Here is a 144,179-nt window from a genome sequence, read left to right as displayed (position 1 = left end):
ACTCTGATTCTACATAAAACCTGCTTAATACCCGTGCTAACTTAAGCACCGGAGTCTCTTGCAGGTCCCCCCACCCTCCGGTGACCAAGGATCAGCAGTGCAGCCTGTCCAACAAGTCGGGCGCGGCGACTTCGGCCACCCTCAACAAGTCGGACACAACAGCTCCAACCAGCACAGAAGATCTCAACCGAGATCGACCTCCAGTTTCGGGTAACCCTCGGAACACTATCTATACCTATATATCTATCTATAGTGTCTATCTGACATTGGTGAAAACAAACAAGAGAATTCCCAAGCAAGTATATAGACATATAGGGCTAAGCAAAGAAGTAGCTCAATGCAAGCAAAATCTAGAGAATTGATTCAAGTTTCAAAATGAAGCAACTTGCAAGAATGCATGACAAGAGAGGTGGAAATATAGAATTGAGTGATCGAACCCTCACTAGGTGTGTATACACTCTCAACCCCCACCATGTCAGAAACATGCCAACTTTCACATCGCCCCGCCAGAAGAGCTCATCAGCGTAACTTCGCCTTGGCCGTTTGCAAGGTGGGGGCTCGACCTTCTTGGCCCCTTCCCCCAGGGATCAGAACAAGTTAAATTTCTCATAGTAGGGGTAGACTATTTCACAAAGTGGATCGAGGCAGAGCCCCTAGCCAATGCCACCGCTCAAAGAAGCCGGAAATTCCTATATAGAAACATCGTCACAAGGTTCGGGGTTCCATATTCAATAACCACAGACAATGGCACTCAATTCACAGATGCAGGCTTCAGAAAACTAGTAGCCGACTTAAATATAAAGCATCAATACACCTCCGTGGAACATCCACAATCCAATGGACAGGCCGAAGCTGCCAACAAAGTCATATTGGCCGGATTAAAACGGAGATTATAAGATACAAAGGGAGCTTGGGCAGAAGAGCTTCCACAGGTCCTATGGGCATATCGAACGACGCCACACTCCACCACGAAGGAATCCCCCTTCCGGTTAGCATACGGAATAAAGGCAATGATTCCAGTAGAAATTGAGGAAGGATCGCCTAGAGTAGTTCATTACAATGAGGGAGCAAACTCCCAACTTCAGAGGGAAGAGCTCGACCTACTACCTGAAATCCAAGAAAGAGCTCAGATCAGGGAAGAAGCTCTAAAGTGCCGAATGGCTTCCAGATATAATCAAAGGGTAGTGTCGAGAAGTTTCGCAGAAAACGATCTCATCCTAATCCGAAATGATATTGGAACAACTCGACCAGGAGAAGGAAAGCTGGCAGCAAACTGGAAGGGACCCTACCGAGTTGTAGAAGTACTCGGGAAGGGCTACTACAGACTGTCCAATCTCAATGGACGAGAGCTTCCCAGATCATGGCACGCTTGCAACCTAAGAAGGTACTACAGTTAGGAAGGTAACAAATCTCATTATTGGATGCACTCTTTTTCCTGAAAAGGTTTTTTAATAAGGCACCAAGTTGAGACCCAGACACTATCCGACTTAAAGGGATGAAAAAATTCCCACATGTATATATTTGCACCTTTACTTTGAATAAAGTTTATTTAGATAATCTACAAAGAATTCAAGACGCATTAATCTGAAGAATTCATCGTCCGATTATAAAGCGACAGGTCGGCAGAAAGTGAAAAACAATTTCACTGCACGACCACGATAAAGATAAACCGTCCGATAAAGGTGAAAGCGCGATTCACCCAAAGGACGATCCAAAGATGCCAACCACTTTCTACAAATCGGCAAAGATGAACACAGAATAATGTAAGAAGTTATCGAAAGCAATCCAAAAAAGAACCTGACGAGATCTTACGGATAGCTAAAATAATAACTTAAAGACTGGCCGACGTCCAGAAGTCGGACCAAGTCAACCCAAGTTATAAGTAAACCCTGGAAAGAGGTCTGGCCAACCCTATTAAAGAGGATTACTTTAACTTAGAAGGGCTCGACCTAACAAAGTCAGCCCAAAATAAAAAGGTTATAAAAGTAATCCCTGAAAGAGACCTGACAAAGGTCCAAGAAAGAGGATTACAAAAATAACCTAGAAAGAGATCGACCTAACGAAGTCGGTCTCCTACAAAATACGAAAAGTTATAAAAGTAATCCCTGAAAGAGACCTGACCAAGGTCCAAAAAAGAGGATTACGAAGTAACTTAGAAGAGATCGACATAAAGAAGTCGGTCTCCTACAACGGAAAGTTATAAAAGTAATCCCTGAAAAAGACCTGACGAAGGTCCAAGAAAGAGGATTACGAAGTAACTTAGAAGGAATCGACGTAAAGAGGTCGGTCTCCCACAAACCGGTTATAAAAGTAATCTCTAAAAGAGACCTGACCAAGGTCCAAAAAAGAAGATTACTTTAAATAATTGGAAAAGATCGACATCGGTCAACTACTTGGAAAAGGGCAAAGAAGTCGGGCATGGATTGCTAAATCGGATCCACGCATCGACAACAAACCAGTTCAAAGAAGCTAAGCAAACAAGCCCTCAAAGAAGCTAAGACAGGCGCAAGCAAGTGTGACATAAAAGCCTCAGGGTCAGACCAAAAGCTCAGAAGCTATTCGATTGTGTTTTTAAATAATGTTGCTAAACAAGCAACCAGAAAGAGTGTCAACAAAATAAACCAAAGAGTTTTAAAGCCCACAAGCCAGGCCAACTACAAAAATATCCAAAGTAAATCAGCTAAAGGTCAGAAGGCTTCTTAGCAGCATCAGTCTGAGGAGAAGGAGGGCGAGCCTAGAGAGGAACAGCATCCACAGTACCATCGTCCCGGTTTAAAATCTGACAGTCAGGATCAGAAGCGGGAGGGTCGACCTTGGCAGGAGAAACAGTAGGCGTTGACACCTTGGAAGAAGACACAGAGAGGGGATCGACCTCATCATCATCATCCCCATCATCAGGGACAATCTTGCCATCCCTGACAATGTTGTCCAGGCTAAAGGGAGTGAGATCGGCCTCGGGAGTAATAACCCGAACTTGCTCCTTCAAGTTCTCGTAAGCAGCAGTCACACTGCCAACGATATGACTTTGAAGCTCAGAATAATCTTCCCGGACATTGTCAAGCTCCTCCCTCAAACGCAACATCTCCCGGTAGGATGTAACGTAACTATCCTTGTGCATCATGGCTGTGTCCTCAGCCAACCTCAAAGAAGCTGCCAGTGATTGAGAACTCGCCTTCTCATTCTCTAAGTCCTTCTCCAACTTGGCTACCTTTATCTCAAGCTCCTCCTTCAACTCTCTCATCCGATCAAACTCTTGTTTTGCCTCCTCCATAAACGCTTTAGTGGCATGGAGAGGGAGATTCTGAGCAGTCCGATATATGGCAGCCGCCATATACGCCATCTTTACGTGATTTCGGGCCATAAATTCCAAGTGATGGAGGATGGACACATCATCCGTAGAGAGGGAGCCATAGGGACCGATTTGCTGATCCACAAACTCAATGGCATTGAAATCAGGAGCATCGAGGTCAAAGGGCTCGGCTGTTTTTTGTTTTTTATTGGGAGGAGCAACAGATGGAGCGGTAGAAGTAGGGTGATGATCCACCAAACGGACTCGGGGTGTAGGGACCACCTTCTTCACCCCAGGAGAGCTCGGCACTGATGGCTTCTCGCGCATTTGAGAGGACCCCTCCCCAGCCGCCTTGGCCGCAATATTCCTGGCAGAAGTCGCCCTCTGTGCCCTCTTAAAAGCTTTCATAGCTTCATTATTCTTCATTGCCTCTGCAGATAAAATAGAAATTAAGATACAAGTCGGATAAGTCGGAAAGACAGCTACAAGCAACATAAACAGATAAACACAAAATACCCAGTTCAGTTTGAAGAAGAGAAGGATTGGTTAGAAATTTCTTTGTGTCGAGATAGGGAGGATGACCCCAGCGTTCTTCCAAAACAGTCACAAAGGCTCGTTCAGCCTCATCCAACATTTCCCACGCATATCTGGAGACCCTCACATCTTTTTGCCATTCCAAGGGAAAAGCAGGTTCGTCATTTTCGTCCAGAAAAAAGGGCCGAGCTCCTTCAACAGCTCGGACTTTGAAAAAGTAGTTTTTAAAATCACGGAACGACTCATCAAACATGGAAAAGACCTTCTTTCCCTGGGTGGAACGGAAGGAGACCCAAGCCGACTTCTTTTTTACCATACTGGGCTTAGTCAAGACAAACAGATAGAAAAAGAGAGATTGGGAAGCAGGAATACCGAAACCATTGCACAACAATTGGAAAATTTTTATGAAACCCCAGGAATTGGGGTGAAGTTGAAAGGGGGCAACATTATAGGACCATAACAGATCGGTTTCAAATTGAGTAAAAGGAAGGGTGATACCCAGTGGACCGAAGAAAAAATCATAAACATAAAAGAAAGGGCGATCATCAACAACCCGGGTAGAAAAGCAGACTCTCTCATTAGAAGAGGGAGGGACAAGCTCATAGTTCTTCTCATCACTGGAATTACTACAAACACTATGAAACTGTCTAAGCTATGCACAAAACTCAGAATCAACCAAAGAGACACACATAAGAACCATCGAGTCCACCCAATCGGCTATACCCTCAGGAACCCGGGAAGGCATCTCTACAACGTTATTTCGGGAAGACATGAGGCCAACTAAACCCTACAAAAGAAAAGAAGAACGGATTACTCAAAAACATCTCGGCAGACGAATACACAAAAAAGGAAACCCCAAGACTCAAACTAAAACTCCTGGGGCATCCTTTGAAGGCAGTAACAAAGCAAGGTATCAAGGAAAATCTACTTACGTCCCGGCGTCTCGCAAACAAGAATAGAAGACCTCAAACAGCAAGCATTTTTCACAGGAGAAAGACAAAACACAAACAAAACAGAAAATCATCTTCCTACAGTCTATCAGCAAGAAACAACAGCAAATATACCAGGCAAAAATACGACCTTTTTTTCAGAATCAAACAAAACTATCATTCCAAAGCTTCAAAATCAAAATCATTTCGCAACATGCAAAAACCCTAAAGGCATCAAGCAACAAAGACCATGCAAAAGACGAAGAAATTATGAAACACACAGTGATCAGGCACAGCGGAAAATAGAAAGATCCAAACTTTCTCTAAAGAAAAATCAAAACTTAATCACAAAAGCAACGAAAGAGAAAGAAAATATGAATGGAACTCATCTGGAGAAGGAAGAAGCTTCGGAGGAAAGAAGGAGGCGTAAAAATGGAAGCTGCCCAGAAAATTCGCCGAGCGACGCAGTAATGAGAGAAAAAGCAGAAATGAGGACAAAAAACAGAGAGCGAGAGAAAAAAGGAAGAAAATGTGAAGAAGTTACAAAGGAGCGAAGAAGAGAAACCGTTTATGGGTTTTCAAAAATCAAAAGCTTCAAAGGAAAAACGGGGCAATTAATGCTAATTAATGAAAGTATTAAACCCTCACATGTTTCCAAAGCACTGATGTGAAAGCGCACGCTTTTAGAGAAAAACGTTCTACATTCAAAAGATTCTACAAAAAGGGAAAAATCGACGAAATGCTTGAGTTCGGCTCCACTATAGAAGGACCGAAGTCAAGGACTCGACCTCAAAGAAGAAGACCGAGCTCAAGCAGGGGCACTGTTCATACCCTGGGTCAAGCTGTCCGACCCGGGATGTTTAGCGACATAGCGACCGACCTCTTCAGGTCCGACTAGCCGACCTCTTCTTAAAGAGATCAACCAAACCGACAGGAGAGCCCAACAGAGGGCCCAAATAGAGGAACACGACCCGAATCCAAAGGCAATCCAAGCCTATAGAGATAAAGGCGGTTCCCTTGAAGATAAGCTGACTTCACCCAAAATAAGATAAAGATAAGATAAGATAACTAACTTATCTTATCAGAAAGGTCAGCCCACACTACTATAAATACACTGGAGCACCCAGGTATAACTCATACTCTGATTCTACATAAAACCTAACTTAAGCATCGGAGTCTCTTGCAGGTACCCCCCACCCTCCGGTGACCAAGGATCAGCAGTGCAGCCTGTCCAACGAGTCGGGCGCGGCGACTTCGGCCACCCTCAACAAGTCGGACACAACAGCTCCGACCAGCACAGAAGATCTCAACCGAGATCGACCTCCAGTTTCAAGTAACCCTAGGAACACTATCTATACCTATATATCTATCTATAGTGTCTATCTGACATTGGTGAAAACAAACAAGAGAATTCCCAAGCAAGTATATAGACATATAGGGCTAAGCAAAGAAGTAGCTCAATGCAAGCAAAATCTAGAGAATTGATTCAAGTTTCAAAATGAAGCAACTTGCAAGAATGCATGACAAGAGAGGTGGAAATATAGAATTGAGTGATCGAACCCTCACTAGGTGTGTATACACTCTCAACGCTCGGTGTTTAGGGTTTAATCACTCAAGTCTCCTCTAATCATGCTTTCAAGGATTTGCTTTTCATCTAACAATCAACAAGTATTTGATGCATGTATGCAAGTATCATGAGGTCTTTAGAAGGTTGTAATGGGGTTGGGGTAAGGGTAGGATGAGTATATGGCTAAGTGGACTAAAGGATTGAATCTTTGATTAGCTCAAGTATCCAACTCAACCTATATCACTCAACCCACAAAAAATGCATTCCAGCCACTCATTACTTCTTTTCACACACATATTCATGCTTTAGTTTCTATTCAAACACATATGCATTTGTTGTTCATTTTTTTCTTTTCTTTGGGGCAACCTTTGTCCCTTCTTATTACTATATATTATTTTTTTTCATTTCATTTTTTTCTTTTCTTTTCTTTTCTATTCCTTTTTCTTTTTCTGTGACAAATGCATATGGTTAAAGCAAATTGAAACATGAATGTGCACCCATTTTTCTCAAATTTTCAATAATTACCCAAAAAAAAAATATTTCTCTACCAATGCTTCCCAAAATTTCCCTCACACTTAAATGACACACACACCTTAACCTAAGCTAATCAAAGATGCAATTCAAGGTAATTCATGGTTTTTCGCTTAGGGTTGTGATGTGTGACAAACCCCAATTTGAGGGTTTATCTTGTGCTGATTTCAGGGGTTTTATCAATGATTCCACACACTTTCTATATGAAAATACAAGATTTTGCATTCCTTTCCTAGTTTCGCCTCATGAATGAAAACATGCTTATTTCGCACTAAAATAGATACATTTCTAATCTTCTCTTGATGCCATTCGATGCTGTGACTTGTGTGTTAAGTGGTTTCAGGATATAGAGTAGGAATGGACCGAAAGAGAGAAGGAAGACGGGTACAAAGGAAGGAAGCATGAGGATTAAGCTTTGGAAATTTCCGCATGGGCGCGTGCGCGCACTTGGCGCGCCCGCGCGGGTAGGGCAACGTGAAGCCAAACCCAAGAGCCGGCTTGAGAAGCGGCTAAGCCAGGATCTTCATGGGTGCGCACGTGTACATCACGCCTCCGCGCACATTACAAGACGTTTCAACGGCGCGTGCGCGTACCTTGCGCGTGCGCGCCGATTTGCGAATATGATTTTTTAAGAAGTCACGTGACTTAGGCGTGGAGGCAGTTAAGGATCCCACTTTTGGGAAAACACCTTAGCGGGAAAAGCTTAAGAAGACCAAAGGAGCAAGGGTTAAGGACACTTTTTAGTTCATTTTTTTAGATCTAGATATTTTTTGGGGAGAGGAGAGTTAGTTACACTTTGGGGAGAAGAAGAGGGAGATTCCAAGCTTTTCACTAGGGTTCATCCTCATCTAATTTCTGAATTTTCAATGACTTTTTGGTGAGATCCATTATAATTCTCACTCCACATTGTTCATGTCATAGATTTTCTTCTCCAATTTCAAGTAGTAGATGCAATTGATCAACTCTCATAGATCTAGAATTCAACTTTGTGATTTTGGATTTCGTCTCTATTTTGAGAATTCGATTTTCATTGCTACTCTTTGAGACTTGTTGTTAGATCCTTGTGTTGCAATACTTTCAATTCGACTTTTCTTCTCATTTTACTATGACTTTCCTTCTTGCTCATCACATGTTTGATAAAATGACAACACTAGCTATGGAGTAGAATTTTCACACTTGGCATAGGGTTTGGTCCTTGGAAGAAGTTGAATAGTTGTATCAATAGTTGATTTGGAATTAGGGATTGCTAGTTGGCTTGGAGTGCACTAAATCTAGATTCCCACAAGGTGAAGCTAGGACTTGTGACTCAAGTTGATTGCTTTCATTTGACCTCCCTCTATACCTAGGGGATAACTAAATGAAGCAAGGCCTAATTGTTGTCAACATTGAATGGACTATAAGGATAGAATTTCTAATGCCAACCCTAAGCCAAGTCTTTTGATAATTGATTGTTTGTTTCTCATTACTTTGCTAAAACCTTCAAAGAATCCCAACAAGGCTTACTAAATCAATAAGATGCACACTTTGGCAACTCCAAGGGAGAACGACTCGGAAGACTAGTACTCTCGGATATAGATTGTAGATTTGTTTGATAAAGGATTTTGCGCCGGTTTAGACTATACTACGATTGATCATTTGATAATTTCTATACCGGCAAAAATTCATTTGTCAATGTGCTAATAATTAGAACAAAGGGAATTAAAAAGCTCAAAGGGGTTAACAAAGGTAGATGCAAGGGTAAGGTTATATGGGTGAGTGAGTTTAGTTCAAATATGGCATTAATCATGCTAAATGTAATCACAACATCAAATATTGGAAATAAAGAATCAAGAAAAACCAATATTACAATCATGGAAGAGATATAGCACACAATGAACAAAAATTGTGGTTATAATGTGTAACCACTCATTAAAGCTCAAAGACTCACAAGGTATTTTGTTCTATCTCTCTTCTATGTTCCACAAAAATTCATTCAAGCAAGTTTTAAAAACAATTTTCCAAATCAATTCAATAGAATGCCCTAAAAACAAAATTCTTGGAAGATTCTTGTTATTTTTCACCAAAATTATTTCCTATATGTATGTATGACGTGATGGATGCAATTTCAAAACCTTTCCTAGTTCTTTTCCTAATTTTTAACAAGCAAAAAGTAACATGAACAATTAGGACAAAATCGAACTAGGTGCTATACTATTCACATCATCCAATCACAACTTTTATCTATAAAGTATATACCAAGAAAAAGATGCAAAAATGTAACATGCAATAGCTAGAAATAAACTATGCATAAGCTAAGATATATATACTAGAAGAAAGATGCAATGCAACAATCAAAAGCAATCTAAATATCTACCAAAAACATAATAAAAGAAAACAAAAATACAGTGCAAAGTGTTTGGAAAAGAGAGTTTACACCCCCAAAGTGACGACTCCTCCCCCACACTTAAGCATTGCACGGTCCTCCATACAGGAACACGATTCGGGGAGAATGTCTCTAAGTTCGTCCACCTTCAGCTAGTGAATGCGGGGCTCCGGGTTGCTGTATACACAAGTAAACAACAATTAAGGAAAAGATCATATGAGTGTGGTATGATGAAAGATGATGTGTGTGTTCTAAGTGTGCGCACACTTTAGAACAGACACATTAGCTGGGTAAAGCGGTATTCACACCATCGAAAGAAATAGCATACGTTCCTCAATTAAATTGCCTAGGGTGCAAGTAAAGAATAAGCAAAACTTAAGGTACAAGCAACCCTAGGTAAGCACAAAAGTGAATTGAGTATTTGATATTGGTTATTGAAGTTGTGCACATAAAAGCGCAAGATTGATATAAAATAGCACAATAAACAACAACCAACCCCATAATGAACAGAAACTCCTTATTCATCATGAAACATAATGAAAAGGTCAAATGGAAAGGTACTTGTTACAAAAAGTGATAAGCTTGATAAGAATCAAGTTAGGTCACTCAAACAAATGCGAAGCATTAACAAGGAACAAGGACTGGACATGTGATGATTTTTTTTTAATATGAAAATCATGATGAACAAGTAATTTCAACTTAAATGACTTAATCCAATGCACTTATATAATTTGCCCTAGTGGTACAATCAAAACATGAGTATTCAAATACACTAGGTACTTGCGTATTAAAGCAAAGTATAAGTGCATTGTGTCAAGAGGCAACCATATCGCTAATAAACAAACACTTGCAACTTATTTTATTAACAAATAACTAAAGAAAAACTAATATAATTACTAAAACAAAAAAACGAGATGCAATGAAAACTAAGTAAAACAAGTAGAAAAACAGAGAAAAAGCAAGAGAATAGAGGGGTGGAGGGGAAAAGAAGAGAAGAAGTAGATAGAAGAGAAGAAAAGAATAAAAGTGAGAGGAAGCAGAGGCGTGCGTACACACACAAGGCGGAATAGGGAAGGTGTGCGAGCGCACACTCTATGCGAGCGCTCCTGGCAGAAGAGGTATGGAGACGTGTGCGTACGCACAGAGTCATGCGCACTGGTGCACGAAATTGTGATCTCAGGTAACGGCGCCAGTAACTCTGTACGCACGTCTTAAATAATCATTTTTCATTCACAACTTCGATACAACTAACCAGCAAGTGCACTTGGTCGTCCAAGTAATAAACCTTACGTGAGTAAGGGTCGATCCCACAGAGATTGTTGGCTTGAAGCAAGCTATGGTCACCTTGTAAATCTCAGTCAGGCGGATATAAAATAGTTATGGAGTTTTCGAACATAATTAATAAATAGATAGAAGATAAGGATAGAAACACTTATGTATATCATTGGTGAGAATTTCAGATAAGTGTATAGAGATGCTTTCGTTCCTCTGAACCTCTGCTTTCCTGCTGTCTTCATCCAATCAGTCTTACTCCTTTCCATGGCTGGCTTTATGTAAGGGCATCACCGTTGTCAATGGCTACATCCCATCCTCTTGTGAAAATGGTCCAAATGCTCTGTCACAGCACAGCTAATCATCTGAGGTTCTCGATCATACTGGAATAGGATTCACCCTCCTTTTGCGTCTGTCACTACGCCCAGCACTCGCGAGTTTGAAGCTCGTCACAGTCATTCAATCCCTGAATCCTACTCGGAATACCACAAACAAGGTTTAGACTTTCCGGATTCTCATGAATGCCGCCATCAATCTAGCTTACACCACGAAGATTCTTATTAAGAGATCCAAGGGATACTCATTCAATCTAAGGTAGAACGGAGGTGGTTGTCAGGCACACGTTCATAGGAAATGATGATGATTGTCACATTCATCACATTCAGGTTGAAGTGCGAATGAATATCTTAGAAGCAGAATAAGTTGAATTGAATAGAAAAACAGTAGTACTTTGCATTAATCTTTAAGGAACAGCAGAGCTCCACACCTTAATCTATGGAGTGTAGAAATTCTACCGTTGAAAATACATAAGTGAAAGGTCCAGGCATGGCCGAATGGCCAGCCCCCAAAACGTGATCAATAGATCAAAATATAATCCAAAGATGTCTAATACAATAGTAAAAAGTCCTATTTATACTAAACTAGTTACTAGGGTTTACAGAAGTAAGTAATTGATGCATAAATTCACTTTCGGGGCCCACTTGGTGTGTGCTTGGGCTGAGCTTGAATGTTACACGTGCAGAGGCTCTTTCTGGAGTTGAACGCCAGGTTGTAACGTATTTCTGGCGTTCAACTCTGGTTTGTGACTTGTTTCTGGCGTTTAACTCCAGACAGCAGTGTAGAACTGGCGTTCAACGCCCTTTTATGTCATCTAAACTCATTCAAAGTATAGACTATTATACATTTCTGGAAAGCCCTGGATGTCTACTTTCCAACGCAATTAGAAGCGTGCCATTTTGAGTTCTGTAGCTCCAGAAAATTCACTTTGAGTGAAGGGAGGTCAGAATCCAACAGCATCAACAGTCCTTCTTCAACCTCTGAATCTGATTTTTGCTCAAGTCCCTCAATTTCAGCCAGAAAATACCTGAAATCACAAAAAAACACACAAACTCATAGTAAAGTCCAGAAATGTGAATTTAGCATAAAAACTAATAAAAACATCCCTAAAAGTAACTAGATTCTACTAAAAACATACTAAAAACAATGCCAAAAAGCGTATAAATTATCCGCTCATCACAACACCAAACTTAAATTGTTGCCTGTCCCCAAGCAACTGAAAGTCAAATAGGATAAAAACAAGAGAATATACTATAAATTCCAAACTATCAATGAAACATAGCTCCAATCAGATGAGCGGGACTTGTAGCTTTTTGCCTCTTGAATAGTTTTGGCATCTCACTTTATCCATTGAAGTTCAGAATGATTGGCTTCTATAGGAACTCAGAGTTCAGATAGTGTTATTGATTCTCCTAGTTCAGTATGATGATTCTTGAACACAGCTATTTTATGAGTCTTGGCCGTGGCCCTAATCACTTTGTTTTCCAGTATTACCACCGGATACATAAATGCCACAGACACATAATTGGGTGAACCTTTTCAGATTGTGACTTAGCTTTGCTAAAGTCCCCAATTAGAGGTGTCCAGGGTTCTTAAGCACACTCTTTTTTTGCTTTGGACCTTGACTTTAACCGCTCAGTCTCAAGTTTTCACTTGACACATTCACGCCACAAGCACATGGTTAGGGACAGCTTGGTTTAGCCGCTTAGACCAGGATTTTATTCCTTTAGGCCCTCCTATCCACTGATGCTCAAAGCCTTGGGATCCTTTTTATTTACCCTTGTCTTTTGGTTTTAAGAGTTATTGGCTTTTTGCTCTTGCCTCTTGGTTTTAAGAGCTTTTGGCTTTTTCTGCTTGCTTTTTCTTTTTATTTTTTTTCTCTCTTTTTTTTTCTGTAAGCTTTGTTCTTTGCTGCTTTTTCTTGCTTCAAGAATCATTTTTATGATTTTTCAGATTATCAAATAACATGTCTCCTTATCATCATTCTTTCAAGAGCCAACATATTTAACATTCTTAATCAACAACTTCAAAAGACATATGCACTGTTCAAGCATTCATTCAGAAAACAAGAAGCATTGTCACCACATCAATATAATTAAACTAAGTTCAAGGATAAGTTCGAAACTCATGTACTTCTTGTTCTTTTGAATTAAAACATTTTTCATTTTAAGAGAGGTGATGGATTCATAGGACATTCATAACTTTAAGACATAGTTACTAAATACTAATGATCATGTAATGAAGACACAAACATGGATAAGCACTTAACATAGAGAAAACGAAAAACAGAGAATAAGAACAAGGAATGAGTCCACCTTAGTGATGGTGGCGTTTCCTTCTTGAGGAACCAATGATGTCCTTGAGCTCTTCTATGTCTCTTCCTTGTCTTTGTTGCTCCTCCCTCATTGCTTTTTGATCTTCTCTAATTTCATGAAGGATGATGGAGTGCTCTTGATGTTCCACCCTTAATTGTCCCATGTTGGAACTTAATTCTCCTAGGGAGGCGTTGATTTGCTCCCAATAGTTTTGTGGAAGAAAATGCATTTGAGGCATCTCCGAGATCTCATGGTGATGAGCTTCATGTGTCTCTTGAGATCCATGAATGGGCTCTCTTGCTTGCTCCATCCTTTTCTTAGTGATGGGTTTCTCTTCCTCAATGGGAATGTCTCCTTCTATGGAAGCTCCAGCTGAGTAACATAGATGGCAAATAAGATGAGGAAAAGCTAGCCTTGCCCCAGGAGAGGGCTTTTCGGCTATTTTGTAGAATTCAAGGGAGATGACTTCATGAACTTCTACTTCCTCTCCAATCATGATGCTATGAATCATGATGGCCCGATCCACGGTAACTTCAGATCGGTTGCTAGTGGGGATGATGGAGCGTTGGATGAACTCCAACCATCCTCTAGCCACAGGCTTGAGGTCCAGTCTTCTTAATTGAACCGGCTTGCCTTTGGAGTCAATCTTCCATTAAGCTCCTTCCACACATATGTCCATGAGGACTTGGTCCAACCTTTGATTAAAGTTGACCCTTCTAGTGTAGGGGCGTGCATCTCCTTGCATCATAGGCAAGTTAAACGCCAACCTCACATTTTCCAGATGAAAATCTAAGTATTTCCCCCGAACCATTGTAATATAATTCTTTGGGTTTGGGTTCTTACTTTGATCATGGTTCCTAGTGATCCATGCATTGGCATAGAACTTTTGAACCATTAGGATGCCGACTTGTTGGATGGGGTTTGTTAGAACTTCCCAACCTCTTCTTTGGATTTCATGTCGGATCTCTGGATACTCATTCTTCTTGAGCTTGAAAGGGACCTCGGGGATCACCTTCTTCTTGACCACAACATCATAGAAGTGGTCTTGATGAGCTTTGGAGATGAATCTTTCCATCTCCCATGACTCGGAGGTGGAAGCTTTTGTCTTCCCTTTCCCTTTTCTAGAGGATTCTCCGGTCTTGGGTGCCATCAATGGTAATGGAAAAACAAAAAGCTTATGCTTTTACCACACCAAACTTAGAATATTGCTCGCCCTCGAGCAAGAGAAGAAAGAATAGATGAAGAAGAAGAAAATATGGAGGAGAAGAGGGAGTGGTGTATTCGGCCAAGAAGGGGAAGAGAGGGTTGTGTTATGTGAAAATGAAGAAGAATGGAGGGCTTTATATAGGGAAGAGAGGGGGTAAGGTTTCGGCCATATAGGGTGGGTTTTGGATGGGAAATTGATTTTAAATTTTGAAGGTAGGTGGGTTTTATGAGGTAGGTTTATGGGGAAGAGTGGATGGATGTGAGTGGTAAAGTGGTTATAGGGAAGAGAGATTGAGGTGATTGGTGAAGAGTTTTGGGGAAGAGTGTTTATGGGATTGTGTGAAAGAAGGGTGAGAAGAAGCGAGTGGAGGTAGGTGGGGATCCTGTGGGGTCCACAGATCCTGAGGTGTTCAAAGATTTACAACCTTGCACCAAATTAGGCATGCAAAATGCTCTTGCACACAACTCTGGGCGTTCAGCGCCAGATTGGTGCTTGTTCTGGGCGTTGAATGCCCATTTGTTGCCCATTTCTGGCGTTGAACACCAGAACCATGCTTGTTCTGGGCGTTCAGTGCCAGCTCTTCTCCAGGGTGCAATTCTGGCGTTCAGCGCCAGAACCATGCTCTGTTCTGGCGTTGAACGCCAGCCAGATGCTTCTTACTGGCGTTTAAACGCCAGTAAGGTCTTCCTCCAGGGTGTGATTTTTCTTCTATTGTTTTTGATTTCGTTTTCAATTTTTATATTTATTTTGTGACTCCACATGATCATGAACCTAATAAAACATGAAAGAACAAGAAAAATAAAATTAGATAAATAAAAATTGGGTTGCCTTCCAACAAGCGCTTCTTTAATGTCAATAGCTTGACAGTGGGCTCTCATGGAGCCTCACAGATGTTCAGAGCTTTGTTGAGACTTTCCAACACCAAACTTAGAGTTTGGTTGTGGCCTCCCAACACCAAACTTAGAGTTTGACTGTGGGGGCTCTGGTTGACTCTGTTTTGAGAGAAGCTTTTTATGCTTCCTCTCCATGTTTACAGAAGGGTGTCCTTGAGTTTTAAACTCAAGGGAGTCCTTATTCAATTGAAGGACTAGTTCACCTCTGTTAACATCAATCACAGCTCTTGCTGTGGCTAGGAAGGGTCTTCCAAGGATGATGTATTCATCATCATTCTTCCCAGTATCCAGGACTATGAAATCAGCAGGGATGTAAAGGCCTTCAACCTTTACTAACACGTCCTCTACTTGTCCATAAGCCTGTTTTCTTGAATTGTCTGCCATCTCTAATGAGATTTTAGCAGCTTGCACCCCATAGATTCCCAGTTTCTCTATTACAGAGAGGGGCATGAGGTTTATTCCTGAACCAAGGTCACACAGAGCCTTCTCAAAGGTCATGGTGCCTATGGTACAAGGTATTAAGAACTTTCCAGGGTCCTGTTTCTTCTGAGGTAATCTCAGTTGATCCAGATCACTTAGTTCATTGGTGAACAAGGGAGGTTCATCTTCCCAAGTTTCAATACCAAATAATTTGGCATTCAGCTTCATGATTGCACCAAGAAACTTGGCAGCTTGCTCTTCAGTAACATCCTCATTCTCTTCAGAAGAGGAATACTCATCAGAGCTCATGAATGGCATAAGGAGGTTCTATGGTCTCTAGATGAGTCTCAGATTCCTTTGGTTCCTCAGAGGGAAGCTCCTTATTGATCACTGGACGTCCCAGGAGGTCTTCCTCCTTGGGATTCACGTCCTCTCCTTCCTTCACAGGTTCGGCCATGGTGATTAATTCAATGGCCTTGCACTCTCCTTTTAGATTTTCTTCTGTATTGCTTGGGAGAGTACTAGGAGGGATTTCAGTAATCTTTTTACTTAGCTGGCCCACTTGTGCCTCCAAATTTCTAATGGATGACCTTGTTTCATTCATGAAACTCACAGTGGCCTTAGATAGATCAGAGACTAAGTTTGCTAAATTAGAGGTATTTTGTTCAGAGTTCTCTGTCTGTTGCTGAGTGGATGATGGAAAAGGTTTACTATTGTTAAACCTATTTCTTCCACCATTATTAAAGCCTTGTTGAGGCTTTTGATCCTTCCATGAGAAATTTGGATGATTTCTCCATGATGGGTTATAGGTGTTTCCATAAGGTTCACCCATATAATTTACCTCTGCTATTGCAGGGTTTTCAGGATCATAAGCTTCTTCTTCAGAAGATGCCTCTTGAGTACTGTTGGATGCAGCTTGCATTCCATTCAGACTCTGAGAAATCATATTGACTTGCTGAGTCAATATTTTGTTCTGAGCCAATATGGCATTCAGATATCAACTTCAAGAACTCCCTTCTTCATAGGCGTCCCATTACTCACAGGATTCCTCTCAGAAGTGTACATGAACTGGTTATTAGCAACCATGTCAATGAGTTCTTGAGCTTCTGCAGGCATTTTCTTTAGGTGAATGGATCCACCTGCAGAGGTATCCAATGACATTTTAGCTAATTCAGACAGACCATCATAGAATATGTCCAGGATGGTCCATTCTGAAAGCATGTCAGAAGGACACTTTTTGGTCAGTTCTTTGTATCTCTCCCAAGCTTCATAGAGGGATTCACCTTCTTTCTGTCTGAAGGTCTGAACATCCACTCTAAGCTTACTCAGCTTTTGAGGAGGAAAGAACTTGGCTAAGAAAGTCTTGACCAGCTTATCCCAAGAGTTCAGGCTATCCTTAGGTTGAGAGTCCAACCATATTCTAGCTCTGTCTCTCACAGCAAAAGGGAAAAGCATGAGCCTGTAGACTTCAGGATCTACTCCATTAGTCTTAACAGTATCACATATCTGCAAGAATTCAGTTAAGAACTGAAAAGGATCTTCAGATGGAAGTCCATGGAACTTGCAGTTCTGCTGCATCAGAGAAACTAGCTGAGGTTTCAGCTCAAAATTGTTTGCTCCAATGGCAAGAATGGAGATGCTTCTTCCATGTAAATTGGAATTAGGTGCAGTAAAGTCACCAAGCATTCTCCTTGCATTATTGTTGTTGGGTTCGGCTACCATCTCCTTTACTTGTTCGAAATTTTCAATAAGGTTGTCTCTGGATTGTTGTAATTTAGCTTCTCTTAGTTTCCTCTTCAGAGTCCTTTCAGGTTCTGGAGTAGCTTCAACAGGAATGCCTTTTTCCTTGTTCCTGTTCATAAGAAAGAGAAGAGAACAAAAAAAGAAGAGGAATCCTCTATGTCACAGTAAAGAGGTTCCTTATTGTTAGTAGAAGAAGAAAAGGAATAGGGGTAAAGAAGAATGAAGAATCCAAACACAAGGGTAAGGATAGGAGCAGTGATGTGAGATGAAGAGAAGTGTTAGTAGATGAATAAATAATTAGAAGGAGATGAGGGAGAAGGATTTTCGAAAATTATTTTTGAAAAAGGGTTAATGATTTTCGAAAATAGTTTTTGAAAAAGGTTAGTAGTTTTCGAAAATTAAAATCAAAAATTAAAATAATTAGTTAATTAAAAAGAATTTTTGAAAAAGAGGGAGATATTTTCGAAAATTAGAGAGAGAGAGTTAGTTAGGTAGTTTTGAAAAAGATAAGAAACAAACAAAAAGTTAGTTAGTTAGTTGAAACAAATTTTGAAAATCAATTTTGAAAAGATAAGAAGATAAGAAGTTAGAAAGGATATTTTGAAAATCAAATTTTTGAACAAGATAAGATAAGAAGATATTTTTGAAAAGATATGATTGAAATTAGTTTTGAAAATATTTGATTTTTAAAATCATAATTAATGACTTGATTCACAAGAAATCACAAGATATGATTCTAGAACTTAAAGTTTGAATCTTTCTTAACAAGCAAGTAACAAACTTGAAATTTTTTGAATCAAAACATTAATTGATGATGTTATTTTCGAAAATCATGTGATAAAGATAAAAAAAAGATTTTTGAAAAAGATTTTTGAAATTTTTGAAAATAACTAAGAAAATTGAAAAAGATTTGATTTTTGAAAAAGATTTAGAAAAAGATAAGATTTTTAAATTGAAATTTTGATTTGACTCATAAAAACAACTAGATTTTAAAAATTTTTGAAAATGTCAAATCTAATTTTCGAAATTTTAAGAGAGAAAAAGGGAAAGATATTTTTTTGATTTTTTTGAATTTTTATGATGAGAAAGAAAAACACTAAAAATGCTCAATGCATGGAATTTTTAGATCAAAACAATGAATGCATGCAAGAATGCTATGAATGTCAAGATGAACACCAAGAACACTTTGAATGTCAAGATGAACATCAAGAACTTATTTTTGAAAAATTTTTAATGCAAAGAAAACATGCAAGACACCAAACTTAAAAATTTTTCATGTATAGACACTATGAATGCAAGAATGCATATGAAAAACAAGAAAACATCAAGATCAAACAAGAAGACTTACCAAGAACAACTTGAAGATCATGAAGAACACCATGAATGCATGAATTTTTTTCGAAAAATGCAAGATGAATATGCAATTGACACCAAACTTTCAACTTGACTCAAGACTCAAACAAGAAATACAAAATATTTTTTTATTTTTATGATTTTATGATTTTTTTGTATTTTCTTTTAATTTTTTTTCGAAAATCATTTTGAAAAAGAAAAATAAGGATTCCAAAATTTTTAATATGAATTCCAGGAATCTTATGCTCTTTAGTCTAAAGCTCCAATCAAAGGGTCAGGCATGGCTTAATAGCCAGCCAAGCTTTAGCATGAATATGAGTGTAATTCATTCAATTTTAGGCCAAAACCTCAGTCTAAAAGAATTTAGACATGGTTTTATAGCCAGCCATGCTTCATGAAACACTAGAATTCATTCTTAAAAATTCTGAAGAAAAATATATTTTTGAAAACATTTTTATTTTAAAAAAAGAAAATTTTTTCGAAAACAAAGGAGAAATTTTTTTGAAAGATTTTTGAAAAATTTTTGAAAATAAAACAAAAAGAAAATTACCTAATCTGAGCAACAAGATGAACTGTCAGTTGTTCAAACTCAAACAATCCCCGGCAACGGCGCCAAAAACTTGGTGCACGAAATTGTGATCTCAGGTAACGGTGCCAGTAACTCTGTACGCACGTCTTAAATAATCGTTTTTCATTCACAACTTCGATACAACTAACCAGCAAGTGCACTGGGTCGTCCAAGTAATAAACCTTACGTGAGTAAGGGTCGATCCCACGGAGATTGTTGGCTTGAAGCAAGCTATGGTCACCTTGTAAATCTCAGTCAGGCGGATATAAAATAGTTATGGAGTTTTCGAACATAATTAATAAATAGATAGAAGATAATGATAGAAACACTTATGTATATCATTGGTGAGAATTTCAGATAAGTGTATAGAGATGCTTTCGTTCCTCTGAACCTCTGCTTTCCTGCTGTCTTCATCCAATCAGTCTTACTCCTTTCCATGGCTGGCTTTATGTAAGGGCATCACCGTTGTCAATGGCTACATCCCATCCTCTTGTGAAAATGGTCCAAATGCTCTGTCACAGCACGGCTAATCATCTGAGGTTCTCGATCATACTGGAATAGGATTCACCCTCCTTTTGCGTCTATCACTACGCCCAGCACTCGCGAGTTTGAAGCTCGTCACAGTCATTCAATCCCTGAATCCTACTCGGAATACCACAGACAAGGTTTAGACTTTCCGGATTCTCATGAATGCCGCCATCAATCTAGCTTACACCACGAAGATTCTTATTAAGAGATCCAAGGGATACTCATTCAATCTAAGATAGAACGGAGGTGGTTGTCAGGCACGCGTTCATAGGGAATGATGATGACTGTCACGTTCATCACTTTCATGTTGAAGTGCGAATGAATATCTTAGAAGCGGAATAAGTTGAATTGAATAGAAAAACAGTAGTACTTTGCATTAATCTTTGAGGAACAGTAGAGCTCCACACCTTAATCTATGGAGTGTAGAAATTCTACCGTTGAAAATACATAAGTGAAAGGTCCAGGCATGGCCGAATGGCCAGCCCCCAAAACGTGATCAATAGATCAAAATATAATCCAAAGATGTCTAATACAATAGTAAAAAGTCCTATTTATACTAAACTAGTTACTAGGGTTTACAGAAGTAAGTAATTGATGCATAAATCTACTTCCGGGGCCCACTTAGTGTGTGCTTGGGCTGAGCTTGAATGTTACACGTGCAGAGGCTCTTTCTGGAGTTGAACGCCAGGTTGTAACGTATTTCTGGCGTTCAACTCTGGTTTGTGACTTGTTTCTGGCGTTTAACTCCAGACAGCAGCGTAGAACTGGCGTTCAACACCCTTTTATGTCGTCTAAACTCGTTCAAAATATGGACTATTATATATTGCTGGAAAGCCCTGGATGTCTACTTTCCAACGCAATTGGAAGCGTGCCATTTTAAGTTCTGTAGCTTCAGAAAATTCACTTTGAGTGTAGGGAGGTCAGAATCCAACAGCATCAACAGTCCTTCTTCAACCTCTGAATCTGATTTTTGCTCAAGTCCCTCAATTTCAGCCAGAAAATACCTGAAATCACAGAAAAACACACAAACTCATAGTAAAGTCCAGAAATATGAATTTAGCATAAAAACTAATAAAAATATCCCTAAAAGTAACTAGATTCTACTAAAAACATACTAAAAACAATGCCAAAAAGCGTATAAATTACCGCTCATCACGCACGCACAGTAGTTTTTTTTTTTTAACTTGAGGACAAAAATCATGCGTGTGTGCGCACGCACAGAGGCCAAAAATGGGGGAGATTGAGCACGCGCACAAGCTGTTCCCTCGCTCCCACCAGAGGGGCTATCAAGTTGTGTGCGGGCGCACACGTCTGTGCGGTCGCACAGATGAAGTATGAGAGGGGATGTGTGCGTACGCACGCAGTTGTGTGAACGCACAGATCAGAGAAAGCAAGGCAGCGCGCACGCACAAGCTGTTCTGGCGCTGCGACTAGAGGACATATTAAGTCGTGTGTGGACGCACAGGTGCGTCCGGCCGCACAGGTAGCGAAAAACACAGTTTTGTGCGCACGCACAGGTTGGTGCGTACGCACAGATGTCCTGTCTCAGAAAATTCTTTTCTCTTCAAAACTATGGTTCCTACCCTTAGCATATCAACATATCAACCCTAAATCATTCAAACAAACACACTTTTATGGTCCACAAGTACTTTAACTTATCTAAACTCAAATTTAAACTAATCCTAAGCTAACTGAGGCAACCAAATATGCAATAAACTAAGACTATAAACAAAGAGAAAGGATAAGAAAGATGTTACCATGGTGGAGTGTCTCCCACCTAGCACTTTGGTTTATAGTCCTTAAGTTGGACTTGTTGAGGAGACTCTTGCTAGGGTGGCTTGTGTTTCCACTCCTCCTTGAATCTCCATCCAAGCTTGCACTTTGAGGCTCCTCCGGAATCCCATATTCTAGGCATCCGGTCACCTTCTTGTTGATTTCTATGCTCCAAGCCGGATGGACAAGCTCTCATTCTACCCTTGAAGTACCCCAACATTCTCCGAAAATCACCCAATTGTGCTCTACACACCACTTGAACTCCAATTCTTGAATTGTTCTTCTTGAAGGGCCTTGGATTCTCTTGGCGACCAATACCCCTTCCTCCACCACGTACCAACCCAAGAAGGACCTTGAGTTGGTAATCCGTTTCCAAGATAGCATATTGATGGGGCCAATGAAGCTCATAGGTGAACCTGCCACCCACTTAATATGTTCTTGGACCGGAATTGCTTCCTCACCAACTTCCTCTTCCCCATCACTCAAATCATAACAAAGAGGATGTGAGAAGTCTACCTCCATGTCTCTCTCAAACTCAATGGGAAGGGGCTCATTAGGATCATTAAGGGGATTGACCAAGGAGGACAAAAAATCATGAATGATTGAATCCTCATCTTGATCAATCTCCCTCACATCTCTCTTTCTCTCCTCCGGTTCACATACTCCACTTTCCCCCTCTTGTTTCACTTCATGCTCTATCTCTTGTTCTTCCCTTGTGGCTCCATGCTCTCCTCTTCACTACACCCTTTAATTGCTCCTTCACACTCTTCAAGAGGAGTGCCTTGATCGGATGAGCGTAGCGAAACCAAGCGGTTCACCGCTTCGGCTATGGTAGCCATGAATTGCCTTCGTGTGCTTCGGAATCCTTCTTGCTCTTGGAGAAAGGCTTGAAGGTCTTGTTGGTCTTGGGCCAAGGGTTGGAAAACTTCATATTGTGGTGAAAATTGAGGTTCATAGTTTGGGAGAAAGGTTGTATATGTGGGAGGTGGCTCATATTGGTAAGTGTTTTGAGGTGGCATGTAAGAAGGTGATGGTGGTGGTGGTGTGGTATTTGAAAATGTGGTGATTGAAGGTTATGTTGGGGGTATGGGTCATAGGCATATGGTGGTAGAGGTGTATAATCAAAGTGAAATCCACCATATCCTTGGGTTGGGTATGTGCATTGGGAAGGGTATGGCTCATTGTAATATAAAGAAGGTGGCTCCTTCCAAAATTGATGCTCCAATCCCATGATGCAATCGAAAATTGAGGTTATCAAGCCCTACAAAATAAGCACAACCAAACTCCAAACCAAGAGGGTGATAACTCATAGAAAAAATTGAAAATAACAACTAAAGACATCAATTAACAAAATAAACAAAATCCTAATTACCAACAAAAGCAAACAAGATACCAAAAAGTATCTATTCACACTATGGACATATTTACAACAACCAAAATATCACACTCATGACGCTAGCTCCCCGGCAACGGCGCCAATTTGATAAGAGAGAATTTATGCCAATTCGGAAAACTAGATAAAGTAATTCCGTTGTGAGTATAGTCCAAACTGGCAATGGATCTTCTCAATCAAAATTTAATTCAAGATAATGTCACAATTCAAACCAAATATAAACCGAGAGTATTTAGACTCCCGGGTCGTTCTCCCTAGGAATTAGTGACCACAAGTGCATACAATTTTGGTTGTGGAAAGCAAAGGGTGTTTTCAATAATAAAGAAGAAATCAATAAAGAAATAAAAGAACAAGACAAAATTGTAATTAATAAAGCAATAAAGGAATAAAAGAACTACGTATGTAATATAAACAAGTAAAACTATAAAGCGATTAAAGAGTGGTTCAAAACATAAATGAAACCTTAACTTGGGATGAATTATGAAATCCCTTCCTTGCCATAACCACAACTATGATAATTATCATGAGTTAATCTCGCTTAATTAACCCCTAACATCGAGGAGTAAGTCAGGCAAGCATAACTGACCTTAATCCATAAGTTCTAACTAACTTACCAAACTAGTTGGTAAAGGGCTAGCTTTAATGGAAACAAGAATCAACTAACTCCCCAAGAATTACCACTAAATGTTTGACATTAGGGCTCTAGTAATCCATAGACTCATTTTCTCCAAGCCAAGGAGTGGAAATCTATCCCATAACTAAGCTTGGAATTTCATCAAACACATAGAGGGCATAAACATAAAACATGGCAAAATTGGGAAAATGGTAAAAGCTATGAACTATAAATGACCAAAATCAATAAAAGTAACTCAAACAAACATATAAAAGCCATCAAACATCAAATTAAACAACTAGGAATTCAAAATTGCAAAACTATGTGAATATTGACAAGAGAGAGTAAAATATATGAAAGTATAGAACAAGTAATGTAATTGAAAGGGAAATTAAAGAAATACTTACAATGCGATTGCTAGAATCCAAAATCAAACTTGAAGTATAAAATTCTACAAATCATAATTAAAACCCTAAGAAGGAACTACCTAATCTACACTACTCCTACTCCTATTATGTAAAACTATGGAAAATAAAATCTAAGTCCTAATGCCTTCATATGTGGTGTTGCTCCCTTCATATAGCCCTTGATTTCAGCCTCAAGCCTTCAGAAATGGGCCAAGGAAGCCCCAAAATCGCGAGTGCACGTGCATTTTTAATGAAGGCACGCACTGGGACCTGTGCGGATGCACAGACGTGTGCGTCCGCACACTTCGCTGAAATTCCTCTTATGCGTACGCACAGATTGTTGTACGCACGCACACTCCGCGATGCTCTGGATTCACTCTGCTTGGGTTCTTGTGCGTACGCACAGGTAGCTGTGCGCACGCACGCATGCTGATTTCCATTTTGTGCATACGCACACATCCTTGTGCGTACGCACGCATGGCTGAGCTCTCCTCCTTTGTTTTCTTCATGCTTTCTCCCAATTGCATGCTCCTCTTCCATTCTCACCAAGCCATTCCTACCCTAGTCATCTGAAATCACTCACAAATATCATTAAGGTATCGAATGGAAGGTCAATGGAATAAAATTAGTCAAAATAAGCACAAAAGAGCATGTTTTCACATTTAGGCACAATCTAGGGATCAAACACAAAAGTATGCTATTTTAATGAATAAGTGTGAGTTTATATGATAGAATCCATCCAATTCAAGCTAAAATATATCGTCAAATATGGACTCATCAGCTGCCGATGACGAAGTTAACAAGGAAAGAAGTGCCATTTGTGTGGACGTCAGAGTGTGGTGGCTTACCCATCGCATCAGCTAAGACCGCATGAGGTGAATTACCCCACTCATGACGTGGTATTAGCGGGAATTATGTTTGCATTGAAGATTTGGAGACACCACTTGTTCAGAGTAAATTTTAGCGTCTTTTCTGATCATAAGAGTCTCAAGTACATCTTTGATCAGAAAAGAGCTAAATATGCGCCAGAGAAGGTGGATGGAGTTGCTTAAAGATTATGATTTCAAGTTGAGTTATCACTCTGGAAAAGCGAATGTGGTAGTAGACGCTTTGAGTCGGAAGTCCTTAACGATTGCTTGGATGAGAATCAAGGAAGAGGAGTTAGTGGATAAGTTCGTGGATCTTAAGCTGGATATCGGTGAAGTTGCAGGAAGGGTTTGTTTGAACCAACTATAGATCTCAAGCACGTTTAAGACAGTAATTCAAAGGGCTCAGCAAGATGAGCAGAAGCTTCAGCAATTGTTTCAACCAGTTGGTGATAAGAGGCGTGAATAATTCACTAAGGATGGTGAAGGATTATGGAGATACAAAGGAAGAATTTGTATACCGGATGTCGGAAGTTTGAGATAGAATTTGTTGTCGGAAGCTCACAACCTGGAAGCACGAAGATGTATTATGACTTGAAGAAGATGTTATGGTGGCCTGGAATGAAAGGTGATGTAGCAACGGTGGGATCCAAGTGCCTAACGTGTTAGAAAGTAAAGATAGAGCATCAGAAGCCGTCGGGAATCTTGCAGCCACTCAAGATTCCTCAGTGGAAGTGGGAAGGAATTGTAATCGATTTTGTGACCGGTTTACCGAGGACTAGGTCGGGATTTGATGTGGTTTGGGTGATCATAGATCGCTTAACCAAATTCGCTCATTTTCTGCCTATCCGAGTAAACTGTTCTATGGAGGAGTTGGCAAGATTGTATATCAAAGAGATAGTAAGGTTGCATGGTGTGCCATCGAGCATAGTGTTGGACCGTGATACCGATTCACATCAAGGTTTTGGGGAGCTTTCCAAAGAGCTTTCAGTACGAAGCTATGTCTCAGCACTGCATATCATCTGCAAACTGATGGGCAGTCGGAAAGGACTATTCAGATATTAGAAGATATGCTGAGAGCATGTGTTTTAGATCAACCCGGAAGTTGGGATCGTTACATGCCATTGGTGGAGTTTGCGTACAACAACAGCTTTCATGCGAGCATTGGGATGGCTCCGTATGAGGCCTTGTATGGACGGAAGTGCCAATCTCTACTCTGTTAGTATGAATCCAGTGAAGCAAGCATTTTGGGTCCTGATTTGATAGCAGAGACTACTGAGAACATTAAGAAGATTCGTGCAAGGATTCTAACTGCTCAGAGTCGACAGAAGAGTTATGCAGATCAGAGGAGGAAACCATTAGAATTCGAAGTGAGAGAGCACGTATTCCTCAAGGTTACACCGACAACTGGGATCGGGAGAGCTATCAAAACTAAGAAGTTGAACCCAAGATATATAGGACCATTTGAGATTCTGAAGAGATTCAGACCGGTGGCGTATCAAGTAGCTTTGCCACCTCATCTGTCTAACCTGCATGACGTATTCTACGTGTCACAGCTTCGTAAGTACACATCGGATGTGGCTCATGTGTTGGAGCCTGAGTCGGTTGAGTTGAGGGAGAAATTGACTTTCCAAGTAACGCCAGTGAGAATCGATGACACCAGCGTGAAGAAGCTACGAGGAAAGGAAGTTTTATTGGTTAAGGTTGCTTGGGAGCGAGCCGGAGTTGAAGAGAATACTTGGGAATTGGAGTCCGAGATGCGAAAGGATTATCCCGAGCTATTCTCAGGTAATTCAAATTTTGAGGGCAAAATTTCTTATTTGGTAGGGAGAATGTAAGAACCGCAACTAATCAACCGGTTAATTAAGTGATAATATTGCCCTAATTAGACTCCGAAAAGTTAGAGAGAGAATTTGAGGATTTAAAGGTAATATTTGGACTCAGTGGGTCTTTCTGAGTCAGAAAATGTGTTTTCTGCAAAAAACCATGAAAAACTGCGAACCGGCAATTGAACCGGTTGAACCAGTTCAAGTCTGCCCGGTACCGCACGAGAAAAAGTGAAAGCAGTCCAGAACCTTAGAAAAATATTAGAAACAGAAAATCGGGCGTTAATTTTAATGGTTTGGCCCGAAGTTGGGCCAAACGGGCTAAAAACGCTAACGAGTTGGACCGGACCCAAGTTGGACCCAAACCCAACATATAAAAGGCTCATTTAATGAACCATTCAGCCAAACACCCTAACAAACACAACACTAGGGGTGTGCATGGGACGGGTGAAACCGGGTTTGATGTGACCCAGACCCGGCCCGAAATATATACCGGGCCTATTTATTAGACCCGAACCCGGTCCTAGACCCGATGAAACCTATACACTTTCGGGCCACGGTTATGCCGGGTAAAAATCGGGCCATTAACATTACATTACCTTGATACCTTCTTATAAGCTAGCATGTGAAAATATCCAAATTTCCAAGACTCCAACCATTATTTGACATGGTAAAATTCAATTAGAAAAATATAACAATAACCAACTCTTCTCTAAAATTAAACCATAATCATAATCAATACTAATATTGTCTAATAACACCAAATATTTGATTCAATACAAATAACACAATATTATGTATTAGTCTAAAATCTTATGCATTTTAAATATAAAACATTAACTTATAGTCTTATAATAACTAATAACACAATATTAAGGTTTACAATACTTAAATTTCACATAAGAATAGCCATCATCCATCACTAATAACACAAAATATTAATTGTGTATGATGACCGGGCCACCGGGCCGACTTTGGGTGACCCGAGCCATGGCCCGGACCCAACCCGAAATAATGACCAGGTCTATTTTTGAGACCCTTACCCGACCCTAAACCCGGTGAAATCACACCAAAATAGCTCCTAAAGTGTTTGGGATCGGATCGGGTCTTCAGGCTGAGCCGGGCCATGCACACCCCTACACAACACACCCAGCTGAGAACAGAAGGAGAAGAGAGACTCCATTAACACTATTCACCATCTCCTTCCCAAGCTCATATCTTGAGCTATAGAGCTCCGATCACCGCACCGTTTGCGACTACGCGTTCCTTGTGAAGAGCTCTACAAAGTCCATACAAAAAACTGGAGAGGGAACCACGAAATCTTTTGTATTATTCTCTCCAAAATTTCGGTTCTTAAAGCTTTGGGTTAAATGAGTTTTTGTGATTTTGGATGTTTAGGTTAGCTCTAATCCTTGCTTAGCATTGGATTTTTGCTATCAAATCTGTTGGAGAAGTTAAGAGCCATTAAACCCTAGTGAAATTTTAAGTTTGATAAGCCCTAGGTTGAATTATTGTGAATTATGTGTGTTACAGCTTGAAGTGGTGAGTATTTGAACTTGTTGGAGATTGTTGGTGATTGTTGGTGGCTTGGATTGTGTTGGAAAAGCCTAGCTTGTGCTCAACTTTGGTTTAAGGGCATATTGAAAATTGGCCAAGGTATGGTTTTGGTTTTCTCTATGTAGTATATAATATTTATGGACACTTAGGCTAGTGACTTATAGGATAGGTATGAATTATAATGGTTGATGAGTCGTTTGAATGTTGATGTATGATGATTTATGGTGGGATAATGATTACTAAGACTAATTACGATGATTGATAATGTTAAGATAAATGTGAAATTGATGTTAATGATATGGATATGTGGTTTGAAAAGTTGAATGAGGATTTATGTAGTATTGCATGATTAGTATTGATAGTTGAAGAATGGTAAAATGTGATAGAAAGATTTGGTAAATGGTGAATTTTGACCCAAGAAGGTAGTGGGTGCTGTAAATGGGAGGTTGGTGTTGTTTTGGTTGGAGGTAGTTTGAGGATTTGGAATATTTGGTAAATTTTGGCTTTTGGTAAAAATTGGATTTTTACTGAACTTTGCTCGATCATAACTTTTGCCTCGATTTTTGAAATTGATTGAAATTTGTTTAAATCTAAAGATCTTTGAAAACCCTTTAAATCGATATAAAGTTCGTGAAAAGTGAAATTTTGTAGAGGAAGTTATGATCATTCAAAGTTGGTGTTGAAAATCTAAAATTCTGCTAAGTTACAGAATTTTATGATTTCTGATGTGTGCGCACGCACAGCCTTGTGCGCGTGCACAACTCTGCAAAAATCTTATTCTGTGCGGACGCACACACCTGTGCGCACGCACAGGCAGGGAAGTGCCTACTGGTTGCAGCGCTAGCACAGCTGGTGCGCGCACACATCAATGGAGAATTGCAACCTGTGCGGACGCACACCGCTGTGCGCACGCACAAGTCGGGAAGAGGAGTCTGTTGGGGGTGCTAGCACACCCTGTGCAAGTGAACAGACTTTATAAAATTCAGTATCTGTGTGTAAGCACACCCCTGTGCGCACGCTCACTTTTAAAATCTCCCAGGCGTGTGCACGCACACACCTTTGTGCGGCCGCACACGCCCTGTTTCTCAAATTTTGCTTTGTTTTCAACTATTCTACCTTCCCAACAAGGTTGTAAGCCTATATGACACCATTTTAAGATTTTTGGGCTTGGTCTTGAGTATGAGAACATGGGATATAACCTAAGGGTTTTAGTTGGTGATTATTTGGAAAACTTAGAAAACGGAGTCCTAGGTTTCTGGCGAGTTGAGGATGGTTTGATGTCATGTGAAGGGTGATTGTTGATGTCCGGAAATTGAATTGTGGATTCATGGTGGTTGAGATGAGTCGAGGACTCTGAATGAGATTGATGGATCTACTTTATGCTGAAAATATTTTCTGAAAACCACTGAAATATTGTTTTTACTGAGATTATGAGACGCTATGCGCCTGGCAGGGACGGTGGTTGGATCCCGCCTGTCGAGGTAGCGGCGGCAGCGTAGGGGCGGTGGTTCGTCCCGCTTGCGTTGAGATGTGAGGTCTGTGGTAAGAGTATCCCGCTCGCATCCCTTCGGAACAATAGAGCGTGCAGGCGCCGGTACCTGGACAGTGATCTGAGCACTATACCTCGGGGGTTCCCATATGATAATTCCAAAGGGCGACGTCTCCATAGAGATGTGTCGGGTTAGCAGTTGAACCGACAATGTGATATCACAGCCAGTAGGACAGGCATTCATCATATGCATCTTCTATCTATTTGTATGCTTTGACTACTTGAAATGGCTTGCCTATTTGTATAACATGCTTACTTGCTATTTGAATTATTTCCCTTATATGCTTCAACTTGTGTTTTCTAATGGGATTGAGGAGGCTCGGAAGGCGGTGGCAATGGGATCGCATGGAGGATCGGTTGGTGAAGGCTGTGGGACAGCGGTGTTGGTTAGAATAGAAATTCCCTAAGATAGATTACCCGGTTTATTTATGTTAAGGTTTATATAACTATGCCTAATTGTTTTAGGATGCGTTAAGTTTGAAATCTTGTGATGGATATGGAGCTTAGGATTACTTTTGGCGTCCCGGGGTCTTATATCCTGCATCACTGGGCGCTGTTACCATACTGAGAATTTCTGGTTCTCATACCATATTTCTGTTGTGTTTTCAGATGCAGGTCGCAACCCACCACGGTGAGTTGTCTGGTTGGTGACAGAAGCGGAGGATCTGGACTTCTTTTGAGTCTTTGTGGTTTATTTTGTAACCGTCTCTCACTTTTGTATTTTTGCTTTGCCTAGAGGCTTGTATTTGAGAGAACAAAATTGTATAAGCTGTTTTTTTACTGTCTGACTCTGTATATCTATATATGACTAGCCGGCTTAAGCTCCACGAGTCGTGGCTAGTTTCCTATGATATTATATACTTATCTTTTGTTATATCTTATCTGTTTCTTGCACCTTACGATAGTAGCTTCATTAATATGTTTTGCGCTTTGAAATCCTATCTTTGAGCTATATCCTTCATCGGGCTTCTAGTTGATACTATTCTTCCTATAAATATATTATGTATGAGCTTAGATCTGTCGTAATCTCTGATTAACCTTTGCTTTACGACGCGAGGTAAAGCTTAGGCTAATTAGGGTGTTACATTACATTATTCGTTTGGAAAATTTAGTCTTACATAAGGGGGATAATACCAAGGGTTCTGGAGACGCTTTAATTGTGGAACTGACGAACTTTTTTAGCTCTGTTCAAATTGAGAAAAATAAAGAATTGAATTTTGAGAATGTTTTTATCATAGGTTTTACTTCTATAATATGTATTGCTACAATGTTTTGCAGCCTTATTTTAAATTTAATTTTACTATTACAAGTTTATCGTGGGTTCCTATATATTGTGCTATTTTTTTTATTAACGATGTAAAGCAGCAGGCAGTGCTGTAAACAGGGACGGATCTACTACCTAGTATAATGAGGGGGCACTTGCCCCACTCTTATTTTATTTTTTTTAAACATACATATATAATATGCCTCCATTTTAAATTTTAAATGATCCCACTACAAATAAACTTAGTCCAATTATTTAAAGTTTTAAATTCATTTTATTTTTCTATCATTTTAACTATTAGTTAACCTAATCAAATTTAGTTTTCTCCTATTTTTAAATTCTAACCGTCATCTAGGGACGGACCTACATACATTAAAGAGGGGCATTTGCCCCCACAAAATTTTAAAAAAAAATACTTATATATATATATATATATGGACCTACATACATTAAAGAGGGTCATTTGCCCCCACAAAATTTTAAAAAAAAATACTTATATATATATATATATATATGTTTACCCAAAATAAAATATAAATAATTTATTGTGTTTTATGTTAAAAAAATTTTTGTTAAACTTAACATATAATAATAATAATTATTATATTATTAAATTTGAGTTAGTATAATAATAAAAAAATAAATAAATAAACTCAAAAAATAGTGATAATTAACTTCATTATATTAGTTAATTAGTTAATAATTAAATTAAAACTTAGTTTTCTAATTAAATATAACTTAAATTATTAGTAATTTTTTTAAAAGATGATTTAAAATAAAAAATATATTATCTATATATTAATATATTGTATTAATATTTATTATTAAAATAATTTTGATTATAGTAATTACTTTAGTTAAAAAATTTTATTTATACTATAAAGACTATAATAAATAGACTTAACAGTTAAATACGAGATAATAAAAAATAAACTAAGTTTTTAAGAATATAGATAGAAAAATAATATTGTCATGTTAAAAATAAAAAAAAAAAGCCAATTACTATTGTGTGTATATTTTTAGTTTTTATCTATATGTTTTGATAGTTATAATTTAAAATTTTAAATATATCTAAACCAATTTGGATTGGTCGAGTGATCGTCGTCCTCTTAAACAAGTGTTAGGAATTCGAATTCCATCTTGTATGTGTAGCAACTCATTAGCCAATTACATACTCTTAAATATCAAATTCATAACGGATTAGTCCTTAACTTGTTGAGTATTGTGGAAAGCCAAAAAAATATATATATACACCTAAATTTTATTATTTTTTTGCCCCCATTGCAAAATTTTTCTAGGTCCGTCACCGGCTGTAAAATTATATTCATATGCAATACTATTATTATGGTTTACAACCTTAGTAGGTATTGGGATAGCTCTAATGATGAGTTTTATAATATTTTTAGTATCATTTTTACTATCGTTATATAAAAAAAGAAGGAAATTAGATTTTTAAAGTATTAGTTTTACTGATAATTTTTTGCTTTAATTGTATGAATAGTTGTAATTTATATATTTAACTAGTGTAAAACCCGTGCATGTTGATTCATTGTAAAAATTTGTTGGTATTTAATTATTTATCTATTAATACTAATAATTATTACTGTTCTATTATCTGTATTTGAGATGCCAAATAATCTTATCATTTTTCTAACCTATATAAATGGATTTACTTAAATATAAAATCTGTTATATTTGTGTATTTAAATGAATGTTGTTACACTTTATTACTATTACACAATTCTTAAAAATTAAAATTTTATTAAAAATAATTTATATTGTAATCATACAATTAACAAATACTAACTTTAATAAAATTAATTTATACTGACTCTAGTGTGAAAAATATAAATCAATTTGTGGGTACATATCTAATTTGAAGGATTATATTTTTTTTTCTTTTTCTATTTCCAAATTTGGGCTAGCTAGATGCGTCTCTTTGCCCTTTGTGGTATTCACAATTTTTTTTATTGTAATTAATCAATTGACATTTGATCATTTATGTCCTTTTATTAGAAATAAGATGGGTTGCTACATGCACAAGATGGGATTCAAACTCCCGATATTTATTTCAGCGAACGAGTAAGCTGATTACTCAACCAATCCAAATTGGTTTCAACTTTTCATCCATTAGTGGCCTCACTAAGTTTTTTTTCTTTTTTTTTCTTTTTTGGTCAGAGCCTCACTAAGTTTTAAACTCGAATGTACTTGTTGTAAGATAGATATCATCACTATTAGACTAAGGTCATGCTGCTTTTTATTTTTTTGGTATTTAGGTCTTGCTGCCTTTATTTTCTCTTCTCAAGATTTTTTCGGTTCAAGTATCAAGAGTCCTTTTTACAAAATGAGTAAATTCTTTTTATATGTAACGGAGCCAAAATCCCAAAGTGAGTACAATATCTATCACATTAAAAAATGATTGGGTTTGATCATGATCCTGGGCTGGGCAAATTTCAGACACTGGCGGTTAATTGGTCACCTCTCTATTTTCCTGGCGGTTAATCGGTCACCTCTCTATTTTCCTGGGCCAGCCAAGAAAATCAGACATTAATATAAGCATATTTCACATGTGTGCCAAAATATTATGGAACTATGAGACGCTTCAGAGGAAACTTTTAAAGAGGCAATTCTCATCCCCTACAAATATTGTTATGTGAACAAGTGATGTTCAACTGCATATTTCCTTTGCCTTGTTCATTTAGTTTAATTGATATTTACTCCCATCAACGTTATGCTGTTTCATAATTTTGATTCTAAAAATTAACAAATGACCTTTTACATTGGGTGAGGGTAGAGGGTTTAACAAGTGACTGTTTTATAAAAACAATCAGCTTAATCCAACTCGGAGTTTACAATACCAGCCGGAGTTTAAAATAGAATTATACTTGTGTTCACACCCCTCTATATTGATCGCTATTGTACTTGATCAACGAGCAATAAAAAACAAGTAACAAAGTATGGCAACACCTTTTGATGGTGTTAATGGAATATCTGCAATGCTCCCACCTATAAAACTCAAAATACAAAGTCAAATTGAGGTTATGATAAAATAGTAGTATAGTACAAAATAAGATGGGGCAGTCACATAATTTCAAGTGTATTGGTCCATAAGAGTTAAAATAAACTATGGATAAATTACACTCACGTTCCCTGAAGTTTGTCAAAATTATACACATAATACATTCACATCCCCTATAGGAGCAGCAGAGTGGTGAAAAGCTTGCGGAGCGGAGCCAGACATGTTTTTTTTTTTTTTTTTGAGTCACTTAGATAAAAACGGTTAAAACGTTTTTTTTAAAGATATTTTTTAATAATTAAAATTTAATATATACAATTGATTAAATCGCATTATTTTTATCAAACTTAGGTCAGACAAATTAATTTGACCAAAAAAATAATGAATCAAATTTTGAAATGATCTAAATTAATATTATTTTTTTATAAAAAATTACTATAATATCTTTATTATAAAAATGATTAAAATACTTCTATTATATATATTAATTTTGAAAATTCTAAAATCTAACCCTTTATTTCTTTGCCATCATAGGATTAGAATTTAGAGTTTTCAATATATATATATATATATATATAATAGGAGTATTTTAGTCATTTTCTATAATAAGAGTATTGTAGTCATTTTTTATAAAAAATAATATTAATTTAGACTGGTTCAAGATTTGATTTACCATTTTTTCGATCAAAATAATTTGTCTGGTCTAATTTTAACAAAAATAACATGATTTAATTGATTATATATGTTAAATTTTAATTATTAGAAGATATCTTTAAAAAAAGACGTTTTAGACATCTTTATCTGAGTGGCTCCCTACAGAAAAACCCGTTTATATAAAAAAACATTACAGAAAAACTGATGTAGAAGTCAAACTCTTTATGTGTCTGTTACCATGTTAAATTAGACCATTAGCAAAAAATTTAAAAACAAACAAATTTTAACATAATATTTAGTTGTCCATATCAATACTTTATTAATATTTTTGTGTCAAAAATTATTTTAAAGACTAATGCAAGTCATGTTTATAAAATTTGGAGACTAAAAAAAGTCAATTAAAACCTCAAGAACTAAATTAAAATTTGCTTGTAAGATTAGGGATCAAATTGAGTATTAAGTCCTCTTTGCTTTCTGCTTCTTCTCACCTACCACCATTTTTATTTCTTTTGGAAATTTCAAAACCTTCCCCTCCTTATGAATTTGTTTAATAATTTTGGATTTGTTCAACTATGTAAGAGAGTTTAGTAGTGACATATGATCGAGGATAACTACTGATCCATAAAGATTGCAATGTTGTTTGTCATGGGGCGGTTATATTGGTTGCCCTTTCAATTTTTTAAGAGTTTTTCGTGTTTCATTCTTATGGTTTGTTCATCATATTCTTGAATCATGCAAACTCTTGAGTCTCAACTTCTTCATGATGAGGAACATCAAGTCCTAATGAGGATCAAGCATTACTTTGAAGACCCTTCTTTTCTCAATCATTGGACTCTATCAAACTCCTCTCATTGATCTTGGCCTGAGATTTCTTGCACCAATGGTTCTGTCAAAGGACTAACTTTGGTTAATCTTAACATCAATCAAATAGTGTCACCTTTCATTGTGATGTCAACAATCTCACACTTGTTGATTTCATCAACAATTCAATTTCTGGGGTGTTCTCAAATTATCTCTATATAATTGTTCTAAGCTTGGTATCTTAATCTTTCTATGAACTATTATATTGGTGAAATACCTCATGATATTGATACTTTATCCAATTTAAAGTACCTTAACCTTAGTTATTCCAATTTCACTGGTGACATTCCTTTCAGTGTTGGAAATGCAAGATTGTCTATTCAATGGTACTCTTCTTGATGAGATTTGAAACTTGTCCAATCTCCAAACGTTGGATTTGTCCATGAATTGCTTCTGGCTTTGAGGTTGCTGTTGAGCTGGACTAAGTTGAATAAGTAAGCTGAAAGTGTAGGACGACTTTTGGTTTTTTCAGTTGCATACAAGGTTTGTAAACATTTAGGTTAAGCAAGTTATACCTTCTTATGATGCATATATTGTAGAAAATCAAATTTTCATTTAAGTATATAAGCTGTTTACAAACATATTTGGTGCTTGAAGATTAATTAGCAATGTTTACACGACATAAAGATTAAAGTTGTACACATAAAATATGACTTTCTTTTCTGTTGAGCCTAATTAGAGTTTAATATACCCAAAGAGAGGGGACATTAACACAACGGAAAATCAAATTTGAACGCTATCAATATACGAATTATGTTCTGTGCGATGCCCATACCATTTTTAAAGGCATCCTTTGAAGTTAGATTCTTCGGTGGTTGATTACAACAATATTTACAAAAAAATATGCACATTTTTTGTTGGCCAGAAATAAAAAGGAGGAGGAGGTTCTAAAATTTCTAAAAGAAATGGAAATGGTTGTGAATGAGAAGAGGTAGACGAAAGAGGTATGATGATACGTGATCACGAGAATATTTTCGTCATTTTAGAGATAAGGTACAGAATGGTAATCTTGTAATGTTCAATTATCTAAATATTTAAAGAATTACACTATATTAGCATTGAATATCAAGGAGAACAAAATTTCATCTCAAAAACAATGGTGTTGACTTGGCAGCACTCATATATAAAGTAATGCACCAATTGTTAGTCAAGGAAGAGAAGATAAGGTTCATTGACCTAAGTGAAGACATCGAAAAGCCCAATAATTCTTTTTAGGGTTAAGTATGATTTCGGTCCCCAACTTAGAAGCCGAAAATCGATTTTGTTTTCAATCTTTTTTTTTTTTTTGCTACAAAATGGTCCTCAAAGTTTCAGTTTGTTTTAAAATTATCTTTTTTACCAATTTTATTTTTTTATTACCAAATCATCCCTCATTAAAATAATTATAAAATAAAATAAATATAAAATAAATAAAAAGAAAGAAAGAAAGGGATACAGAGAAGGGGGTTGGGGCGCGAGAAAGGGAGGGGGGAAGGGGGAGGGAAGGGAAGGGAAGCCACACCGCCGCATCGCCATACCACCGCACCACCGCACCGCCGTCCTGCCACCTGTGATCCGTCACTGCTCCCTATACTAATGGCAAGAGAGGAGAGAGCAGAGGGAGAGAGAAAAAGAAGAGAGGAACGAAGCCCTCCACAGCGCCGCAACCCCTCCTCCTCCACCACCGCTGCAACCCCTCCTCCTCCACATCGTCATTCACTGCTGCAGCCCCTCCTCCACCACCGCCGCTGCAACCCTTTCTCTCTATTTCAATTTTTTATTCTTTTTTCTTTAATTTTTCAGATTTAAAGGATTCTATTGTTGTTGTTGTTGATGCTTATGATAGCTTCTGTTTATTCTTTTTATTCCATTGTTGTTGTTGATGCTTTGGTTGCTTCTGTTTCTGCTGCTTTTATTTTTGTTTCTATTTCTGATTTTGTTTTTGTTGTCGCTCTAATTCCATTATCCATTGTTACTGTTGTTGTTGTTCTGCTGATTGTTATCCATTGTTGCCTGTTTTTGTTTATGCATTTGTGCATCTGCTTCTGCTTCTGCTTCTGGTTAATGTTGAGGAAGAAGAGGGGTGTTGAAGAAGAAGAGGGGAGGGAGGGGTATTTTCGTTCGAAAGACGATTTTAAAATAAACTGAAACTTTGGGGACCATTTTGTAGCAAAAAAAAGGCCAGGGACGAAATTGATTTTCGGCCTCTACGTTGGAGAGCAAAATCATACTTAACCATTCTTTTTAAGTTTATTAAGAGGTACAAAATTCGAATTTATTTCATTAGAATTAAATTTAATTTGTTGTAAGGATTTGTCAAAAGATTTGATTTTATTTTGATTATTTATTTATTAGTATCTTTTGGTGTTTAAAATCTAAATTTAATCTAATCCAATCTATTAAAATCAAATCTAATTTAAATTGATTATTATATCTTTAATTAGGTATTTAATATTTAAATCAAATATATATGATCTAATCCATAAAGATCAAATATGATTTAAATTAATTAGATTTAATTTTGGAGTCGTATCTTTTATTTAATTTCAGATTTTATAGTTTTATTCTAATATGATTTGACCCACTTTTAAAATGCTCAATTAGAGGTCTATTTAAACACGTTTATAAGACATCTGTTATATAACTTTTTATGAATAAACTTTTTAGGACTTATGATGCACGAATTTCTATGTGTATTTAAGTAAAATGAGTGATTTACTTTACTTAATGTATAACAAAATTGAAGAATTTAGTCAAAGATAACTCTTAGTTTTAATTCTTTTATTTTCGTTCTTTTGATATAAGTTGTCAAGTACAAATTCTTTAAAAATCTAGTATGAAAAACCTTTTGGTAATCTAAATTGCTAAGAATAGATTTCATAGAAGTTTAGCAAAAAAATTATCCAACTTTATCTTTTATCATTATCTTTTTGTTTTTACTGTGTCTTCTCTTCCTCGTTTCTTTTTTTTTTTTTTTTATTTTATCATAGGAACCTACATGTCTTATTATTTTTTGGGGACCTATTTATTCTCGAATTTTTTTTCAACTGTCCAACTTAGTGTTGTAACAGATACGTGGATAGTCTGATTTCCATGTTAACTCTTTTGTTATGTTTTCTACTAGCAATTAGACAAAAGGACCTTTTTGTCAAGCGTTTGAATACGTGAGAAATGAATTTATATTTTTCAATTGTGAGAGACTAATTTATTTCTGCAAAGAAAATTCAATGACTTATTTGACTTTTTTTTTAAATAATTAGTGTATGTATCTATGTTCTGCACAAAAAATTGTAAAAAAAACATAAAGTATTTATATTTTTTAATATTAAAAAACACACAAAATAATTACTATTTGCTAAAAATTTTACAGATCACTATTAAAATCAAAGTTTAACTTGAGATTAGTGAGTAGTCACTATTTTACACTTTTTTGAACTGAAATAATTATTTATTAATTTCAATATACAATTTAAAATTAAATTAAAATATTTACATTAAAATTCTATCTTTTCAAAAATTTTTCTATAAATAATATTGATAGTCAGGGACGATTTCAAGTGCATTGATGTGGGGGCAAGTACCCCCACTACAATTTGGAATTTTTTTTAGTAGTATATGATAATAATATTTATTTGCCCCTATTAGATTATTAAATTTGACCCCACAATAATTTTTTACTTAACTTTTGGTACTTAATTGTCAATTTAAAATTTTTATATTAGGTATTCGTTAGAATGATCAATTCTCAGATTTAAACGAAATTAGTGTTCTTTTTTAAAAATCAACTCAAAAAAATATTATTTATCTTCTTTTTAAATTAGCTTTAACTTTTGCCTAACAACTATATTAATTGAAAGAACTTTTTTAACTATGAATATCAATAAGAATCTGCTTCTAATTGTATTGGGAAGTGAATTTTTAAATAATTATTTAGTAATATATATGGAAAGAGAGAAATTTTGATAGTAGTGTTAAGAGAAAAATTACTTAATTTTTTAAAATTATAAAACCTAAAAGAATAGAATTTTAAATTATATATTATTATTTAAATTACTATTTTAGTGTTTTAATTTATATATTAGATATTTTGAAGGCTAATAATATTTTACAATAACAAAATATAATCATAACAATAATCATGTTATATGTACATAAAAAATAATTATCTATATAAAATATATATTAAAATATAAAATATATATTAAAAATAAATTAAACAATATATGTATTTATACACAGATATATAGTGGTTAATAGATAGTTTAATATTTAATTTTTTATACACATATATTATTTTTATTATAAAAATTATTATCATGTTATATAAATTTTGTCCCTACTACTAAACTTTTTTGAATCCGTCACTGTTGATAGTTGAATTTATAGATATTTATACGTAATTTATGAGTAAAATTTTTAAATTATTCTAATTCTTAACTCTTAAAAGTATCACATATAATTAATTATATATAAAAATTAATCTAAACAAATACAATTTCACATATGATAATTTTTTTTCCTGACACTTATTAATTACATAAAGATCTAATTTAGAATGAATCATGTGAAGATGAAATGTTTTTTTATTCTCACCTCCACTATCTTGAAAAAAAAAAGGTTCACATATGATACTTTTAATTAGTTGGATACTAATAAAAAATTTATTTTCACACAGTAATCAAATTTTAATGTCTCTAAATTAAAGTCATCATATCATTCATATGTATCCGTTTATTATCTATTTACCTTAAAAGAATATATAAAACAAAGAAATTCAAAACCATCAGACATGAACCATGTTAAAAGTATGCTGGTTGATTTAGCACCTATCTATCATTATCCTAACCAACTTGGGTTGGTCGAGTGGTCAACTCGCTCGTCCGCTTAAACAAATGTCAGGGTTCGAATCTCGGCTTGTGCATGCAGCAATTCATTGGCCAGCGACAAACCTTTAAATAGAGCTCCAGTCCACGACGGATTAGTTATTGGCCTGTCGGGCTAAGAGATACCGTGTGCAACCAACAAAAAAAACTATCATTATCCTCTTGTAATTAAAAATAAAATCTAATGGAAAAAAGATTTTTAATTAATTTTCTTTCCCAACAATAAGAATATCACTCTGCATGTACTATTGCATAATAGTTTAAAAAAAATTTGGATCACAAACTAACAAAATAATCCAAACTTTTGCGACTTTTATTACTCTAATCAAAATAAAAAAATTTTCATAATTGAAATTTGGAAAAATCATTTGACATAAACATAAGAATACACATAAATTACTCTGTCAAAATAAACATTAACAAATCAAAATAAATAAATGCAAATTAATATTAACAATTATCTATTTACTGTATTAAAAACTTAAACTATATACAGTCCTTTGGTTTAGCGTATAAGCTACCTAATTTTATTATAATATGGATAGTGATAAATCGAATTAACTAATTTTAATTTAGTAAAAAAATGCATTGAATTTGACTTGTTTATAGTAAATCGAAACAAAGAGATTCGATTTAAGACCCATAATAAATTAAAACGATTAAATTCGATTTATCAGTTCATAGTAAATCGAATTAATTGAATTCGATTTATAGAAAAAAGAGACAAAGGTAAATCAAATGAGGTAGATTTAATTTACTATTCGTATACTTATATATACAAATCGAATTCACTTGCTTCAAATTGTAATAATTTCTTCTCCCTCCAAAACCCACGCAAGAGAGAAAAGTGAGGCCACAATACGACAAGATTTAAAACTGTAGACATAGAAGATGACCTAGATCGATTCGCATCAATGAAGAGGTTAGTGATAAAATTTCTTTTCTTTAAGATAGTTTAGAAATGTTAGCAATATTAAAACACTTAGAGTATTTGATTATAAACGTTAGTTAGAATTTTTAAACTACAAATATTAGTTAGAGGAGTGATTTAGTAGTTTGTTAAAATTTTGAAATTACAAACGAAATTTAGAGTAGTGATTATAAATTTTAATTAGAGCAGTGATTAGAGATTTTGTTAAGATTTATAAGTATAAATGTTAGAATAATTAGTGGGTCTGTCTAAAATCAGCCAAAGCGTTTTGAGCTTATTTGATGCACCATGAAATCTGAACCATTAGATTAGATTGATAAGCAATCTGATGGTTAGAATTTAATTTATAAATAACTTATTAAGAATTACACTAAAAGATAACAAGTTTTTTGATATTTTAAAATTGTCCCATATAAAATTTGAGACCCAAACTCTCGTTTCTGCAATTCTGCTGCTTGCTGCCGGAAGACCTTCGTGACCCTGGTGTTTCTTGCTCTACGCTCTTCTGCACCAGGTGCCTTCCTGTTTAAACCCAATTTCTCGTTTTCATCTAAATTCTCCTGATTCTCTGCTTTTTTCTTCTGATTCCATCGAATTCCTTTGAATTCATTTCAGACGCAGTGCCTCTTCAGTTCTTCCGAGATCCTCCTCTGCGCCATGATTCTCCCTGCACGTCTACTCTCCACTAGCTCAGATCGAATTTCCAGATTTTAATGAGGTAAAATTGTTCAAATAGTATCTACATTTATGTGGTTGTTTAATATTTTCTGTTATTAGTTTTATAATGATTTTGTTTTCTAGATTGTGGCTCCAGTAACTCTGGCTGATGAAGAGATTAGCCTTGAACGAGGTGGAAGTCAGTCGGATCGCATGTCATCATTATCTATGCAGAACCCTGACATCCTAAGTGTTAATAAACTTTTAGAATTGGTAAAAGTTTATACACTTTTATATTTAGGGCTAGATGATTGGCTATTTGATTGTTTTTTCTACTGTTAAAGATATGCTAAGAGAATTATCGTATGGGCAGGTTTTGGAAACTGTACGGCAAGTGGCAAGTCTCTCCATTTCTTCAGCTCCAGTACCTTATGACCAAATGAAGAACTAATGTGAGGCACTTGTTATAGGAAACAACAGAAGATGTCAGTTCTTCAAAGTTTCAAACACCAGTAAGAGACTAGAGCGCTTGTTCTTTCAAGTGATTATGAAATAAAAGTTCCCCCTCTGGCAACTAAGGATAGGATGTTTTACCATAATGCGAAAGAACAAAGTTTTCTTCAGAATTTATTGCTGAATGTTCTCATTAGTGTTTTGGTAGCTTTAGAGTATGTGCTTCATTATCAGGATTCACACCCAATGAGAAAACTTTCTATGCATTTAGATGATGCTCTTAACTTAGTATTATTTAAAGTTTTAACTGATCCAATTAATTAAGAGATAATTTATACAAAGTTAATTGAGGTATATGTAGAGGTCATGAATATTCTATAGACATGATTCACAATAGGATAATATGGTGTCATGTGATGGCCGTATCTACTTAGTGGAAGGTTTTGGTTTTATTGTTGTATAGGTGCAGTCGCCAATAGGCAAGACATGTAGTTAATTTATTTATTTATTGCTGTTATGTGTTGTGTTTCTAATATCAAAATAATTGTGTGTATATATTTAATTTGTAGGACAACAATCAAATCATTGATCTTTCATTTTTAGTACTCTTTTCATTATATATGTGGTTTTTTGGATCGAATATTGAGAATATATTCTGCAGAATGATTAGATTTACCATAGATAAATTTCTGATGTATACTTAATCTATTGAAACTAATTTTTAAACAAGAATGCTTGTCTTGGGGAAGCATTTTTGAAAAGAGCCACTATTATATGTTTTCAACTTATCAGTATCACTCCACCCAAGTGTATTATTTTATTCCTATGCACTTCATTAAAAAAGAAAAGCCTTTTTATTCATGGTCATAGTAGTTCTACACTTCGCAAATAATATTAGTTATATCACCGATGCAAAGATAACCAAGATATTGAAATTGTTGGTTTTCAAAATCAAGATGCCTATTTAGCCCCTTATTGGTTTAACACTTCAATGGATTATCAATTCCCAGTTTCCTTAGGACATCTTCTACCTCAGTAATCACTAAAAAGAAACAACACTCTTTTACACAAAATTTGATTCTTCATTATTGTCTACAACCAAATCTGTCATAAGATATTGAAAATAACAGTTAAAAATTTTGAAAATGATGTTCTTCGTTATAATTCCCTCTGGCTTCCATTCACTCCATTAAAGTATTATTCCTTCATTAGTTCCCTGTTTTCCAGTGCTTTGCTTATTTTGACCATGACCATGGGAAAAAAAAGAGAAGCTTCCACACATGCAGTAGTCATGACCAAATAGATAAATATAAAGTATGTGTTGTACACTTCCTAAATTTCAGAGACTAAGAACTTATTATATCACAAGATGTATGAGTACCTCATCTTAGTCTTAATTCTTATGCACATTACAATGTGCATAATTTCAATTTTCGTAATTATATTATTAAAAATGCATGCATGTCCAATTGAGAGTTTTCAATTTTCTGTAGTTTCATCTTTCTATAAAATTAACTAAACAAAAATTCCGGCAATATGCTAATACCATATGGGCTTGTAAGCAAGTCATTTATGATTATTGTGAACAATGCATAAACTTCTTGAATAGACAATCAATGGAGTGTGTACATTTCATTTTTTGAGAAGTAATAATAAACAGCATCAAAATACAAATGAAATTCATATATATTAGAAAAGATATGATGGGTACATCAAATTCTAGACGTTAATAGTAAAAAAAAACTAGTAACTGCTATTAATAATTGGTCTGAATTGATGATGTTTCTAACCGCATTGTTAGATTTTCATCTTCCAGATCATATTATCAACACTGCAATTATGAAATTTCTCCAATGCTTAACTGACAGAACTTGATCTGCTTGACAAGTAAACTAATCTCAAGCAATAAGTTAAGTTTTCCTACTAAGATGTCTCACAGCTTCAGCTGACAACTTTTCATGCTTCAATGTGGAACATATTCTCATGTTTTCATGATCACTTATTCCTACATGAACTTATGGATTGTATCAGCAAAAGTCTTTAATTAAGCATCAAAGTGAATTCAACCAGGAACAACATCTTAATGAACACAATTCAAGCAAAAACTAAAGTACCTTTAGAAAAATATCCATGGCAATGTATAACTGATCATGAGATTCCCTTGCAGCATCTGGAACCACTCTAATCAATGCTTCAAATTCACAAGGTTTGAAATGGAGATCAGGAGCGAAATTGGCACCCAATTGTCCAAGAGCTTGTCCTAAGAGGCCAGCTGCCTCACCAACTGGTTGTTTCCAATCATTAAGTGGCAACACCATTTTGGTGCCACTGGGAAGGTTCCAAATAACATAAAAGGAACAAAAAAATGAAATCAATGAAGCAGATTCATACAAGAAGAACATAAAAGGAAAAAAAAAAAAGAAATCAATGAAGAAAATTTATACTTGAGGCTGAGACTCCATTGGAACTTTGGAAGTGGAGGATAAAGGGGGAAGACTGAGCACCACGGCGCTGACGTCGACGCTCAACTCGCTGAGATCCACGCCACAGCTCGATGCCTGCTAAGGATGACGCCGCTGAGGAGTGAGAACGACGACGCCCGCGGGTGCCACGACGACGGTAGAGAGAACGATGGTGTACTAAGGCTAATAACGAACGACTCGAAGAGAGAAGAGGGATACTACGAATGAACGACGAGGAGAGAGAGGCTAAGAACGATGTCGGGAGATGGGCGGAGATTGGTAGCGAGTGCTGGGCTGGACGGTGACAGCGACGGCGAAGATCAGAGAAGAGTGGAGTAGGTGGTGGTGGTCCTGTGGATAGAGAGGGGAGTGTAGTGAGTTTACAGGAAAAGAAATTAGGGTTTTATTGAATTTTAAAAATATGTGTGGTAAAATATAAAAAAATAATAATTATTATTAAACCCCTATATGGGTCATATTCATAAATAATTTATTGTGCATATTTGAAAAGCTCAAAAGACTTGAGCTTACTAAAGATAGACCCATAATTAGTGATTAGAAGTTTAGAGAAGAGTCTTCTTTCATTTGCTTCTTTAGAAAGAGTCTTCGTACTTCATTTCAAGGATTTAAGTCTCTTGGAAAAGAATTTGAATCTAACCAGGGTTTTATGATCACTTGAAAAAATGAATTCACGAAATCAAGCTTGAAAACTCTTTCTCCCGATTCTTGTGATTCTAGAGTTGGATTTGATAACGTGACATTTAATCAACCAACATCTAGATTGTGTGGCTCTAAATTAGAGAACATGTTTCATCTCTTCTCATGAGTAATTGGATTAAGAAATTGGCAATTGATCAAGTCAAGAGAGATTGAACTACCAAGAAATTCAAATTCAATCACTTATGATTTGCCAAGAGATCAATGATTGCATGATTGAAGTTAAGATGAAAACTATTTGATCCAGAGAATTCAATATCTCTGTACCCCAATGATCCTCCCATTCTTCTCTTATCCTCTTGCTTTATTAATTTCTTTCAATTAATGTTCATCTCTTCTGCTTAATTTACTTCCTTGCACTTTACTATTCTTACACTTTACTTTCTAGCAATTTACATTCTTACAACTTTATATTCCAGTAATTTAAATTCCAAGTTATTTATATTTCTATCATTACATTCTTGTCATTTTATAACTTTTATTTACTTCTTTCTTAAGTCATTTAAATTACATGTTTCTATTGTCAATTTTCTCCATCAAATTGTGAATTGTCTAACTAGAATACTCAATCAATCATTGCTTTCCTAACTCCTTAATCTTTGTGGGTATGATAACCCACTCATCGTAGTATTATTTGATGCGATCCAGTGTACTTGCCGGTAGTTTTGCGAAAAATTCCATATCACTAGTCCTCGAACAAATCTCTTGACTCTCATGATATCCAGAGTCACTAAGTGCTCAGCATATCTAAAATGCTCAGTGAAACGATTACCATACTGCATCATAGACATACAAAGAATTTGCCTTAACTTCTCAAAATCAACAGCATTTTTTTTCTTTATACTAGTAGGAAGGAATCTTTTCAAAAAGATCTCAACAAACTCATCCCACAAAAGAGGTGGCATTCGGCGTGCAAAACATAAACCAAACAAGTAGAAAAAAATACACAATAATATAGTATCAAATTAAAAATATAGATAGTAAAAACAAAATTTAAGAATCTAGATGCTGCATAATATAACTGCAGTGACCGTGAGACACCAAGGCGCAAGCCACCAATTAATTGCAAGTGAATCTCAAGAATGACTTACCCACATTATTATTATTACTCATCTTATAGCATCTTCAATAAGAAGACCCATAGTAAAAATTATTTAAATTTTTTTTCAACAGTAACAAAGAGCAATATCCTAATTCAATTATGCATCAATATACACAAATATAAATCATTCAATTATTCAAACATCAGCAACAAAAAATAATATCACAATTCACACAATCTTTGTCGAAATCAAATTCTTATTATTAAATAAGATAAAATCAAATTTTACTAAACAAAATACCAAATCCAAGCAATAAAGCAAGTGGATTAGTGAATGTACCAACTACCAAAGTCCATGACTCCAGTTTCTTAGAAAGCAACAGCCAACAGCGGTACAACGCCCAACATATAGTAGGGACGAAAAGACTTGAGAAGTTGAGGTGTGGTCGGTGCACGAAACGGTTGAAAATTGGAGAGGCGAGACTCGAGACTCAAGAGACAATGACAGAGTGGCGAGAGACGATGACAAAGTGGTCAAGTGGTGAGAGAGTCAGAAACACAGAAACGATGATGGAGTGGCAAACTGGTGAGAGACAATGATGAAATGGAGACAGAAATCGGCAAAGAGGAATGCATAACAAATGGTCAGACGCGGATAATGGAGCAGCCGAGCAGCGACGCAAGGAGAAAGGCTGCATTGCTTGGATTCAATGACGCGAGATAGGTGGGCGGCAACAGTAACTCGAGTCTGGAGAGTAGAGAAAAAAATTGAAAAGATGAAGAAGGGTTAAGGATATGAAGAGTGCGGTCAAAATTAATGATGTAACAAGAGCAATTAACCTTTCAAATTAAAAGCTACTCAGTCATTTTTAAAATTTTACTCTAGACACTTGTCTTCACCTATGATACTCGGAGATTGACACATTCATGGGACACAAGGATACATGAATTTAAAATTCTTATAAGATAACATGACACGAAATATATATAAAATATAAAGTATTTTTAAATAAATTATAATAATATTTTAAAATTTTATTAATATTAAAATATAAATTAATTTTTCAATTATGTTTAATATTTTTTAATTATATAAAGTATTTAAAATATTTTTTGTTTTAATAATTAATAATATATACTATTTCTAAATTTATTTCAAGAATATATGTTAAGAATAAGGTTAGATATGCTGACGTGATGGTATTTAAGTGTGTTCAAGCATGTTTGAAAAAAAAAATTTATTTTTTATTAAAACACAACTAAACACAAAAGACATACATCTCAATAAATATTATGTCTAAAATTTATAAGACACGACAAATAAAAATAGTGACCGTATTTCATAAGTCCTCACTAACTAATGAATACATTCTTCTTTTCAATTAAATAATTTGAAAAGACAAACCTATAACAAACTTTAGTTTAGAGCAATTGAATTATTTAATTGGTAAATTCTATGATGTCTTTGTTGTGATGTCTAAATTAAATTGCCAAACTTATTTTTTAAAATAAAAAATAAAAAATAAATTATTTAAAATTTATTAAATCCTTGTTTCATAGGGGTACTTTCGCACTTGCCGTTTGCAATGGGAAAAATGGAAATCTCTCAAAATAATCCATCCATTCAAACAAATTAATTTTTTTTTGGTGTAATTTACATAAATAAAATAAGGAGGAATATGAAAGAAATGATGGGATAAAGGCATAGTTGTAAGAACCGGACGGTCCGGTTCGACCAAAAAGGCATAATTGTAAGGAATGCTACCAAGCTAGTGTGTTCATTTGAAAATTTATGTGCTAATTATTCTATATATTATATACATACACAGCTAAATTATTTTATATTTATTTAATTTAATTTTTGTTTTATACTCATTTTTTTAATTCTTTAGAATTTATAGAATTATTAAAATAAGTATCAAATATTTTAATATTTACATTTACAATATAAAATGTTAGTAAAGATATTTATTTTAAATTTTTTAGAGTATTAAGTTAGTAGATCTTCGAAGATTTCTACTTAAGACTAATTAGTAGGGACATCTAAGCATCACCACTAAATTTCACATGAAAAATTAATGGAGGGACGTAATGTGTTCATCGTTTACTATCTTGAAGGACTAAATTAATATTTTATTTTTTTCAAGGGCTAATGAATTTGAAGTAAAAAATTTTAAGGATAGACCTAATTGTCACTTTATTCAATTTTTTTCTATTTTATATTTTTTATTTACGTACGACCGGTTCTATCGGTTTAACCAATGACCCACTGATTGAACCAATAATCCAGTGACCCAATAACTTGACCGGTTCGGTTCTGACAACTATGGATAAAAGAATAAAAATATCTGACAACACAAGTTTGGTGTGATTCCAAATCTTAAAACCCTAGTCCCCAATTTGCACCTTTCTTCGCACTCTTCAGTCTTCTGTCTTCACCTCTCTTTCAAAGTCGATCCACCACCAGCACCACCATCATGGGCAAGAAGCGGAAGGTTGCACCCAAATCATCTCAAACCGTTGAGCCCCCGCCCAAGCAGCACCAACCTGAACCTCAACAGGAATACGAAGAGGTTGAGGAAGAGGTAGAAGAAGAGGTCGAAGAAGAGGAGGAGGTAGAGGAAGAAGAGGAAGAGGAGGAGGAGGAAGAAGAAGAACAAGAAGGAGGTAACGAACAAAAGCAACAACAAGAGGACGAAGACGACGAGCCCATACCGAAGCTTCTAGAACCTTTTGGTAAGGACCAGATCTTGAGTCTTCTCTGCGAAGCGGCCGCCAAGCACCGTGACGTGGCCGATCGAATCCGTCGGGTGGCCGACGAGGACGCTGTCCACCGGAAGATCTTCGTCCACGGCCTTGGTTGGGACACCACCGCCGAGACCCTCATCAGTGCGTTCCGCCAGTACGGCGAGATCGAGGACTGCAAGGCCGTCACCGATAAGATCTCCGGCAAGTCCAAGGGCTACGGATTTATCCTCTTCAAGACCCGCCGCGGCGCCCGCAATGCCCTCAAGCAGCCGCAGAAGAAGATCGGTAACCGCATGACAGCGTGCCAGCTGGCATCCATAGGCCCCGTCCAGCAGCCGGCACAGCAGCCTGCTGCCGCGGCCGCCTCGTCAGGGTCGGCAGTCTCCGAATACACGCAGAGAAAGATCTATGTGAGCAACGTTGGGTCCGAATTGGACCCGCAGAAGCTGATGGCGTTCTTCTCGAGGTTCGGTGAGATCGAGGAAGGGCCATTGGGGCTCGACAAGGTCACTGGGAAGCCAAAGGGGTTCTGTTTGTTCGTTTACAAGAGCGTTGAGAGTGCGAAGAGGGCGTTGGAGGAGCCTCACAAGGAATTTGAGGGACACGTGTTGCATTGCCAGAAGGCCATTGATGGACCCAAGCAAGGGAGGATGCAGCTGCAGCACAACGTTCCAAGGACGCAGTTTCAGAGAAACGACAACGCAGGGTTTGGTGCTGGTGTTGGTGGTGGCATTGGTAACAATGTGCAGGGGCATTTGATGGCGCCCGCGGCTGCCGCAGCCACCCCTTTAGGGGTGAACCAAGCAGCTGTGCCGCCGCTGAATCCGGCACTTGGGCAGGCATTGACGGCCCTGCTTACTCAGCAGGGTGCTTCGTTGGGGCTCACCAATTTGTTGGGAGGTTTGGGATCAACTGCAGGGGCTGTTAATTCAGGCGTTCCAGCGGCAGCAGCAGCAGCACACACGATGCAGGGTGGTTACAGTACTCAGCAGAATATAAGCCCTGGTGTTATGAGCGCGTACGGGAGTCAGGTAGGGCTGCAGGCGGCTTATCCGAACCAGCAGGTCGGGCAGGGTGGCAGCTCTGGAAGAGCGCAACCTGGCGTTGGGCAGTATGGTGGTGTTGCTCCTTACATGGGGCACTAGGTTTGTGTTGCAGGTATGGTGTTTGTGCTGATATTCTTTGATTCGCTGGTAGTTTCTTTTTGATTGAGCTTGTTGTTTTGGCTGTTTATTGGGTGCTGTGTTGCTTGGTTGTTGAAGAGAAATAGGGAAGGTTTCACAATAAGTGAGAATTATCTAGCTAGCTTCTTTAGGATGTAATTAGGAGTTGAGGTAGCTGCAAACACAGTAAAAGTTGAACCATGTGGAATGTTGATCTCTGCATTGGAGGCTTTTGCTAAATCTTTTGAATTGGTGTGTGAACCGTGATAGATAAAGGTTAGTTGCCTTTTAGGAATGATTTGTGAACTATTGTTCGAAGCTTCTTTTGCATTATTTCTGCCCAGATTTGGACTAACATTAATAATCATATGTTCTAATATGGCTGTCCATCGATGAACAAGTCGTGTCCATGGTCTCTTTAATTCTTTCCTGGAATTATTGTTTTTCAAACTGCAGCTCACTATTTATTGCCTTATATTTAGTTTATCAGTGGTCTTCTCAGATTTACAACAAAATCTTTTTAGTATAATAAACTTCTAGTTTGCAAGACAGCTATATGATTTTCCCTTCTGCTGTAATGCCTAATCAAAATTGTTTTTTGCTTTGTGCTTGACTATAAAATGCTCTAAACCAATTTTGCTAAAACTTTGATTTGGGACCCTTCCTTTCTTTTCCGTTTGCTTTGAAATTGTTTTTCATGCTTCTTTATTCGTTTTGCAGATTACACCTAAGTGAATCAGTATTTTATTACTGGCCTGGTGATTGTTCTGAAGTGTAAGGAGCTGATGCAATTGGCGTATTTATAAAGAAATGTTACTTTCTACAATGATCAGAATGTTTAAATTTTCAAATGGAGTTCTGTTTTCGCTACCTGCTTTTTCGTATTTGCTTCCATTTCAAAATAGTGTAGTATTTTGCCTTTTATTTAATCTTTAAAAAAAAAAAAACGATGGAACTATTTTAGTGCAATGAATTTTAGTTTTATTTGTAGTATTTGGATTTTCAGATTCTGAGCCAAACATACTTTGAAATATATAATTGTGTGGATTATCATGCTTCAATTTTCCAGTTAATAGTTGTTTGATAGTGTTTTGTCTGGTTTTCTGGTACCCTTCCTCTTTTAGTGTTGTTATTGTTATTATTTTTATCTCTTACATATTTGACACGCCTTTTTCTTATTCAGAATGATTGAAGTGATCCCTACATGATATTTTAAGTGCCTTTGTCATTAATATCACCTCCTTGAAAACATTGGCTACAAACATGTAGTGGTTTACTTCTGCTGGAAGTGTGTGCCTAATTTTGTGCAGTTATCTTGCAGGTTTGACAGCCATACTAACGTAAATATCTGCCAATAATGAAACCAGTCTATATATTGTTTTGAAGGGGGAAATTTTATATATATAACACTATCTTGATTTGGACCTGCCTGATATTTTTCTACATTTGGTGAAATCTTTTGTAGGGCTTGTTTGAAAAAGATTCTAGTGATGTTTTTATTTTTTCCCCAAAAAAGACCAGGGTTTTAGAAATCTATTGTCTAATGTTAGATTCAGTATTAAAAATTATTATTATTATTATTATTATTATTATTATTATTATTATTATTATTTCATGTTAATAAAAGATACTTTCTTGGAAATATAGCTTTTAAAAGAATTATAAAGATATCTCTTGGTACCCATTTCTAATGGTGGAATTTTTGCAGTTAATAAACAAAAAAAAAATATGCTGAAAGGAATGTGAAATTACTTATCTTCTTTTGATAAATAAATTATGTTTCGTTCTTTTAAAATTCACAACTTATTGATTGATTCTTGGCGAATGGTGATGTTCACTTTAAACAAATCCAAGTTTTGTCCCAAAATCTAAGATGTGTTTTGTGGGGGGTTTAATTTTCAATACAAATAGTTTTCCAAAGTATGAGGTAAGCCATTGTGATAATGGAGTTGATGCTTGCTGGTTGTCCTCATAAGTTGGTGGCTTTCATGTGCTGTGGAAGGTAAGCCATAGTTTATATTTCTAGTTTATTATCTTTGCTTTTAGGGTTAGTTTTAAAGTGATAAGTGGTCAGTATAGTCTTCGAATGGAGAAATTTGCAGTCTAAATAATGTGATCAATTACCAACGGGAAACAGTTGCCCTTAGAAAGGAGTAAGGTTACTGAAGTCTGGATTCCTTGGGATTTTAAAACTGGTTTCTATGTTGTTTCTCTCTTCATTTCTTTTAGGGATGACCAAAATTCTGATACATTCATAGCTTGAGATGACTGAGATTGGCTCTCATGTCCATAAGGTTCTAATATAACACGTGATATTGGTATGCTGTGTGGTACAAAGTGCAATTGATACTTCAAGGAAAATGCGAGGTTGATGTCTAGATCTCATAAGCTGGATTAATACGTGGCCTGTTAACTGCCCCGAGTTTTGCAGCTTAAAGTTGGTTGGTTTCATAATTGTTAGATTTTGCAATTCACGTTGTGCATGTTGATGTTAAGTTTCTGGAGGAGTACGGGTTCCAACAGAGACCTAAGAAAATAGTGAGAACTGAGAAAACATGTATGCTCCGGAAGCTTTGTCAACATGGAGACTGAGAGTTGTGTTAGGTATATTGGTTACCTACATGAAAAATCCTTTGGATAAGCACAAACATCAGGCACACTCACAGTTGAAGTTTGTGGATACAAGATTACAATATGTACTCTGCTGAAACTCTTGTTTGAGTTTATCTAACTGCGAGTTGTTAGCTGTGTTTATGCAAAAATTTATCATTCTTTGGCTCGTGGGCATGTTTGAAATCCCAAATGGGACAATGTCCATGTAAAGGAGAAGGAAAGAGTTTATGAAGTGTAACTGTGATTTTCTTTTATTCTTTGTTATTCGAATTTTTTTGCCATGGGAGAATAATTGTCCCATCCCCATTTTCCGGGCACCATTCTTCATCTCTATATTAATAATTTATATGGAAATTCTAATGAAAAATAAAAAGAAAACACCATTATTACAACATAAAAATGTATATAGTCTTAAGATTACAAATTCAAAAATATAAAATAACATATTATACTCATAGTTCATAAAACAATTTTAAAATACAACCTTCAATCTGAAAAAGGCTGTAAAACAAAGTTTTTAACACTTAATATTTTTTACTAGAGTATAATTTCCAACAAGCAACTTTATGTTTTTTGTTAAAACAACATAATATATAAATATGTTAACATACATCATAAACAAGAATATCATATATTAAATAAAAATTTGACATAATTAAAAAATAATTACCAAAATTTTTAAATTTTTCATATCCATCTCATAATCTCAAAGATTTGGAATTTTTCATCCTGATTTATATGTTATATCAATTAATAATTCACGAGTTAAATTTGACATGAAATTAAATTTTGATACCAAATAAAAACTTGAGTTATTAGTACTTTTACTTGAGTGTATTCAATTCGACCACTGGTATTAAAAGCAGATTTTGAGACAATAGTAGAAATGAAAATGACTAAAAATTTTATTGAAAGGTTGGATATTTTACTCCAATATTTTTTCAGTAGTCAAAAATATCAAAATTTTTAAATTTGTTTTATCTACCAAACACTCTCTTTCAAGTAGATAGAACTAAAATTTCTCTTTAAAGACACTTCATATCCAACATTCAAAGTTCAGAAGCTAAACCATCATCATTTGGAGCTCTTCTTCTAACCCTAGTCTTAAGTTGATATTTACACTCATTCTTCCATCATTTTCTTGACCTTACTCAATTGATTCTCGCTTTGAAATCTATATATTTTAGGGAAAAAAAGTTCAACAACTTCATCTTATATATAGGATCTAAAATAGCTCCCATAGCCATGGTTACATTAATTTGATCCCAATACTTTTCAAACTTGCTAGTTATATTTATTGCCATTTCATGAATCATGACATTAGGACTAAGCATCCATTCATTCCATGTCAATCTCATTTCACACACCTTGAAAAAATGTAAATTTGTGGTTAGATAAGTGCTAGAGAACAACTCAGTCACACCATAAAAGACTGATGGTTATTAGTGGCTAAGAGAAGGGGGGTTGAATGTTGGCCTTCTTTTCTGCTGAGTTAAACTTTCGCTTTTAATTAAGAGAACTTAGGAGATATTTTGTTTTTGTCTCCTATCGAGTTAGAAGATACTTTCCTTTTTGTCTCATGAATTACAGAAATAATAAAAGAGCAGAGAAGAGAGAGTGACACCCAGAAGTATCTTGGTTCAGCTACTCAGTGCAATGTAGCCTACATCCAATCTCCATCACAATTATGATGGAATTTCACTATCTTTTTCACAAGGTACATACACCAATCTTTCCCTAGGATCTACCCAATCCTATCTAGGACAAATCCAGATTCTAACCCAATCTGAATTTGACTAGACCTCAATCTAGCTTTCAACAGCCAAGTGCTAACCCAACTTGCAAGGAAATCCCTACAGGATCATGAAACAAAATAGAAAGATGTACAAAGAAAATTGAGACATCTTAAGGCTTTTTCTCCAAGTTTACCTCACTGCCTTTTACCTCCCATTGGCTTTTTCTTACAAACCTCACCATGTTTTTCTTTTTCAATGAGACTCAGACAGACTAAACTGAGAAAAAGAAACTACTAAATGAGAATCATGAAGGAGAAGAACTCAACAAGCTTAGGAAGCTATGAGAACCAAACTCTATGCTTAGTTCTTACTCTCTTGCCTTCAACCCTTGGCCGTTCACCGTTATAATAGAATAGTGAAGCTTCCAAGGTTGAAGTTAGTTTACGGTCCATTCTGTCTTCTTCTCCTTCCTCTGAATTCGCTGCGGCTTCATCAGTGATGAGAGAGAAGGCCGAATCAGTTGCATGCAACTTTCGCACTCTCTCTCATCCCTTTTCTTCAAGCTTCCTCAATCTTGACCGTAGAGCTTTGCTTTGGCTCCAAGTTTTGATTTGGACCGTAGATCTTTTGCTATCCAGATTTGACTTTGATTTCTCCATGGTTGCTTGATTCATGCTTGAGATTTTGTTGATTTCTTCTTGGTTTTTCGGTATAGCACAAATGAGGAAATATACTTTTGATGTGCTCTGACCGTATGAAACTGGATACTTAGTTGTAGCCCTTTCTTCTTGCTTGATTTTGGAAACAAGCTTTTTGTTCTTCAACCCACCATAGCTTCTACTCTTTCCTTTTCTTTCTTTCTTCCTTAGAATGACGTGATCGAAGTGAAAGGAGAGAGGAGAGAGAAGAAAGGATTTGGCTTTCGGTGAAAGCTTCAAGAAAATTAATTGAAATGAATTTGGGGTTCAAGTATCTGAAAGTGGGAAGCACAGGTCACCGAGTGGGCTTGAAGGATTTGGGCCATCTATCTTTCTTTTGGTTCATTGATTTGTGATAGGGCTTGGCTTAGTTATGGTGGACCAATGTATCTGTTAGTATGGGCTCAATCATTTGTTCCTTGGGCCAAGATGTTTAGTTTATTTTTCTGCATACTTAACCAAATAAATTACACAAATAATTGATAAATAGCTTATAATGTTTGTTCATTACAGAAATTAGTTTCCAAACTCAACAATCTCTCCCTTGATGACAAACATTATAAAATGAATTGAAAGGAAATGAGAGGAGTTTTTAAATACTTGCTTTGTCATTAATCTCCCCTCTTTTTTTATCACCGTGCTCCCCCTTATTGTGTACTTTGATAAACCTGATTTGAATATTTATTCATAGAAATAATGCCTATATTCAAGCAATAAAGTGCTCCTTTGATCAGGCAATAAGTAACCCGATTTAAAAGGATCAAGGCAAGGTTTCCAAGAATTGTAGATCCTTAAACAGAGCAAGATTTTAACAATTAAAAGCTCATAAAGCCAATCATGATAGGGGAACATGTACCCCATGTTCTCACTCAGATCCAAGGCTTAAACAAGAGACATAATAAAACAAATCAGAGCAGAATATTCCAACAAACTAAAAACAAAACTGAAACAGAACTTAAAACCAAATCAGAGCCACAAAATAGAGTACAAAACAGAGCATAATATTCTGTTTTTAATTCAATTCATTTTCATCCTTTCTCCCCCTTTTGTTATCAAGGAGGAAACCTGCAAGCACAAAACAACAATAAACAAAGCCAAAATAGCAAATCATGCATACCAAATAGAGTGTAACGCAGTTAAAGTTATTACAATCATGCAAGTAGAACAGAGTTCAAATGAAATTAGAAGTGTATCAAAGTTCCAAAATTAGAAGCAGCAAAATATAAGTTCATAGGCAGCAGAGAGCAAGACTAGGCATCAGAATCATCTTCCTCAGTGTCCAAGGCATCTTCATCTTTGTCTGACATAACTTGGTCCTCATCAAGCGAATCAAGATGTTTCAGAAACACCTCGATCCTATCATGAGAATTCATCAAGGATTTTTCATTTTGTAGTGCAATTTTTTGCTGTTCTTTTACTTGATCTGACCATCTGTTTGGTCATATAGACGAATTCTTGAAGAACGTCTTTAACAATCCCAGTGATCAAGTATTTGTGTGAATCGGAGGTACCAACAACTAAGGGAGAGGGTAAGCTTTCATCCTCACTTTCAGACATTACCAAAACCTTGGTACCTTTGGTGCCTTTGCTTTTAGCTTGTTTAGTTATACCATCGCCTTTGAGAGTAGATACTTTATTTTCAACTGGCTCATTACTCAAATCAATAGAAAAATATTCAAACAGACAGGTAAAAAATATTCCATAGGGAAGAGAACTCTTTTTCTCACTTTTGACACAATCCCACATATGGCAAATCATGAGGTCTGCAAAAGATATAGAAATAGAGTTCAGAATAGCATAAAGCACAAGAGTGTCACAAACTATTACCCTTTGATATGACCCGCTTTGAGGCATAATTATGTGAGTTATAATGCGATGCAACTGAGTCCTAACAGGACCTAGGGTCATGTGAGTGAGAGTTGTGGCATCCATAGATGAGAAATTTGTACATATTCTGACCAGATCTTCTTGGTGAGAGATACCAACATGGTCATCCCATTTACCAAACATATAGACACGCACCCTGTGTCTTGATAGTCAAGGGCTTCACCAATGGTGCTCGGATTCAAAACAAACTGAGTATTTTTGACAAAAGAATGAAGTTCTCCTTCATGAAAGAGCAGGCTTGCATAAAACTCCCGCACAAAGTTCGGATACACTGGCTTTCTAATTTTGAAAATGTTATCTCATTTCAGATCATGAAAATTTCTTTTGAAATCAATTCCTTTGTCAGATAATGCATCAATATCAACAACAAAGAAAGAACATAGTGTGCAGTTTGAAATGACTTGCTTATGGAATTCATAGTCAGAACAACAAGAGAAACGATGAGGATCATAATGGGAGTGGGATGATTTACCATACTTGAGTTTGAAATCTAGAGAGTCAAGGTGTGGAGGCTCCCTGGTATTGTGAAGTATGGATCTTCGTGGACCTTTAAAGGAGCGGTTGGTTGGAACAGAACGTCCGGAGGGATGAGGAATAGAGCGATGAGGTGGTGATGTTGGACGGTCTTCTTCTTCATGCATGGGGCTTTTCCCCTTCCATATTTCCCACAGAGGACTCAACTTCCTTACAAGCAAAGGGAGCTCTAGGATGAATGGTTTTCTTTGCCATGGGTTCGGTTAGTTGAGAGGAATGAGATGAAAATGAATGGAAGTGAATATAAATGTGTGTGTGAGATTGTGTTTGTTTGGAGTGAAGAGGATTTCGAGGAGGGATGAATGCATCAGTGCTTCTTCTTGTGGCTATTTTCTTTCTCATATTGAAAAAGGGAAGGAAGATTAAAGGGAAGAGGTAGCGTCGAAGAGGGGTAGTGAAGAAGAGAGAAGTTAAAGAGAAACCGTCAGTAATGCTTAATGGAAAAATTTTCTTTTAAAGCAAGAATATTTAATGAAACAGTTTTAAAATTTTTGAATTTTAAAACAATGCAATTTCGAATTGACAAGACATGAAGGAAGATAAACGTTTCTGATTGACATGACTTGAAATGGAATAGAAAGAGAAAGACTTGAACCCAAGAAAATTATTAAAAAATTTATGATATTAGTATGAAGCCCATATCATTTAAACAAAGTTTGTCTTACATAGGCCCAAAAGTTGTAAAAGCAGATTGGGCTATATGAACCAGATCTCGAGTTTCTTATTCCAGAAATTTTCTGGGCCTTGTTCAAGCCCTTTTGAGGAGTTTATCACGTGTCCAGTTTTGTCTCCCTACTACCTGCGAGACAAAACAACTTAGAGCTTGTTTGGAAACCATTTAACATGAAAAAAGAATTCTATTTCCTTTAAGAAAAGAATTCATTTCTATTTGAAATTCAATTTCATGATTTGGAATAACTATAATATATTAATGGAATAGAATTCAAGTTTAAAGAGTGTGAGAGTTGATTTGGAAATCAGACCCTTTTTGGTCTGATTTACAAATGAAGGAAAAATAGGAATTGGAATTCTCAAAGGAATTCAAATCATTCATTTTCAGTTGTTTCAAAGCAAGAACCAGAATTCAACTCTTGAGTGAATTCTAATTCCTAGCATTCCAAACAAACTCTTAGAGAGAAGAGAAACACAATTACTCCACAGAATTAATGTCAATTATTCCCAGTGCAGTTCTTAGTTTGAAGAATCTTTCTTCACACAGTGGCTTAATGAAGATATCAGCCAATTGTTCTTCCGATTTAACAAATTGAATTTCAATAGTTCTCTTTTGTATATGTTCCTTAATAGAATGATATCTAACCTCAATGTGCTTAGTTCGTGAGTGCAACACAGGATTTTTAGAGATATTTATTGCACTCATGTTATCACAAAGTAAGGAAATACTATTAATTTTTAGTTTGTAATTGGCAAGTTGAGGTTTAAGCCAAATTAGTTGTGAACAACAAGCAGAGGCTGAAATATATTCTGCTTCAGCCGTGGATAAAGCAACAGTGGCTTGCTTTTTACTTGACCAAACATTTAGGAATTTTCCAATAAAGCAGCACATCCCAGAGGTGCTTCTTCTATCCACACGATCCCCCGTAAAATCTGTATCACAATAACCAACTAAACAAAATTCATTAGTTCTAGGATACCATAAACTAAGGTCAGATATGCTTTTTATGTACCTAATGATTCGTTTTACAGCTGAAAGATGTGATTCTTTAGGGTGAGATTGAAAACAAGAACATACACCCACACTTTGAACTATGTCTGGCCTAGAAGATGTTAGATACATTAATGATCCAATCATACCTCTATACCGAATTTCATCAACATCTTTTCCATTTTCATCCTTGCCAAGTTTTGTATTTAGATGCATAGGAGTACCCATTGGTTTGGAGTTTTCTAAACCAAATTTCTTTATTAACTCTTTGGAATTTTTTTCTTGGTGAACAAAAATACCACTAGGAGTTTGCTTGTTTTGAAGTCCAAGGAAGAATGTTAGTTCTCCCATCAAACTCATTTCAAACTCACTAGTCATTAGATTTCCAAACTCTTTACACAAGGATTCATTTGCCAATCCAAACACAATATCATCCATATACACTTGGACAAGGAAGAAATCATTATTAGATTCTTTGATGAATAAAGTAGTGTCAGTAGTATCCCTTAGAAAATTATTTTACAACCAGAATGCACTAAGTCTTTCATACCAAGCTCTTGGAGCTTGCCTAAGGCCATAAAGAGCCTTGGATAGTTTAAAAACATGCTTAGGAAAATCTTTGTTTTTAAAACCGGGGGATTGAGTTACAAATACTTCTCTATCAATAAATCCATTCAAAAAGACACATTTGACATCCATTTGAAATATTTTAAAACCCTTGTGGGCAGCATAAGCAAGTAGCAACCAAATTGCTTCCATTTTTGCCACCGGAGCAAATGACTCATCAAAGTCAATGCCCTCTTCTTGATCGTAACATTGGGCTACTAATCTAGCTTGTTACGAACCACACTACCATCCTCACCCAATTTTTTCTAGAAGTCCACTTGGTACCGGTTACCTTCTTACCATTAGGGTAAAGTACAAGAGTCCAAACTTTATTCTTTTTGAATTGGTTTAACTCCTCTTCCATGGCCTTCACCCAAGAGGGATCTTTAAGAGCTTGCTTTACATTTTGACGTTCTAACTGGGATAAGAAAGTAACATTATTGGTTTTGAATTTCTTCTTGCTTGAGGATCTAGTAGTAACTCCATGGGATAGATCTCCAATAATGAACTCGTGTGGGTAGTTCTTCAAGAACTTCCACTCTCTAAGATTTTGAGATGAGATTTCGGCTTGGCTATGACTTGGTTAAGCTTCATTCATCGTTCCTCTCTAGCTTCATCAGGAGACAAAACAGAAATGTCTCCTTCATTTTGAGGAGCAGGTTCAGAACTGACATTCTCCATAGAAGGACCTGATTTGATATTTTCTTGATTCACTTGTGGACCCCCTCAGCTTCATTTCCTGCATCATCATCTAAGACCGCACTTGGTATGAAGTTAGTATCACAAAAAGATACATGTATAGATTCCTTAATAATTCTATGTTCTTTGAGGTAAATTTTATAAGCTTTACTAGTGGTTGAGTATCTAACAAATAAACCTTCATACGATTTTGGATCAATTTTTCTAAGATTATCTTTGTTATTTAACACAAAGCATTTGCATCCAAATATATGAAAGTACTTAAGATTTGGAGGAGTTCATTTCCATAGCTCATAAGGGGTTTTCTTTAACCCTTTTCTAATGATTGTTCTATTTAGGATATAGCAAGCTGTGTTTACTGCTTCGGCTCATAAGAATTTAGGAATTTCATTTTCACAAAACATTGCCCTAGTCATTTCTTGTAAACTTCTATTTCTTCTTTCAACAGCCCCATTTTGTTGAGGGGTTCTAGAACATGAAAAATTATGAGAAATTCTAAGCTCATCACAAAAGATTTTAAAATCTTGATTTTCAAATTATTTTCCATGATCACTTCTTATATGGGCAATTTTCAATTTTTCATTTTGAATCTTTTTACAAAGAGAAGAGAAGGTATAGAACGCATCATTTTTGTGAGCTAAGAAAAGAACCCATCCGTATCTAGAGTAGTCATCAACCACTACCAAGTCATAATGCTTTCCTCCCAAACTTTGAGTTCTAGTGGGACCAAAAAGATCAATGTGTAACATTTCTAATGGCCTTTTGGTATAGATTCTATCTTTGGTCTTAAAAGAAGATTTTGTTTGTTTGTCCAATTGACAAGCATCACAAGTAATATCCCTGTCAAACTTTATATTAGGGATACCTTTAACCAAATTTTTCTTAACAAGTTTAGAAATTTGGTATATGCTAGCATGTCCCAATTTCTTATGCCAAAGCCATTTTTCAGATTTTCTTGAGGTAAAACATGTCACATTTTGATCTTTTACGTCCTCTAGAGTGAGTCCATACATATTGTTACATCTTTTTCCCTCAAATAAAACTACAGTGAATTTTTCACAAATAACTAAGCAGTCCAATTTTCTAAATATAACCAAATATCCAAGATCACATAATTGACTAATGCTTAGTAAGTTGTGTTTCAATCCGTCAACAAGAAAAACATCATTTATGACAGATGTGAAATTTTTACCTACTTTACCTATGGCCACTATCTTTCCTTTACCATTATCACCAAAAGTTACAAAGCCTCCATCATACTCATCTATCTTGATGAAGAATGTCGACTTTCTGGTCATATGCCTAGAGCATCCGCTGTCCAAGTACCACATGTTGTCCTTTCTTTTGGATGCTAGGCACACCTGATCGGTTTGATCGACCATGAGACAGGTTTGAGATTTGTTCTCTGATTCTTCCTTTTCGTCTGAATCGTTTTCCAGATCCTCCCAAGAGGCCAAGAGCCCCTTCTTCCTTTCCTTCTTTGTCTTATCTTCTTTCTTCAGCTTTGAACAGTCAAACTTGTAATGTTCAACTTCTTTGCAGTTGTGACAGACGATCTTGCTTAAGTCCTTCTTTGGTCTTCTTGAGCTGCCTCCCTTGCTTCTTTCTTTAAGCTTCATCATTTTCCTAAATTTTTTTTTTTTTGCGAAAAGAACAAACTCGTCATCAGATAAATTGTCACTAGATTCATCATCTAGGGACTCAGTGAATGATTTGAGAGCAATTCATTTCTTTTTTGTGTCCTTTTTCAAGTAAGGAGTCTCAAAAGCAAGTAAATTTCTTCTCAGATCATCATATGTCATTTGATCAATACCACTGCTCTCAGCTATAACTATAGCCTTAGTTTCCCACTCTTTAGTGAGACTTCTTAGTACTTTCCTCACAAGCACAGGTTTAGAGTGAGTAATCCCCATAGCATCTAAGCCATTGATGATGACGTTGAATCTTTCAAATATTTTATCAATAGATTCTCCTTCCTCTATAGAGAACATTTCGTATTCTTTGTTCAACATGTCTATTTTGGTCCGCTTAACTTGGGTAGTGCCTTCATGTATGACTTGGAGCTTGTCCTAGATTTTTTTTGCTGTTTTGTATCTTGATACCTTTTGGTATTCCTCGAAGCTGATTACACAGTTGAGCAAGTTGACAGCTTTGGCATTGAGCTCTATCTTCTTTTTATCATCGTCATTCCATTCGGCCCTAGTCTTGGAAACAACTACACCATCAACTCCTATTTTGGTTGGGACTTGGGGACCGTTCAAGATGATCTTCCATATGTTGTAATCTACTGATTGAACAAAAAACTTCATTCTCTCCTTCCAATAGATGCAATTCTTTCCATTGAAGAACGGAGGTCTGTTATTGGATTGCCCTTCTGTCAGAGTGTATGCCACCATATTGGAACCATTGTTGTTCGCCATCATGATCTTTCCTCCAAGATGCAAAACTTGATCTCTTTGAGACCAAGCTCTGATACCAATTGATGGTTATCAGTGGCTAAGAGAATGGGGATTGAATCTTGGCCTTTTTTTTCTGCTGAGTTAAACTTTCGCTTTTAATCAAGAGAACTTAGGAGATATTTTGTTTTTATCTCCTGTCGAGTTAGGAGATACTTTCCTTTTTGTCTCCTAAATTATAGAAATAATAAAAGAGCAAAGAAGAGAGAGTGACACCTAGAAGTATCCTGGTTCAGCTACTCAATGCAATGTAGCCTACATCCAGTCTCCATCACAATTATGATGGAATTTCACTATCTTTTTCATAAGGTACATACACTAATCTTTCCCTGGGATCTACCCAATCCTATCCGGGACAAATCCAGATTTTAACCCAATCTAAATTTGACGAGACCTCAATCTAGCTTTCAACAGCCAAGTGCTAATCTAACTTGTAAGAAAATTCCCACAGGATCATGAAACAAAATAGAAAGATGTACAAAGAAAACTGAGACATCTTAAGGCTTTTTCTCCAAGTTTACCTCACTACCTTTTACCTCTCATTGGTTTTTTTTTTTACAAACCTTACCATGTTTGCCTTTCTTCAATGAGACTCAAACAGACTAAACTGAGAAAAAGAAACTACTAAATGAGAACCATGAAGGAAAAGAACTCAACAAGCTTAGGAAGCTATGAGAACCGAACTCTGTGCTTAGTTCTTACTCTCTTTCCTTCAACCCTTGGCCGTTCACCTTTATTATAGAAGTGTGAAGTTTCCAAGGTTGAAGCTAGTTCAAGGTCCATTCTATCTTCTTCTCCTTCCTCTGAATTCGCAGCGGCTTCATCATTGATGAGAGAGAAGGTCGAATCGGTTGCATGCAACTTATCCACTCTCTCATCCCTTTTCTTCAAGCTTCTTCAATCTTGACCGTAGAGCTTTGCTTTGCCTCCAAGTTTTGATTTAGATCGTAGATCTTTTGCTATTCATATTTGACTTTGATTTCTCCATAGTTGCTTGATTTGTGCTTGAGACTTTGTTGATTTCTTCTTGGTTCCTCGGTATAGCACAAATGAGGGAAGATACTTTTTGATGTGCTCTGACTGTATGAAACTAGCTACGTTGTAGCCGTTTCTTCTTACTTGGTTTTGGAAACAAACTTTTTGTTCTTCAACCCACCATAGCTTCTGCACTTTCCTTTTCTTTCTTTCTTCCTTGGAATGACGTGACCGAAGTGAAAGGAGAGAGGAGAAAGAAGAAAGGATTTGACTTTTGGTGGAAGCTTCAAGGAAATTAATTGAAATGAATTTGGGGTTCAATTATTTGAAAGTGAGAAGTACAGGTCACCGAATGTGCTTGAAGGATTTGGGCCATCTATCTTTCTTTTGGTTCGTTAATTTGTGATGGGGCTTGGCTTAGTTACGGTGGACCAATGTATGTGTTAGTATGGGCTCAATCATTTGTTCCTTGGGCCAAGATGTTTAATTTATTTTCCTGCACACTTAACCAAATAAATTACACAAATAATTGATAAATAGCTTATAATGTTTGTTCATAATAGAAATTAGTTTTCAAATTCAACAAAGACTTTTTTCAACAAGTTTATTTGCCATTTTTTACTCATTATCAGATGGTACACATTTATACAGTGATTCATGTTGTCTTAAACGCTCAAAAAATTTCTCTATATGGCAATGGAGAAGCAAACATTAAATAAGTTAAATTCCATCCAGTTCTACAATCAAGTGCAAGCTTTCTCCTATAATTAATATTCAATTGCCTATAAGTCTCTTCAAATTTTTCTTCCCTCTTCTTTGTTGCAACCCAAAATCAAACACACTCTAATTTTTTCAATTAAAACATATATTACATTGATGCCATCTTTCAAAATGAAATTAACAATGTGAGTACAATAACACATGTGAAAAAAATTCTTCTCTCTTAATAAAGTTAGATGGTGAAACCTTATCAAGTATAAGATCAATCATGACATCATTTGTACTACAATTATCAACCGTTAAAGTTGACAATTTTCTATTTATGTTCCAATTATACAAGAAATTCACTAAAGCATCACTAAGAACATCAGTAGTATAGGGCACAGGTACGTATGCAAACCTAAAGTAATGTAAATATAATAAACAATTATGACATTAACAATTCAAATATATAAAAGATACTAAAAGCACAAATAAATTAAATGATACCTCACAAGTTGAGATTGTAAGTTCTAATCATCATCAATAAAGTGAGCTGTAATTGACATATAACATTTGTTTTGACAATCAGCACTCCACATGTCAGTAGTTATAGCAATACGGCTTGAATTTTTTTCAACAATTTTATAACCTTTACCTTTTCAGCTTCATACATCTTCACAATATCATTTTTTTCAATGTATTTCTTGTATAAAATTTGAACAAAGGTTGAGTCTCAGCCATAAGCTTATGAAAATTCTCTTGCTCAACAAATGTTATAAGATGCTCGTGCTTAATAACCCATCTTGCAAGTCCTCATCGTGCTGCCTCTTGACTAAATGTGAAGTTTCCAACCAAAAGTGAATCCGTTAGCCTTTTCGTTCCTATAGAATGAAAGAACTGAAGATTGATGGTTTAGAAGTTATAATAAATACTCGTTGTAAGTATAGTTACTAAACCAAGCAATCAACCTTTCTTACAAAAGTTCTGGTTGTCACAAGTAACAAACCCCTTTTTAAAATTGATAACCGAGTATTTAAACCTCGGGTCGTCTTCTTAAGGAATTGCAGGGAGGTATGTTCTTATTATTGGTTATGAGTCTTGTAAATTGGGGGTTTGAAAGTAAGGAAGCAGTATGTTGAATGATAATAAGAATAAAATAAATAACTATAAAATAGACTCTTGGCAAGGTATAAAAATTGGAAGTCCTATCCTGGTTATCCTGATCAATTGTAATGAGAATTGGATTTTTCTCCCACTTTGTTAATCTCTAACTATGAAGGTAAGTTAAGTGGATGAATTAATTCTAATTCCTCAAGTCCTAGTCTTTCCTTGGGAAAAGTTAGAGTTATTGGAACCCAAATTAATTCTGGAAGAATTCTAATTTTCAATCAACCATGAGTTTGATAACTCAAGCGTCTCCAATGACTCAACCAAAGCCAAAAAGGGAAAAATCTAAATTATTTATATAAATAAAAGGAAGCAATCATAATTCTGAAATACCTCAAATTATATTAAATAAAGAAATCAATTCTAACATAGAGTTCATAAGCCAATTAGGCAACATAACTAATACAAGCATTAAAGCATCTGAAAGTAAAAGAGAAATATAAAATAAAAGGAATATTGAACCTGTGACTGAAGATGAGTTGAACTAAACTAATAGAAATTCTAAAATCCTAAATCCTAAGAGAGAGGAGAGAACCTCTCTCTATGAAAACTACATCTAAAACTAAAAATTATGAATTATGAAAGCATTGTATGAATGGATTCATTCCCTCACTTTATAGCCTCTAATCTGTGTGTTCTGGGATGAAAACTGGGTCAAAAACAGCCTAGAAATCGCTCTCAGTGATTTCTGTTACGTTCAGGTCACGGGAAGGTGACGCGAAGGCGTCGTCCATGCGTCCGCGCGGATTGAAGTTCGCAGATGCAACGCGGGCGCGTCATTCACACGTTCGCATCGCCTAACTTCGGAGAAGATATGGCAAATTATATATCAAATCGAAGCCTCGAACGTTAGCTTTTCAACGCAACTGGAACCGCATCATTTGGACCTCTTTAGCTAAAGTTATAGCTGTTTGAGTGTGAAGAGGTTAGGCTGGACAGCTTAGCAATTTCTCCAACTTCTTGTATTCCTTCCACTTTTGCATGCTTCCTTTCCATCCTCTAAGCCATTCCTGCCCTGTAATCTCTGAAATCACTTAACACACATATCAAGGCATCTAATGGTAATAAGAGAGGATTAAACATAGGAAACTTAAGGCCAAAGAAGCATGTTTTCAATCAAAGCACATAATTAGGAAGGCAAATGTAAAACCATGCAAATAGTATGAATAAGTGGGTAAAGAGTTGATAAAAATCACTCAATTGAGCACAAGATAAACCATAAAATAGTGGTTTATCATAGAACCTAATGATTGTTGCACTGTTTTTAATATTGATTGTTTTAAGATTTCTGCGATTCGGAGAGTTTTGCCATCCCTACTCACAAAATGACAATTTATATTTAAAAATGCATCACCTTATAACACTTTAAATTTATGGCCAAATTGTGCGACTCTTATTTATTTCACTAAGTAGAGATATATGTCCAAATGCAGTATAATAAATTATCATAGAAGTTCCTAACAACCATGATATTTACATAGTCTATTTATTAGTTAGCTATCTTAAATATTTATAAAAGCTTTGAATTATCTATGATGATTTTATAAAATTTCACATAAATATTTTCAAAATGTACCAAAGAATTTTGTTGTGTATTTATGTGACAGTGAACATCTAACATTGCTTAAGATATGTCATATCACGAGACGTTCTCTTATTGGCCTATACTCATTCGTTGGGTTTCGTGATGAAACCAGCAATTGTTCTTCTTAAACAACTGAATTATATTCAAATATATATGCCTTATAGTAACATAAAAAGAGAAGGCTTTATTTAGTAGTGAAAAGATGAAGACTACTGCAGAAGGCTCTAAATTATTATTTAGCACCTCTTTGCTTTTAGTGATGTCAGGTTTATATCTCTCTTTTCTTCTCTTTCAATGCCATCTACATTATTCAGCATATAACTAACATATCTATTAAATAAATGTAGGACTTAGCATCCATTCCTTACCTTATGATTATTCTGCTATTACTGAGGCAAGAACACATAAAGTCTCATGAATAAGAATCATATACTAAAATAATGAAACTAGAATACTAGAAAGTATTTTTTCTAATCTACTAAATATTTGTATATGTTCATCATTTGTTTCTGAGGTTCAAGAATACATGATAATTTAAAAATACAACTTAAACCAGATAAATACTTGAACCATTTATGTGATAGTTTCTGTAAACCATTAATACATAGGCGGTTGTTGAATGTTGATAATGCCTTGATGAAGCAGTGTGTGGCAGAAACACCAAGAGCTCAATATGGTGGAGGCATTATAATAAATCCAGGATTTGATCACAACATAGATGGTCGGATAGTATTGGAAAATGGTTCTATCGAGGAACGAATATCTAATGCAGGCAATAGATTCAATGTTGAGCGAAACAGGACTCAACCATCAGATAGTTTCTCCCAGAAGGTCCGACTTAAGAAAGGAATGCTATGCAGCTTTACTAGTAACTTACACTTTGAAGTTTGAACTTTGAAGACAGCATTCTCATACATACCATCTATGTTTTAGACTTGTTATTATCTCTAATATCATGTGACGTGTACCCTATAAATTCGACAACAACATCAACAATCAAAACCGACCAAATAATCCGAAAACAATCAACCACAATTTGACTAGAGTAACAAACGAGTCAAACGTCACCATCAATCTGTTATCAATAACGGCAACCATCTCTTAAACCAAAATATCGGAACACACAAAGGGAAGCTAAACGCTTCACTCGTCTATATAAACAGACTCGGCAACTCAGTAGAAGGCAGGTCACAAATACATTTCATTCTCTTATTAGTATTACTTTCTCTATATCTTGTTTTGACTTGAGCGTCGGAGTGCTTTTTGCAGGTGCTCCCGCCGCCGTGTTTCGCATTGCCGAGGTTTTCTGCCATTCTCCCCAAAACGACGTATAGCCCTCCACAAGGCCGAGCAGTCGTGAACGGAGTTTTATACCTCGGTTGAACTTGAACGGAACATTTGGCACCCATCGTGGGGTCCGAAATTCATCTAACCCCACTATTTCCTTTACCAAGCTCTTTATTCTCCTCTTTTACAGGATCTCCGATCCGCAAGGATGGCTGATAATGGGGTCCATCAACCCATACAAGCAGAGTTCCTAGCTTAGATTGTTGAACTCCAGGCGAAAGTCCGAAGGATAGCTGAGCTGTCCGTCCATAACAACGCCGGAAAGAACGAGGAAGGAAACTCCAAAGGCTCAGCACAAAGCCACATAGACCCATTGAGCATCAATCTGCCAAAAGAGAAGCTGACCTTAGACAACCTATTCTCCAAAGAGATCACCAACTTTCAGATGCCAAAAAATTTCGTGTTGCCTACCACTCTTGAGCCATACAAGGGGATTGGTGACCCCCGTGCTCATGTTAAAAAATTCCAATCCATGATGTTTTTCAATGGCGCTAACAATGAACCTGTACTTTGTTGAGCCTTTCCTACTTATCTTGATGGTGCTGCATTACTTCGGTTTTCTAAATTGTCTGCAGGTTCGATCTCCTCATTTGAAGAGTTAGCAAGGTCCTTCATCAACTACTTCGCAGCTTCAAGGATATACGTACACGGATAAGATTACCTCGGCACCATCAGACAAGGACAACATGAAATTTTTAAGGAATACATGACTCAGTTTGCCGAAGCAACCATGGAAATACCAGATCTAGACCCAGCAGTCCACTTGCACATCCTCAAGGCCGGCCTCCGACCCGGTAAGTTCCGGGAGACAATCGCGGTTACTAAATTGAAGACGCTCAAGGAATTCCGAGAAAGGGCAGCGGGACAAATGGAGATTGAAGAACTCCGTAAGGCTCAGAAAATGGACAGACAACCACCCAGGAAAAAAGAAGATAAGATTATAAGATCGCCAAACAATAAGGAAACAAGGAAGCCATTCAAGCTCACCCCAAAATCTGATAATTACACCAGATTCAACACAAAGAGAGAAAAAATAATTAAAGAAATCCTCAACGCCAAAATAATAAAACCCCCACCCAAGCAGGAAGTTACCAGGATCAATGATTCGTCGACAAAAACAAATACTGTGCTTTTCATCAGAAGTATGGGCACACGACGGACGAATGCATAATCGCCAATGACCTATTAGAAAGGTTAGCCCGGAAAGGCCTCCTGGACAAATACATCAAAGGAAGAAGAAGCAAGGAAAACATTCGAGACTGAGAAGGGCATCAGCGAACCTCGGAAGAAAAGGATGACAGTAGATGGTCCAACCCTAACCCACCAAAGCGAAGTTACCGAGCAATGCTGGCAATCGAAGTAATAGTACCACAAAGGAACAAGGATACAACAGATATCAAAATTACCTTCAACCAGGCCGACATAGTGTCGTCTATCCCAAACTTAGACGATCCGGTGATGATTTCCATCCAAGCAGGCAGATTATTGGTAAGAGAAGTCCTTTTGGACCCAGGTAGTAGTGCAGATGTCCTTTTTTATTCTAAATTCCAAGAAATGAAATTATCTGAAAAAGCCATGCAACCTTCATTCGGAGAACTAGTAGGGTTCTCCGGAGAGAGGGTCCCAATAAAAGGCTACATATGGTTAAAAATAACAATGGGGGAGACACCATTATCACGGACCATTGATAACCAGTACCTTATAGTCGACTGCCCTAGTCCTTACAATATTATTCTCAGAAGACCTGCTCTGAACATATTCAGAGCAGTAGTGTCTACCTTACATTTATGTGTTAAGTTTCAGGCACAGGATGGTAGGATAGCAACAGTCCACTCAGACCGCCAACAAGCTCGGCAGTGTTACAATGCAAGCTATAAAGATCCGACATGAGGGACAAATATCAAAAAAAGGTCAAGGCTATCCATGGCACAAATGAAGTATTATCCCTAGCAGAACTCGATCCTCGGGAAGATTCCCAAGAAATATCTCAGCCGGCAGACGAACTCTAGAAAGTTCCCCTGACCTCAAAGATAGAACAATTTACTTACATTGGCCGAGCTCTTGAAGGAGAGGAACGAATAAAACTCATAAAAGTACTACAAGACAACGCCGACTTGTTGCCTGGACCCCGGCAGGCATGCCAGGAATAGTCCCAAACGTCATTTGCCACAATTTCACCATCAATAGAGCGATCCGACCTGTGGCTTAAAAGAAAAGGAACCTTGGAGCAAAAAAGGTAAACGCAGCTCTGGAAGAGACTAAGAAGCTCCTCAGTGCCAACTTCATTAAAGAAATCCGCTTCAGCACGTGGCTCTCAAACATGGTAATGATAAGGAAAAACTCGGGTAAGTGGCGCATGTGCGTCAACTTTACAAACCTTAACAAGGCATGCCCAAAGGATGCCTACCCACTACCGTGCATTGACAAACTGGTAGATAATGATTCAGGATTCAAAAGCTTAAGCTTCATGGATGCATACTCTTGTTACAACCAGATCCTTATGCATCCAGAAGACCAGAGCAAAACAACTTTCATAACTAAACATGGAAATTTTTGTTATAGAGTAATGCCATTTGGTCTAAAGAATGCAGGTGCAACATATCAACGACTAATGGACAAGGTATTCCACCAACAAATAGGTCGGAACATGGAGATCTACGTGGATGACATGGTCGCCAAGACTACACCAGAAAGATCGCACTGCAATGACCTCAAAGAAATATTCAATCAGATCCGAGCATATAATATGAGACTCAATCCAGAGAAATGTGCTTTCGAGGTACAAAGAGGCAAGTTCCTCGGCTTCATGCTGACTTCACGTGGAATCGAAGCTAACCCTGAAAAAGGTTAGGCGATACTTAGTATAGCAAGTCCAAAAATAATAAAGGAAGTACAACAACTAGCAGGGAGAGTGGCCGCATTGTCACGATTTCTGCCCGCAGTATCAAACCGATCATATCATTTTTTCCAGACGATATCCAAAAGTAAAAAATTCGAGTGGCCAAAGGAATGTGAGACAGCATTCGCCGAACTTAAAGCCACCCTGTCTTTGCCACCAGTACTACAGAGCCCAGAAGTCGGTAAACCCTTATATTTATATCTATTTGTTTCCAATTATTCTATAAGCTCGGTTCTTGTCACTAAGGCAGGAAAAACACAAAAACCCGTATACTTCATCAGTAGAGTCATGCAGCCAACAGAAAAAAGATATCCCAGAATAGAACAACTGGCCTTGGCACTAGTAACAACAGCAAGGAGGCTAAGACATTACTTCCAGAGCCACACAATAATCGTAAGGACGAATCAACCACTAAGGAAAATACTAACAAAACCAGAACTGGCAGGACGACTGACCAAGTGGTCTATCGAACTTTCTGAGTTTGATATTCATTTTTAATCAAGACCGGCCCTGAAGTCATAAATCCTGGCAGACTTCGTTTTCGAGCTTACACCTGACGAGCATCACTACGAGCAGACTTGGGAGTTACATGTAAATGGCGCATCAAACCGAGAAAGAAGCGGAGCCGGGATAGTATTAAAGGAGGGAGAAACAGTAATGGCCGAGCAATCCTTACAATTCCACTTCTCGGCAAGTAATAAGCAAGCCGAATATGAGGTGCTCATAGCAGGTCTCAAGCTCGCCCTCAGCTTCCAAGTACAAAGCCTGATAGTACGTTGTGACTCCCTCTTAGTGGTCCAACAAATTAAAGGAGACTTCCAGGTAAAAGATCCTTTGTTAGAGCGGTATTGGCTCATAGTAAAGGATCTTATTTCAAAATTTGATAAATTTACTATATCACATGTGCATAGAGAGAACAACACTAGAGCGGACATATTATCTAAGCTTGCCGCTACTAGAGCAAGCACACACACATCGGCACTATCACAACTTACACTAGAAAAACCTAGCATCGAATCATTGTGCATAATGAACATCACTCATACAAACGACTAGAGAATACCTTTTCCTGAATATGTTAATACATGAGTCATACCCAGCAACGAGACCAGTCCTCAAAACTTTAGATGAAAGGCAAGTTTTTTCACAACTGTAGCAGGAGAACTATACAGACGTGGTTTCTCACACCCATTACTAAAATGCCTCGGCAAAAACGAAGCAAATGAAGTCATGAACGAGGTCTACGAGGGCGTATGTGAAAACCACATAGGAGGACGAGCTCTGGCGGCCAAGATTATCTGAACAGGGTATTACTGGCCGACAATGAAGAGGGACTGTATAGCAAAGGTCAAAATATACAACAATTGTCAAAAGCATGCCACCATCTCAATGCAGCCAGCGTAGGTAATGTACAGTATGGAGGTAAGTTGGCCTTTCTACAGATGGGGCCTCGATATCCTCGGCTCATTCCCAATAGCGCCAGGTCAGGTAAAATTCTTCTTAGTATCAATAGATTATTTCTCAAAATGGATAGAAGCACAACCACTAGCAAGAATAACGACTAAAAAGGTACGATCTTTCATATGGAAAAACATTATATGCCGATTCGGAATACCCAAGGAAATAATATCGGATAACGGTAGACAGTTTACAGATAACAAACTTGCATCCTTTTTGGAAAACTTTAACATACAACATCATTTTAGCTCGTTCGAACACCCACAAACAAATGGGCAGGCCAAAGCTGCTAACCGAGTAATCTTGCAGGCAATGAGAAAAAATCTCAATGATGCTAAAGGAGAATGGGCAGACTTGATCCCAGAAATACTGTGGAGCTATAACACGACAATACAAAATACAACAGGTGAGACTCCATTCAAGTTAGTCTATGGAACAGAGGCACTGATACTGATCGAAGTCGGCATCCCCACATTAAGGACCGAGCTATACAATCATAACCATAATATCGATACAAGGAGGGCCGAGCTAGACCTCGTGGAGGAAGACAGAGACATCGCCGCCATCAAACAAAGAGCGATAAAACAACTAGTAGAAAGAAGACACAATAAAAAAGTAGTACCCAGGACATTCAGTGAAGGAGACATAGTCCTCAGGAGGACAGAGGAAGCAAGATGACCCCCATCGCACGGCAAACTCGCCGTGAATTGGGAAGGACCATTTCGGATTTCAAAAGTGCTCGGAATGGGAGCTTACCAACTCCGAACACTACAAGGCGACTCACTATTAGGAAATTGGAATATCTCTTCATTAAAGTTGTATAGATCATGACTTGTACAATCCGCAGATGAAGGTACTCTTTTTTCCCCTTAGAGGTTTTTTCCCAAATAAGGGTTTTACCTAAGGAGGGTTTTAACGAGGCCGGACGCCCAATTTGTCAAAATTATCAAATTCAGACAGTTCATGAATCACCGATCTATTCCTATTTTCTCTTCTATCCTACTTTCAAATGCAAAAATATTTAACCAAACAGTTATATATATATATATATAATATTATCAAAATACTAAAATTGTCAAACTGACCCAAACTTAGTCAGCACAAACAAAGAGTCACTTCTGTTCACAAAAAAGACAACCAAAATATCAAAATAGACAAACCACAGAAATATACATAAGTTAAGAAGGGGGGGACGTTCTCACCATGGTCCTCCACAGTCCCATCCACAACAAGCTTCCCACTAATAACTATCTTGGTCACATCAAGTCGGCCGCAATCAAACTCGGGAGCTAACACAGCAATTTGACTAACAGCACGGTTAAATCCGGATGAAAACATCTCCATCCCCTCTTCTTCCAATTCATGAACCCTAGAGGTCAGGTGGCCTTTAGAGATATCACCCTCTTTCATCTTGGCTTGCAGCAGCCGAATCTGATCCCGCAAATGAATAACTTCCTCTTCAGATTCCTTTATCTTTGCCGTAACATTAACAATAACTTCATCCTTCTCTCTGGATAACTTTTCTAGTTCAGCAACTTTGTCCTTATACGACCTCTCCAGATCCGAGATCTTATCCACTGCCACCTGCTGTTCAGCACCAAGCAGTTCAGTCGTCCGACCAACGCACATCAGCCGCGAAGCAACAATCTACAATACATTCAACATGCAAAGCATAAGACATCAAACAGTACAAGCAAAAAAGAAAAAGAGAAAAGCAAAATACACCAACCTGAATAAACTTCTCCATCCCCTCCATGCCAATCCGACGAGTCATGAGCATGTCACCAGGATACTGAGAGACCCTATCAGAAAGATCGGCAAATGGAAATTGATCGCTCTACAAGGAGTGAGGACTGGTACCAGGGACGAAGCCATGAAGCCTTTTTTTCCTGTCAAAGGCAGACTTACCAGCACCAATAGCTTCCTTGTCACCTTTAGATATAACCTCCAGGGATTTCTCGGTGTCATCCCTTTTTCTCTTAAAAGAAGACGCCGGCTGAGCAGCTGACTGAGCAGCATCGCCACCACCCTCCCTCACGGTCCCAGAGCCACTAGCACCCTTCTCCTTCTTCGTTTTCAAGAATGACTGAAATCGTGAAGGATCAAGAAGAGGAACTCGCCCACCTACAAACACAAAGCAAAAAAATCAAAGAAAATAAACACATGAAAGAAAAAACAAACAGCCAAGCATTACCTATGTAAGTTTTCAAACCCTCACTGTCACCAGAATCATGAAAGTGAAGAACTTTGGGTATGGATAAACACTCTCCATTAGCAAAACTCTCTATCAAAAAATCTAACAAACAATCTTCTTCCTCATTCCGCTCAGTAGCCTCAAGAATTTGGATCGGCTCCGAACACCGATATAGGGGAAACGTCTCTATAAGCTCGTCATCCAAATAGAAAGGATACTCAGACTCTACCGGCCGCACTTTAATAAACAATGAGTTAAAGTTTTTAAAAGAGGATTTATATAACAGGAAAAGGGAACGCCCAGGAAAGCTGCTTAGACAAACCCATAACCCCTTCCAAACCCCTTTAGACTGAAACAGTGAGAAAAACACAGACAGAGAACAAGGAAAAGAAAGGAAATCCATCAGACACTAGAAAGCACAAAAAAATGCCCATGAATTAGGGTGTAACTGTGAAGGCGCACAATTTAGTTGAGTCAAAACATCGCACTCAAAAGTAGAAAATGGAAATCTAACACGCAATTCAGTAAGACAGGGTGTGTAAATGTAGAAGTATTGCCAGTCCCCCCTCCTCTCATAAACCCTATCCTCGCCAGAGCAGTGGAGAAGCTCAACAGCCGTACCCAAACCCTCCTTCACTACCTTCAAACCCTTAAGCTCGCACATTGATTCGACATCAATGTACGATGAGGAACGAGTCCTCACGTCGTCATGTACCCAATGGTACGGGTTATCCTTCTTCTCTTCAATCGCTTTCTGCTTTTCTTTCTCTTTCTCTCTCGCCATTTGCAAAAAACAAAAAATAGAGAAAATACCTTAGGAGAAAGAAACTAACCTTTAGAAGTCATGCTACTTTCAATCGGGAGGAAGAATTTGAAAGAACAAAACGGCAATTCCAAAACAAACAAGCTATTATTACAAGCCCACTAAACATCGTGGGTAGCACAAGTGGAAGAATTTGAAAGAACAAAACGGCAATTCCAAAACAAACAAGCTATTATTACAAGCCCACTAAACATCGTGGGTAGCACAAGTGATAACCACTAAGCAACATCGAAAACTCAAACGGTGAGAAGGAACATTAATTGCGACATGAGTCACAAGGCAAAAAGTCTCTTGTGTTTTTCTCACTCTCTTCTGAATTTCCTCTTTGTTTTTTAACAATTGAGTGCAACCCATGGAAGGCCCAAGATCGCAAAAAAATAAAAATGATCAAACCAAAACGCGCGGGAAAAAACACACATAGGGACAGAGCACGTTAAAAGCTTGTCCGTTGCTTTTGCACAAAGACCAGACAAGCTTGGGGGCTATGACGTGTACCCTATAAATTCGGCAACAGCATCAACAATAAAAACCGACCAAATAATCCAGAAACAATCAACCACAATTTGACTAGAGTAACAAACGAGTCAAACGTCACCCTCAATCTGTTATCAATAATGGCAACCATCTCTTAAACTAAAATATGGGAACAAGCAAAGGGAAGCTAAACGCTTCACTCGTCTATATAAATAGACTCGGTAACTCAGTAGAAGGCAGGTCACAAATACATTTCATTCTCTTATTAGTATTACTTTCTCTATATCTTGTTGTGACTTGAGCATCGGAGTGTTTTTTTCAGGTGCTCCTGCTGCCGTGTTTCACATTGCCGAGGTTTTTCGCCAGTCTCCCCAGAATGACGTATAGCCATCCACAAGGCCGAGCAGTCGTGAACGGAGTTTTATACCTCAGTTGAACTTGAATGGAACATCATGAGTTCTGTTTCAACCAGAAATTCGTGACCTTGTTTCCATATTCAGTTTGGTTTCAGCTCAGTTAAAGAAGCACACTGTGTCAGTTACATTTAAAATGAATGCAACTGAGCTGATTCAAGGAGGTCAGGCGATAGCAAAGCATGGATCTTGGACTCTACTAAAAGGTAGCATAGTGGCCAACCACTCAAGCCCTGCTGAGATTCTTTTTGAGGTCTAGTGAATTACTTTCTAGACTTAATACCTGAATGTTTCTCAGCTTTAAGAACATGAAAGAAATAGTCAAATGCTCAAATGGTTCTGGTTTTCTTTTATTTAGACATCCTTCAAATTTTGTGAAGTGAAACTGATTCAACTATGCAAACCAAGAACTCAAAGGTGGAAATATGGACTGATAGTGTTTTCTTACAATCATTCACCAAAGAGCAACGGAGGTCACATCAAGATGAAAGCATTGAGAGGGTAAGCAAGTGCATACCCTTTTGATTTTTTAGTTAAAAGTGTGCATACCAAACATGAAAGTTTATGCTTCTGTTCTACTTCCATCAAGACTAAGTGTTTGAATTAAATATGTAGGTACATAGAAGTAAGGTGAGCTTCCAAATAATACATATAAATGAAACATTATTAGAAGGAGCAAGTGTCACCATCAAAAAAAAAAAAAAGCCTCGGATTAGTATCTAAATCGGACCGATCAACGGTAGGTAAACCCGCTAAAAATCGGCCATTTTGTGTCAAATTGCTCTTCACCCTTGCGTTTTTGGAATTAATTCTAAAATAGTACCACGAGGATACGAACCTACAACATGAAAGATTAGCACGCATAGCCTAAACATTGCACCAGCTTTGCATTTGCTTTTGTATGAATTAATTAATATATATATTACGTAAAAATTTTATATATATATAAACCCGGGTCTAAGACAAACCCATTACCTAAAATCTTAAATTAAATGTTATGTTTTATATTTATTTAATTTTAGTTTTACTTTTATTAATCATAACATATCTTCTTTATTTATAAAATTATGATATCTATTATATTATTTTTTCAATAAAAATTTAAAATATAATAAATATAAATTAATTAATAAATTATTTAAATATAAAATAAGTATAAATTTAATAAATAAAATAAAAAATATTTATTATGAGAATAAAATATATAATTTTATATAATTATTTAATTATGACTGGATTTACCGATTTAACCAATCAGCTAATAGTTGAACCAGTAATCCGATAACTTAGTATTTTGGTTGGGTTAATTATCGGTTCGATTCTGATCACTATGGAAAGCAGTATAAAAAAGAATAAATTCTTTGGTTTCAAGGTATGAAGGTGAACTCATTGCATGGAATGCGGTGAATGAGAATCTCCGTCCACTTCAGCTTCTGAGGACCATCTTGGTGAAAATGCTTCAGATAGAGTATTTTTCTAAAACTTACCAGCTTGATTCAAAACTGTTGTTGTTCATGAATAAGTATTACACTATTGAATATAGTGGTGATAGAGCTGCCAGCCAATTATATTGCAAAAAAGGCGAAGATTCGTTCATTTCCAGGAAATGAACGAATATCAACAGCAATAGGGCTACAAGGCCATTTTAATGCTGGCCAGCCAAATCTTGCTTACATGAGAGCTGCTTTTGATGTTTTTGATACTACTTCACTTCCAATATGGCTCACAGAAGTGACTGTGGATTCAGATCCAAATCAGGCCTTTCTAAATTCTAGACAATGTTTAAAATATGAAAACATATGCTAATTTGATTAGTGTCGTCCTTAAAATTTGATAGAGATGATTTTAAAATTTTAGAATAAAGTTGTACTACTTTAATTAACTATAGCTTATGACTTAATGATAAGACATCAAATTATATTCTCATTCTTGATTTTTGCATGGGAAGCACGCAGAGCACTTGGAAGAAATTCTAAGAGAAGGATACTCTCATCCTTCTGTTGAAGGGATCATCATATTTGCCGGTGCGGTAATAGCTGGTTTCAAGGACATGGCTCTCACTGGTTACATGCTAGCCAAAATTTAATAAAGTTGCTGGCCCCCTAGACTTTTCCTTTTAAATAATATTCCTGCCGATGACGTTGTGGACAAGCTCATCAGTGAGTGGCAAACTGAGTCTCAGAAAGCCATAGTAGACAACATTGGATTTGTATATTTTTCACTGCATCATGGAGATTATGATGTAACTGTGACACATCATCTTGCCCACTCCTAAAAGCCACTGAATTTAAGCGTAAGGAAAGATTCTACACAACAAACCTTCCATGTCAAAATGCATTCATAAAATCTACAGCAAACATGTACACCGTAAAAGATCCTGATAAAATATTATATAATATTATTTTTGTTAAAATTTGATTTTTAATACACGAACGACCAAAGTGGATTCCCTCACTCTAGTGATATGAAACAAACACTCAATATATTTGAATATACTTATTGAGTTTAAATTGTAAAAATAAAAAAGAAAAAAAATATATTTTCTTAAAGTATAATGCTTAGAACTTTGAAGTTCGGCACATTTTCACTTTCCTGACACTGAGTTCTACTCTGTTTTAGTGGTGCATTCATGCTTAAATGATGACTTTCCAGATGTTTTTTAATATTCACATTTGTCTTATACATCTCTTTCCATATGGACAAAAGATGATAATAGTAATACTGGAAACCATTTCATTAAGATCTTTCAACTTTGTACATGTTTGATAACTTCTAGGTATGCATTTTGACCTGAATCATTTGTTGTGATGACTCTTGTTAAATTAAGATTGTGTGTTTAGAGTTGTGGCAAACAAGATGTGCTATAGTAACATTGTAATCTCAACAATCCACAAATTTCAGATTCAAACTTAATAACACATATTAATTCAACATTAAGAATTAACATCTTACAAAGTGCTGTCACTATTAGCATAATCTGAGTACCAGTAATCACTATTAAGGGACTTTTCAGAAAATATATTATACGAGATCAAATTAAAAAAAAAGGAGTGGTCTTAGGCTTCTGAAGATTATTTTACAGAAGCCAATAAGTAGAATCAGATTGCATAAGATGATTCTTAACAGCCACAATAGTGTACCAAAAGATAGATAAGTGAGCCTTAAATTTCAATAGATCCTATAAATTAGATGGTTCAAACTAAAATTGTACCTTTGTTTTGGTCAAAAGTGCAAAATATTTATGTATCATGTGATCCCACAAAACCGTTTGGTATTATCCTCCTAGTCCAGAACAGACAAAAGTAAAATACAACAAAGTTCTAACAGCTAAGTGAAAAGTTCTGATCTTTGATTAAATGAAAGGAAAGATTTACTAACTAGTTACATAAACTACAAAAATGTAGAAAGAGATTAGAGTTGATCATTCTTTCCATTCGCATCATCTGTTGTGTGTTGGATTCGAGTTGCTTGAAGGATCCTTCTTCAAACTCAGCTCTACTAATTTCTGAGAAGCTTCATATAATCTTTTCAATTTATTTACACTTGTAGAGAAGGAGGCACGAGCTAGCAGCTTCCGCGTCACCAACCTAACTATTAGATTACTTCTATTCTCACAATTGACTAAAACTATATAGCACATGATTAAATGTATGATGATAACCAGAGTGAAGAGACCCTTATCAAATTTCATACTTACTCTGACATTTCTACAATCTTTACATCACATGCCAATTTGTATCATGTGACGAGTCCTCATGATATAAAATTGCTTTTCTTCATTCTTAACAATATTAATTTGAATTATCGCTCTTAACCCTAACTAAGTGTGACGGTCACAGCTAAACTTGACAGGCAAGACCACTTTCCAGGAACACGAAGTACAAATGTATTTCGGCGATCTGCATGTAACAAACAAAACAAACGAGTTCATTATACTCCTAAAGTGGTAAGCATTTCCATAGAAATCAATAACGAAGTGCCAAAACACAATGTTTATGTAAGATAAATTTATGTGTAGAATTGTATCAGTGCCATCTTTTTCGGGAACATACAACTTTGCATGAGTAGCACCATTTGCTCTATAATTGTAAGAATGAATTTGTCACAGTAAAATAAGAAAGAATAAAAGCAAAAATAGAAGTTATACAACTATTTCTTTGCTAAAATACTTTCATCTCATTCGGTTCCATCAATAACTACTGAAGCATCCTCTTTCTAGATAAGGTTATCATAACCAAATATTCTTGCAAAACAAGAAATTAACTGCTCCTGTATTATTTCTTCAGGTGGAAAAATAGAATCTGTCTCCCTTCTCAGTGATGTAACTTATTTATCAGCAATTCCACAGGGAACAATGTGCCTAAAATAGGTTAAATCAGGATTAATGTTGAATGCCAAACCATGAGAAGTGATTCCATTTGATATCCGGACACCAATGGCACCTATCTTCCTTTCTCCAACCCACACACCTGTCTCACCAGCTTGTCCAAGACAAGCCTTCACACCGTATTGAGCTGCCATTTCAATCATAGTTAGCTCCATTTTTTCCACATAACTTCGAGCACCGATTCCCATGTCACGAAGTGATATGATAGGATATAAAATGGCTTGGTGTGGACCATGAAATGTAATGTCTCCTCCCCGTTATGTGTAGTGAAGTTCAGCTCCAATTTGTTCCAATTCTGACTGTGGGATTAATAAATTGTGAACAGTTTGTCTCTTGCCAACAGTGTATGTAGGTGGATGTTGCAAAGACAGAAGAGTATCCCATATCCTATGAGATTTTCTATCCAAGACCAGCTTTTCTTGCAGTTTCAAGGCATCCAAGTAGTTGACAACTCCCAGTTTCAAGACCTCAAGGCTTCTTAAAACCCTCATTCCCTGTTGGCTAACGAACTTATTAATCATGCAATCTGCTTTATTAACATTCCAATTCTAAAAAACATTTGGTCATACCATATGTTTGAAAATTAGATAGTTTAAGTCATATGTATATCTTAGTATCATTCACCAGAATTTTGCATCTACACAAACAGGTCTAAGAAACATTTCAGCAAATAGTTCAAGGGCATTCAGAGCAAAGCTACAAAATATAAATATACCAGCTTTATTTGAAGAAAATTATTACTTTTACTTAAATGTGTTTTTCACAGAATAAGAAAGAAAAGATCAATGTAAACAAGCAAAATGCCCAGAGGTTAAAAATGACCATACTTTTAACTACATGTTGGTTCAATTGAGATAAAAGATTTTTTCCTCATTTTAACTAATTGAGATTGTAATGAGTATATTGGATATGGAGTACATGATGGATGTAAATTGAAAGATGGAGGATTGGAGCAGAGTCTGGCACGATGTTTACTATTGGTGCGACAATGGAGAAACTCAATATGATGTTGAAAGAGGCGGTATTGTTGAAGGTGCTTTTGGAGAAGAGCTTGCAAGTGTTTGTGTTGATAAGAGAGTAAGGAAGCTCAAGTTGATGACGTTGCATAGAATGTTAGAATCTCTGCATCTACATTTCAAAGATAGAATGATGATGCAATATGACAAGTGAAGACACACAGTGTCAAATAATAGTTATTTTTTCTTTTGGTCCAAAAATATATAATAACACACTATAGTCATAGTCTACAAAACAAAATCTTAAAAATACAACTTCCAATCTAAAAAAGGCAAGGTTGCGAGAACTAAACCGATCATTGAACTGGTTGAGTGACTGGTTCGATGGTCTAACCAGAGTCGAACCGTGATTGAACCAATTTAATTAAATATACAATAAAATTATTAAAAATTCAATATATAATTTCAGATATTCAAATTTAATAATTTCTAAACTAATTTTAAAATTTCACAATGTCCATAATTTATCACTGAAAATTTACAAAATAAACAAATTTCATTAATTTCTAAGTTCAAATCAAGTAGTTAGCAATAATACTTATCACATCACCGAAAAAAATTCAGAACAAAAAGTTTAACAATAAGAGCATCATTTCTATTTACTGAATAGTAAAAATCCTCAAACCAAACATCATACAATTGTAACACAAAGTTTAATTCAATTACAAATTTCTGCTGAATATAACACAAAGTTCAATTCAATTACAAATTTCTGCTGAATATAAGAGAGCCAAAGCATATAATCATATTTAGTTTTGGGGATTCTAATCCATTAATCAGCAACATTGTTCTGACTTCTGAATCCAAATTAAACTGAAAACATATCAGCAACAAAAACTAAATTGAATCCAGTTCCAAACTCAGAATTCAAATTAAATTTGAATTCAGAATCACACCAACCTTCAACAAATTAAATAAATAATCCAATTCCAAACCCAGAACACAAACTCAGTTCACAATCTTAAAATTAATGGAAAAAAAGATGAACCCAAAATTAATTTAACAGTAACTGAAGAACCCAGGGCGATGATATAGGGAGTCAGGGAGGAACGAAAGGTTAGAGGCGAGGAGCTTGCCATCGACGAAATTGAAGAAGCAAATGGCAACACATTATCACTCGCGGCGGAGAACTGAGACACGAGCAGAGAGGCGATTTGGGCGGCGAATCGGCGACAGAGACAAAGTAGACGAACCGTGAAGTAGCAAGGAGAGGGACGCGGGTGAGGTGACCAACACTGGTTGTGTCAACGACGGCGACAACAACCGAGAGAAGAAGCACTAAAGAAGCATTGAAGATTGAAGAATAAATCAATAAAATTTTTAAAAATAAGCAAGCAGCAAGCAGTGGCTAGTGAGGGAGGAGCCGAGGAGTGCTTACTGTTGAGGTGAGTAATGGCGAGGTGACCGAAGAGGCGAGCGACAAGATGAGCGACGTGCGACGGTGAGGTGGGCGACGCAAACAAATTGCAATGTGTCCGAACAGAGATTCCACGGTGAGAAGAGGGCGAGTGGCAGCTGGTGAATGGTGATGGCTGGAGCCTTTGTCTGTGATAGGACTTTAGCAAGCGGTAGGATTCAGTTTGGGAAGTGTGTGTGAGAGAGAGATGGGGGTTTGTTTTTATTTTATATATATAATTTTAGAAACCGGAAATCTTTAAAAAAAAATCGGCCGGTTCAATCGATTTACCGATTAACTGTCAGTTCCCTGGTTCTTTTATTGATTATTTGCCAAATGGTTTTTTGCTTCGATTGAACTGGCTAGGTGACTAATTTTCAGTTAATTCGGTTAAATTAGTTGATCCGGTTCAGTTTTTAAAACTATAAAAAAAGCCATAAAACAAGATCATCAACATCAAATATTTTTTCATTGTCAGAATACAATTTCTGATAAACAATTTCATATTCTCTGCTAAAAAAAATACATAAATATGTTAACATATATCATAAACAAAAATACCATATATTAAATAAGTATTTGTCATAATAAAAAGATAATTACCAAAACTCCTAAATCTCCCATATCCATCTCATAATCTCAAAGATTTAGAAATTTTCACCCTAATTTACATATATTATATTAATAAACAATTTACGTGAATTAAATTTGACATGAAATTGAACTTTGATTCCAAATAAAAACTTGAGTTATTATTACTTTCACTTGAAGAGTGTATCAAATACTGAGTGCAAATTAAACACATCAACAAGTTCATAATGCAACCTATTGCGATGTGAATGTACAATTTGACCATCGATATTAAAAACAGACTCTGAAACAATAGTAGAAATAGAAATGGCTAAAAAATCTCTTGAAATATTTTGTAAGGTTAGATATTTCACTCCAATGTTTTTCCAATAGTCCAAAATATCAAAATTTTCCAAATTTGTTTTAACTATCATAACACTATCTTTCAAATAGAAATTTAATTCAGTTTTCATATATATCTTCTACAAATTGTAAGTAAATAGAACTAAAATTTCTTTTTAAAGATCCTTCATCATGTCCAACATTCAAAGTTTAAAGTAGAAGCTAAACCATCATCATTTGGAGCTCTTCTTCTAATTCTAGTCTTAAGTTGATATTCACATACTAATTCTTCCATCATTTTTTTTACTTTACTCTATTAATTCTCACTTTGAGATTCATATATTTTAAGGAAAAGAACTTTAACAACTTTATTTTATATCTAGAGCCTAAAATAACTCCCACAGCCATGACTCTATTAATTTGATACCAACACCTTATAGTAACAATTGGATTGTATCTCTTTTTTCCCCTCGCTTTCAGTGCCATCTACATTGTTCACCATATAACTAACTAACATTTCTATGAAATAAATGCTGCACCTGACATCCATTTCTTACCTTATGATTATTTTACTATTACTGAGGCAAGAACATATAAAGTCTCATGAATAAGAATTATATACTAAAATAATGAAAATTAGAATACTAGAAAGTGTTTTTTTTAAGATACTCAATATTTGTATATATTCACCATTTGCTTTTGAGGTTCAAGAATACATGATTATTAAAAAATATAACTTAAATTAGACAAATACTTAAACTATTTATGTGATAGTTTCTATAAACTATTGATACATAAGCAGTTGCTAACAATGCCTTGGTGAAGCAATGTGTGGCAGAAACACCAAGAGCTCAATATGATGGAAGCATTATAATAAATCCAGGATTTGACCACAGCATAGATGGTCAGATAGTATTCGAAAATAGTTCTATCGAAGAACGAATATCCAATACAGGCAATAGGTTTAATGTTACACGAAACAAGACTCGACCATTAGATAGTTTCTCCCAGAAGATCCAACTTAAGAAAGGAACGCTATACAATTTTACTGGTAACTTACACTTTGAACTTTGAAGACAATATTTTCATACATACTATCTATGTTCTAGACTTGTTATTATCTCTAATATCATGAGTTATGTTTCAACCAAAAATTTGTGTCTTTATTTCCATATTCATCTTGGTTTTGGCTCAGTAAAGGAAGTGACATTGTATCAATTACATTGGAAATAAAGATAACTGGGTTGATTCGAGGAGGCCACGTGAAAGCAAAGCATGGATGCTTTTTAAGGTGAAGTGAGATACTTTTTAGACTTAATACATGCATATTTCTCAGCTTTAAGAACATGAAAAAAAAGTTAAATGCTCAAACAGTTCTGATTTTCTTTTATTATCTTTTGAATTTTGTGAAGTGAAATTGATTCAACCATGCAGACCAAGAATTCAAAAGTGGAAATATGGGCTGATAGTGTTTCCTTACAACTATTCACCAAAGAGCAATGGAGATCACATCAAGATTAAAGCATTGAGAGGGTAAGTAAGTGCATACTGTTGGGTATATTATTATTATGAGAAGATGACAAAATCTTATATTTGTGTAGTGGTTTCAAAGCACGATTAGATCGCTTTTTTTAGAGAGATATTTGTCCCCACACTTAGTTGCTATAGGGTTGATGACAATACTCTTTCATGATACAATGAAACCTAAGAATTTCTTAATTAGCAATAGTAAGAAATTTTCAACTCTCTTGAACAAAGAAAATCTCTTAATAATTGATTAAAATGTACACTTAGTACTTCTATATATGAAATAGTGGACAAGGACTTATTTATACATATTGCACGTAGCAATTATGATTAGTTACGTATACAAATGGTTGTGTCTTTTCTATTGCCAATAGATACAATATTTTGAACATACACAATTCTTAAAGAGTTGTGTCCCTTTAGCCAATAGACACAATGTTTTGAACATACACAATCTTTAAAAGGTTGTGTTCCTTCAACCAAATGGTACTAAACGGTTAGTAACCATTTATTAATATTAATAATATCAATAATATTAATAATATTAATTAATCAAATTTGTAAATACCCTTCAATTCCCTACTATTTGCAAAATTTAAATGTCATACAAGTATATGCATAAAGAATGTGTCACTAAGATTAAACATTCTTTTAGTGTAAATTTTAAAGTTCTAACGAAGTAATAGGTGTCTAATCGATTAAACTTATACTCCATATGCTAGTACCAAAAATCACACACATTACTTATACCCTCTAAGTTCAAGAGTTTACAATTTTAAGCACTTATATGACCTTGTGCTCATCCTGGTTTCATGAATATTTACAAGAATAAAACCTCTAAAAGATAATATTATCATTCCATTAAGAGTTTAAACTCACCCTCCTAATTTATTGTAAATAGCACTAAATCCTATACCTTGTGCTCCAATTGCTAAATAACTTGTTATTACCCATTAAAACTTGAAACTAGTGGTCTACTAGAATAAGGTTGGGTTCCCATCATTTAGCAATAATAGGTTTTAATCCCATTTTAGCAGTAGTTTCTTTGATTTTATCCCTTGACAAACCTTTAGTCAAAGGGTCTGCTAAATTTCCTTGAGATCTTACATAAGTGATGGTAATTACACCATCATCTATTAGTTGCCTCACAAACTTATGTCTCAAACTTATATGTCTAGACTTTCCATTATAAACCTTATTATATGCTCGAGACATTGTTGATTTACTATCACAGAAGATTGAAATGGCTGTTGTCTGCTGTGGCCACAGCTTTATATCATACAACAAATTTCTTAACCATTCTGCTTCTTTACCTGCGGCTGATAAAGCTACAAACTCAGCCTCCATAGTAAAATGTGTAATACATGTTTGTTTCTTTGAGGCCCAACTTATTGCTCCACCACGTATGGTGAAAATCCATCCTGAAGTGGATTTGTTGTCACTAAGATGTGTAATCCAACTTGCGTCGGAATAACCTTCTAAAACTGCGGGATAATCACTATAATGTAATCCCAAGTTTATGGTTTTCTTGAGATAACCAAGAACTTTTGTTATAACTTTCTAATGTTGATTGCTAGGCTTTTCTGTAAACTTTGATAATTTGCACACAGCAAATACTATATCAGGTCTAGTACAATGCATTGCATACATTAAACTTCCTATAGCACTAGCATATTCTAATTGTGCTATAGGTCTTCCCATATTTCCTTCTAATTTAAGATTAGGATCATACGGCATATTGGATTCTTTAATTGTGAGATGATCAAACTTTTTCAATACCTTTTTGATATAATGAGATTAACTTAAAGTAAAGCCAACTTCATTCTTATGCACCTTTATGCCTAATATTGTATCAACTTCATTCAAATCCTTCATCTTGAATTTAGAAGTTAGATACTCCTTCATTATACGAATTCCTTCTAAATTTGTTTCGATGATTAACATATCATCAACATATAAACAAATGATTACTCCATAATCTTTAGTAAATTTTGAGTAAATACATTTATCTGCACTATTATGTGAGAAGCCATTTGATAACACCACTAAATCAAACTTCTCATGCCATTGTTTAGGCGCTTGTTTTAGCCCATACAAAAACTTAATTAATTTGCAAACTTTATTTTCATTTCCAGATAGCACATAACCTTCTGGTTGCTCCATATAGATTTCTTCATTAAGATCTCCATTTAGAAAAGCCGTTTTAACATCCATTTGATGTATATGAAGCTTATGTATGGATGCTAATGCTATAAGAGTTCTAATAGAAGTCATTCATGCCACAGGTGCGTAAGTATCAAAATAGTCTAGACATTTTTGTTGTCTAAACCCCTTGGCCATTAACCTTGCTTTAAAGGTTTGTAATGAATCACCAGTGTTATACTTTCTTCTAAATACCCACTTACATCTTATAGGCTTTAATCCTGGAGGCAAATCAACCAAGACCCAAGTATTGTTAGATAATATTGAGTCCATTTCATCATTTATTGCTTCTTTCTAAAAAGCAGAATTCCTTGAAGCCATAGCCTGTTTGAATGTTTGAGGATACCCTCTATGTTCATAACAATAGAAATCTTGTTTGTTACAGAATTCCTAATTCCTTCTACCAAAAAGGTGATAGCCTGAGAAGAAATAAAATCTGGACCCAGGTCCTTTTCTTTTCTTACTCTCAAGCTCTTCCTTGGTTCAATCAACTCTTTGTCGCTTAGACATTTATTATTTTGATTATTTATTTCTTGTGAAATATTAGTATCATTTTGGGGATACCCTGAATTAGAATTTGAATCATTGATAAATTTATTTTCAATAAATTCTACTTCTCTTGATTCAACAACTACAATAGACACTAAGTCTAATATTCTATATGCTTTAGAATTTTGAGCATATCCTATAAAATTCCCTTTTATGGCTCTTGGCCCCAATTTGGTTCTCTTTTGATCAGGAACTCGATAAAAGGATAAACACCCCCACACTTTAAGATAATTTAAATTAGGTTTCCTTCCTTTCTAAATTTCATAAGGAGAAACCTTTCTATGTCTTGATGGTATCCTATTATGGATATGACATGATGTCAATAATGCTTCACCCCACAAATTGTAAGGCAATTTTGCATTTAGTAACATTGAATTAACCATATCCACTAAGGTACGGTTTTTCCTTTCCGCCAAACCATTTTGTTGCGGAGTATATGGAGCGGAAGATTCATGCACAATACCATGTAATTCACAAAAGTGATCGAATTCATTAAAAAAATATTCTCTACCTCGATCACTATGAAGAAGTTTTATTTTCTTATTATGCATATTTTCTACTTCCATTTTATATTTCTTAAACATTTCGAAAGCTTCATCTTTATTTCTAAGCAAATACACATAAGTAAATCTAGAACAATCATCAATAAAAGTTATAGAATATCTTTTTCCTCCTTTAGTAATATTGCCATTTAGTTCACAAATATCACTATGAATCAACTCCAATAAATGTGTATTTCTTTCAACTTTAGGAAAAGGCTTCTTAGTAATTTTGGATTGTATGCAAATATCACATTTCTTATTAAAATCCTTGTTACTAAGATCAATATAGTTATTCTTTTACATATATTCAATTGATTTGTAATTTAAGTGTGCTAATTTACTATGCCATAAATCACAAGAATCAACAATATACAATGAAACATTCACTTTATTAATACTAAGTTTAAACATTCCTTCAGTACAATATCCTTTTCCTACGAATACATCATTCTTAAGTAAGATCACTTTATAAGATTTCATTACAACTTTGAATCATTTCTTACACAAGAGACTAACAGAAACTAAATTTTTTCTCAAATCTGGAACATGAAGTACATTTATTAAACTTAATTTCTTTCCATATGTAAAATTCAATTCCACAGTTTCTTGACCACAAACTTTGGCTGAGTTGTCATTGCCCATTAAGACCTCTCTATTGTTCACTTCTTCATATGTTTTGAATTGGTTGCGATCATTGCAAACGTGAACAGTAGCCCCTGAATCTAACCACCATTCAAGTGATTTTCCTTGTGTTGCTATGTTAACTTCTGTAACCATGCCAATATGCATGTTTTGTACTTTTTCTGCAACCATAGCAATTAGATTCTTCTCTTCTACTAAGTTGGTCTTTGGTGCTTCCTTTTTCAGAAGTCTACATTCTTTGATATAGTGTCCTTTCTTGTGACAATGATAACACTCTCTTTGTCTCTTCTTATCTTGCTTTGAATCTTTAGAGAACTTTCTTTTCTTCTTATTGGTGTTGTTTTCACCAATATGATTCACTTTAGAACTTTGAGAAAGATACACAGCATCACGTTTTCGAGTTTCCTCCTCTATACGTATATGCCTTAGTAATTTCTCAATTGTGAAGTCCTCACCGAGATGTAAAAGTTTCTTCCTATAACCATTTTAAGATGAAGGCAATTTTGAAATAATTACTCCAACTTGTAATGATTCAGGGATCACCACTTGTAGATCACGAAGTCTACTTACAAGGATTTGTAATTCATAAATTTGATCCATGACAAGCATAGTATCATTCATAATAAATTCAAAATAATTCATCATAATAAACTTATCTGTTCCTTGTTGTTCGGTATTGTACTTTTCTTCCAAAGATTTCCAAATATCTAATGGTGATTGAATTGACAGGTAGAGATCATAGATTCGGTAAGATAAAGTATTGATAATATGACCTCGACATGCAAAAGTATCTTCATCACGTTACTTCTTTAATTGAACAATCTTTTCTTTCTCTTTCGGTGTAGAATTTTCAGCGGCATCGGCAATTGGTGTAGTCTTTGGGTCAATCACATATGCAAGATTGAGAACTGAAAGAAGAAACATCATCTTGTCTTTCCAATGGTTGAAGTTCGTTCCATCAAAGCAATCTTATTTGACGAACTCTTGATTCATGACCTTGAACGTAGTGTTTTGATCTTGTGCCATCTTCAAGAAATATCTCTCTAAAATTGTTGGGTATATTATTATGAGAAGATGACAAAATCTTATATTTGTGTAGTGGTTTCAAGGCACGATTATATCGCTTTCTTTAGAGAGATATTTGTCCCCACACTTAGTTGCTATAGGGTTGATGACAATACTCTCACAGGATACAATGAAACCTGAGAATTTCTTAATTAGCAATAGTAAGAAATTCTCAACTCTCTTGAACAAAGAAAATCTCTTAATAGTTGATTAAAATGTACACTTAGTACTTCTATATCTGAAATATTGGACAATGGCTTATTTATACATATGGCACGTAGCAATTATGATTAGTTATGTATACAAATAGTTGTGTCTTTTCTATTGCCAATAGATACACAATTCTTGCGTCCCTTCAACCAAATGGTACTAAACGGTTAGTAACCGTTTATTAATATTAATAATATTAATTAATCAAAATTGTAAATACCCTTCACATACCCTTTTAATTTTTTAGTTAAAAATGTGCGTACCAAGCATGAAAGTTTTATGCTTCTGTTCTACTTCCATCAACACTAAGTGTTTGAATTAAACCTGTAGGTACGTAAGAGAAACTCCAACGGTCCAGTTCTCATTATACTTTTTTTGACATAAGGAGGGCCAATCATTGGAGAGAAGAGAAAAGAGTTCCTGCACATATTTTGAGAGGAGAGAGTCCCTCTGAATGGAAACTTGTATTACCCAATAATAACTTACACATGACAAGTTATTATAAAAATAAATAATTATACAAAATTTTAATTAAATAAGTAATTATATTAAATAATTATATTTCTATTTAATTAATAATTTATATTAATTATTTAAATAATATTTAATTAAATAATTAAATTTCTATTTAATTAATAATTTATATTAATTATTTATATCATAATCAATATTGAATATTATTTATATTATAATTAATTAAATTTATTTACATAAAAAAATAAATTTAATTTTTATACCTTACAAAATAAATTTTGGTTGGGTTGATTATTTTTATTTATAAAATTTAAAATGCTAACCACATGATTAAAATTAGCCGTTGCAAAATTAGCCGTTACAAAATTAACAGTTGGAAACTAGCTGTTACTATGTTACCGTTATTATTAATAAATTTATATTTTATTACTCTATATATATTACTTACTTACACTTCTATTCTCACACTTTCTTCTACTCTTCTTCATCTTCTTCCAAGTTTACGAAATCAAAGTTCTACTGATATTTTTTTTTTCGAAAAATGGATCCAAACTAACTCAACTCTTTTTTCAATTATTTACAAAACTTTTCTCAAAATCTAAATACCCAACAATCTCAAACCTCAAACTCTCAAGTTCCAAATCAAAATTTCACACTACCAAATACATTTCAAAATCCAAATCTACAAAATCTTCCTAATTTCAATTTTCAAGCTCCTTATGATAATCAATTTCCTATATTCCAACCACAAAATCAAAATTCACAAAAACCTTTCCATTTTCATCCATATTTAACCCCTCTATCAGAAATATTACTCCAACATCCTTGTCGTTTTCAACTCAATTCAGTGCATCAAGACATAACTCATCTGGTGTTGGTGGCTCTTCTAACCCATCCTCTCAGAGTCCGATACAATCTAGTCCAAATTCGTAATATTCAGATTTTTCCAACCCTCATGGATTAGATGCTATTGATCTCGATGATGATATTAAAAATCGGAGACAAGATAGTATTCAACACTGGCATTGGAAAGAGGATGAGATGTTGATCAGTGCATGGTTAAATGTTTCAATTGACCCTATAGTTAGTACCGATCAAAAGGACAAAACATTTTGGAGTCAAATTCACATCTACCGTGTAGAATTTTGTGCTAACATGACAAAGGGGGTAGTTACATATAAGAAATGATGGTATAAGATCGACAAGGTTGTTGCACAATTTGCTGGTTGCTACGATCAAGCTAGTCAAAACATAAGAAGTGATTTGAATGCTAATGATATAAAGGAGTTGGCCTATAGACTTTATTCTACAAATTATGGTCAAAGATTCACTTTTGAGAGGCATTGGAATATGCTTCATTTGGAGTAAAAATGGAGAAGTCAACTACCTATACAGAGTGGATGCTCAAAGAGAACTAAGATTAGTGCAACTGGACCATACTCATCCTCATCAAATCCAGAAATACCATGATTGACGAAACCGGTGTGGACTCTCCCATTCGCTAAAAAGGATCAAAGAAGAGCAAGAGAAAAAGTAAGAGAAAATTACAAATGTCTGAAGATCTTAGCAAAAAGAAATCATCGGTTGTTAAAAAACTATCTCTCATGGAAGATATTAAGAATGTTGGAGAAAAGAAACTAATGGATAGGGTAAAAGAAAGAGAAAAGGAAAGGGAACATATAGCAAAGATCATGGCAATCAAAGAGAAGGAGTTACAAATGCAAGCGGCAATGAAAGAACAAGAATTACAAACTCAGAGATATATTAAAGAAATGGAGATAAATGAAAAAGAAAGGGAAATGGAAAGGATAGCTAAGGAAAGGGAAAGAGAAATGGATATGCAAATACTTAATACTGACACGTCTACAATAAGTGAAAAACGACGAGCTCTTCATGAGATTGCATGTGAGAAAATAATTAATAAGTGGTTTACTTAATGGTTCCTTGTATTAAGGTTAATTAGTATATTTTTATTTTTATTGCGTATTACTGGTATGTGATGTAGTCTGTTTTATTCATTTTTGATGTAACTTTTTAAATTAGTCAATATTATTGTGCCATTATTGTTTATGAAAGTGACTGTTGCAAAACTAGCCGTTTTAAACTTAGACAAGAAAAAGTAGCCGTTGTAAAACTAGCTATTGAGAAGTAACTACTTATTGCGAACACACTTATAAATATCAACTATCAATAATTCAGCAACTCTATTTCAACTCTTATTTCTCACCTCAAAAGAATACTAAAAAATACATCTCAAGATATGGCTAGAAATTTTGATGATATAAGTAATGATGCTTTATATGGTAAAAGAAGACGGCAAGATAACACACTCATGGATAATTGGATCGACGAGTGTTTATTTGATGATTCAGAAGAAGAAGATATTGATAGAAACTCTATCCTAACTCCTCGTAGATAGATCAACAGAGATCGAAAAGTAGGACATGATCGCCTTTTCCAAGATTACTTTGCAGATGAACCGGTGTATAATGCTGACATTTGTTGACGGAGATTTCGAATGAGAAGACATGTGTTCCTTTGGATAGTGGACACTCTCTCAAACGTCTATCCGTATTTCCGACAGAGGGTCGATGTAACTAGAAGAAGAGGCTTGTCACCACTCCAAAAATGCACCACTGCGATACAGATGTTAGCATATGGCGCAGCAGCTGATGCTATTGATGATTATGTGCGCATAGGCGAGAGCACTATAATTGAATGCTTGGAAAATTTGTTGAAGGTGTCATTTCGGTCTTCGAGGATGAATACTTGCGAAAACCAAATCCAAATGATGTACGACACTTGCTACAAATGGCAGAAGGTCGTGGCTTTCCTGGTATGTTGGGTAGCATTGACTGCATACATTGGCAATAGAAAAATTATCCAAAGGCGTGGAAAGGTATGTACATGAGTGGTTATCGTGGGGTTGCAACCATAGTACTTGAAATTATAGCATCTTCAGACCTTTGGATATGGCATGTGTTCTTTGGAGTTTCTGGTTCAAATAATGATATCAACGTGTTAGATCGTTCTCCAGTGTTCGATGATATTCTAAATGACTGTGCTTCGGAGGTAAATTATACTATTAATGGTAATAATTATACTATGAGATACTATTTAGCATATGGTATTTATCCTGAATGGGTCACATTTATCAAATCAATCTCAAAGCCACAACGAGAGAAATGCAAGTTATTTGCATAATACCAAGAAGGGCAAAAAAAGATGTCGAGCGAGCATTTGGAGTGTTGCAAGCATGCTTTGCAAATTATACATGGTCTAGCTCGCTTTTGAGAAAGAAGAAGCTTGCAAACATAATGAGAGCTTGTATTATATTGCATAATATGATTGTTGAGGATGAAAGAGACACTTATGCAGAAAAATTACGCTCAAGGCTTAGAGTATGACAATGTCGAAAATGGCTTATCACAATCTCAGCTGGGAGAGAGAGATTTTGCACCATACCATCAATTTTTCCAAAGAAAAGCCCAACTTCGAAATAGGCAGCAACATAAACAGTTGAATTAGGACTTGATTGAACATATATGGTAAGTTCACAATGCTTGTCGTCAACTATAGAGCTTAACTATGTTTTTATTTGTATTAAGTAATTTTACAAATTGATGTAATCCTGAATTATATATTGTGTATTATTGTTATATATGAATTTTTTTAATATTAATATCTTTTAATAGTGAATTATTTTTGAATTTATAAATTTAAATAATATTATTAAAAAATAGTAACTACATTAATTTTAATTATTTTAATTAATTAATTAAGTGAGATCACAATAAGGACTAAAGTTAGTTCCTCCTAATGGAGAAGAGATAGATGCTTTGAGTTCCTATTTACTGTTTACTGTTTATGACGTAAAAGCTGATGTGGAGTTAACTTTTTATGACAGGTGGCTGATAAGCCACAGATACCGTCGGTAAGGAAATTCACAAGAAATTCGCGTTGCAAGTATAGTCCTCAACCAACAAATAGTCCGCATATCAAATTTAGAAGGAATTGGTTGTCACAAGTTCAACCCCAAATAGAAATAACCGAAGTATTCAAACCTCGGGTCATCTCACAAGGAATGGGCAAACATATGCATCAATATTGGTTAGAAATCCGGGGTTACAAGTCATGAGCAAGAAATTAAACTCGGAATCCTAACAAGCAAGCAATCTTGAAGTGCAAGAAACTAATTCAAATGACTAAAGCAAGATGTGAGCAATTCTAAACTAATAAGATAACATCCAATGTAATTCTACAACAAACTAAACAACTAATTATAACTAAGACAAAGTAATCAAGATTTTTGGTTTTTCAAATAAGAATGATAAAAGCAACTCTTGGCTAGGCATGGGAATTGAGATCGCTATCCTTGCCTCCATATCAAACATTGACAATTATGAGGTACCAACCCACTAAGTCTACTTCTCAAAAGCCTTAAGTACGTATTGTCTACTCCTAGGCTTGAAGTACGTCAAGTAGGTTTGATCACATCAACCCATAAGTCCCAACCTATCTACTAATTAGATTAGTAGTGGGTTAGTGTTAATGGGTATCAAGTTGATCTCCAAGGACTCTCAAATCACCAATTCAATGAGACCTAATGACTCAAGGTCATTCAATTCCCTTAGCTTATGCCAAGAGTAAAGAAAACTACTCCATAATTAAAGGGAACATTTCGTCAAACACATGGTAAGCATTAGTTAAAGACATTTCCAAAAAAAAATAATTAAATTGAAATTAACAAATACCCACTAACAATTATCAATATAGAATCATTCAAACAACACAATTAACCATGAAAATCATCAATGCAACATTAACAAATCAAGATCTACAAGATTCATGAAATGGGTATAAAATGACAATTGACAAGTAAACATAAAACTAACACAAGATCAAAACAAAATTATACTAAGGAATTCAAGTTAAACAATCAAAACTAGTAATTAACAAGATCCAATTCAGAATTCAACAAGGGAAGATCAAATTAAAGCTAGATCTAGAGAGGAACAAGGGTTTCTCTCTCTAGAAGAACAAAGAACCAAAAACTAGCTAAAAATTGTGTCTAAGTGTGAATGAATGATCCCCCCCTTTCCCCTTAGCATCCTTGGGTCTTTTTTCATGCAGAACCAGCTTGAAATTGGGCCTCTTGAGCCTCAGAAATCGCTAGGCACGATTTCCTTTAATGAAGTCACGTGCAGCTTGTGGCGCGTACGCGCCATGTACGCGTGCGCGCTGATTGACTTTGTGATCCACGCGTGCGCGCCAAGTGCGTGTGCGCGTCGGTGGGCTTTTACTGATCCGCGCGGAAGCGCCAATCCATCCGCGCCGCTTCTAGCTATCCGCATCCACGCATGCACGTGAAGTGCGCGTGCGCGCCCATGCTGAAGTTTCCAAAATCCAAATCTTCATGTTTCTTCCTCTTGTGCATGCTTTCTTTCTCTCTTCTAGGCCATTCTTACCCTATAATTCCTGAAATCACTCAACAAATACATCACGACATCGAATGGCAATAAAAGAGGATTAAAATATGGCAGTTTTAAGGCAAAAGAAGCATGTTTTTCATCATGAAGCAATATTAGGAAGAGAACACAAAACCATGCATTTCTTGTGAATAAGTGTGGAAAATATTGACAAAACCCCCTAAATTCTACATAATATAAACCACAAAATTAGGGTTTATCAAACCTCCCCACAATTAAACTAAGCATGTCCTCATGCTTAAGAAGAAAAATAAAAAGGCCAAGAATTATGGTAAGAAAGGGTTTATGAAGTGCAAACTACCTAAGTGAATGCATGCAACTAACGTGAAAGCATCTATCTACTTGGTCAAGGGTAAACCTATCCTCCAAGAACACATATGAGTATACAAGGTGAAAATGATATATAGTGCATGAATCCTACCAATTTGAACATCAACATGAAGTGCATACAACTTGCTAAATGAACGCTCGTGAAAGCCGGGAACAAGGAGTTGAGTATCGAACCCTCACTAGAAGTGTATCCGCTCCATTCGCTCAAGTGTATAGGGTTCGTCACTCAATCCTCTCCTAATCATGCTCTCCAAGATTTGTCTTTCATCTAACAATCAACAATTACTTAATGCATGCATACAAGTATCATGAGGTCTTATTCATGGGTTGTAATGGGGGTAGGTGAAGGTAAGGATGCATATGGTCAAGTGAGCTTAAACTTGAATCCTTGATTAACCTGAGTTTTCACTAAACACATAGAACAACCTATACAACTCTAATACAATACCTAGCTACCCATGAGTTTCACTTTTTTGCATACTCATGCATTCTTTTTCAATTCACATCCCATATGCATTGTTATTATTACTTTGTCTTGGGGCATTTTTGTCCCCTTTCATTGCTTTCACTCTTTTTTTTTTTTATTTTTGTTTCTTCTATTTTTCTATTTCTTTTTCTTACATTCTCATATATACACATAAAAAAATTTTTCCTTTTGGTCCCCTTTTTCTTGGGGTTTCATGTACAAAAGTTTCAATGCATATGGTTCAATCATTCAATACATGAGTATGTTCCCAAATCCCATAAATTTCAATTACAACTACAAATACACACCTCTATATCTACCCAAGTTCCCAAGTATACCCTCCCAATTGAATGATACACACCCTCACTTACCCAAGCTAATCAAGGATCCAAATTTATGGATATTCATGGTTTTTCACTTAGGGTTGTTGATGTGCTCTATTTAAGAACAAAAAGGGTTTATCATGGGCCCAAAATTAGTTAGCAATGGTAGATAAAAGGGTTAAGGCCATTTGGGAAAAGTGACTATTGAAATGATGGCCTCAATCATGTAAATGCATTCATACACAAGTAATGGACATATAGAATCAGACAAAGTAAGGATTACAATCATAGAGAGAGAATAATGCACACAAGAATGGGAATTAGTGGTTAGAAGATATAACCATACAATAAGCTCAAAACTTACATGCTTGTGTTCTTAGCTCAATCTCTATGTTCCAAAATACATTCTTAAAGCAAGTTTACCGCAAAATTTTTTTCAAAAATTGGTAGGGTACCCCAAAATCACAGTTTCTTGGGGAGGAATTCATTATTTTGACCAAGTAACTCTATAAAGACTAGCTATCATGCAAGGAATATTTACAAGCAAGACTAACTATGCATGCAATGTACTAACTACTAAGCAATAGATAGATCCATGGGTGTTGAAAGGAAGAGATTGTTACCCATGGAGATCGGTCGAATGACCTCCCCACACTTAGAATTTAGCACGGTCCTCCATGCTACTAACAATGCACAAAGGGCGGTCGGGACCGGACCGTCACTATCCCCTTCATCAGAGCTCCCATCACTTGGGTTTGAGGTGAATGTGAATATTTCGAGTTCCTCCATGCTAGGGGTAACACAACGCAAAAGCTTCCTGATGTAAGTGTATCGGCGGTGGTTATGCCGCTCATATCTATCAATCTTCCAGTGTAGATCTTCTAACCTTTGATGGGTGGATCTTTGTGGCGGTGGTGATGATGAGGTAGAAGGAAAAATGAGTGGAGGGTCCATGTCAAGGCTGGGGTTGTTCATGGGAAGCTGTAAATATTTTCCGCTTGGGACAACATCGTCCTTAGCCGGAATTATAGCCTTCGTGTCCGTGGCCTTCCACGGAATACCCACAGCAGCAAATAAATCAGATACCAATGCTGGAAATGGCAAATTCCCCCCGAGCGTGGACTTGACTCATCGCTTGCTTGACAAGAAGCGGGATGTTCACCGGTCTCTCCGTGAGAACACACCAAACAAGCAAGGTGAGATCCGCCGTGAAGGACGACTTGTGGGTGCTAGGTAGTACATAGTGGGATAGGATCTGGGCCCAAGCTCTAGCTTCTACAGTGAGGGAACGTGCGTCAATGCACTTGGGCCACATCCGGAGTCGACCTTGGGTCCAAAATGTCTCTGGCTCAGCAATGACTCGGAGAATCGAGTCCCAATCAAACCCAAACTCTTCTCGCTGATGTAAGACTTCTTGGTAGCCATCCATGTCACTTGGTATCGGTAGGACATTAAGCACTTGCTAAATAGCCTCTTCTGAAACTGGGACTTGCTTCCGGCACACATTTACCGATTGAAGAGAGGGAAGATGATAGTTAGTGTAGAATTCTACCACCCAAGAGAGGTTGATCTCCTGTGGTTTCCTCAAAAGAAACTCCCATCCTCGCCATTCAATGCGGGGTAGAATACAATGAGCGACCTTGTCCGGCGGAGTGAGTAGATGCTCAGGATAATAGTTCCTCACAACCATGGAGGGGAACACAAGTTCACAGAAGCGGTTGGGGAACCTTGAAGAATCCTTTGCCGGTTTGATCTTCTCTTTTTCATCAATAGGAGTGGGTGCCTTTGCCTTCTTGGATAGGGGTTTGGCTCCTAGTGTAGGGTGCGCCTTAGAGGTTGACTTTTGGGGTGCCCTTTTTGTGGCCGGTCTCCTTTGAGCTTTCTCCTTGCCTTTCTTGATGGCCATCCTGAAAAAGGAATGGGAAGAAGGAAAATATTAAACCCAAAGAGTCATTTTGATGAAAACATGCAAGTGAGAAGTAGTGCCCAAAAGGAGTTGTTCAACAAAACAATTATAGAGGCATGGGTCACAACAATTGACATGGGATGCAAGAGGAAATAAAGCATGCAAGATGGCATGAGAAGTATAAGCTCAAGCATCCATCACAAAGAGCAAGTTATATTCAATGAGTATCTTATTGGCATGCATAAAGCAAAATGAACTCAACACACGTAGAAAAGAGCAAGTGATGAGCGGATATTTTATACGCTTTTTAGGTTAATTTCATATAGTTTTTAGTATGTTTTAGTTAGTTTTTAGTTTATTTTCATTAGTTTCTAGGAAAAATTTATATTTCTGGATTTTACTATGAGTTTGTGTGTTTTTCTGTAATTTCAGGTATTTTCTGACTGAAATTGAGGGAGCTGAGCAAAAAATCTGATTCAGGCTGAAAAAGAACTGCTGATTCTGTTGGATCCTGACCTCTCTACACTCGGAATGGAATTTCTGGAGCTACAGAAGTCCAATTGATGCGATTCCAATTGCGTTGGAAATTAGACATCCAGGGCTTTCCAGAAATATATAATAGTCCATACTTTGCTCAAGGATAGACGACGTAAATTGGCGTTCAACGCCAATTCTATGTTGCAGTCTGGCGTCCAGCGCCAGAAACACGTTACAAGTTGGAGTTCGACGCCAGAAACAGGTTACAGCCTGGCGTTGAACGCCCAAAATAGCCCAGGCACGTGAGAAGCTTTAGTCTTAGCCCCAGCACATACCAAGTGGGCCCTAAAAGTAGATTTCTGCACTATCTATCATAGTTTACTCATTTTCTGTAAACCTAGGTTACTAGTTTAGTATTTAAACAACTTTTAGAGATTTAATTTTCATCTCATGACATTTTTAGATCTGAACTTTGTACTTTTTGACGGCATGAGTCTCTAAACTCCATTGTTGGGGGTGAGGAGCTCTGCTGTGTCTCGATGAATTAATGTAAGTATTTCTGTTTTCCATTCAAACATGCGTGTTCCTATCTAAGATATCCATTCACGCTTAATTATGGAGAAGGTGATGATTCGTGACACTCATCACCTTCCTCAATCCATGAACGTGTTCTGACAATCACCTCCGTTCTACATCAGATTGAATGAGTATCTCTTAGATTCCTTAATCAGAATCTCCGTGGTATAAGCTAGATTGATGGCGGCATTCATGAGAATCCGGAAAGTCTAAACCTTGTCTGTGGTATTCCGAGTAGGATTCTGGGATTGGATGGCTGTGACGAACTTTAAACTCGCGAGTGCTGGGCGTAGTGACAGACGCAAAAGGATAGTAAATCCTATTCCAGTACGATTGAGAACCTGCAGATGATTAGCTGTGCGGTGACAGCGCACCTGGACCCTTTTCACTGAAAGGAAGGATGGTAGCCATTGACAACGGTGATCCACCAACACACAGCTTGCCATAGGAGGACGTGCGTGCGTGAACAAGAAGACAGAGGAAAGCAGAATTTCAGAAGACAAAGCATCTCCAAAACTCCAACATATTCTCCATTACTGCATACAAGTATAATTTGTGTTCTGCCCTTTTTACTTTTTACAATTCAAACTAAAAATTATTATTGATATTATATCCTGACTAAGAGTTACGAGATAACCATAGCTTGCTTCAAGCCAACAATCTCCGTGGGATTGACCCTTACTCACGTAAGGTATTACTTGGACGACCCAGTGCACTTGCTGGTTAGTTGTGCGAAGTTGTAAGAGAGTAATGTGAACATTGACATCACAATTTTGTGCACCAAGTTTTTTGGCGCCGTTGCCGGGGATTGTTTGAGTTTGAACAACTGACGGTGAATCTTGTTGCTTAGATTAGGAAATTTTTGTCTTTTGGGTCAGAGTCTTTTATTTTCTTTTCAAAATCTTCTTTTTCAAAAATAATTTTTCTATTAAATCTTGTGCCAAACTTTAAGTTTGGTGTTTTCTTTTTTATTTTCCTTTGTTTTTAGAAAATTTTAGTTTGGTTTTCTAAAAATTTTAAGTTTGGTGTTCCTTCTTCATATTCTTGTTGTTCTTGTGAGTCTTCAAGGCGTTCTTGAGTTTTCCCTGTGTCTTGATCTTAAAATTTTTAAGTTTGGTGTTCCTTGGTATTTTTCCTCCAAAATTTTCGAAAACAAGGAGCATTAAATCTAAAAATTTTAGATCTTGTGTTATTTTATTGTTTTTCTCTTTCCTCATTAAATTCAAAAAATATCTTTTCCCTCTATTTTAAAGCAATTTTTCGAAAATCAATTTTAAAATTTAGATTTTTTTATTTATTTTTATTTATTTATTTCAAAATTTAAAACTTTTTAAAAAAATCATATCTTTTTTAAAACTTCCTAACCACTTTCTCTCTCCTCATTTTTTCGAAAATCTTCACCCATTTTTATTTATTTTATTTTAATTTATTTTATTTTTGAAATAAATAAATAATTAAATAAATAAAAACATTTCTTCTCTATTTTACATCATCTCCCTTTCTCCATCATGGATCTAAGTGGAAATGAACAGTCCAGAAAGACTCTGGGGTCATATGCTAACCCCTCTACTGCTTCATATGGGAGTAGTATCTGCATACCCTCCATTGGAGTCAGTAGCTTTGAGTTGAATCCTCAGCTCATTATCATGGTGCAGCAAAGCTGCCAGTATTTTGGTCTTCCACAGGAAGAACCTACAGAGTTTCTGGCACAGTTTTTACAAATTACTGACACAGTACATGATAAGGAAGTAGATCAGGATGTCTACAGATTATTACTATTTCCATTTGCTGTAAAAGACCAAGCCAAGAGGTGGTTAAATAACCAACCTAAGGCTAGCATAAAGACATGGAAACAGCTGACAGAGAAATTCCTGAATCAATACTTTCCTCCAAAACGGATGACACAGCTAAGGCTGGACATCCAAGGCTTTAAACAAGGAGATAATGAATCTCTTTATGATGCCTGGGAGAGATACAGAAAGATGCTAAGAAAATGCCCCTCTGAAATATTTTCAGAGTGGGTTCAGTTAGACATCTTCTATTATGGGCTTGCAGAAAGAGCTCAGATGTCTCTAGATTACCCAGCTGGTGGATCTATCCACATGAGAAAGACAATTGAAGAAGCTCAAGAGCTCATTGACACCGTTGCCAGAAATCAGCATCTGTACCTAAGCAGCAAATCTTCCATGAAAGAAGAGGCTAAAACTGTGACTACTGAACCCAGTCCTGCTGAACAAGCTACTGAATTCAATTAGCAATTGGACTTTCTAACACAGCAGTTAGCCGAATTCAAAGATAGACTACAAGAGACAAGGATGGCTAATATAAATATGGAAGAACAATTGAAGCAAACAAAGCAGCAGCTGTCAAAACAAATAATAGAAGAATGCCAAGCAGTGAAGTGGAAAAACATTAAATACCCCACCTCAAGGCAGCAGGAAGCCAAGAAATGAGCAAACCACCCAAAATCCATCTGAGGACAGTAAGAGTCCAAGGAAAGATAATTTTGGCGTTAAAACGCCCGAAATTGGGTGGAAGGCTGGCGCTGAACGCCTAGACTATGCTCAGGATTGACGTTCAACGCCATAAACAAGCAAGGAACTGGCGTTGAACGCCCAAAAGAAGCACAGTTCTGGCGTTCAGACGCTAGGAACAGATGAGGAGTTGGCGTCTAACGTCACTCTAGCTTCTAACTCTGGTACTCAAATGCCAGTGAGGGATCAGACACACACAAGTGCTGATGACAACCCCTCTAAAAAGGCTTCTTCAACCATTTCTGTAGCAAATAAACCTGCAGCAACCAAGGTTGAGGAATATAAAACCAAGATACCTTACCCTCAAAAACTCTGCCAAGAGGAGCAGGATAAGCAATTTGCTCGCTTTGCAGATTATCTTAGGACTCTTGAAATTAAGATTCCGTTTGCAGAGGCACTTGAGCAAATACCTTCTTATGCCAAGTTCATAAAAGAGATCTTAAGTCATAAGAAGGATTGGAGAGAAACTGAAAGAGTTCTCCTCACTGAAGAATGCAGTGCAGTCATTTTGAAAAGCTTTCCTGAAAAGCTTAAAGATCTCGGAAGCTTTCTGATACCATGCATATTAGAGGGTAATTGCACCAAGACAACCCTATGTGATCTTGGGGCAAGTATCAACCTAATACCTGCATCCACCATCAGAAAGCTTGGTTTAACTGAAGAAGTTAAACCAACCCGGATATGTCTCCAACTTGCTGATGCCTCCATTAAATACCCATTAGGCGTGATTGAGGACATGATTGTCAGGGTTGGGCCATTCGCCTTTCCCACTGACTTTGTTGTGCTGGAAATGGAGGAGCACAAGAGTGCTACTCTTATTCTAGGAAGACCTTCCTAGCAACTGGACGAACTTTCATTGACGTCCAACAGGGGGAAATAACCCTGCGAGTCAATGAGGATGAGTTTAAGTTGAATGCTGTCAATGCCATGCAGCATCCAGACACACCAAAAGACTGCATGAAAGTTGATCTCATTGACTCTCTGGTGGAGGAGATCAACATGGCTGAGAGTCTCGAATCAGAGCTGGAAAACATTTTTAAAGATGTTCCGCCTGACCTAGAGGATTCAGAGGAATTGAAAGAGCCTCTGAAATTTCCTCAGGAAGAGGAAAAACCTCCTAAACCCGAGCTCAAACCATTACCACCATCCCTGAAATATGCATTTCTAGAAGAAGGTGATACTTTTTCAGTGATCATAAGCTCTGCTTTAAATCCACAAGAAGAGGAAGCACTAATTCAAGTGCTAAGGACACACAAGACAGCTCTTGGGTGGTCCATAAGTTACCTTAAGGGCATAAGCCCAGCGAGATGCATGCACAAAATCCTGTTGGAGGATGATGCTAAGCCAGTGGTTCAACCACAGAGGCGGCTAAATCCAACTATGAAGGAAGTGGTGCAGAAAGAGGTCACTAAATTACTGGAGGCGGGGATTATTTATCCTATTTCTGATAGCCCCTGGGTGAGTCCTGTTCAAGTTGTCCCTAAAAAGGGAGGCATGACAGTGGTTCATAATAAAAAAAAAATGAACTGGTTCCTACAAGAATAGTTACAGGGTGGCGCATGTGTATTGATTACAGAAGGCTCAATACAGCCACCAGAAAGGATCATTTTCCTTTACCATTCATAGACCAGATGCTAGAAAGACTAGCAGGTCATAATTATTACTGCTTTTTGGATGGCTATTCAGGCTACAACCAAATTGCAGTAGATCCCCAGGATCAAGAGAAAACAGTATTCACATGTCCATCTGGAGTATTTGCTTACAGAAGGATGCCTTTTGGGTTGTGTAATGCGCCTGCAACCTTTCAGAGATGCATGCTCTCTATTTTCTCTGATATGGTGGAAAAATTTCTGGAAGTCTTCATGGATGACTTCTCAGTATATGGAGACTCATTCAGCTCCTGTCTTGATCACCTGACACTGGTTTTGAAAAGATGCCAAGAGACCAACCTGGTTTTAAATTGGGAAAAATGTCACTTTATGGTGACTGAAGGGATTGTCCTTGGGCATAAAATTTCAAACAAGGGAATAGAGGTGGATCAAGCTAAAATAGAGGTAATTGAAAAGTTACCACCACCTGCCAATGTTAAGGCAATCAGAAGCTTTTTGGGGCATGCAGGATTCTATAGGAGGTTTATAAAGGATTTTTCAAAAATTGCAAAACCTCTAAGCAACCTGCTAGCTGCTGACATGCCATTTGTGTTTGACACAGAGTGCCTGCAAGCGTTTGAAACTCTGAAAGCTAAACTGGTCACAGCACCAGTTATCTCTGCACCAGACTAGACATTACCATTCGAATTAATGTGTGATGCCAGTGATCACGCCATTGGTGCAGTACTGGGGCAGAGGCATGACAAGCTTCTGCATGTCATTTATTATGCTAGCTGTGTTTTGAATGATGCCCAGAAAAATTACACAACCACAGAAAAAGAATTGCTTGCAGTGGTTTATGCCATTGACAAGTTTAGATCATACTTAGTAGGATCAAAAGTGATTGTGTACACAGATCATGCTGCTCTTAAATATCTACTCACAAAGCAGGATTCAAAACCCAGGCTCATAAGATGGGTGTTGCTTCTGCAAGAGTTTGATATAGAAATAAGAGACAGAAAAGGGACAGAGAACCAAGTGGCTGACCATCTGTCCCGGATAGAACCAGTGGAAGGGGCGTCCTCCCCCTCTATTGAGATCTCTGAAACCTTTCCGGATGAGCATTTGTTCGCCATTCAGGAATTACCATGGTTTGCAGACATTGCAAACTAAAAAGCTGCAAGGTTCATTCCCAAGGAGTACAGCAGGCAACAAAAGAAAAAATTAATTACTAATACAAAGTACTACTTGTGGGATGAATCCTATCTCTTTAAGAGATGTGTAGACGGAATAATACGTAGGTGTGTGCCTAGAGAAGAAGCACAGAGGATCCTATGGCATTGCCATGGATCATAATATAGAGGCCATTTTGGAGGAGAGCGAACAGCCACCAAGGTCCTCCAATGTGGTTTCTACTGGCCTACACTCTACAGAGATTCCCGAGAGTTTGTGCGTAACTGTGACAGTTGCCAGAAAGTTGGTAATTTACCTCATAGTTACGCCATGCCTCAACAAGGAATCTTGGAGATTGTGTTGTTTGACGTATGGGGAATTGATTTCATGGGACCTTTCCCACCATCATACTCAAACACTTATATTCTGGTGGTAGTTGACTATGTATCAAAATGGGTAGAGGCCATTGTCACACCCACCAATGATACTAAAACAGTACTGAAATTCCTCCAGAAACATATATTCAGTAGATTTGGTGTCCCTAGGGTACTAATCAGTGATGGGGGCACTCACTTCTGTAACAAACAGCTTTACTCCACCATGGTCCGGTATGGGATTCGCCACAAGGTGGCAACTCCATATCATCCACAGACAAATGGGCAAGCTGAAGTTTCTAACAGAGAACTGAAAAGAATCCTGGAACAGACTGTAAGTACCCGTAGAAAGGATTGGGCACGAAGCTTGGATGATGCTCTGTGGGCTTACAGAACAGCATTCAAGACTCCTATAGGGACCTCTCCGTACCAACTTGTGTATGGTAAAGCTTGTCACCTGCCCGTGGAACTGGAACATAAGGCCTACTGGGCAACCAGATTCCTAAACTTTGATGCCAAATTAGCTGGAGAAAAAAGATTGCTCCAGCTGAATGAGCTAGAGGAATTCAGATTCACTGCTTTTGAAAATGCCAAGCTGTATAAAGAAAAATAAAAAAGGTGGCATGACAGAAAGCTGTCATCTAGAGTCTTTGAACTAGGACAAAAGGTTCTGCTATTTAAATCTAGGCTTAGGCTATTCTCCGGGAAACTGAAATCCCGGTGGAGGGGACCATATGTGAGTACAAGTGTATCACCATATGGTTTTGTGGAGCTTCAAGACATTGATTCTGATAAGAATTTCATTCTTAATGGACAGAGAATCAAGCACTATCTTGAAGGCAATGTTGAGCAAGAGTGCTCAAGGCTGAGGCTAGATTAAAAACTCAGCAAGGTCCATCTAAAGACAATAAAGAAGCGCTTGCTGGGAGGCAACCCAGCCATGGGGCATCACTTCCTCTAAGCATTTTGCCCTATTCTTGATTTTATTTGTTTATATAAAGTTCATTGATACTAAGGTAAAGAAGCAATTGTATAAGTTCACAGGGTTACAGAAGGATCCTGCACACAAAACAGAGAAAAAGAGCTCACTAGCAAGAAAACACCAGTAAAAGTCTGTTTTGGGCGTTCAACGCCCAAAAGAAGCATCCACTGGGCGTTGAACGCCAGTAAGGATAGCCATCTGGGCGTTAAACGCCAGAAAGAATCATCTTCTGGGCGTTGAACGCCAGAAAGAAGCTCCTTCTGGGCGTTTAACGCCAGATTTACAGCGTCCTGAGCGTTCAGAAAAATGCCCAGTGACAAAGGAGTTCCTGGCGTTCAACGCCAAAAAGAAGCAACAGCTGAGCGTTGAACGCCCAGGAGAAGCAGCAGTTGGGCGTTGAACGCCCAAAACATGCAGCGTTTGGGCGTTCAAACGCCAGGATGGTGGGGAGGAGGTAATTTCGTTTTTACTTCATATTTTTCATTTTAATTTTAATTTTCATGTTTCAATTTATGATTTCTTGCATAAACATGTTACAAACCCTGATTTCTAAAATCCCTAATTTCTAAAAACCCTACTTTAAAAATATCAAATGTATCTTAATCCATAAGCACAAATCCTTTTTTCAATCCAATTCAACTCTTTTTTCAAATTTTCAAAACAAATCTATCTCTTTTCATTCTAAAATCTTTTCAACTAATCAATATCTTTTTTTAAATCTCCATATTATCTTTTTCAAAAATTCAAATTTATCTTTTTCAAATATCTTTCATATCTCTTCAATTTTAAATTATATCTTTTCTTATCATACTTATTTCTTTTTAAATCATATCTTCTATCTTATCTTTCTCCCTATTTTCGAAAACCCACCCCCTCCCAAAAACACATTCGGCCTCCCTCCTCTCATCCACCATTCAACACTCGCTCTCCTTCTATCCCTCTCCTTTCTTTGTTTTGCTTGAGGACAAGTAAACCTCTAAGTTTGGTGTGTTTATCCGTGATCACTAAACCATACCCACTAAGATCATGGCTCCTAAAGGAAAACAACCCACTCCAAGAGGCAAGAAAGAGAGTGTTCCAAAACCACTTTGGAATCAAGGGAGGTTCTTAACCAAAGAACATTCAGACCATTACTACAAAATAATGGGTCTGAGATCAGTGATCCCGGAAGTCAAGTTCGATCTGAAAGAAGATGAATATCCAGAGATCCAAGAGCAGATTTGAAACAGGAACTGGGAAGTCCTAGCTAATCCTGAAACGAAAGTGGGAAGGAATATGGTTCAGGAATTCTATGCTAATCTGTGGCAAATAGACAGGCAGAGAATATCTGGAACTGCCCTCTATGACTATCGAACTTTGGTCAGAGGAAAGATTGTTCACATCCACCCTGACAAAATCAGGGAGATCTTTAAGCTACCTCAGCTGAAAGATGACCCAGACTCCTTCAATAGGAGAATGATGAGAACAAACAAGGGCCTGGATAAGATTCTAGAGGATATATGCATCCCTGGAGCCAGATGGACCACCAGCAGCAAGGGTGTCCCAAATCAACTCAAGAGAGAAGATCTCAAACCAGTCGTCAGAGGATGGCTGGACTTCATTGGGCGTTCTATATTGCCCACAAGCAACCGTTCTGAAGTTACTGTTAAAAGAGCAGTAATGATCCATTGCATCATGTTGAGAAAAGAAGTAGAAGTCCATCAACTGATCCCATCTGAATTTTACATACTCGCAAACAAGAACTCCAAGGATGCCAGGTTGGCTTATCCAAGCCTAATCTCTATGCTCTGCAAAGATGCTGGAGTAAAGATGGGAATAACAGAGTATATCTCAGTGGAGCAACAATCACTAAAATCACAATGGAAAAACAACAAATGCAGGATGACCACACCAAGAGGAGGGCGCAAGAATTCCTCCCAGAAGTCCCTCAATTTGAATATTGGGAACAGCTTGAAGCATCTGTTACCAAGTTGCAAGAAGCAATGGACCAAATAAAAGAAGAACAGCAAAATCAACATAGCATGCTCTGCAAACTGCTCAGGGAACAAGAAGAGCAAGGGCGTGACTTCAAGGAACTGAAGCATCAGAAGTTATCTCTTGAAGGACCAAGTACCCCACAGAGTAGAGGAACATCCACTTCCCAACCTCAAGGTTGTTGAGTTCTAATCTTAGCCTTAACCCTGTGATAATTGCTCTTATTTGTGCTTTACCTTAGAAGTTACGTATAAGTAGTAGTAATTAGTATCTATATTTTGATTTTATCTCCAATTAAGCTATAATTTATTTTTCTCATCATCATTAAACATGAATAAAATAGAAGATTTTCTTTAGAATAAGGAGGCAATATTTCTCGGGTTTTTAATACAAGAAATTATGATTAATTACATGTGGTGGCAATGCTTTCTGCCTTCTGAATGAATGCTTGAACAGTGCATATGTCTTTGGAATTTGATGTTCTTGAATGTTAAATATGTTGGCTCTTGAAAGAATGATAAACATGAGACATGTTATTGGTAATCTGAAAAATCATAAAAATGATTCTTGAAGAAAGAAAAAGCAGTGAATACAAAGCTTGCAAAAAAAAAAAAAAGCAAGCAGAAAAAGTCAATAACCCTTAAAACCAAAAGGCAAGGGTAATAAAAATGATCCAAGGCTTTGAGCATCAGTGGATAGGAGGGCCTAAGGGATTCAAATCCTGGTCTAAGCGGCTAAACCAAGCTGTCCCTAACCATGTGCTTGTGGCGTGAAGGTGTCAAGTGAAAACTTGAGACTGAGCGGTTAAAGTCAAGGTCCAAAGCAAAAAGAAGAGTGTGCTTAAGAACCCTGGACACCTCTAATTGGGGGCTTTAACAAAGCTGAGTCACAATCTGAAAATGTTCACCCAATTATGTGTCTGTGGCATTTATGTATCCGGTGGTAATACTGGAAAATAAAGTGCTTAGGGCCACGACCAAGACTCATAAAAGTAGCTGTGTTCAAGAATCAACATACTGAACTAGGAGAATCAATAACACTATCTGAATTCTAAGTTCCTATAGATGCCAATCATTCTGAGCTTCAATGGATAAAGTGAGATGCCAAAACTGTTCGGGAGCAAAAAGCTACTAGCCCCGCTCATTTAATTAGAATCTGAGCTTCACTCAAAAACTCTGAGATATTATTGTTTCTTGACTCATTTGTATTCTATTTTATTTGTCTAGTTGCTTGGGGACAAGCAACAGTTCAAGTTTGGTGTTGTGATGAGCGGATATTTTATACGCTTTTTGGGGTTAATTTCATATAGTTTTTAGTATGTTTTAGTTAGTTTTTAGTTTATTTTCATTAGTTTCTAGGCAAAATTCATATTTCTGGACTTTACTATGAGTTTGTGTATTTTTCTGTAATTTCATGTATTTTCTGACTGAAATTGAGGGAGCTGAGCAAAAAATCTGATTCAGGCTGAAAAAGGACTGCTGATGCTATTGGATCCTGACCTCTCTGCACTCGGAATGGAATTTCTGGAGCTACAGAAGTCCAATTGATGCGCTTTCAATTGCGTTGGAAATTAGACATCCAGGGCTTTCCAGCAATATATAATAGTCCATACTTTGCTCAAGGATAGACGACGTAAACTGGCATTCAACGCCAGTTCCATGTTGCAGTCTGGCGTCCAGCGCCAGAAACACGTTACAAGTTGGAGTTCGACGCCAGAAACAGGTTACAGCCTGGCGTTGAATGCCCAAAATAGCTCAGGCACGTGAGAAGCTTTAGTCTCAGCCCCAGCACACACCAAGTGGGCCCCAAAAGTGGATTTCTGCACTATCTATATAGTTTACTCATTTTCTGTAAACCTAGGTTTCTAGTTTAGTATTTAAACAACTTTTAGAGATATAATTTTCATCTCATGACATTTTTAGATCTGAACTTTGTACTTTTTGACGGCATGAGTCTCTAAACTCCATTGTTGGGGTGAGGAGCTCTGCTGTGTCTCGATGAATTAATGCAAGTATTTCTGTTTTCCATTCAAACATGCGCGTTCCTATCTAAGATATCCATTCACGCTTAATTATGGAGAAGGTGATGATTTGTGACACTCATCACCTTCCTCAATCCATGAACGTGTGTCTGACAATCACCTTCGTTCTACATCAGATTGAATGAGTATCTCTTAGATTCCTTAATCAGAATCTCCGTGGTATAAGCTAGATTGATGGCGGCATTCATGAGAATCCGAAAAGTCTAAACCTTGTCTGTGGTATTCCGAGTAGGATTCTGGGATTGGATGGCTGTGACGAACTTCAAACTCACGAGTGCTGGGCGTAGTGACAGACGCAAAAGGATAGTAAATCCTATTCCAGTACGATTGAGAACCTGCAGATGATTAGCCGTGCGGTGACAACGCACCTGGACCCTTTTCACTGAAAGGAAGGATGGTAGCCATTGACAACGGTGATCCACCAACACACAGCTTGCCATAGAAGGACGTGCGTGCGTGAACAAGAAGACAGAGAAAAGCAGAATTTCAGAAGACAAAGCATCTCCAAAACTCCAACATATTCTCCATTACTGCATACAAGTATAATTTGTGTTCTGCCCTTTTTACTTTTTACAATTCAAACTAAAAATTATTATTGATATTATATCTTGACTAAGAGTTACGAGATAACCATAGCTTGCTTCAAGCCAACAATCTCCGTGGGATCGACCCTTACTCACGTAAGGTATTACTTGGACGACCCAGTACACTTGCTGGTTAGTTGTGCGAAGTTGTAAGAGAGTAATGTGAACATTGACATTACAATTTCGTGCACCAAGTTTTTTGGCGCCGTTGCCGGGGATTGTTTGAGTTTGAACAACTGACGGTGAATCTTGTTGCTTAGATTAGGAAATTTTTGTCTTTTGGGTCAGAGTCTTTTATTTTCTTTTCAAAATCTTCTTTTTCAAAAATAATTTTTCTATTAAATCTTGTGCCAAACTTTAAGTTTGGTGTTTTCTTGTTGATTTTCCTTTGTTTTTCGAAAATTTTAGTTTGGTTTTCTAAAAATTTTAAGTTTGGTGTTCCTTCTTCATGTTCTTGTTGTTCTTGTGAGTCTTCAAGGCGTTCTTGAGTTTTCCCTCTGTCTTGATCTTAAAATTTTTAAGTTTGGTGTTCCTTGGTGTTTTCTCTCCAAAATTTTCGAAAACAATGAGCATTAAATCTAAAAATTTTAGATCTTATGTTATTTTATTGTTTTTCTCTTTCCTCGTTAAATTCAAAAAATATCTTTTCCCTCTATTTTAAAGCAATTTTTCGAAAATCAATTTTAAAATTCAGATTTTTTTTATTTATTTCAAAATTTAAAACTTTTTAAAAAAAAATCATATCTTTTTCAAAACTTCCTAACCACTTTCTCTCTCCTCATTTTTTCGAAAATCTTCACCCATCTTTATTTATTTTATTTTAATTTATTTTATTTTTGAAATAAATAAATAATTAAATAAATAAAAACATTTCTTCTCTATTTTACATCATCTCCCTTTCTCCATCATGGATCTAAGTGGAAATGAATAATCCAGAAGGACTCTGGGGTTATATGCTAAACCCTCTACTGCTTTATATGGGAGTAGTATCTGCATACCCTCCATTAGAGTCAGTAGCTTTGAGTTGAATCTTCAGCTCATTATCATGGTGTAGCAAAGCTGCCAGTATTCTGGTCTTCCACAGGAAGAACCTACAGAGTTTCTGGCACAGTTTTTACAAATTGCTGACACAGTACATGATAAGGAAGTATATCAGGATATCTACAGATTATTACTGTTTCCATTTGCTGTAAAAGACCAAGCCAAGAGGTGGTTAAATAACCAACCTAAGGCTAGCATAAAAACATGGAAACAGCTGACAGAGAAATTCCTGAATCAATACTTTCCTCCAAAACGGATGATACAGCTAAGGCTGGACATCCAAGGCTTTAAACAAGGAGATAATGAATCTCTTTATGATGCCTGGGAGAGATACAGAGAGATGCTAAGAAAATGCCCCTCTGAAATGTTTTCAGAGTGGGTTTAGTTAGACATCTTCTATTATGGGCTTGCAGAAAGAGCTCAGATGTCTCTAGATTACTCAGCTGGTGGATCTATCCACATGAGAAAGACAATTGAAGAAGCTCAAGAGCTCATTGATACTGTTGCCAGAAATCAGCATCTGTACCTAAGCAGCGAATCTTCCATGAAAGAAGAGGCTAAAACAGTGACTACTAAACCCAGTCCTGCTGAACAAGCTACTGAATTCAATCAGCAATTGGACTTTCTAACACAGCAGTTAGCCGAATTCAAAGATAGACTACAAGAGACAAGGATGGCTAATATAAATATGGAAGAACAATTGAAGCAAACAAAGCAGCAGCTATCAAAACAAATAACAGAAGAATGCCAAGCAGTTCAATTAAGAAGTGGAAAAACATTAAATACCCCACCTCAAGGCAGCAGGAAGCCAAGAAATGAGTAAATCACCCAAAATCCATCTGAGGACAGTAAGAGCCCAGGGAAAGATAATTCTGGCGTTAAAACGCCAGAAATTGGGTGGAAGGCTAGCGCTGAACGCCCAGACTATGCTCAGGACTGACGTTCAACGCCAGAAACAAGCAAGGAACTGGCGTTGAACGCCCAAAAGAAGCACAGTTCTGGCGTTCAGACGCCAGGAACAGATGAGGAGTTGGAGACGGTGGTCGTGGTCGTGGTCGTGGTAGTGCCACCAGAAGTGGTCGTGGTCGCCGGTGGGTGGCCGGAGACGGTGGTGAAGTATGGAAGAAGAAGAGGAATAGAAAAAAGGTGATGGAGAAAGAAGAAGGAGAAGGAAAATAAGAAAAGTGGTGAGAAAGAGAGACAGAACAGGGCGCGCTAGCTTTAAAACTAGTTCGCGCGACCGACGCGCGCGCAGTGCGCTGGCGCGTCGGTGAGGGTGGAGCAAGGTGCGCGTACGCGTCCAGGGCACGTACGCGTGAAGTCAGTTGGGTGCTTGGCACAAAGTTGGCACAAAGGAGGCCTAACTGTCTGGTTTTTGTACTAGAGTTGGCATGCAGCACAGGCGCGCAAACGCGCACACTGCGCGGACGCGTGCTTGATCGAGTTGGCAATCGGCACAGACGCGCCAAGTACGCCTACGTGTCAGTCGCGGGCACTAAATAGGCACAAAGAAGGCACAACTCTCTGGTTTTTGTACCAGGGAGTCCAGATTGCACGATCGGCGCGCGCGTGCACAGTGCGCTTGCACGTCAATGGCTATGTATGGAGGGGCGCATGGGTGCCTGGCATGAAATGGGCACAAGGTGGGCACAACTCTCTGGTTTTTGTAGCAGGAGTATAAAACGCACCACCGGCGCGCACGCGCACAGTGCGCTGGCGCGCGGATGCCCTATTTCCCTTTTCTTTCTTTTTTTTTTATACAACATAGAAAGAGCTATGCTAACATATTCTTGGCAGGTGTTTAAGCTAGTAGTCAAAGAGACATTCACAGTTTTATGCACTATTCAAAACAAAGCATTTTTCCTACTTCAACAATTCATCCATACCAAAATGATGAGAATATATGAACATCCTATCTATCTAACAAGGACAATAAAACTAGCATTCCTATGCAATCAACAACATCAAGAAGTCACAAAATTCACAAAAATCTAAAGCTAAAAGCAAGAAAGTATACACAAGGAAGATCTTACCACGGTGAGGTGCCTCCCACCAAGCACTTTTCTTTAACGTCCTTAAGTTAGACGGTCCTTCGCTTAAGCTTTCTCTCCTTTTGGTGCATCCTCAAGTAGGAGCACTTTCACTTCTCTTTGTGACTTGTAGCCATGGTACTTCTTCACTCTGTGTCCATTCACCTTGAAAGTTGTGTCACTTTGAGGGTCAAACAATTCCACCACTCCATAGGGCTTTATCTCTTTCACCTTGAAGGGTCCTTCCCATCTAGAACGGAGCTTGCCAGGCATAAATCTAAGCCTCGAGTTGTAGAGGAGAACCTCATCACCATCTTAAAAACCCTTCCTTCGGATGTGGTGATCATAAAAGGCTTTAGTCTTCTCCTTGTATATCCGAGCATTCTCGTATGCCTCTATCCTCAAGCACTCAAGCTCCTCTAGTTGTAATTTCCTGGCCGCACCCGCCTTGGTGAAATCCATGCTACACTGCTTTACCGCCCAATAGGCTCTATGCTCAATCTGCACCGGAAGGTGGCATGCCTTACCATAGACGATCCGAAAGGGACTCATCCCTAATGGAGTCTTGTAGGCTGTCCTATACGCACATAGTGCATCTCTTAATCGGAGGCTCCAATCCTTCCTTTGTGGATTTACCACTTTCTCCAGAATTCTCTTGATCTCCCGGTTGGATACTTCCACTTGTCCATTGGTCTGTGGGTGATAAGCAGTGGCAACCTTATGCGATACCCCATAGTGCTTGAGCAATGCCTCTACTTTCCTATTACAAAAGTGGGATCCTTGGTCACTCACGATTGCTCGTGGCGACCCATAACGGCATACAATGTTATTCCGAATGAAAGAAATGACGGTATTGGCACCATCAAGGTGGGTAGGTATTGCTTCTACCCACTTTGACACATTGTCAACCACTAACAGAATATACAGATACCCACTTGAGTTGGGAAACGGTCCCATAAAGTCAATGCCCCATACATCAAATATCTCACAAAACAACATAGGTTGTTGAGGCATCTCATCTCTTTGGGACGTGTTTCCCGACTTCTGACACTGATGGCATGACACACAGAATCGGTTAGCATCCTTGAATAAGGTTGGCCACCAGAATCCACAATCTAACACCTTTTTAGCTGTCTTCTGTGGGCCAAAGTGGCCACCACATTCGGATGGATGGCAAGCTTCAAGAATGGGTTGAATTTCAAATTCTGGGACACATCTTTGAATTATTTGGTCCACTCTCCTCTTCCACAAGTGAGGGTCATCCCAAATACAGTATTTGGAATCACTCCTCAACTTGTCCCTTTGGTTTTTAGAAAAGTTGGGAGGGAAGATTTTGCAACCAAGTAGTTTGCCATTGGTGCAACCCAAGGAAAGCTATCTAACACAGCATGCAAACTATCCAATGGGAATGAGTCATTGATCAGAAATGGATCAAATTTTAAATTCTCAAGGCGGCTTAAATGATTCGTAACCAAGTTTTGAGATCCACTCCGATCCCTAATCTTAATGTCGAATTCTTGCAAAAGCAAGATCCAACGTATAAGTCTAGGTTTTGACTCATTCTTTGTCAATAAGTACTTTAAAGCTGCATGATCTGTGTATACCACTATCTTGGATCCTAGCAAATAAGATCTGAATTTATCTAGAGCATGAACAATAGCTAGGAGTTCCTTTTCTGTAGTGGTATAGTTGGATTGTGCTGCATCCAATGTTTTAGAAGAGTAAGCAATGACATAAGGAAGTTTACCATCGCGCTGTGCAAGCGCGGCACCTACAACATGGTTTGACATATCGCACATTATCTCGAATGGTAGCGTCCAGTTGGGTCCTCGCACGATCGGTGATGTGGTCAAAACTCTCCTTAACTCTTCAAATGCATTCACACATGCACTGTCAAACTCAAAGTCCACATCTTTTTGGAGGAGGCGCGACAATGGCAAAGCAATCTTGCTGAAATCCTTAATAAAACGCCTGTAAAAGCCTGCATGTCCCAAAAACGAGCGGACCTCCCTCACAGATGAGGGGTGAGGTAAAGTGGTGATAACATCGACCTTGGCCGGGTCTACAGAAATACCTTCACAAGATACTACATGCCCTAACACTATACCTTGCCTTACCATAAAGTGGCATTTTTCAAAGTTTAAGACAAGATTAGTGTCAACACATCTAGCTAGGACCTTGGCCAAGTTCTCTAAGCAACAATCAAATGAAGTTCTATAAACACTGAAGTCATCCATAAAGACTTCCAGACAATTCTCCATTAGATCGGAAAAGACACTTGTCATGCATCGCTGAAAAGTAGCAGGTGCATTGCATAGTCCGAATGGCATCCTTTTATAGGCAAAGGTGCCAAAAGGACAAGTTAATGTGGTCTTTTCTTGATCTTCAGGGGGCAATATGAATCTGGAAGTAACCAGTGAATTCATCAAGAAAGCAATAATGGGATTTACCCGCCAAACGGTCTAACATCTGATCGATAAAGGGCAAAGGGTAGTGGTCCTTCCGTGTAGCGGCGTTCAATCTTCTATAGTCGATGCACACTTGCCACGCATTTTGTACTCTCTTGGTGACCACTTCACCATCATCCTTTTTAACCGCAGTGATGCCCGATTTCTTGGGAACAACCTGGACCGGGCTCACCCACTCACTGTCAAAAATTGGGTATATGATACCCGCATCAAGTAGTCTAGTGACCTCCTTCTTTACCACATCAAGGATGGTTGGGTTGAGCCTCCTTTGCGGTTGCCTAACCGGCCGAGCTCCCTCTTGGAGAAATATTCGATGCATGCACTTGTGGGGGTCAATCCCCACAATATCGGCTAGGCTCCAACCTATTGCCTTCTTGTACTTTCTTAGAACATCTAGGAGCTTCTCTTCTTCTTCACTAGAAAGCTCACTAGCAATAATGACCGAAAACTTTTGATTGTCCTCTAAGAAAGCATACTTTAGATGAGATGGAAGAGGCTTCAGTTCACTCTTTGCCTCAAGCTGAGGTTCCTTTTCATCAAGCTCACGGAGTTCATTCTCAACAACTTTCTCTTGTTCATCCTCTTGGATATCCGTCTCCTCATCAATGGGGTAGCACAACTTGTTGTGGTCTTCTTTCCGCACTTCCGCTACCACTTCATCAATTACATCACATCAGAGAACGGAATATTCTTCGGGAGGATGCTTCATGGCTTCTTCCAAATTGAACTTGTAGTTTTGTCTCCGACCTCAAAGGAATATATGCCGGTAAAGGCATCTAACTTGAATTTAGAGGTCTTGAGGAAGGGTCTACCAAGTAGAACGGAGGATGAGCTTCTATTTTCTGTTGGGGTAATTTCAAGGATGTAAAAGTCAACTGGAAAGAACAAGTCCTTGATCGCCACAAGTACATCTTCTGCTATTTCCATCACAGTGATCACACTTTTATCGGCCAAGGCAAACTTCGCCGCCGATTTCTTCAAAGGAGCTAAATTCAACCGCACAAAAATGGAGAGCGGCATGATGCTTATGCAAGCCCCTAGATCACACATACAGTCATGAAAAATGCGTCCACCAATACAACAAGACACCAAACAAGGTCCAGGGTCACCATACTTTTTTGGAATAGGTTCCATCAAGGAAGAAATTGAACTACCCAAGGATAATGTCTCCAGCTCTCCTATCCTATCCTTATGAGTACACAAGTCTTTCAGAAAATTTGCATACTTCGGAATTTGTTGGATAACATCAAGAAGTAGTATGGTTACCTCAACTTTCTTGAACACTTGAAGCATGTTTAAATCGAATTTCGGAGACTTCTTCGCTTTCTTCACCAAGGAAGGGAATGGGATAAGAATGGACTCATCCACTATAGCTTTTCTCTTGGGTTCCTTAAGGCTTACTCCTTCTTTCTCATGCCTTTTATCTACCACCTCTTCCTCATGGATATCTTCCATGACCCTAGGAGGTATCTCCTCCAATGTATTCTCTGACCGTAGAGTGATGGCATTGAGGTTGTCCTTGGAGTTTGGATGGGGTTGGGAAGGAAGGTTAGAAGAGCTTGAGGGTTGGTTGGTGTTGTTGGAGGAGGACATGGCCATCTTTGAAATCATGTTAGTGAGATGGGCCAATTGAGCACCCATGGTATCGAATTGAGCCTTGTAGCCCTCATCTCGTTTCTCCATAGCGGTTCTAAGCTCATCAAATTGATTGGTGGAAGATGAAGAGGGTTGGTTGGATTGTTGTCTATGGTGTGGTGCTTGGTATTTGGTGTAGTTACTTTGGTTTTAGTTGTGGTGATTTTGGTTGGCTTGGTGGTTGTTGTTGTTATGGTGGTATTGAGATGAAGATTGGTTGTTGTTGTAGTGAGAAGAAGAGTTGTTTCATCTTTGGTTTTGATTGCTCCCTTGTGCATTATCCCTCCTCCCTTGATTTTGATTACTACCATGTGAGTAGTTGTTTTGGCCTTGAGAGGGTAAGGCGGACGGTTGTTGTAATTCACATTAGCTACGACAAGGGCATGCTCCTCTTGAATTTGATGGCATTGATTGGTGTAATGTGTGGTGCTAGAGCACAAACCACAAATTCTAGGAGGGCCTTCAAGTTGAGCAAATTGGGGGTGGGGCTTGAATGGCTTGGATGGAGTAGTATTCCTTTTGATCTTTTTGTATTTGCGTGAGGATAGTAGTCATATCCCCAAGCGCCTTGGTCAAGCTTGCTTCGGATGGTGATGGTTCTACTACACCCTTGAGAGGATTACTTCTCACCCTTACGTGTTGTGTAGCTTCGACAACATTATTTATCAAGCTCCAAGCTTCTCCTTCTGTCTTGTTTTTTGAAAGGGAACCGCCACAAGAAGCGGTGAACAATCTTCTATCTTCTGCACAAAGACTTCCTCCGGTGAAGTAAGTAATGAGCAAGTGAGTGTTCAACCCATGGTGTGGACAAGATTCCAATAGTCTCTTGAACCGAGTCCAATACTCATACAAACTCTCTTGGTCCTTTTGCATTATACCCGAGATTTTCTTCCGGATGTAGTCGGTCTTCTCCGGTGGGAAGAATTTATCAAGAAACTCTCTTCTCAAGAAATCCCAATTGGTCACAATCTCATCTGGTTGTGAATAAAACCATGTCTTTGCTTGCCCTTTAAGAGAGAAAGGGAAGGCAAAAACCATGATAGCCACCTCATCGGCTCCATGCCTTCGAGCCGTAGAACAAGCAACTTGAAAATCTTTTAGATGTCTGATGGGGTCTTGACCCGGCAACCCATGATACTTAGGAAGTAGATTTATCAAGCTACTCTTCAACTCAAAGTTTGGATCAAGGTTGGGATACCTTGCTTGCAAAGGTTGAAGTATGATATCCGGAGCTCCTTGCTCATGCAAAGTGATCCGTCGTGGCTCCGCAATGTATGGCTCACTTGTAGGATGCAAAGATGTATTAGTAGTGCCAACAGAAGAATAGGAAGTAGTGGACTCCAAGTCACTCTCAGTACCGTCTAGTGATTCGGTATGTTCCTCAAAAGAGGCCGAAGTACTAGCCGTATAATCCAACCGCCGTCTAGCTTGCCGAGTGTGCAACAAAGTTCTTTCAATCTCAGGGTCAAACTCGGCTAAGCTAGAATTCGGTTGAGACCGAGTCATCAAACTTGGGAGTCATAGCACAAATATAAAAGAAATCTAAACTATAGCTAAGTATTGAAAGCAAGTAAACTATCTACAATATTCACATATTCACATAACCAATACCTAGGCATATGTTGCAACCATTCCCCGGCAACGGCGCCAAAAATTTGATAAGCCACGGATACCATCGGTAAGGAAATTCACAAGAAATTTGCATTGCAAGTATAGTCCTCAACCAACAAATAGTCTGCAGATCAAATTTAGAAGGAATTGGTTGTCACAAGTTCAACCCCAAATAGAAATAACTGAAGTATTCAAACCTCGGGTCGTCTCACAAGGAATGGGAAAACATATGCAACAACATTGGTTAGAAATCCGGGGTTGCAAGTCATGAGCAAGAAATTAAACTCAGAATCCTAACAAGCAAGCAATCTTGAAGTGCAAGAAACTAATTCAAATGACTAAAGCAAGATGTGAGCAATTCCAAACTAATAAGATAACATCCAATGTAATTCTACACCAAACTAAACAACTAATTATAACTAAGACAAAGTAATCAAGATTTTTGGGTTTTCAAATAAGAATGATAAAAGTAACTCTTGGCTAAGCATGGAAATTGAGATCGCTATCCTTGCCTCCATATCAAACATTGACAATTATGAGGTATCAACCCACTAAGTCTACTTCTCAAAAGCCTTAAGTATGTATTGTCTACTCCTAGGCTTGAAGTACGTCAAGTAGGTTTAATCACATCAACCCATAAGTCCCAACCTATCTACTAATTAGATTAGTAGTGGGTTAGTGTCAATGGGTATCAAGTTGATCACCAAGGGCTCTCAAATCACCAATTCAATGAGACCCAATGACTCAAGGTCACTCAATTCCCTTAGCTTATGCCAATAGTAAAGAAAACTACTCCATAATTAAAGGGAACATTTCGTCAAACACATGGTAAGCATTAGTAAAAGACATTTCCAAAAAAAAAAACAATTAAATTGAAATTAACAAATACCCACTAATAATTATCAATATAGAATCATTCAAACAACACAATTAACCATGAAAATCATCAATGCAACATTAACAAATCAAGATCTACAAGATTCATTAAATGGGTATAAAATGACAATTGACAAGTAAACATAAAACTAACACAAGATCTAAACAAAATTATACTAAGGAATTCAAATTAAATAATTAAAACTAGTAATTAACAAGATCCAATTCAGAATTCAACAAGGGAAGATCAAATTAAAGCTAGATCTAGAGAGGAACAAGGGTTTCTCTCTCTAGAAGAACAAAGAACCAAAAACTAGCTAAAAATTGTGTCTAAGTGTGAATGAATGATCCCCCCTTTCCCCTAGCATCCTTGGGTCTTTTTTCATGCAGAACCAGCTTGAAATTGGGCCTCTTGAGCCTCAGAAATTGCCAGGCACGATTTTCTTTAATGAGGTCACGTGCAGCTTGTGGCGCGTACGCGCCATGTACGCGTGCGCGCCGATTGACTTTGTGATCCACGCGTGGGCGCCAAGTGCGCGTGCGCGTCGGTGGGCTTTTTCTGATTCGCATGGAAGCGCCAATCCATCCGCGCCGCTTCTAGCTATCCGCATCCACGCGTGCGCGTGAAGTGCGCGTGCGCGCCCATGCTGAAGTTTCCGAAATCCAAATCTTCATGTTCCTTCCTCTTGTGCATGCTTTCTTTCTCTCTTCTAGGCCATTCTTACCCTATAATTTCTGAAATCACTCAACAAATATATCACGGTATCGAATGGCAATAAAAGAGGATTAAAATATGGCAGTTTTAAGGCAAAAGAAGCATGTTTTTCATCATGAAGCAATACTAGGAAGAGAACACAAAACCATGCATTTCTTGTGAATAAGTGCGGAAAATATTGACAAAACCCCCTAAATTCTACACGATATAAACCACAAAATTGTGGTTTATCAGTGGCCCATAAATAAAGACTGGGATAAGTTCTCTACTGGAGATGGTCTAAGAGAAAAGCCAGCTTCCAAATAATACATACAAATGAAACAACATTAAAAGGAGCAAGTGTTACCATAAAAAGTCTATTTTCCCATTTGGATGTGGAATGAACTTCCATATCATCACAAACAGTGACTACCAGAACTGGTCTGCATCGAGATTCAAATATACAACTTTCACCAATTCCATGAAATGGTATAGCACAGAGAAAATTCAAGGTTAAGAGAACTATACCATATTAGATGCCATGATAGATTTCACCAAAGAGAATGACATTAGTGTCAGAGGCCATAACATTTTCTAGGACAATGAAAACATGTAGCTTAAATGGGTCAATTCCTTATCTCCTGATGAGTTAAGGGAAACAGTGGAAAAAAGAATAAATTATGTGATTTCAAGATATGAAAGTGAACTTATTACATGAGATGTGATGAATGAGAATTTCCACTTTAGCTTCTCTGAGGACAATCTTGGTGAAAATGATGCAGCATAGTATTTTTCGAAAACTTACAAGCTTGATTCAAAACCATTATTGTTCAGGAATGAGTATAATATTATTGAATATAGTGGTGACAGAGCGACCATCCCAGCCAATTATATTGCAAAAAAGGCAAAGATTCGGTCATTTCCAGGAAATGAAGGAATCAGCAGCAATAGGGTTGCAAGGCCATTTCACTGCTAGCCAGCCAAATCTTGCTTAAATGAGAGCTACTCTTGATGCTTGATGCTGCTTCACTTCCAATATGGCTCACAGAAGTGAGTGTGGATTCAGATCCAAATCAGGTCTTCCTAAACTCTAGACAATGTTTAAGATATGAAAACATATGCTAATTTGATCAGTGTCATTCTTAAAATTCGATAGAGACGATCTTCTTAGAATTTTAGAATAAAATTGTACTACTTTAATTAACTATAGCTTATGACTTAATGATAAGACACCAAATTATATTCTCATTCTTGATTTTTGCATGGGAAGCAGGCAGAGCACTTGGAAGAAATTCTAAGAGAAGGATACTCTCATCCTTTTGTTGAAGGGATCATCATGTTTATCAGTCTGGCAATAGCTAGTTTCAAGGACATGGCTCTCATGCTGAGGAAAATTTTCATAATACTCCGGCCGATGACATTATGGACGAGCTCATCAATAAGTGGCAAGTTGAAACTCAGAAAGCCACAAAAGACAGCATTGGAGTTGTACATTTTTCACTGGATCAAGGAGATTATGATGTAACTGTGACACATCCTCTTGGCCACTCCTAAAAAACATTGAATTTAAGTGTAAAAAAAAGATTCTACACAACAAACTATCCATGTCAAAATGCATTCATAAAAGCTATAGCAAACATGTACATGTTAAAAGATCCTGATAAAATATTATATAATATTATTTTTGTTGAAATTTGATTTTCAATAGTCATGCAAACGAATGATCAAAGTGGGTTTCTTCACTCTAGTATTATGAAACAAGCACTCAATATATTTGAATATACTTATTAAGTTCAAATTTTAAAGATTAAAACAAAAAAATAATATATTTTCTTAAAGTATAATGCTTTGATCTTATACATCTCTTTCCATATGGAAGAAAGATGATAATTGTAATACTATAAACCATTTCAATAAGATCTTTCAAATTGTACATATTTGATAACTTCTAGGTACGCATTTTGACCTGAATCATTTGTTGTGATGACTCTTTAGTTAAATTAAGATTATGTTTTTTAGAGTTGTGGCAAAGAAGATATACTATATTGATATTATAATCTCAACAAACCACAAATTTTAGATTAAAACTTAATAACACATATTAATTCAACATGAATAATTAACATCTTACAAAGTGCTGTAACTATTAGCATAATCTGAGTACCAGTAATCACTATTAAGGAACTTTTTAGAAATATATTATACAAGATCAAATTAAAAAAAAAGGAGTGGTCTTAGGCTTCTGAAGATTATTTTACAGAAGCCAATAAGTAGAATCAGATTGCATAAGATAATTCCTAAACAGCCACAATAGTATGCCGAAAGATAGATAAGAGAGCCTTAATTTTTAATAGATCCTATGAATTAGATGGTTCAAACTAAAAGTGTATCTTTGTTTTGGTCAAAAGTGCATAATATTTATGTATCATGTGATCCCACAAAAGCTTAGATGGTTTGATATTGTCCTCCTAGTCCAGAACAGACAAAAGTAAAATACAACAAAGTTCTAACAGCTAAGTGAAAAGTTCTAATCTTTGATTAAATGAAAGGAAAGATTTACTAACTAGTTACATAAACTACAAAAATGCAGAAAGAGATTAGAGTTGATCATTCTTTCCGTTCGCATCATCTATTGTATGTTGGATTCGAGTTCTTTGAAGGATCCTTATTCAAACTTGGCTCTATATATTTTTGAGAAGCTTCATATGATCTTTTTAATTTATCTACACTTGTAGAAAAGGAGGCACGAGCTAGCAGCTTTCGCGTCACCAACCTATCTACTAGATTACTTTTATTCTCACAATTGACTGAAACTATAAAGCACATTATTAAATGTATGATGATAACCAGAGCGAAGAGACCCACCAGAGCTCGCTAAGTGGCAGCTTTCATGACAGATTTTATTTGAAACAACAATTGACAACAGTTATTATAAGAGAATTCTGGTATTCGAAACTACGCCATTGGAGATTTGGAAGGCATGTTTGTGTTGTAATTTATGGCTAAGGTAGAATTGGAATACACAAGTGTATCTAAAAGTGAAAAGGATGTTGGTGGTTAAAGATTTTTGTGGAAAATAAAGAATTTAAAACGTTTGAGTCATGGACTCTGGTAAAGGACAATTCATTTTTGTTTTTCGGTGGTTTAAAATGTCATGTGATCCTTATCAAATCCCATAACTTACTCTGACATGTCTACAATCCTTACATCACATACCAATTTGTATCATGTGACAAATCCACATGATATAAAATTGGTTTTCTTCATTTGCTGATATTCTTGACAATATTAGTTTGAATTATCGCTCTTAACCTCGATTAAGTGTGATAGTCACAACTAAACTTGACAGGCAAGAACACTTTCTAGGAACATGAAGTACAAAATGTATTTTGGTGATTTACATGTAACATAAACAAAACAAACGAGTTCATTATATTCCTAAAGTTGTAAGCATTTCCATAGAAATCAATAATGAAGTTATCTGCCAAAACACAATGTTTATGGGGGAATGGATCCTCTCAATTCTTTTTAACAATTGAGAGAGTAAACTGTGATCTCTCACTATTAATTTTATAAGTGGGACCAAGAAAATCAATGAGAGAGAGAGAGAGCAATGAAGGTTAGAGATCACATTTTTTCTTCAATTTTTTTTAACAATTGAGAGGATTCATTCCCTGTTTATGGAAGATACATTTATAATATGTGTGGAGTTGTATTCAATGCAATCTTTTTAGGGAACATAAAACTTTGCATAAGTGGTGTAACACCCTCACTATCAGAATGTCACGCTTCCGACTACGCCATTTTGATAGCAAAAATTATTACGACTACTTTATGTACTTAATAATAAGGTATGAGCCTCTACGCGTAAATCTACCGATGGTTTCGCTAAACACTTAAAATTTTTCCAACAAAAGCAAACAACATATATTCACATACTTAATGTTTATAATACATTATGGTATTACGTACAAAACCAATTACAAAACCTACCCCTCTAAATAAAACTCTAACTAACAAGTTGAAAGAAAAATAAATTCTAACAACCCAACTTGTAAACATACTTTTCTTTGCTCCTATAGCTCCCCTCTAAATCTTCACACCTGCAGTTAAAAGGGGTAGAAAAAGGGGATAAGAACTGGGGTGTGTAGTTATGTTCATTTTATTACCATAGCCAATAGCAACGAGCAGTAGAATACATTTAGACTTAGCAAATAAAGGAGACAGAAATTAAACAATCATATAGTACACCCACAATCACAAGAAACACACTCACAAACCTTCAAAACCATTTCACTTAGAACCAATTTTTTTTCCAAACTCAACTCTTCTTTCAAAAGATAAAAGAATAATCATTTATTAGTTAAACCCCTCGACAAAGCTTCTAGACTTTTAGGGGGACGACAACCAATCTCATTTTAAAACCAAATCATTTAAACTCAAACATAATTCATTCTTTCCTTAAATAAATCAAAATCAAATAAAATAATTCTTCAATCCAAATTAACTAAAATAAAACTTCTCAAAATTCTTCTAAAACTTTTGGCAGCACCTCTCCTAAATCTCGGACTTTGCACCCTTCTCGAGTCTCATCCAAACCATTTCCAACAGCAAAATCATTTACAAAATCGAACCAATCCTAATATTAAATCTCTTTCAAAATCAAACCAACTCAAAATCCAACCGCTTCCAAAATCAAATCTTTTTTTTTAATAATTCAAAATTTAGCTAGTATAATTCTTAAATTTTTTGAAAATTCATTTTGATCTCCAAAGTTTTTAGAAATTGCACTTTTATCATTAAACTTTTAGAAATTCTATTTTAACTCACAAACTTTTTTTATTTAACTTTCAGCCCCAAAACACTTTCTTAATTATATTTTAGCCACAAAATAGTCAAAACATGAGGATTTTTTATTTTTCAAAGAACCAAATTAAACTCATCCAAAGTTCATAAAAAATACTTGATTTTTAACTAGTTTTTCAACGGTTTCGATAACTGATTTTTCACAACTTTTAATTTAATCTCACAGTCATCAAACATTATCAAATTTATCTTGAAATACCACATCACAATAGTCCCAAAATAATCAAAACACCCCAACTGGCTTTTTATACATAGTTGAACCAAAATCTCAAGCAAACAACAATAATTCAACAATAATTCAATATAAACTTAATCAAACTCAAACAATAATAAATCAAACCAACATTCACTTATCAAATTCATATTTAATTATTATAAAATTACCAAACCTTACCTCCATACGAAATCAAAACAACGGAAATTTCAGAGAAGCTTTTTGACCGAGCTGCTGAAAAAAAATATCAGAAATTGTCTATGCCTCCTAGAACTCCAATTGGCCGAACTCAAGGGAAAGGAAAGATACATCACCATCAACTTCTACCAAACAAAAGTGACACTAATATGTAAAAGAAGAGGATACAAACACTTTTATCTGATTGGATTTTTTATTGGAGTTACAGATCTCAAGAAATCGAAGTCGGAAGCTCTCGGGTTCCATGAATTTTACATTCCCTCTCTCTCTCTCTTTTTCCTTTCTTCTTGTAACGTTAAAGGAAGAAGATGAGATGCTGATGATGGTGATTAATAATGATGAGAATAGTTTTGAATGGTTTGGTGACACGTAGGGGGTTGGGTGTCACAAACCAAGCTGTTGAGTCAGCGATTCAAGTTATAAATATCCTAAACAGATAATTATGAAAAGTGGATATATTAAAACACAAATAATAATAATATATATGAGTTACTAATATAAATAACATTAGCAACATAATGATAAAAGATATACGGTGAAGCATTAACAAAGTTAAGTTTTTCCCTTTTCGTCCTTTTCAAGCTTGTTCATGTCATTGATGTTTGGTTGGTGAGACAAAGCTACCCAATTCATACAACTGGGTCTAAAAAAAACCTTCTAATTTTTCTTGTTTCAGACTTTAGAGGACCGTGTTGTACACTAGTGTTCTTGTTTCTCCAATTCTATTTTTGTCTATGAGCTCAAAAGACAAGATCCCTCTTTTGATTTTGATTTTTTTTTTGGTGGGTGGGTAGGGGTGTTCTGTGACAAGTTCTGAACTAAGTTTTGTGTAGGACGATGAAGATATTTTATGAGTCATTCTCAATTGGTTGTGATCTTTTGCTTGTTATTTACTAGATCCTGTTGCCTTGTTTTAATTTGTTGTAGCAACTTACTAATAAGTTGAGATCCCTTGAGTTTGTTGGAAAAATGAAAATTTTAAAAATTGATTATTTTCTATGCAGTCAAAAGGATTTCATTTATTTATTTATTTTCAATATGTAGTGATGCCAATGCTTTATATTTACAATAAGTAGTAGTTTCAAGTTGGATAGTGAGACATATGTGTACATACACTCATTCACATCTACATGCAGAACACAATTGATTATCTACTTTCTCTGCTAGATCAGCCATATGTCAATAGATTTCTTGGTGCATATAAATTCTTGTAGAATAATTTAAGATGAGAGCAATTAGAATGGACCTGAGAATGCAGCACATTTTTTGTCAAAGGGCTATTACTATGCTTGAATAGTAGATGGTACTTTTTTATTTTTAACAAAAGTATAATAAAACCTGATTTTTCTCTTATTGAAGTAGAAATTATATCTATTTTTTCTTCAAGTTTCTTATATGCTATATTGATTAACGCTCAATAAAAACATATATTGTGGATATTTATAGATACAGTAGTTTCATATTTATTTGTTGGTAAAATAATTTTTTGAAGGTTCTGATGCCTTTCTTTTATCAAGAACCTGCATTTGCTTGGTGATGTTTGTAAAAATAATATCTGGTGATGGTTAAAAGTTTAAAACTCATGAGGCTGTTGATTTTTGTGGTTTTAGATCAAATTACACATCATTGCAATGCATGAATGATGTGAATACACAAAAGAAGAAGGATTTTCTGAGGGCTTTGATGCTCACTTCAATATTGAACAGATTAACAGAACTTTGGTTAAATTGTTTCAGATGTACGATGATCACAAAAAAAAAAAAGGAATACTTGTGCCTACTAAAAAAGAGTTTCGAGACTATTATGCTCTCCTTAAATTGGATAGGCATCCTGGTTATAAAGTAAGTTGTCCTTGTTTGTTCTCTTATCTTTAATGTTTCATTGGCAATAGAAAAACCTAAGAAAATAAGTAAGTTATCCTTGGTTTAATCTACAGAACTTTTCCTTAATCTCGCTAAGATGACTCTAGAGATAAGGCAGACTCCAGAAGTTCTACTTGTCTGTGATGTAGCATGGTTTGTAATTTCAAATGGAAATTGGCTACTTTTTTTTACTTTTCTTAATTTGATTATTATTAGGGGTATAGTAATTTCATTTGATTTTGACTTTACCTGGATTATTGGGTCTTTATTAATTAATTCAAGACAATTAATTTTGTTCTGTTCTTGATTTTCTCTGTTCTTGTTATGGTTTGTTGTTCTTCACTGCTCTTTATTTGTTGTTCTTGGCTTCTTGCTATTGTTCTTGATTTTCTATTCTTAATTTGTTGTTCTTCGTTGTTGCTAATTTTTTGTTGATTTTTAATTTGTTGTTCTTCACAGTTGGCTGCTTCTACTGTTATTTTTATTTTGAATTTGTTAGTTATTAATTTTAATTTATTGATTCTATTATTTTTTGTTCTTGATTTTAATTTTTTTATCTTCACTGCTGTTTTAATGGCTGCTATTTTTTGTATTTAATTTATTGTTGATTAAATAATTTATTGCTATTCTGTTTTTTATTTTGATTCACTGATGCGCTATTATTTACTGATATTATTTTTTTGTGATATTTTTTTTTAGTTTGATCACAGTATAAATGACAATATTGGTGAAATTAAAGGTGGAATTGGTGGACATGTTCTTTGTGCATTTGATATGCCAAGTCTTAGGTGTTGTTCGTATTTTTTATTTTTTTTTTAAATTTTCAATGTGCAATGAAGAATCAAAATGTGTAATGTATAATAAATTTTATAAAAGCAAGAACACATTTATGTAACCAGATTGAAATATCTCTAAAGAAGTAAGTAAATACTTACTTTTACATGATATTGTAAGTGAGCATTTTTCTTTGTTAGTTTACTAATTAAGTCATGTTATTTAGAGCTATTGAAAAGATAGAGGAGGCATTTGATCAAGCCTAAAGGCTTGGTTATTATCAGGTTAAGCTTTGTTAGAATATAATTAGGATCAATTAGGATCAGTTAGTATTATTTAGTATATCTAAATAATACTAACTGGTCCTAATTGATCCTAATTATATTCTAACACTAAATAATACTAACTAATCCTAATTGATCCTAATTATATTCTAACAAGCTTCAATACTTAATTTCTTGAAACATGGTTTGAACTTTTTTAAATATGTATGATTTTGATAAACTAATTATTCTATATGTGATATAATTTTTTTAGTTCAATGACTAAAATAAAAAAATAATATGAGGTTTATTTTAGTTTAGCGACATACTCGCGATTGATGATGGTGAAAAATTAAAGACTCTATTCCAACTGAAACATTTGTGAGATACCTATCGATTTGTTACTAGCTTAAAAGGAATTTGCGATGACATTTGCGATAGTATTAGCGACTACTTCGTAACTTTGCTTTCTCATTTAGAATAGATTTGGTTTAGTGACAAAATTTCTACAAATTTAATTAAGAATTTTCACATATTATTTATAGATTTGCTACAAAATGTGATAGATTTGCGATCATATTAGCGGACAACTTGCGACGAGTTAGATTTGGAAAAATTTCTCGCTAATTGGCATCAATTAAACATTCTATTTTGTCTATGAAGTTAGCTTGAATTTAGCGATGAGTCAGATGCAGTAGAGTTTGTCGCTAATTAGCGACTACCTTTTAGTCTATTTTTTCTATGGAATTAGCTTTTGATTTAGTGATAGATTTGTGACTATCTATTCGGTCGCGAAAAAATTTTCTGATAAATTAGCAACTGTTGTGTTTGGCTCACTGATCTGCGACTTGTAATTAGCGAGGAAAGCATTGGTTGCTAGGCGGTAGCTAATCTATCACAAATTATATTTTGCGTCAGATTAGTGATGATTTTTTGACTATTTTTGTGGTAGCTAATCGGCCTTATTCTTATAGTGGAGGGTGGTAACTTAAAAGTGAAGAAAATTTGTGAAGTGATTAAGTATGGTTGGGAAGTGCTGTAACACTGAATATGTGATGAATATTGGCTAAGATGAAAAAGAATAATTGAACATGAATGAATTTTTGGCTTGAGCATTTCTTTTTATCCGAGATACGAGTTTTCCTGGGTAGATGCAGTGGCTTGCCACCACTTGCTCCAGGTTAAGACTCGATATTCTGCTGACCCTACGTCGCGAGGTGTGGCCGGGCACTTTAACTCCCCAAAAATTCCCCCAATCAGCTGAATTTGATATACGATGGATTGAAAAAGCTATGCATAGACCCCTTGGGATGCGCGCACGGAGGAACTGTCTAGAGTTAGCTACCAGACATGTCGAGTTGGCTTTATAACTGACAGAAGAGACTCATCAGCCATAGGATAGGCATATATCATATGCATATGTTTGTCGTGTTTGATGGTGCATTATTTAGGTTTGCCAATGTGTTTCACTATGGTTATTTGCTATATGTTCTACCTCTTGTACCTGCTTTCTGTTGTATTTTCTTTATCTGTATTGTTTATCTGTGCAATTGAAAGGCCCCTTGTTTGGCGGAGGAGTGACGAGGACAGTTCCACCAAAGTTTTAGAGGATCGGAGGTGGTGTGTGCGTACACAAAACCCCCACATCTTTTCGTACGGTAGGCAGTACCAGCAAGTGCACTGGATCGTCCAAGTAATACCTGAGCGAGTCAGGGTCGATCCCATGAGGATTGTGGCTTGAAGCAAGCTTATGTTTTGTCTTGCAAGTCTTAGTCAGGCGGAATCAGAAGGTTTATGTTGGATAAACTTTGAATACTTTGAGAGTTGGAGTTGCTTTGTCTTCTGAAGTAACTCTGGTACTACTGTCTTCTTTGCTTATGAGTGATTTCTTCAATGGCAGGCTGTATGTGATTGACACTGGTTTGAGCAGCTGCCAATACTCCTCCGGATCTAAATCCCAGGTTTAGTGTGGATCCATCTCTACTTGAGGGTGAAGCATGTACAATCCATTCTCCTTTATGATCCTACTCAAAACACCACAAACACGGTCGGATCTTCCGGATCAGAGAATGCTGTATTTGGGTTCTAGCCTCTACCACAGAGACCCTAATCTCCCCGAAAATCGGCTAAACTGATGTCTCGAGAAGTCTCCAACGAAGTCGTGGATTAGCCGTCTGAGAGAAGTATATTCAAGCTGTTGTTCATCACTGTCCGGTGAAAGACGCGTTCTTAATCCAAGTAGACGCGGGTGTTTGTTAGGCACGTTCATATTAATATGATGAATAGAGCTAATTGGTTAGATCATCCTATTCACCATGATGAAGTACGAATAAACATCTTAGAATTAATCACGCACGGATTGAAGAAGAAACAATAGTACTTTTATTAATTCATAGGACTCAGCATGGCTCTTCCCCTCAACCTAGGAGGTTTAAAAACTCATACTGAGGTAGAAGACAATAGACAAATGTGAATGATGAGAAAAGTGATGTAAGTTACATAGATTTAATCCCTTAAATACTAAACAGATGACTAGTAAGGGTGAAACAATCTATTTAGTGCTAAAATATACTTCTTAGGCCCACTTGGTGAGTGTTTGGGCTGAGTTTTGATGAGATCCACATGCGATGAGGCTCCTTGGGTGTGCAATGCCAGCTAGGGGTTCCTCTCTGGGCTTTTTGTGACACCCTACCACACAGAGCCTTATGCTTAAGTCATAAGACAGAGGTGGCGAGGTATTACGACCTCTAAAAATAAAATTTAGTACATATAGTAGTGTGAAAAATGTTTATAACTAGGAGCCTTTGAAGAAAATGGATAAAACAAAATTGCAACTCCAAAAGCGCAACACTCCGATCGGTAAAATAATGAAATAGATAAAGGATAAGCTAAACGCAAGAATATATACAAAGAGTGCCAAAGATACGAATATCAAAACTCAAGGCCCGGTTTGCGAAGATAACCGGTCCAAGCATAAAAGTATATATATTTACATACATAAAGTAAGAAACCCAAGGGAAACCCCAAGGACAAACTATCAAAATCTATTCTCCAAAACAACCTCTAAGATGAGTCAAAACATTATGTAATTATTTAGTGGAGATAACAAGTATCTAAGCAAAAACATAAAACCAAAATAAAGTCCCGAGAACCAAGGATCTTCGCTAATCCAGAAGTCTCCAGCATGCCTCAGTGAGGAGCCTCACGTCCTGCATCTGAAAACCATAAAATCCGCATGGGTGAGAACCAGAGGTTCTTAGTATAGTAACAGTTCCCACATATCTAACATGTAATGTCCTGGAAAAGCCGAATACAATCCTAGAACTTCTAACAGATAATTCAAAGCTTATTAATAGACTAAACCATAAAGGGAAAATGACTAAAGATATTTAGTCTAACTAATATTTCCCTTTCCAAATCCTTCAGACCTCCCAACCACCAGCAGTGATCTAATATGGCAAACACAGTTATATCAGACAAGGAGATATACAAATAGGAAACAGATACGGCCTTTAGACAATTAGCAAGTATTTATGCAGTCAATTAGGCAATTCCAAACAATCCACATAATATGCATATGATGTATGCCTGTCCTAATGGCTTATGAGTCTCATCTGTCAGTTTTAAAGCCAACCCGACAAGTCCTGGTAGCTAACCATTGGACTGTCCCTCTGTCGTGCATCCCCAACTCGAGTTATTCACAACATAATTCATAATTCATATCCGACACCTTCACTAGTGTATATTCACGGGGGCGAGCTCATCCGGAACTTTCACAGTGTCCGGCCACACTTACGATATAGGGTCAGCAGAGTATCGAGTCTCCACCTGGAGCACATGGTAGCTAGCCACTACTTTCTCCCAGAGAAACTCGTATCTCAGATAGTGGAAGTGCAACATTCACATTTCATTCAATAAGCATATATGCAATCATACTCAGCCATAGTTCAATAATAGCTCAGCCATAACTCGACAATATCTCAGCCATTCGGCTCATAATATAATCCATAACCAGCCATTCGGCTCATGGCATATCAAGCACTTCCACATTCATCCTCCGTATCTCATACAATGATCTTTGATCATCATTCATCATTAATTCTCCCCTTTCTTCATCCACAAGTTACCACATTTGCTAACCCTTCTCATTGCTAGGCATATCATCAAGTTTTAAGACATAAGGGGGAGATCGGAGGCTTAGAAGTCTGAAATTTGGCTTTGAAAACTCAAAAATCAACTTTGGGGTGAAAACAGGGTCACGCGTGCGCGCTGCCTACGCGCACGCGTGGAAGGCAGCAAGATACAGTGATGCATACGCGTCCCCCATGCACACACGTGGATGGGAGAAAATCCAAGTGACGCCTGCACGTCAGCCACGCGTACGCGTGGGTGCGTTTTATGCCCCACGCACAAAACCAGCACAATTCTCGCACAACTCTCTGGAATTTGGTTGGGCAACTGAGTTAACACATCGACGCGTACTCGTCGGCCATGCACACGCGTGGGTAGTGAATATTTGAAAATGACGCGTGCGCGTCGGCCACGCATACGCGTGGGAGTGCGTTTTGCCAAAAATTTTACTAAGTTAAAAAGCTGCAGAATTCACAGTTTCGAACCCCAATCTTCCGACGGGCATAACTTTTCCGTTTCAAATAATTTTTCACCCGTTCTTCAAACGGCATAACCACCCCGGATCTAATTTCATTTCTAAATAATTTTGGCATAAATCAGGGATCCAGAGTCCAAGTTACGCTCTGTCAAAGTATACCCAAAAACTACATTTTCATACAAAACCACAAAGTGTCATTTTCGAAACAACCCAATTCCAACCCTTTTTAAAATCAAAGAAAACATACCAAAAATCAACTCAAGCCTCCTTAACTCATACATCAACATTCTTATCAAGTTCACAAACAACATCCCACCATTTTAACCCATATCAATCAAATAGCCAACATCAAACACATTATCATGTCATATATTCTTCCTTACCCCAATTTCCAACAACACCATTTCTAATCAACCATCATTACATACACTCAATACCATCCCCACCATCAACATGGTTTTACTCACAATTCAATCTCAACCAATCATCAATCATATATCAAAGCATGCATACCTCTCATACATTATACCATCAAAACATCAATATTCATGATCACATATATGACCACACTATATATCTCAACCATTCAATAACATCAACATTTTAATTCTTATCTTAGGACCTCTAGCCTAAGTTTTCACACCACATTATGTTTTAGATACAGGAAACCGAGACCATGCCTTAGCCGATTTTCCCGCTCAACCCGGAGCACTTCCAAATTACTTTTTCACAAGCTCTCAAAGCTTCAACACCTCCAAGAATAGATTTTTAGCACACCAAAGTCCTTTTCCAAGCTTTCCAAAATCTCAATCAAGCTTCAATATTCACATACACACTACCTAAGCCACAATTATCACATTCAAACACAACAACTCAATACCCAAACATCATAAACCCACAAATTCTACTAGGGCTGAGAATCTTACCACACCTAAGGACCAAGGAGACAAGATTACTCTTCTCGTTCAAGCTAGTTGGATCCTATAATATCAAAGAGCCCAAAATCTCAACACTTTCATCCAAATTTTTGAAATAAAATCTGAAACTTCAGAGGGGAAAACGTGGCTTACCTAAAGAACAAATAGTGGGTTTTGTAGAGCTCGTCGCGGTGAACGGCTGGACGCAAATGATGCGGAAATCGGAGCTCCGGATCAAAAGTTATGGTGGTTTGAAGATCAAATAAGGGTAGAACCTTGGAAGAGTGTTCTTCCCTTCCCTTTCATCATTTTCAGCGTGTGTGAGGTTTAGTGAGGAGAGAGAGTGATGTTTGTTAGGATTTTAGGTTTTTTTTGGTTGGACCAAGGGCCTAATATGGGTTCGATTGGCCCGGTTTGGCCCGTTCGGTCCAATCTTGGGCTGATTTCTATAAAATTGGTATCGAAATTCTCGTCTCAATCTCTTCTATCATATTAAGCCATAAAAAAATCAAATTTTTGTCTTTCTAGAATAAATTCTCATTTATGGGCTAATTAGTCATTAATTAACCAGGTTTTACACCTTTGGACGTTGGTCTCTGCTCTTTGGGCGCTGGACACCTGGAAGGGGGCAGGAAGCTAGCTTTGGACGCCAGTTTTGGGCCTTATAATCTGAAGAAAAGAATAGACTATTATATATTTTTGGAAAGCTCTGGAAGTCAAATTTCCATAACCGTTGAGAGCGCTCCATTTGGACTTCTGTAGCTCCAAAAAAACTCTTCCAAATGCAGGTAGGTCAGATCTGGACAGCATCTGCAGTGCTTTCTCTGTCTCTAAATCAGATTTCTGATCCAGCTCTCTAATTTCAGCCTGAAAATACCTAAAATTGTACAAAAACACATATTAGAATCCAAAAATGTGAATTTAACACTAAAACCTATAAAAAATTAATAAAAGCTACTAAAAACTATATGAAAGTGATGCCAAAAAGCGTATAAAATATTTGCTCATCACAACACCAAACTTAAACCGTTGCTTGTCCTCAAGCAACTAAAAACACAGTAGGATAGAAAAGAAAATTAAGATACAATAAATTTCTAAGTTTCAAATGAAGCTTAGTTACAATCAGATGAGCGGGACTTAATAGCTTTTTGCTTTTGAATAGTTTTGGCATCTCACTATCCATTGAAACTTAGAATGGTTGGCATCTTTAGGAATTTGGAATCTAGATAATATTATTGACTCTCCTAGTTAAGCTTATTTTGATTCTTGAACACGACTTTCTGAGTCTTGGCCGTGACCCTAAGCACTCTGTTTTCCAGTATTACCACCGGATATATTCATGCCACAAACACTTTAACTGGGTGAACCTTTTCAGATTGTGACTTAGCTTTGCTAGAGTCCCCAGATAGAAGTGTCCAGAGTTCTTAAGCATACTCTTTTTTCTTTGGACGACGACTTTAACCGCTCAGTCTCAAGCTTTTCACTTGATACCTTCATGCCACAAGCACATGGTTAGGGACAGCTTGATTTAGCCGCATAGGCCATGATTTTATTCCTTTGGGCCCTCCTAACCACTGATGCTCAAAGCCTTGGGCCCTTTTACCCTTGGCTTTTGGTTTAAAGGATTATTGCCTTTTTCTGCTTGCTTTTTATTTTTTTCTTTTTATTTTTCACCATTTTTCTTTTTTTTTCCGCATGCAAGCTTCTGCTTTTTCTTGCTTCAAGAATCAATTTTTTAGATTTTTCAGATTACCAATAATACTTTTCCTTTTTCCTTATTCTTTCTAGAGCCAACATTCTAAAGTCACAACTTTAAATATGCACTGTTTATTTCATACATTCAGAAAACAAAAGCAAATGACACCACATCAAACTAATTAAACTAATCTTATTTTAAACTTTAAACTTATGCATCTCTCAATTTTTTTCAAATAAAATTTTTCTTTTAAGCAAGGTGAGAGATATATGGAATATTTTACAATTGTAAGACATCAATGCAAATGATCATGCAATAGGAACAAGAGAACAGATAAATAAACAAACAGAAAAATAGAAAAATTAATAGGAAAAGAGTAAAAGAGAATGGATCCACCTGAATGATGGTGGCCAGTGCTCCTCCTTGAGGGTCTCATGTAGTGCTTGATCTCTTCAATGTCACTCCTTTGCCTGTGTTGAGGCTGCTGCACAGGATTATGTGCATGCTTCCTAGTTTGCTCCATCATCTTCTTCTATACTTAAGAGTGGTAGAAGTCACAAAACAAGGCTTTTGCAACACCAAACTTAAGAGTTTTTCTCGTCCTCGAGTAAATATGATCAATGGAAACGAAGAAGGGGGTAGGTGGAGCTTCCGTGGGACCTCTTGGTCCTGAGAGGCTAAGGAATTCCAGATTCCCTACTTCTCTGCATTGGCATTTGAATGCCCAAGGGCTGCTCCCTGGCTGGCATTCAACGCCAGCAATGCTCCCCTCTTGGGGCGTTGAACACCAGTAGGGATACCCTGGTTGGCGTTTAACTTTAACACTCCATCTGGAGTGTTCTGTTTTTACTACTGTGGATTCTATCTCTTGACTGATGCACATGATCATGACCCTAAGAAAAATAAAACAAAATAAATAAAATAAATAAATAATTAAGGTTGGGTTGCCTCCTAACAAGCGCTTCTTTAATGTCATTAGCTTGATGGACAGCTCCTTTCAAGGAGGAAGATAGTCATAGAGGAACAAATCCTCACTCCTTACTGGGAGCTTCCTTCCTGTGCTCTCATGGAATAGCATAATACGCTCAAGAGACAGAATTTTGTTCACTGCCTGAGGCAGGGTTGGGCTTGCAGCGGTATGCTAGTGTCCCTTTTTATCACTTCCCTCTTCCATGGTGAATACCATGATGAGATAAGTGAATATCACCATCTTCCATGGTGAAAAGCCCTCAGTAGGGATATTTTTGTCTTTCCAATCCCTAGGTATCTTCCTTTTGGGGCCTTCCTCCTTTGTGGATAGTGTACATCCAACACCAAACTTACGTTTGGTCTTAGGAGGGATTGAATTAGTTCCATCCAAGGGAGGAAGCTTGGATGCTGAATCCTTTATACAAGTGCCTCCCTTGTCAGGGGGTAATGGAGGGCCAAGGACCTTAAATATCATCCAGTCCTTATGCAACGTAACCTCTTGGATTCCTAGCTTCTCCATTACTATACTTTACCCTAGGTCACATAGAGCCTTCTCGAAGGTCATAGTGCCTATGGTGCAAGGAATTAGAAAATGTCCAAGATCTGGAAGCTTCTGAGGTAGCTCTTGCTGAACCAAATCATAGAGTTCTTTGGTAAGCAGTGGAGGTTCTTCCTCCAAAGGCTTTGTACCAAACAATTTGGTATTCAGCTTCATAAGAGCTCCTAGGTACCGAGCAACTTGCTCCTCCCTAGTGTCTTCATCCTCATCCAAGGATGAGTGTTCATCAGAACTTATGCACTGTAGAAGTACATGCAAAGGAACCTCTATGGTCTCTATATAAGCCTTGACTTCCTTTGGTTTTGGGATAGAGGGTTTTTGAATAGGACTGAAGCACTCAAAGGGTGTGCTTTCACTGGCGTTCAATGCCAGCTCTGTGAGCTTATTGGGCATCAAATGCCCATGCTAGGCACCCTTACTGGCGTTGAACGCCAGTCCCTCTATGCTTTTGGGCATTAAACGCCCAGCAGGGATGTCCTTACTGGCGTTCAATGCCAGCTTCCCTAGGTGTATGGGCGTTGAACGCCCAATGAGGGCTTCCTCACTAACGTTCAACGCCTTCACATTCTCTCCAGACTTGGCCTCTGCCTCAATGAAAAGTATCAGATTTAAACTTAAGCCAAGATCATACAGAGCTTTGTCAAAAATGATCTTTCTAGTAGTCCATAGGATCTGAAAGGTCCCTGGATCTGGCATCTTTCTTGGCAGCTCATGCTGAATTAGGATACTGTACTTCTTAGTAAGTATCTCTATTTCATCTCCCCTTAAGTCCTTCTTTTCAAAAAGAATGTCTTCACCACAACATTTTGGGTCTATGGCCACGGTTTTTTTGGTCATGACAAAAAACCGTGACCATAGACCCTCTATGGTCACGATTTTTTACCGTGACAAAAATAAAGCTATGGTCACGGTTTTTACAAAATGGGTGACCACAGAGTACCTATGGTCACGGTTTTCTAAAAAGGATGGTCTAAAAGGGTCTATGGTTTTGGGGGGATGACCTAAAGGGGTCTATGGTCACAATTTTTCAAAAAAGGGTGACCTAAAAGGGTCTATGGTCACGGTTTTGGGGGGTGACCTAAAGGGGTCTATGGTCACGGTTTTGGGTGGTGGCCTAAAAAGATCTATGGTCACGGTTTTACGAGTGACCTAAAGGGGTCTATGGTCACGATTTTTTACAGTGACCAGAAAGGGTCTATGGTCACTGTTTTTCAAAAAAGGGTGACTTATAAGGGTCTATGGTCACAGTTTTGGGGGGTGACCTAAAGGGGTCTATGGTCACGGTTTTGGGAAGTGGCCTAAAAGGGTCTATGGTCACGGTTTTAGGAGTAACCTAAAGGAGTCTATGGTCACAGTTTTTTACAGTGACCAAAAAGGGTCTATGGTCACGGTTTTCCAAAAAAGGTGACCTAAAAGGGTCTATGGTCACGGTTTTGGCGGGTGACCAAAAGGGATCTATGGTGCCACGGTTTGGGGGTTGCCTAAAAAGGTCTATAGTTACGGTTTTTCGAAAGGGTGACCTAAAAGGGTCTATGGTCACGGTTTTAGAGAGTGACCTAAAGGTATCTATGATCACGGTTTTGGGAGGTGACCTAAAAGAGCCTATGGTCACGGTTTTTTAAAAAAGGGTGACCATAGAGTATCTATGGTCACGATTATTAGGGGTGGCCTAAGGTGGTCTACGGTCACGGTTTTCTTTTTTAATTTCATTTTTTCTTTTTTTTTTAATTATCCCCCCAAACACAGTCGTTTCCCCCCTCCCTCCCAAAATCCCCATTATTCCCTTGTAACTTAGGAAAAAAAAGAACCCTAGCTAACTCGTGTGTGCCATTTCGAGCTTCTTCTTCTTCTACCTCCTTCCTGCGCCGTTTCCCTTCCTCTCTTCACTGTGCCGTTTTCCTTCCTCCCAGCCCCCACCATTGCCGAGCTCAACTCAGCCTCACCTCATTGCAACGTATTCCTTCCTCCCAGTTTCCACCATCGCCGTTTCCCTTCCTCTCAGCCCCCATGATGAGAGAAACTTTTGCGTGGTCTAGAAAATTGCAGATAAATCCTCGTTACAAGTATAGTTTCTAAACCTTCAAAAGTCCTTTCATACAAACGTTTTGGTTGTCACAAGTAACAAACCCCTTTAAAATTGATAACCGAGTATTTAAACATCGGGTCATCTTCTCAAAGAATTGTAGGGAGGTATGTTCTTATTATTGGTTATGAGTCTTGTAAATTGGGGGTTTTGGAGCTTGGGCAATGAGCACAGATATATTTAAATGACAAATAAAATAAATAAATAACTATAAAATAAACTTTTGGCAAGGTATGAGAAATTAGAAGTCCAAATTAGTTACCCTTCTCAATAATAAAGAAAATTGAATCTTAATTCCACTTAGTTAACCTTTGCTAAAGCAAAGGAAAGTCAAAGGATTAATTAGTTTGACCTTCGAATCCTATTTATTTCCTAAGAAAAGATTGGGATTATTGAAAGTCAATTCAATTAGCAAAGATAACAGTTATCAATTATGTTGAGCTAAGATAACTCCTGAGTTACTGATTTCTTAACCAAAACCAAAAGGAAAAAAAGTAAATTTGCTGGAATAAAAATGCCTTCAGATGTAACAGTAACATAAATTAAAGGGAGCAATCATAAGTCTGAAATACCTCAAAATATATTAAATAGAAAATCAATCTAAACATAAAGAGTCATAAACAAAATTGAGAAAATAAATAAAAAGAACATTGAACCTGGGATTGAGAGTCACTCCTAAAACTAAGAGAAGTCCTAAATCCTAATCCTAAGAGAGAGGAAAGAACCTCTCTCTCTAAAAACTACATCTACTCCTAAAATTATGAATATGAGAGCCTGTCGATGAATGGATGTATTTTTCCACTTTATAGCCTCTAATCTATATTTTCTGGGCCGCAAACTGGGTCAGAAATAGCCCAGAATTCGCTGGTTGCGAAATCTGCCACGCTGGTTTTTCGTCACTGCAACGCGGCCGCATGGATCACGCGATCGCGTCACTTAGCATCAGAAAAACTATGGCATATTATATATCAAATCGAAGCCCCGGATATTAGCTTTCCAATGCAACTGGAACCGCGTCGTTTGGACTTCTGTAGCTAAAGTTATAGCTGTTTGAGTGCGAAGAGGTCAGGCTGGACAGCTTAGCAGTTTCACCAACTTCTTGTATTCCTTCCACTTTTGCATGCTTCCTTTCCATCCTCTGAGCCATTCCTGCCCTGTAATCTCTGAAATCACTTAACACACATATCAAGGCATCTAATGGTAATAAGAGAGGATTAATATTAGCAAAGATAAGTCCAAAGAAATATGTTTTCAATTAAAGCACATAATTAGGAAGGCAAATGTAAAACCATGCAAATAGTATGAATAAGTGGGTAAAGAGTAGATAAAAACCACTCAATTGAGCACAAGATAAACCATAAAATAGTGGTTTATCAACCTCCCCACACTTAAACATTAGCATGTCCTCATGCTAAGCTCAAGAGAAGCTATAAAGAAGTGAAGAGGAATGGTAGAATGCATGAAATGCAACCTATGAATGTAAC

The 144,179-nt window shown here is 36.8% G+C and overlaps 2 protein-coding genes, 1 non-coding gene and 4 pseudogenes across 3 annotated transcripts; 4 read left to right on the top strand and 3 right to left on the bottom strand.

Moving 5' to 3' along the window:
• The first annotated feature begins 16,870 nt into the window (after positions 1-16,870).
• On the top strand, positions 16,871-16,978 carry LOC148562413 (small nucleolar RNA R71). Its single transcript, XR_015886826.1, has one exon. It is a non-coding gene; the product is annotated as a small nucleolar RNA R71 (small nucleolar RNA).
• A 31,451-nt stretch (positions 16,979-48,429) lies between these two features.
• On the top strand, positions 48,430-51,722 carry LOC107604734 (UBP1-associated protein 2A). Its single transcript, XM_016306390.3, has 3 exons — positions 48,430-48,452; positions 49,088-50,656; positions 51,382-51,722. The coding sequence occupies exon 2, from the start codon at positions 49,228-49,230 to the stop codon at positions 50,641-50,643; it is 1,416 nt and encodes a 471-aa protein (XP_016161876.1). The 5' UTR covers positions 48,430-48,452; positions 49,088-49,227; the 3' UTR covers positions 50,644-50,656; positions 51,382-51,722.
• Positions 51,723-56,958: 5,236 nt separating this feature from the next.
• On the bottom strand, positions 56,959-63,517 carry LOC148562412 (uncharacterized; annotated as a pseudogene).
• A 4,667-nt stretch (positions 63,518-68,184) lies between these two features.
• LOC107647155 (endo-1,4-beta-xylanase 5-like) lies at positions 68,185-79,934 on the top strand (annotated as a pseudogene).
• LOC148562411 (uncharacterized) lies at positions 74,799-75,466 on the bottom strand. Its single transcript, XM_088489690.1, has 3 exons — positions 75,416-75,466; positions 74,860-75,333; positions 74,799-74,804 (listed from the first exon to the last, which is right to left on the bottom strand). Exons 1-3 carry the CDS (start codon positions 75,464-75,466, stop codon positions 74,799-74,801), a joined length of 531 nt encoding a protein of 176 aa, XP_088345816.1.
• A 1,832-nt stretch (positions 79,935-81,766) lies between the features above and the next one.
• LOC107648324 (octanoyltransferase LIP2, mitochondrial pseudogene) lies at positions 81,767-82,468 on the bottom strand (annotated as a pseudogene).
• A 448-nt stretch (positions 82,469-82,916) lies between these two features.
• Positions 82,917-125,239, top strand: LOC107647154 (endo-1,4-beta-xylanase 5-like; annotated as a pseudogene).
• Positions 125,240-144,179: the final 18,940 nt, after the last annotated feature.

The sequence above is a fragment of the Arachis ipaensis genome, chromosome B6 (assembly GCF_059453495.1).
Source record: "Arachis ipaensis isolate K30076 ecotype BB chromosome B6, ASM5945349v1, whole genome shotgun sequence".
Classification (NCBI taxonomy): domain Eukaryota; kingdom Viridiplantae; phylum Streptophyta; class Magnoliopsida; order Fabales; family Fabaceae; genus Arachis; species Arachis ipaensis.
The sequence above is the reverse complement of the archived record's forward strand: the minus strand, read 5'-3'. Positions and strand labels throughout refer to the sequence as shown.

Bases quoted from the DNA above. Each gene is read 5' to 3' on its own strand.
- LOC107604734 (XM_016306390.3), top strand. From the start codon at position 49,228: ATGGGCAAGAAGCGGAAGGTTGCACCCAAATCATCTCAAACCGTTGAG.
- LOC148562411 (XM_088489690.1), bottom strand. From the start codon at position 75,466: ATGCTCATGACTCGTCGGATTGGCATGGAGGGGATGGAGAAGTTTATT. The intron at 75,334-75,415 runs GTTGGTGTATTT...AATGTATTGTAG, and splicing joins GGATGGAGAAGTTTATTCAG to ATTGTTGCTTCGCGGCTGAT.